This window comes from Lissotriton vulgaris, chromosome 5 (assembly GCF_964263255.1).
Source record: "Lissotriton vulgaris chromosome 5, aLisVul1.2, whole genome shotgun sequence".
Classification (NCBI taxonomy): domain Eukaryota; kingdom Metazoa; phylum Chordata; class Amphibia; order Caudata; family Salamandridae; genus Lissotriton; species Lissotriton vulgaris.
This window is the reverse complement of record NC_141693.1, coordinates 1,111,993,590-1,112,137,768: the sequence shown is the minus strand read 5'-3', so window position 1 is coordinate 1,112,137,768 and position 144,179 is coordinate 1,111,993,590.

The window sequence follows — 144,179 nt, the reverse complement described above, 5'->3', positions numbered from 1 at the left end:
CGGAACATTCTATTGGGAATAAATTTGGCGCCGATTGAGGGATCTCCCTGTAATTTTTCTTAAAATGGTCTCGCTGCGCTCGCTCCTTCCAGCACTGGTGCGTCACAAAAAGTGACACAACGTATCTGTAAGCGCATATGGCTGAGATACCCGCCACCCCTCTCAACACAATCCCCAAGAATGGGAAACCGGAAACGGTTCTGAACTTTTGGAAGACGGGAGGGAGTGACCCTCCCGGCCGTATTTATTAAAATATGAAACAAAATAAAACATTAAAATAAAAGTTTCATATTAATGTACAATTTCATTTCCACATTGCGATGTTTGGCTAACCTTAACATATTCTCTAATACAAAGGTTCTCCTAGCCGAACTAACATCCTACAAAACGTTTAACTTGAAATTGTACATCCTAACGTTTAAGGGCCAACGGCAAGGTCGTAACCGGTGTCAAGATCCCTAAACCAGACATATCCCCCCCACTTGTGAGGGGCGACCGCACAGAGGTGTACCTCAAGTGCATTTACCAATTTCACTTGACTTGACGGGGGCCCCAATAAACTCGACGCCATTTAAAGGTCGTCCGAGGACTCGTGTGAGGTATCTAGAAGGTAGCGTAGACCCCCTCCCAAACCCCACACAACTTACCACATCTGCCGTCGCAGATGTCCAGGCCCCGGGAAATTCCCCAGGAGGGGGCTGTAGCCCCTCCTACCCAGGAAGGGGCCTTGACCGCCTTTCCTTTCCTTTCAGCGGCCCATCCTTAGAAGGGACCGCCTCCCCGTTGAGGGGCCAATGGCCACCTCCCTCGAGCGCTCCCATCCGTAATGGGTGACGCCCACCCATAGGGATCTTCCAATTATTGCTCACCGATCATGACCTTACCGCCCGACCAAAATAAATACGACAATTCTAACTAAATTACTAAATGACTAAATTACTAAAAGACAGTAATAATTACAACTTATTAAAGGCATGATTACTGATCAACACTAGTGCATAATTACTTTATTTGCAAAACATATTACAATTTGACCATTCTTTATTGCATATTCAAAGTTATCACGATAGTCATCACAACCTGCAAAAATAGTTGTTAACACATCAAACTTTATTCAAAACCACTTGCTGTCCTCAGGGGCTGGTGGGTGGGTCAAAATTGGCTCTTCGTTCCGTCTCGAGCTCACGTGCAGCGAGGAGGTGCAGCTTCAGAGCACAGGAACAAGAGGATGCTTTCTTGACTTGTTGCTCCTTTTATCCGTCTTCAGGGCGGGCGTAAACCCGCCCCTGCCTGCCGCAAAGGGCGTGGCCAGCCGCGTCGGTGTCTAGGCCAGCCCACTCCAGGGCGGGAAAAAGCGGGCCCCGGCTACGCCGCTTCGGGCATACCAGCCGAGACTCGCCTCCCGCCCAAGATGGCTTCCCGGGGGATCGTGGTACTCCGCCATACGTTCGGGGGGACCCAATGGTCGCCCCTTTCCATATGGCTGAGATACCCGCCACCCCTCTCAACACAATCCCCAAGAATGGGAAACCGGAAACGGTTCTGAACTTTTGGAAGACGGGAGGGAGTGACCCTCCCGGCCGTATTTATTAAAATATGAAACAAAATAAAACATTAAAATAAAAGTTTCATATTAATGTACAATTTCATTTCCACATTGCGATGTTTGGCTAACCTTAACATATTCTCTAATACAAAGGTTCTCCTAGCCGAACTAACATCCTACAAAACGTTTAACTTGAAATTGTACATCCTAACGTTTAAGGGCCAACGGCAAGGTCGTAACCGGTGTCAAGATCCCTAAACCAGACATATCCCCCCCACTTGTGAGGGGCGACCGCACAGAGGTGTACCTCAAGTGCATTTACCAATTTCCCTTGACTTGACGGGGGCCCCAATAAACTCGACGCCATTTAAAGGTCGTCCGAGGACTCGTGTGAGGTATCTAGAAGGTAGCGTAGACCCCCTCCCAAACCCCACACAACTTACCACATCTGCCGTCGCAGATGTCCAGGCCCCGGGAAATTCCCCAGGAGGGGGCTGTAGCCCCTCCTACCCAGGAAGGGGCCTTGACCGCCTTTCCTTTCCTTTCGGTGGCCCATCCTTAGAAGGGACCACCTCCCCGTTGAGGGGCCAATGGCCACCTCCCTCGAGCGCTCCCATCCGTAATGGGTGACGCCCACCCATAGGGATCTTCCAATTATTGCTCACCGATCATGACCTTACCGCCACAGGCCGGATAGTTGACCGGCTATCCGGACCCCCCACAACACTCCTGCCTAAAGGTCATGTTATAAACTCTTTAACCAAGCTATGAGGTCTCCTATGAGTAACTCGCTCCCCACCCGGGACAAATGAACACCATCCCCCAAATACATACTGTCCCCTTTAATACAACCATGCGAAACAGAATGTAGTGTACTTGAACGAAACAATCTACTCACTTTGTTATTAATTTTTCTTACTGAATGATTCAGAGTAGAAACCGAAATAGCCCCCCGCCACACTTTTCGTGGAATCATATGGGACCATGCAATTGTGCACCCTGGAACTCTTCTTGCCAACCAACTTACTGTGGAAAGCATTGCCTCAAGAAGAAGTCGTCTACCAGTGGCCACCAAATCGTTGCCCCCAAGATGGACTATGATTATAGACGGCGGTGACCTCGTCCGCCCTAACAAACCCTCAAAATATGATTGAAAGTGGTCAATACAGAGCCCGCCCTTTCCGTAGAAGGACACCCTGTACCCGTATTCCCCAGCCACGTGAATCATGTCACCTGCTTTGAATACGTCCGCGGCACGCCTCACGTATGAGTGGCCCACAACCCACACCTCCTTTTTCACAGCCGGTGATGTCTGACCGCTGGTCCCCAGGTGTCGGGTCGACTGCACAGTCCGCCCCGCCTCGTAGGCTTGCGCAACTGAAAACCGAACAAAAACAAGAAGCGTGAGTACATCATTACAGCTTCACAACATGTGCAACCGCACATACCTTTTTAACAGTTCGAGGACCAACGCCCCACACGTTTCACTTCTTCTACACTCAGACCCCTGGCTGTAGCCTCTGTAGCAGCCCCTATCCGAAAGGAATGGGTCCCAAACTCGCCGGGGTTCAAGCCCGCGGCCGAAATCAACATCGCAAGCACCCGCTGGAACTGAAACCTCGTCAGTGGGGTGGCGTCAGCGTGTCTCAACAAGGTCCCCCCCCATGATGCCACCCTTTGCGCTAAATATTCCTCTACGCAAACCACAGGGCACATGGAAGACCCGGGAACCCTCTGTATGATTATGCAGTCCCCAATCGCACCCTGGTCGGTTTTGGACCTGACAAACGAGACAGTCATCGTCTCCCCCTTGACCTGAATGTGCTCTCGGCACAGTCCCCCCATTGTATCCTGCTTGTTCTTCGCCACTAGTTCGCTTACCCGCATAGCCCCATGGAATGCCAGCGCAAAAGCGGCTCGGAATAACACTGTTTCATACTGGGATGAACACGTAGCAGGGAGCACGGATAATAACAGGGCCAACCTATCCAGACCTATCGGGTGCCTCTCATCTACTCTGCGACCCTCAAGGCGTTGCCACCCACGTAGCGCTTTTTGCACAACGAAAGACGCTGTCGGGTCCTGGATCCCGTGAGCCCTTGCCATAAAGGAAATGGCGGCCCGATGCCTCTGGGCCGTAGCTACTGATTTGCCTGCCCGATGTAAAGACAGCAGAAATTTTACTACAAACTCTTCCTGGCCCCAAAGCTCCCCCCTAGCAGTCCCCAAAAATGCCCAATAGGAACGGAACGCCCCTTCGTATGCCTTCCTCGTCCTGGGTGCTAAACTCTCTCCCACGAGGTTTTGTAATTCGGGGCACCGAGAGACCAGAGAGCTTCGGGAAAGGGTGCCGCCACCGGGTCCGCTGTGGGCAGAAAACCCCAGAAGGCCTGCATACGGAAACGAGAAAGCGCATCAGCCGCTTGGTTCATTACCCCCGGCACATGTCTTGCCTTAAATAGCACATTCAATTGCATACACAATAACACAATTTCTTTGAGCAGTCTCAGAATCCATTTGCATCGTGCTGCCTGACTATTGATACACTCAACCACGGTCATGTTATCAGACCAGAACACCACTGTGTTCTCTGAACCCCTCGGGCCAAGTTTTTAGGGCCACCAGAATAGGGAAAAGTTCAAGAAAAGCAATGTTACTTGTCAGCCCGCACTCGTGCCACCATGTCGGCCATTTTTGAGCCGACCATCGAGTGCCGAATATGGCACCAAAACCAATGCTTCCTGCCGAATCTGTCCACAGCCCCAGCTCATCGGAGGACACCGCCGGTTTGTTCCAGACAATTCGACCATTGAAATCCGCCAGAAATGCCAACCAAATGCGCATGTCCTGGCGAACCTCTGCCGACAGCCTCGTGCGATGATGACCCTCCTTCAGGCCGACCATGGCTTGAGCGATCGAGCGGGAAAAGGGGCGGGCCATCGGCATTACTCTCAGGGCAAAATTCAGCTGGCCCACCAATTGTTGTAGTTGAAACAGTTTGACCTTAGACTCATTAATACAAGTCTCCAGGGATGACCTGAATCTTAACACTTTTTCTCTCGGTAATCGAAAACAACCTTCCTCTGAGTCTAGTTCGATCCCCAGAAACCCGAGGCAAGTCGAGGGACCCACAGTCTTACCTGGTGCCAATGGCACACCAAAATGCTTCATTAAGACACGAAATTCATTCAAAGCCTGTCCACATTCTGGATCCCCGGCTGCCCCCAGAAACAAAAAGTCATCGAGATAATGCATAACATTTTGAAAACCCGTCCTCTTTGTGAAGACCCATTGCAGAAAACAACTGAATTTTTCAAAATAGGCACAAGATATAGAGCATCCCATTGGCATACATCTATCCATGTAATAGTGACCCTGAAACATGAAACCAAGGAGACGCTGGTCGTCTGGGTGTACCGGGAGCAACCGGAACGCTGACTCAATATCTGACTTTGCCATCAGCACCCCGGGCCCTAGGTGATTCAACATGGCGACGGCCTCATCGAAAGATGCGTACCGCACCGAACACACTTCCGGGTCTATCGCATCATTCACGGAAAGACCACGTGGGGCTGATAAATTATGTATCAGTCGAAACTCACCCGGGTCCTTCTTGGGGACCACCCCTAACGGGGAACAAACAAAGTTAGCACATGGTGGCTTATCGAATGGACCGGCGACTCGACCTCGAGTAACCTCCTTCCTAATCTTCTCCTGTACCACGGTCGTATATTGCAAGACCGACAGTTGGTTTTTACATTTTGCTACACCCTGAAAATCCCCCACTGGGATGCGGAAACCATATGAGAACCCGTTCCGCAACACCCCAGCGGAAACATGATCCGGGTAGTCGCTGAGCCAAGGAATCATTGCCATGGTATCAATCGGAGTAGGTAAAGGCGCCCCTCGGACTATTTCAGACCTGTTTGGCGCCCCCCCTACCGCCGGTATCACCCGTTTTGGCTCTGCACATGGACTCAGGATGAGATGGCTGCCCACACCCACCACATTCATGTCTAAACTTGCATGACCCCTGGGGCCTCGTACATTTACCCCTATTAAAGTTCCAACAAATCCCCCTTTTACTTGCGTTGCCGTTCGGCTTCGAGTGGTAGTCATTCCCCGTACCTGATCGAAAGGGTGTCCCAGCATATTGGCGGGAGGATTCACCCGCGCTACTCCCTACCAATGGTAATTTCAACATACCAGTACTCTCCATTTTTGACCATGAAACAGAGTCGTAACAATCCCAAGTCAAGTTTTTGTCGTGTTCTTTCGCTTTTCTAAAAATATTATCGTAACAGAACCACTGATTGCCCCCATATGATCCATAATATTCCATGATCCGTGACTGATAAATAGGCAATTCGGTCAGCAACTCGGGCCTACGTTCGCCCATGATGGAGGTAAAGATTCCCCATGCCCTGCCCCAAGTGCCAATGTTTTCGTCAACCTTAAAGGCGGCCATCTTTGCGCGCCAAACGCTCGGATGCATGAGCTCCTTTTGGCTCTTAACATGCTCCATCTCATAATGGTCGGTAAGCAACGAAAAAATGTTTACATACTCGCCCGCCCACATCTTTTCCTTAATTGCCAGAGGGACATGCTGACCCTACTTTTCCCTTCGTGAAGGTGCAGACTCCTCCCTCGCAATCGGCAATGGCCGCTTACCTGAACCAGAAGCTGCATCCGCCGCTGAACCTGCTCCTGTTGCTTTATCCACCGCCGGAGACAGCGGGGTAACTGGCGATGGTGCCTTCGCCGCCTCCCTAGTTTCACGCAGTTGCTTCATCAACACCCGTGCGTCGTCAGCCGTGGCGCCCTCGCTATCTTTCCCCAACCACGCTGCCAATTGTGCTGCTAACTCAGGCGGTATGTCCTCTCCGGACACGGGAGTGACCACCACGGGAATCGGATTCCCCTCCCTCGGCGCCGGAGTTGGCTCCTCGAGTGGGGTATCGGGGACCGGGATGTCCCCCCCAGATGCCCCCCTTCTGGGCCTCTTGCCTTTTCCTACAGGAGCTGCTCCCGCCAAAGGTCGTTTCGCTCCCCCTTCCCCGTCTTTAGCCGCCATCTGCTTCTTCAGATCGGTAACTTCTTTCATGAGCATACGGAGCATCTGATCGGTAGTAACTCACTTTCCGACTTTCTTAGGCATTCTCAGACAGAGTATCTGTAAGACAAAAAAGAAAGATTACCACGCTCAAAATTGGCTCTTCGTTCCGTCTCGAGCTCACGTGCAGCGAGGAGGTGCAGCTTCAGAGCACAGGAACAAGAGGATGCTTTCTTGACTTGTTGCTCCTTTTATCCGTCTTCAGGGCGGGCGTAAACCCGCCCCTGCCTGCCGCAAAGGGCGTGGCCAGCCGCGTCGGTGTCTAGGCCAGCCCACTCCAGGGCGGGAAAAAGCGCGCCCCGGCTACGCCGCTTCGGGCATACCAGCCGAGACTCGCCTCCCGCCCAAGATGGCTTCCCGGGGGATCGTGGTACTCCGCCATACGTTCGGGGGGACCGAATGGTCGCCCCTTTCCAAAAGTGATGCATTGCTGGAGTGTGTCACAAAAGTGACACAACTCCAGCAATGCATCCTTTCACATGGGGCAAGTCCCATGTGAAAGGGCCTGCATTAGTCTTATGCCTGCTGTGAGACAGGCGCAAGACTTTGACACAACGGCGTCCTAAAAGTGACGCAGTGAAATCTCATAGATTTCACTCCGTCACCTCTATGACCCTTTCTTGCGTCAATACGCCCCTTTTGCATACATTACACCTGACGTAGGTATAATGTGGCGCAGGGGTTTACAAAGTGACGCATCTACCTAGATGCGTCACTTTGTAATTATGACTAAACAAGGTGCATTTTTTTACAGCACAGGTGCGTCACGAAAAGTGATGCATCGGTGGCGTAAAAGTGACGCATGGCCTCATAATCGAGGGCTTCAGTCTTCTACTCATGCGTCATATTTAATTTATGACGCATTATGTCGCAAGTACTTACAGATACGTCAGTATTTCTGACGTATCTGTAAGCGCAAAAGTGATGCATTGCTGGAGTGTGTCACAAAAGTGACACAACTCCAGCAATGCATCCTTTCACACGGGGCCAGGTCCATGGTAAAGGACCTGCGTCAGTGTTACGCCTGCTGTGAGGCAGGTGCAAAAATGAGGCCTTCAGTCTCCTACTCTTATTTTTTCTTTCACTTTCTCTGTTTCTTCACTGCCTTATTTACCTGATCTCACAATTACTTGTCTTTATCCAGTCTGTATCTCCACTCTTTCCAAAACATCACGGCTCTTTTCTTACCCTTCCACACCCCTGTTCCTTTACTACATTTTCTTCGCATATCCACATTCCCCATGTTCACTCTCCTTCTCCTCACTCTCCTTCCCCACACTCACCTTCTTTCAGCCCCCCTACTTCGCTTCCCTTCTCCTCTCATCCCTTTCTGTGCTTTCTTACTCATTTTACTCTCCTTTATCAATGCACTCCACTTCACTTACTCTTTCATTTTTTTAAGAACACAGCTCTTTGATGAGAATTGGAGTTAGTTCTGAAATGAACTTTTTTTTTTCTTCTTTTTTACTTTTTTAGAACAGGAACAAAAAGAGGAATGGGAAACTGCTCAACAGGAGCAAAAACAAAAAAAAAACTAATTTAGGGCTGGGAACGGCAGCGATGGTTCTCCAATGCTCAAACCATAAGGAGAACACTTTGTTCCCCATAGCATAGTAGCTGATCACAGTCTCTGCATTTAAGAACGCCTTTATTAAAAGCAGGCTGAATGTTTGGAATCAGCTCTTGCGATCGCCCCCTCACCGATGTTGTTGGTCCTCCAGTTGAAGTAGAGGCCCCATCCCTGGAAGCCTCTTGTGCCAGAGCCCTGACCCTCTCCTGGGCATAGTTGTGGGGGTGCCTCCTTTCGACATGGTGAATCATGGTTGAATTACCAAAACTGTACTTCTTTCGGGGGTCTCCACGGGAAAGTACAGTTTGGCATATTTTGCATTCAACTTTTAGTGCATTTACTTTTTTATGCCCATCAGGTATAGAATTGTTTTTTCCAGATAAAATGTTCTTTCACCTTCGGCTGAGGAGGCTCTTCATCGATGAAATCATGTAACTCCTCACTGCTGGTGGATGGTCTGGCAGCCATTCTCTCCACAAATTCTTAGCACAGAAAAAAAGAGGTCTTGCTCTCACCAAAGTGAAAGAAGAAGTGAAGGAAAAGGGTGGGGTTTTCATTAGTTGTAAAAAAAAACTGTTAGCAACCAATGAAGAGTTATTTTAAGGTCACATGACTTGACGCGCTTACGCTGCGCGCACCGAAGCGCTTCCGGGGGTGCTTACCCGGCACGAACGTAGGCACTTCCGGGGGCGCTTACGCGGCGCGCAAGAGTGATGTTTTGATAGCTTTACGGAAATGTAAATTCATTTTCATTTCGTAAATTATAAATATTGCTTTTATAAGTATGGTACTAAATGTCTTGCGTTATTATTTACTTTTCATACATATTTTTTTAAACGAACGCAGAAATAGCGCTCGCGTGTGCTCTCCGGAGAGCTTACCGGTGCGCGCACCTTGAGCGCCCCAGGAAAAAATTATAAAAAAAAAACATTGGAAAAATGTTATTATAAAAAAAATTATTAATAATTAATACTTACACAAAACAGCAAATAAAAAAATTTTAAATCGTAGGTTACAAACTCGATATAGAAAGGAATTAGCTTTTAAAAAACCTTTGAAATTCAGTGAAAAAACATAGGTTTCACAATCGTTTTAGTTAGGAATTAGCTTTTAAAAAACCTTTGAAATTCACTAAAAAAACATAGGTTTCACAATCATTATAGTTAGGAATCAGCATTTAAAAAACCTTTGAAATTCACGGAAAAAACCATAGGTTTCACACCAGTTATAGTTAGCTGAACATTTTACTCACACAAAATCATTGAAATTCTCATGTTATAGTTAGTTGGACTCACTATAACTCGCGCACCCACAATCCACTGCTGATGATGTCACATATTACATCATTCATGACACGGTCAGTGACATCACTGATGACATCACTGATGACATCATCCAGTGAATGTGTGTTCCTGTACAGTTAAAATGTGTCTAACATATTGAAGAATGAGTGTATGTATGAGTGTCTGGATGATGAATTTAGTAGGTGCGTGACTGACTGTATGAGTGAGTGATAAAATGTGTCTTACTGAATGCATTGGTTAGTGACTAAACTGTCTGAATGTGTGCATCAGTATGTCTGTTGTTGTGTAAGCTGGTGCATGTGTTGATCAGTAGCTATATGAGTGGCTATATGGGTTATTGATTGTTTGTCTAAGTATTTTAATGTGAGGGTGAGTATGTGTGTGGGTGGCTGTGAGGTGTGTGACTCTGTGCATAGATGTGTGACCAGTTCATTCAATGGGTATATGGGTTCAAGAGTGAATGTAGAAACAGCTGTATGGGCGGTTGACTGTGTGCATGGGTGTGTTGCTGAGTGAATGGATATATCAGTGCTACATGTCCATGTAAGTACATATAATAAACACAGTGCATGTGAGAGTTGGCATATATAAATGACTAAACATCAGAGCCTGTGATTGCGTAAGTGACTGTATGGATCAATGTGTACTTGTATTAGTGATTGTAAAAGAGAGTAAGTATGTGTTAGTATATGTTTGAATAAGTAAGGTTTAGTGTATTTAAGTTTGTAGTTGATGAAATGGGAGTGTGAATGATTCTTTGCATAACTGACTAGGTGTTTGAGTAACTTTGTGGATGAGTGTCAGCATGTAAGTGTCTGTATAGGTGTATGAGTGGATATGATAGTGTTGTATTGATGAGTGTCTGTATGTATGAGTGATTGTATGGGTGAATGAGTGGATGTGTGTGTAGACCTAGGAATCAGTGAGTGCGTATGTAGTTACTGCTATTAGTGTGTCATTAATTTCAGGAATAGTAGTTTGTATTTAACACTGGGTGTATCAAAGGTTAGATTAGAGTGTGAGGAGAAGCATCGTATTATCACATGAATGATGTCATCAGTGATGTCTTCAGTGATGTCATCAGTGATGTCATCAGTGATGTCATTAGTGATGTCATTGACCATGTCATGAATGATGTAATATGTGACATCATCAGCAGTGGATTGCGGGTGCGCGAGTTATAGTGAGTCCAACTAACTATAAAGTGGGAATTTCAATGGTTTTGTGTGAGTAAAATGTTCAGCTAACTATAACTGGTGTGAAACCTATGGTTTTTTCAGTGAATTTCAAAGGTTTTTTTAAATGCTGATTCCTAACTATAACGATTGTGAAACCAATGTTATTTTTAGTGAATTTCAAAGGTTTTTTAAAAGCTAATTCCTAACTATAACGATTGTGAAACCTATGTTTTTTTTTTAGTGAATACACATATATACTGCCTACTGGCAGTCACCAGTAGGTAGGTATAGCTAGGATGCAGTTTCCATAGAAAGATCTTTTTTTGATTTGTCTATAATGTTAGTGTCGTTTGACGAGTCCTCACGAAATTTTCAAAACAAATTTGCCACTCACTTCAGCTGCTGTCTTTAACATTTAGTGGTGATCGAGTGGGGTTGAGAAAAAGGGGGGGGTCCCAAAACACTTTTTGTCCATGTTAATTTTCTTAGAAAGCACCCTTTTTGTTAAATGTGTAAATCCATTCAGTAGTTGCTGAGAAATGTAAAGATTACTTAGATCTGCAACTGTGGCAGCGGTGGATCTGCGAGCCCTCCCGATCTTGTGCCTGAGATCTGGTTGGCTGCCAACACTTTGAACCAGGAAGTGTTTTCAGCCATCTTGTGACGCGGTTGACCTGAGTCACAAGAGAGAATGTTTCAAAAAAAGAAAAGGGGGCAGGGTAGAAACACCCTGACTCCCTTGGCCGCATGGGAGGGTCACACAGGGATCCCCCGGTGCCAAAAAAACCCAAAAAAACATTTCGGCAGGAGTCGTGTTTAGATCTGCGACTCATCCCGAAATAAAAAAAAGAAGCGCTGTCTCCTGTGCTTTGTTAAATTAAGGCCCCCTGGGTGGGCCTGGTCCTTGGGCAGTTTCTATGGTAATGCAGGGGTAATGCCTATGGGATACCCCCTGTGTTCCGGGGACAGGCCATATCTCTGGAGAAAACATAATGAAAGAGGTGCGGGCCCACTGCTGGTGGGGAGATGAGGTCCTTTTTTTGCTCCTGAGGGCCTCAGGACTAAAGTGGATTCTTCCCCCAACGTTTTGTAGAGTGGTGGAGAAAGGGGGCATGGCCTCTGACACCCTCTCAGCTATCCAGCTGTGTGGGTCTTTCTAGAGTTAACAGGAGGGCTAGTTGGCCCCAAAGGACTCCCAAGAGCCAAAGGGACTTAAACCACCAAACACTAGTGCTCCAGGAGGAAGGGGCGTGGCCAGCTAATACCTCTCCACTGTGTGGGACTTGCTGGAGGTAACAGGAAGGGTAGTTGGCCCCCAAGGCCCCTCAATAGCTAAACAGACATCATCCCCCTACCAGTAGTGCACCAGGAGGTGTGTTTGCAGAGTGGTGGAGAGAGGGTGTGTTGCCTCCGACAACCTCTCAGCAATCCAGCTATGTGGGTCTTACCGTAGGTAACAGGAGGTTTAGTTGACCCCAAGATCCCTCAAGAGAGAAGGGGACTTAATCCCCCAACTAGTAGTTTGCAAGGAGGCACGTTTGCAGAGTGATGGAGAAAGGGGTCATGACCTCCTTCCATATCTCATCAATCCTGCTGTTTGGTACTTACTAGAGGTAACAGGAGCGGTAGTTGGCCCCCAATTATGTCCTTGGGGGCCAACTACCCCTCCTATAACCTCCAATAAGTCCCACACAGCGGGATTGCTAAGAGATCTTTTGAGGTCATGCCTCCTTTCTACACCATTCTGCAAACACAGCTCATGGTGCATACTGGTTGGGGCATGAAGCCCACTTTCCTCTTAAGGAACTTTAGGGTCAGGAAGCCCTCCTGGTACCTCTTGTAAGTCGTACAATGCGGGCTTCATAAGAGTTGGTCGGAGGGCCAACCCCATTTCTCCACCAATTTTTTTTACTTCTGGTGACGCTGTGTAAATCTCAATAAATACTACACAGTTTCTACTGTACTGGAGTGCAGAAAATTCCTACTCTTAGATTTCAATTATTTGGGAGGTTAGGTTTCCCTTTCGCGCCAACATCAGCTGTCAGAGTGCACCATCCCAGACTCTACTCAGACTGAGTGGATATATGGATATATTCACCGGTTATAATTAACTGAAGTAACCATATCATGCACACTCACCATGAACATTGCTGTCATTAATGATATAATTTCAGATGTCATCAGTGATGTTGTCAGTGATATTACATAAAATATCATAAGTGATGTAATATGTAAGGTCATAACCAGTGAGCAAGTTATAGTTACTTCAGTAATTATAACTTGTAAATTCCAGTGTTTTTTGAGTTTTTAAAATGTTACAGCTTAACTGGCATTTTCACTTAATTATAACATTACTGTAACCATTGTTTTTTCATTGAATTACAGAGGATTTTTTAATGAAAGTAAAAATATAAAGAGGCATCATTTTAAATTAAGGCAGACCTACTGGCTTTTTCAAAGGGTTAAAACATCAAAATATAAAATGCTAGCCTACCAACTTCAGCAGGGCATCAGCACATCACCTTTTATGAAGCAGACCTACTATTTTTGTCATAAAGCCACCACAATCATTTATGAATCACCATATTCCAAGTATGCCTAATAAATACAAATATGGCAATTTATAATAACGAAATATTCAGAATAAAGCTTTTTTATCCCAAACATCCATAAATGTGTATTTGAGTCTTTCCTTAATACTTTTCAAGTCATAAAATGCAGCCATAAAACCAACCACGAGGGATGCTCACACTCCAGCTGAAGAGCATGCATATCCAGCTCGGGGAGCTTAAAAAATTATGGTAAGCTCTTCTAGAGTCATGCATTCAGTGACCATAAGATCCAGGAGACTTCCTGTTTTTTTTAACTTCTCTGGCAGACTGTTGTACTCCTTGCAGCCTCCATAACGCTTTCACAATTTGTTGGTGGTGACAACAGCAACATTAAAAGACAAAGCCCGCGTAGAGCATTATGGGGCACACATGGGAGGGAGCTGTGAATTTAGCCAGCAACTTCATCGTTTTAACACTGAAGTTGCTTTTTTTATATTTATATTTCTTATTTCCTGTGCGCCCTGGTCCACCTCGGACAGCTCCGGTCTACCTTTATATATATATATATTTTTTTTAATTTTTGAAAACCTTTATTGTGCATTAGTAAAAGGACAAATACGGGCCCACAACCATCAGGCCGGCCACGGATACTGTTAAAGCACCAGCGCATGCAATACGGCGACACAGTAACACATTATTACCATAAGCAAGCATTTAAAAGTTACACTGTAGATCATCGTGATACCATGTCTCAGGAGCAATGAAGGTTAATTTTAAATGTTTTTGTTGCAGCTATTAAAGTTCGACTTTTCCGTTTTTCAATTTTAAAATATAAACTATAGACTAAGAAAGCAGAGTCCGTGCAGGCGTGACATGACATTAGCGACAAATTCACCACATAGTCCAACAAGCCAAAAGTCAAGACCCCCCAGGCGGCATGGTGGCTCAAAGTGTGTGCAGCAGGGGTATCAGACCCAACATCCTAGCCAATGTCCACCGCCACCCGCCCGCTAGCATTCCCAAACACGGACCCAAGATAGAATAAAGAAGAAGAAACGAAACGAAAAAAAAACAAGGCACCATAGAAACTGAAACAAGGAAACTAAAAACCCATCCCCAACTCCCCACCCTACACGCATGCAGAGGCTACAGCCTACCCCCCCCCCCCCCCCCCCCAGCAGTGTGTCTGTCGCCCAATAAACCCGAAATATAGAACAAGGAAAGAAAGAAGAGAAAAAGAAGAAAGAATTACAGTAATACCTGAAATATAGAGAGTAAGAAAAGAGTATCCTAGTCTAAAACTTCCATAGAACACATAAGACCGGAGGAGGGCCAGAACCACTTAATCTCGGACTCCCCAGCCCGCACAGAACCTCCACCCCATCAACAAGGATCAACAAAAGAAACAACCAGCTTGTGAATCCTCGGCCATCCATCCCCGGATCCCCGACCCGTAGAAAAACAATTATTCAACTCCACAGTTTATTCCCTGCAGCCCCGACAGTACACTCTACCGCAAGTAAGGATAGAAAGAGCGTCCTCAGCCCTGGCCCCTGCGATCTGGGGCACCGACGTGGTCCAGTTGCACAGTGGCCATATTGAACTAGAGAGGTAAACGGAGCGATCCTGGCAGGGTACAACGTCGCCCAGCAGAGCCTGTCCACACCAGAGTCATGCGAGCAACAATGATAGAAAGGGGGACTTCATGTTGTTTCAGTCCACTCAAGTCAGTCTGCCAAAACAAAGCCATCTGCTTCAGGAGAAAGTTGCAATCGACACCAGCAGAACACAAAGGAAGAGCCAAACATGGCGTCCAAGGACGGCTCACCAGCCATATCTCAAAACCCCCGTCCTCAGGCCACTGCTCCGCCATGTCAATCCACGCCGGAACGCCACCAGGCTCTCTCACTCCCAATTTCTCTGGACACAACTGGGTAGGCTCCCCACTGTGATCGGGGACAGGATGTGGTGTAGTGTCCTGCAGTTGGGCGCTACCATGTCCCATCGGAGGCACATAGGGAGAAGTAGCATCCAGGCGATCTTTTAAGTCCCGGGCATTATCTTGCATTTCAGATCTTAAGGCGCTCAATGCACGCATGATGTCTCCAACTTTCAATGGTGCCGCAGAAGTGTACGGGGCAGCAGGTCTCTGCACGCAGGGCTCGCAATAGGGTTGCAATCCTCGAGGCTGGTCGCCATTATCTCTCCCACCTAGATGGGCGCCCAGTCCGGGTACCGCAGGATATGTATTAGCGGGGAGCACAGAAGCAACACAAGCCATTCTGACACCATGCACGGCGCCGATGCAGCAGAAACAACCGGACCTCTCACTGGCAGCAGCCCGGAGGAATCGCAGGAGCAGGGAGCACAGCCAGCAATATGGCTTCCACCTCTTCGCCGGCGGAGACAAGCGAGCCAGCAGCGCCGAGCATGGACCAAGGCGCAGATACAATGTTGCACTACCAGACTCAGTAGTCCCGAAGCGCGAGGATGATCAAGGCTGAGCTGAGCACCGCAGCGAGAAACACAGCGCAGCGACCATTCCCCGCCGGTCAGATCTTCTCCGCTTCAGGATCCGAGAAGAGTACAAACATGGCTAGCCAAGTCGAGGACAAAGAACCGTCCCGCTGCAGCCAGCGCCGAGGAGGAGACAAGGGCGTCCCGGCACTTCTACTTCACGGAGCGTTCAGGGAAGCACCCCGCTGGATGCCGAATCGTCTCCCGGTCCCGAGGATGTAGTGTAAAATCAGGATTGGCAGCAGGAGAAGTCGCGGACCGGGAGAAAAGCGGAAGGATCGGCGGAGCCGAGGGATCAGGCGGCCATTTTGGATGTAGGCTAGGCTCCTCCCCCCCTTTATATTTTTTAAATGACAGTACAAACAACCCGCTCCAACACTGCCCTACCATTTTGTTGGGGTAGGTGCACTCACAGCCTATCTTTTGATTTTTTTAAATAGCAGGGTAAGAAGCCTACTCCCTCACTGTCTGCCATTTTGGTCTTGTTTGGTGGGTGCCATGGTCACACCTGGGGCAGCCACAACCTTCCATCAACACTGGGGACTACGGGCTGAGGCCCACCTGCTTAGCTGGCTCTGCAGACAGCACCGATCCTGGGTGCCAGTGGGAGCTGGCAAAAGTGCATGTGTTTCTACCCAGTGGAAAATTAATTTCTGCTCACACTGCAGGAGTGCATTCACTGTTACCTGCCTGCTCTCTCATAGGCAGGGTGTTGTTTTGTGATCCCACCCAGCAGGAGTCATTGTGCCTCCAGCTGAGGTGCGAGATATATTGGTTGTTTCCCCGGGGGCTGGGGTCCCTTGGGCCAATAACTTGCTTGAAGGATGTCCACACACAAGCGCTCACCCCCAATTTATTAAAAAACCTATTTTCAGGCATTGCGGAGAGTGTCTTAAAGGGGAGGAATGTACCCCATCCTCCCCCTATATTAGTAAAAAAGGAATGTGGTGGCCACCTTGGTCCCTGGGCCCTGGACCACCCAGGGGGAAATTCAAATTGAATAAGTCAGGACCAACCCTTTTCTTTTTTTTTTTAATGTATTTCAGTATTACGGAAATATTGCAATACCATGATACCACTAAAAAATTTATTTTCGTTTTTCAGCCAGGGGGAGTAACTCCTAGGACACCCTAAACCGGCCTAAGGGGTCATGCTATAGGCCTGCTATGTGTTATTTTTTTATTTTGTTTTCAGGACATGGGGACTGAATCCAGAAGTTCTTAAATGGCATCAAACATCTTTGTTGGAATGAGACATCCAGTTAGATCTTATGTTTTGATCGGCCAGACTTGCGTTACTTCCGCATCTTTAGATATCTATACATTGTGAACTTTAATCTCTCATACAAAACAGAATGGATTTACACCAGGTCACAAAAAGCACGCTTCATTGTTAATTATTTAGCTTTCTGCCGGATGTGGTGTAATTCCATCGAGCCATTTTGGATTTAGCTGTACCTAAGGTTCCTATTGCATTGGATAGGAAAAACGGGGTTTAGCCCACCCCCTTTTTTCTCAGCCCCTTCTTGACAGACCACCTTGACACATTTAAAGAAAAGGAGATGGATGAACCTTTTTAATGAGAATGTGCATCAAACAGCGCTAAAGTTATTAGCAAACCAGAAAATGCATTTCCAATGAAAACCTGGTCCTAACTATAAGTAAAGAGTGGCATAAAAGAATCTTCCCACAGCATAGTATTAATCCACTGAGCCACTCACACTCTTTCATCCATGCAACTCAGCCCTTCCATTAAATCCACCCAAACACCTTGACCCATGCCTCTATTTATGTAGTGTGACAGTGCTATGTCGCTCTGTGTACCTGTAGGTTTACCATCTGTGTATATGTGTGGGTTCGTTAATCTCCGTGTTCATAGGTCTTCCCTGTATGTGTGTTGATCTGTGCCTGTAAATCTGTTTGCCTTTGAGTCAAGGGTGATTTAATATCTGTTAACTTGTTTAGATGTGTGTTGTTTATGTACTGAGTTAGTGCATCTGTGACCTATGTCGGGTGTCTCTTTGTTCATGCACAGTCCAATTCCCACAGTAAATGGTTTTGACACGCTTGCTTATGTGTGCATGTGAGGCGGCTTTAAAATAGTTATGCAGTGTAGGTTTCATTTGCATTTAGAGCAGATCGACTTTCTGAAAATAAAAAGGATCATAAGTTCAGGCACTTGCAAACCATAAAAAATGTCCAGATTATAGTGCAATCATTCCGTTCCCCATCAGACTTATCCACTAGCTTTTTTTTAACTAAAAAAACAACCATAAAATATATTTGAAAGTTGGCTTTGGAAACCGCAAAACAGCTAAAGATTGAAAAAAATGCCCTGAAGACTTTAGATTTTCAATAAACACCTAACACTTCTGGTAGGCAATTACATTCTGTACCATTCCTTCTGCTCGGAGCTGACAGAGTAAATATTTTCAGAAATCTGCAGCAGAAGCAAAAGTCTTACACGCCAATCTCATGACATGGAGCATGAGCCCGAAATTACAGCTCAGAGCAAGAAAGCCAACCTTTCATTAGCAGCCAATAGAGCCGCAGATAGACTGCAAGACAACTGTTCTCAAATTCGTGGTCTCCTACTAAAAAGTAAACTTTCTCATTTGTGGATATCAGATCATTTGGGAATGCAACCCATGAGAGAATGCACTTTGCTTGTGTAACAATAACGCATGACTTAAAATAGCAGAGTTCACTGCAGTAATTTTAGAAACAAAATGCCTGATTTCTAGTTTGGTGCCACGGTGCTGGGTCAACGCTGCCTCTGCTGTGCCAAACCCATGCATAGACCGCCGGCCATATCCCAAGTTGTAAAATCACTTCTCGTAATATGGTTAGCGCTCATTTATCCTTTTCCATGGTGGTGCCTTGAAAACAGGCACCCCAATGGGAACAGACCATGAGTTCCAGAACGGCATGGATGGTCACGGCCATGCTGTGCTGGAACTGGAGGACATAGGGGTCTTGTAGGGTCCCCTTTGTTCCTGCACTGACAGCCTTTTCATGTAAATTGAAACTTGTATAGCCCACTACTCACCCGCAAGGTTCTCAAGGCGCTTTTACAAATACCGCTGTGGAACCCATCCTGGCTTTCCCTGTGAGGCGTCCACTCCTGGGCACTCCCAAGGTGGAGGCCAGGCATCCCTAGCGTTGTGGGGGCAGTTGTGGAGATTTAGCAAGCTATTGCCCAGAGTTGCAGAGTGGGACCCCATGCTTGGAATAGGCACTGAGGCGAGAATTATCAGGTCCGTAGAATTTTGAGCCCAAGACCCGCCGATGCGGGGAATTGAACCCTGGTCCCGGGCTAGACCTCTGCATCAGGGTCTGCCGCTCTAATCATTGAGCCACACATGGCTGTGCTCTGCCAAGAAAAGGCTGGTGGTCCGAGGACTCAAAATTTGCTGAGCGGTACTGAGCGAGTCCCAGCTCAGTATAATGCATTGTGGAGCTCCTGCACCACTGCCAGGGAACAACTGTTCCCTGGCGCAGCTGAAATGCACAACTGTACAATTGTCAAAGTCGTAATTTGGAAAATGGTGGACCGCCACTCCTGCGCCAGGGCGAGTTTGGTTGGCGCAAGACCGCCAGACTCTTGATCAGGCCCTGAGTTTATATTTCGTCATCACAACTAAAATATGCCAATTGATACAGTTGTCCAAGTAGCACCATATGTTGCCAATTCTCCCATTATGTCCGGGGTCGGACTGGGGAAGATTATAGGCCCAGACACCAAAATAAAAGTGGCCCTATTAGCAAATCAGATAGCGAAAAAAGTGGAGAGATGGTCAGCTAGTCTTCAATTTTGATATGAGTTATTTAACCCCGTCATTCCATGGATTTTTAGTCAGGTGTCAGTGGATATGAACAACAAGCAGTTGGTGATTAACCTTAACCATCAGAAGGGTCGATCATACTTGCAGAAAACCAGTGGTCGTATAGCTATCAATTGGACAGCCGCCTACAATCTGATCCTATTAAATTGTAATTTCTTCTAAAAGTATACAAATAAGTGATGGGTAAATAGCTTGCATTAATCTTGGCCACTGGTAATTACTTGGCCAGGATCCCAGTTCATTTTTATTTTGCACATCATGCCACCTCAGTTTGCACCTAGCCACATCCATATCAAGCTTGACTCTGCTCCTGTGGGAATGGTCCAGTTAGAGCTGCCAGGCAAGGCCCTCTGTGAACAGGAACACAAACAACCTATGGAACTTATTCCCCCTAGTTATGGCTCATGAGCCAGTTATAGCTTGTTTCCAGCATCACCGTGGGCAACAGACCCACAACAGGTATACCTGTCCCAATTAGGGCAAGACGCTAAAGTATACAAAATAGTGATGGATAGAATGCATGAATTCATCTTAGCCACTAATAATTACTCATTGTTATTTTGCTCATCATGCCACCTAAGTTTGGTCTCAGCCGTAGGCAAATCAGTCTGGACCCTGCTCCAATGGGATCAGTCCAGTACAAACACAGTGCACATGGAACCCACATCTGGGCAGATCACAAGGATCAGATGTTTTCATAGCTGACATTTTTCGATCAGGTCGAACTTTGACCTGACATTTTTCCATCAGGTCAAACCTTTATTGCATCTCTAATCGACCAAAGAATCTGTAACAGACTTTTAAGGTCACCTCTGTCTGCTGTTGGTCCAAAGCACCATAGCTAGACCTCTGTTGAAGTTGGTTTAATTTGAATTTGCTGTATGGGGCAGAGTTACTATTTTTGGGTGGCAAACATGGATGGGATGTAGAGGAGGGAAAAGCTTTGAAAAACTTATTCTCACTCCCTAAAAGCTCGATGGTGCAAGCTGTAAGGTTAGAAACATGTGTAACCTCATGGAAGATAACAGTTTGTATGGCCTTAGTGAGATTTTGGCAACGCCTGGGTATTGGGGACGAACTAAAGGTCTCGCAATGGTGTAAAAGAGAGGTGCTGGTGAGTGAACGAATATGGGCTAAAGGGGTTTGAAATTCCCAGAGTATGGTTGGCAAACTGCTAAGTCTTGATGTAAATCCTGTGTCTCTGCAAATGGAGATCACGGGAAAGGCCTTGAGGGAACTAGGATATGAGGTATCTCGAGCCGAGGACCTAGCTTATCTGGCGACGAAAAAGTTGGTTCAGTTTAAGGCCCAGGCCTGGCAAAAAGATATACACTTCCCTTATATGGATAGATTACCGAATAGATGGCTGATGAGAGAAGTTCTAAGACTAAGATCTGGATTGAACCCCTATTATGGCAAAAGTAGAGCAAAATCAGAGATGATAGATAGCGCTGGAAACTGTAAGTGTATAGTGGAAACCTCGAGCGATATGATGCATATTTTATTAGACTGTTCAAAGCTCTTAGAACTTCGAAAGGAGATTTTATGTCCAATTTTTTAAAAATATGGTGTCCATAATAGACTTGCTGCAAGTATGCTCCTAATAGAAATGTTTTCTTTGGATATCGCTTGTGCTCTGGGGAGCTTTATGCAAAAAGTTAAACAAACTATGAACTGTGATTAGTCTAAGCCCTGTGCGATGAATTTTAATGAGTTATAGGTGTATATGGTTTTAAAGTTTTTAGCTGACAATGAATTGTTTTTAGAATGTTTTATCTGTTTAAGGACAATGGTCCAAATAAACTTGATTTTTGAACTGAACTGAATATGAATTTGCCATGAATCCCTTTTTTGCCCTCAGAGCTTTTTATGATTTTAGCTTGTAATTCATGACAAGGAAATCTTATCTTCAACTTGAATAGACCACAGACGACTCCTTTCCACAAACCCGTTGATATGTTGTGGTTTTTGTCCAATTAAGTAGCAGTTTGCCAGCCTGCTCCTAATCAGAAGTGGTGCTCACTTAACTTCAATGGCCGATTCCTAAAAATCCAACAAATGCATAAAGCCTCTCCTTTAAACCAACAAGGCGCTGGCACATCTTCAGGGAACTCCAATTGCAAAGTGCAATTTATTATATTGCATACATTTGGGACCTGATGCATTTCAGCTACCTATGTTACTGTGATTCTGGAAAGATATCATACACAAACAGCAAAACAATTAATTTGCCTATTAATCACTGTTGGACTTGGCCCTCTCTGCAGGGTCACCCCCAAACCTTTTATTGCACCCCTCCTATTTTTCCTGAATTGCCTGAAATTGCATTTATTTGTGCAGCTACTCTGTATTCCGTACCTGTTCCCGTGCCCCCTCTTTCTCTTCCTTGTTGCATTGTATTCCTCCTATTGCTGCTGCTGTTATATTTCCCATCGTTTCCAAGTCAATGTTCACTCTATGAATATCTCGAGAATCTTTGCCCTGGGGAGCAACTACCGGGGTGCTTCAAATGAGAGTTTACCAATTAGGCTGCTTAGAACTACCTCACTCTCTTAACAGCTCTCCCCAAATTCCCATGTGCGGCAGTAAACAGCTTCACCAAGATAGCTTCACTGAGGCCGAAGAGTCTGCTGTTGGGCCTCATCTGTCTCTCTCTAGCGACAGCTCTAGCCACAGCTCTTTCTAGCCCCTCAAAGCTGCTCTGGGGCAGAGGGCAAGGGGTTGAAACAAGGAGCGCAGCAGATAAAATGGAGTGCAGCGCTGTAAGCCATCTGCTGCACAGCGCAACACACACAACTGCTGGTTGCCATGGTTAGAACACCGCAGCTCCCCACAGCTTAGCTCGGCTTGGTTTGGTTCTACTGATTGGTACCTCTGCTTTACCTCCACGGCTTGTGTGGCTTGTGCTGGTTTCCCCCCCCTACAATATATGTAATTACTGGCGACCGGAATCAGAATTCATGCTGCTTTCACACCCCGCAGCAGCTTTTCCACAGCTTTCAAACTCTCTCACTGACCGCTCACTGGCCTGGTGTCCCAATTCTAAGTTCTCACCATTTCTCACCAGTTCTCACCAGAAGCCCTCCAAACACCACTTGCCGCCATCCACCGCAATGCCCCTGCTAACCCTCTACTCACATTAGCAGGGCAGATACTTCGGCAGGTATAAAATAGCCGGGATGGAGGTAGCAGTCAATAGGAGCAAGGCCAAGGGCTTGAATGAGATTGCAGTAGCGGATTGAAGTAGCGGGTGAGCGCCGGGGACCAGAGCAGCCGCGTGGCGGACGTCTTCCGCGTCTCTTTCCCTTTCCCTCTCCTCGGCTCCTCAGCTGCCACAAGGGTGATGTGAACCGGGTAGCGGGAGCGGGTTTGGGCCGGGGGCCAGAAGCAGCCCGGGAGACCCGAGTCGTTTTCCGCGTCTCTTTTCCTCCGTTTCTCCTCAGCTTCCACAGGAACGATACAAATACACAGACTCAATCGAGGTGGAAGCCTCACAGTTAGAGCGGTCAACCTTGAAGCTAGGGAATCGGGTTTGAGTCTCCATAACAACGCTCAAAAACCTGTGATTCTGGGCATATTACTCAGTCTCCCCGTGCCTAACAAAAATGAATGTGTCCATCAGTAATGAAACTGGTGCGCATGTAAAGTGCAACTGCTACCCGATGTCTTGGGTCTAGTTCGCGCTATATAAAACTAAAAATAAAAAAAAATCTAAAATGTAAATATTAAATAATTACACTTTTCCACAAAAATCAGATATTTTTGCTCTTCTGGGTGGTTGTTATAACCTGATCAATACATTGTGGAAATTAATTCTTTCTAAGTAAATGAATGCATAATTTTCTTTTTTCCTTTTCTTTCTTCTTTTTTCATACCACTCAAGTGGGCTACTTCATTGATGCTGCTTAGTTCAGAATTCAAAATGTCAATGTATTTCATACTGTCCTGTCTTTATTCGATGCCTTTCTAAAATAAGTCTTCCTTCATCACCAAACCAAAATCTAGCTAAAAAAAAACATTTACTTAAAACCACTTTCATGTGATATCTTGTTCTATACAAGTTCAGAAAACACGCAGATTTCATTTCCATATCTATTGACAAATGTACAATCAGTTCTTTGTCAATGATTACACCTTTTAGATCCATGATGTCTAGTTCTATTATGTATCATAATTCCAATCTCCTGAGGATCCCACCATGTCTCCAACTCTAAAGCTAATACTGTATCTTAAACATCTCTCACCTCCTCCATGATGTTCCAAGAAATGTCTCGCTACCGGAGAACTATTACCTCTGCTTTTATTTGCTTGTATGTGTTAGAGTATTCTTTTATATTTGGGAATCCCTATATATCACTTTGCACTAAGAAATGAAAGAATGTGCACTAAAAACGTAGTGTTGCATTTGTAGACCTGCTTTTATGTGTTCTTCCTCTTTAAAAAAGGGTTACTCAATGCTTAAATAGATTCACCCTTTTAACATGCTGTACAAATTCTGGTTTCAATGGTAACCATTTCAGGGTCTCACTTTTTACTAAATAGACCCTTGTGGACTTTACAATCGGCAGCAGGAAGGCAAAGAGACATTAATTAGGTGCTTACTGCAAAAAATGGTGAACGACGTTGCAGTTATTGTGAGTGAAGCAGTGCCATAAGAACTGAGAAAAATCCAAGGGTGGATGTCACTGAAACCTTATTCACAACCTGATGTGCTCCATAGCAACGTAAATGATGTAATAAGAAGGTTAGTGACTCACATAACACTTCTGCAAGAAATATCTGAGTAATGTAGGGCAAAGAAAGCTATATTATCTGAACTACTAGAAGAAGAATAACAGCCAGCCGAAAACAGAAAGGGATTTTGACACTAGCCTGTCTTCATGTTCCCCACGTGATTGGTACCCAATATCTAATATTGATGTCATATATAAAATCCTAATACCATTTACATTTAAACCCCACAGTGGAATTGTTGAGTTCTCATGGATCCATTCAGTTCTTCAAAGATCAATAACATTGCTTCCATGGGTTGTAACAATATGCATCTGTTATTATCAACGATCCCAAGATCCCCTATGGAATGCATTTAACTAGTATCATGATTCTTGTGTAAAGAGAAGTTAATGGAGAGGACATACATTCGACAAACTTTGAAAAAAGAAACGCTATCCAGAGCAGAGTGAGTAACATTTGCAGTGTAGGATAAGATTTATGTAATGTTCATGTTTGCAAATATGCTGGAAGCATGGAAGATTCCAAATCATACTGCTCTTGCTACACGAATATTAATCCTCTAGACATTGGTATAAAACTCAAAGCAGCATGTTAAAAAGACCACAACATCATTCAGAAGAAATGGATGAATTGGCAAACATTCTTTACAACGCAACTTTTACCACGCAGGACTTTTACATCGCAACTTTTACAACGCAAACCATTACAACTCAATGTGCTGGGGGGCGCTCTAGGATAGGGAATAGATTTAATTTACTATTCAACACCTTCACTACTATCCACAGGGACTGGAGTTGGAATAGTAAATTAAACTATTCACTATCCAGCACCCCTCAACACTATGCGTTGTAAAGGCATGCGTTGTAAAAGTTGCGATGTAAAAGCATGCGTGGTAAAAGCATGCATTGTAATGTCAGACATCCAGATGAATTTGATAGGAATGATAGAGCTGATACTGTAATACGTAGAATGATCCATAGAGAATATGTTCAGCCACTGTGAATTAACTGAAGCATGATTTAACTACTTGATGTATTTTTTAGATTCTGTTTTCTTTCCTCAAGGTGACTCAGTGAATATTACATTATGGGCACTGTTTCATGTGATCACCTTAGGCATTCTGAATTTAGTAGTCTTGCTCTGTTTCCATTGAAAAAATTACTTAGACACCTCAAAAACACAAGGATTTTAGGTGAACTAGTCAGGATGGGAGAACACTGTAATGACCTGGAGTGAGGGTTTACCCCATTTGTCAGTAACATTAATTAGAGGTTGCCATTGGTTTAAGCTCAGACACCTGCATTGACTACCATCCTCCTTGTGGTGGAGATGAAGAGTACACTTCTTGTGTGTTTAGGGTTGATTGTTAAGTGGCAACCCCTCCTGTGATATCATCAATGAGTCAATGTGCTAAAGTGTAACTTTAGTGAGCTCTGTGATTTAATCAAATGACGCTAGTTAATGATCTGGGAAGAGGATGTGGTTTTAGAGCGAGAGCTGCCAACACTGGAACTGAGAAAAAGGTTCAAGTCTTGATGTTGGCTCAACATTCCGTGATTATGGGTAAATCTCTTAACCTCTTAAGTGCGTCTGTCGGGCAATGGCAAATGGGTGCACTATCTCCCCACTGTATCTCTTGACCACTGGTACTCTGCCCCAGATAGAGTCCTTTTTAAGTCAATCCTGGCAGAGCGCATGCGCTGTATGCAAGACATGCTGTATTCACTAAAAGAATTTCAGTCCCGCCTGCTGCTTCCCATAGCTTGACTCTGCCTTTGCTCTTCTTTGTTGGCTTCTAATTTGTTCCCGATCCAATAGCTCTCTTCCATTATCTCACTGTACAACACCGCTCAACTATTAATTAATTCCCCTTTATATAATCGCCCCTGCTGCAATGCAGGTACTATTGCTTTAAACCCCCCTCCCATTCCCCCTTATTTCTCCACCCATCGCTTCTTGCTGCAATGAGGGAGATCCTTGCGTATCATAAAGGCCAGCCACTGTTTTTTGTTTTAAGAAGCGGGCTCTATGTTTATAAAAGTAATGCATACAGATGCTTCCTCAGACCTCAAAACCTCTGTTTGGCTTCGTTGGTGCCCCACCACCTGTTTAAACAGTTTTCGAAATTGAACTGTGCTTCTCCCCCGCATCAGTTTTCAAATTAATCTGTGCTTCTGTGAGAGGCAGCAGTGCCCCATTTCTGTGAGCGATAAAGGTATCACCAGTTCTACCCACTCAAAGAACCCCCCACCCCCATTCCTCCTCGGGGGAGCAACAGAGAGAATACAGATATAGATGCATTTTCTTGGCTGCTCTATCTACCGGTGTTTCTGTGGCCATCAGAGCTGTACAGCAGTAGCACCAGGAAACAACAGCACCAATGACATAGAAAATATGCTTCGAGCAATAATGTCCTGCAGGCCCTTTCAGAAACACACGTCTGCGCTTTTTTAGAAGGTTAGGGACACCTTTAGGAGGTTATATATTGCAAGAGTTTAATACAAGTTTGTGCTGCATTACATTGACTCAAATGAATCAAAACATAAAGTGACAATTGGCAGAACACTGACCATGACTTCTTGGATGGCAGAAATGACAGCCACACAGAGATTCTCTTTTGATTGGTAGAAGTTCAAAAGTGTCCGGTGATTGGGGAAATAAATTGATAGCGGAAGTTGTCGTTGGAGAGTGGTCACTTCCCTATTTATATTTTGACCCATCCCTGCCATTAGGTTGCAATCTAGGGCCCCTATTGAGGGGATCTATCGAGCTCATACCAAGAAGCAAAAGTTATTTCTCCAAACACCCGTCATGGTCTGTGACAAATATGAGCGTGACAACAGATTAGGATGAAAGTCTTCTTGACGCCCTGTCAAAGATATTTCTTTAGCTTTTGGGGCGAGGAGTATTGTTACGGAACTGGGATCACTGCCACAAGATGATTATTATTTCTTATGGCGTGGTTTGAAAAAAAAATACCCACGCAATAATAATTCCTATAGCACAGTTTAAAAAAAGTTACCACATAATAATGTGTCCGATGGTGTAGTTTGCTCCATAGCAATACGACGAAAGTTAGAACAGAGCCCCCGATAATTACTTTATTTTCATCAGGTTTTTGTTAAAAGAACTCCAAGCATAGCTAGTTTATAAGCACAAAGTCAACGCTCTACTGTTGAGGCAGACCCTCCTTAACAATCTCCTCTCATACCACCTGCCTTCTGCCTCAACTCCTTGTGCACCCACCATCCCTGGGACACGCCCATTCTGCGCCCGATTCATGCCAAAGGTCTACACCATCCTGGCAAGAATCCCAACAAGAAATTGTGGGGCATATTAACAAGCTGAAGTATAGCCGCTTTCTCGGCACAATTCGCCAAGAAAGCGGCAATACTTCCAGCGCTATTAACAAGGGCATTGCAACGCCTGCCACAAGCCCACTTTGCATGTCAGCGAGAAACATCGCTAATGACATGCAAAGTGGGCGTTCCCACGTCCAACCACATGTAAAATGTGGTTGGAGGTGGGAACACCCTATCACCAAGGCAGGCGTTGGGAGGAAAAGACCTGCGATAAACTTGTTTATCGCAGGTCTCCCAATGCATGCTCTGACCAGGCATTAGGCATTGTTACCATGGGGGTGTGGATCATAAAGCTGAATCCACCCCCCCATATTAACAAGGCACACATTAGCGCGTGAAACCAACGCTTGTTTTCACACGCTAATGTTCACTATCGCCGGCTATCGCAGGATTTACTATCGCCTATGTGTTGCGCGTTAATAATAACGCGCTAACGCAGCGAAAAAATCTGGCGATAGGGAAATGTGCGATGTGCGTTTTTTAACGCACATCTTGTTAATATGCCCCTGTATTACTTGTTCCCAATGATGTTTCACCCTGGAATATTCCAGTTATTCTAATAGTAGGTAAACTCCCTAGACACGGCTGCCCAGAGGAGCAAAGTGTTTTCCCCATATGAGTGCTGCCTGTTCCATTCCGGAGTTCAACTTATTGCTAATTTCGCATCTCCATTCGGGCTTGATCCTACCCATCCCCCGCCAATAATCATGTTCCAAGCTAATTAGACAAATGCAGATGCAAACTGATGATAGTATTTCCCAATCCCTTTCACATTCCTTTTCCCCTACCCCATTCTTCTAGTTCGCCAGTGCCACGAGTGGCAATAGTGCTGTGCAAAAATAATCACTCCACTGCAAAGAGAAAAACAAATGTAAAAAATATTGTAATTTACAATGCCAATAGCTCTAACTTTCACAAATGCAAGATCGATTGCATTGAAAATACTTGTTTTCATTAGGCTTCTCAGGAAAAGCTTTCCGAGCATCATGACTGTTTTTTTTTTATTTACTGCAATGATGATCTGCGTGTAAAGCCTGCTGACCTCATTGCAGTAAAAGTGAAAGTAAAACGAGCCATTGGGCTTGTTTTATGCTCAATGAATAAGTGCTCTGGAGCATATCTCCACCACTGATTCCACGAGGAGAGGTATTGTTGGAAAGGGGAGAATCTCACCTTTCCAATAGTACCTGAGCACAGTGGATCCCTGCCCGGGGATGGCCACAGGAGAGTGATCCTCAAGAAGGAATCCACCCAATAACCACCAGTTATAAGAGTAGCTGCCCCTTGGGCAAGGGCTTGAGCTCCCCTGTGGCAATTTGCTTATTCCAGTCTGCCCCCTGGGCCCCCCTGGGGGGGGGGGGCTGAAAGCTCAATAGACATCAGGGAATTTTAAAAATAAAAATATAGGGGTGGGGGTTGGCCACCATCAGCATGTTTATTGTTTTATCCCAGCTAAATGGGGAAACAGTCTTCCTGCCCCAGGCAGTTTTTCTGTTTTTCGAATATAGTGGTGCAGGCTTCCCAACATGGACATGGCTATGCCCTAACCCAACTAAATTAAGCAATGTCCTTTTGCCATCCCGGGTAGATGGGGGCCAACTAAATGGAGTAAAACTTATTTAGGCCCCGTGGGGTGCAAATGGTGTAATTACCCCCAATCAGCCCCCTTAGGGTGGCGTGAGAAATCCTTCCAGACACCAAGTACTTATTTTTTCAGATAGAAGTGTGGGGGCATCCCAACATAGGTATGACCATGCCCTCACCACAAGTAACAGTCTGTATTCCCCGTAGTAGTGGCAAAATGAAGGTAATTAGCTCTTATGAGGGGGTAAAAAGCCCACTAGAAGCCAGAGAAAGTTTATTTAAAAACAAATGTAGGGGCGGGTGCTACCCACCATGGGCATGGCTATGACCCCACCCCAACTAAATGGAGCACTGTCCTTTTGCCACCCTGGAGCGCAGATGCCGTAATTTCCCCCTGAACAGCCCTCAGGTGCAGATAGCCCACTAGACGCTAGAAAAATATAGGTGTTGGGGTTGGCCAACAGAAGCATGGCCATGCCCCCACCCCCAACTGGGGGAGAGTCTTTCTTCCCATGGGGGGGCGCAAAAGCTTACTAGGTGCCAAGTAAAGTTTGAAAAGTTCAAACTGATTTGATTTGATTGATTTGATTTTTCTATTTGTATAGCCCGCGATTTGATGTGGAGAAGCGTGGCTCAGTGGTTAGAGGCGGCAGACCCAGAAGCTGAGATCGGCCATGGACCAGGGTTCGATTCCCCGCCTCGGCGGGTCTCGGGCTCAAAAATTCCACGGAGTGACAATTCTCGCTCTGGTGCCTACTCGACTCACGGGGTCACACTCTGCGACTCTGGGCAATAGCTTGCTTAATCTCCACTACGGCCCCTCGCGGCGGGATGCCTGGCTTTCACCTTGTGGATACCCGGCTGGGGATATCACAGGGGAATACCAGGATGGGTTCCCTAAGCAAGCGCCTTGAGGCCCCTGGGTTAAAGTGCGCTATATAAATCGAAACACATTTACACACACACATTTACACATTGCCAGAGGGCGTCTTGGCGCTGAGAAATCCCAATAGCTCATTAAAGGTGTATGGTTAGAGATGTTTAGCGAAAAGCCATGTTTTGACTTCCTTTCTGAAGGATTTCAGGGATGGACTGGTTTTTATGTCTAGCGGTAGTTGATTCCATGTTCTTGCCGTCTGTACCAGAAAACTTCTACCGCCCCAATTCGTTCTTCTGAATCTGGGTACCTTTATGAGTTTCATTTGACTGGATCTAAGAAGTCTGTTTGGCTCATATAGTTGCAGGTGTGTTTTTAGGAATTTTGATCCAGTTCCGTTTATTGCTTTGTAAGCCAAGCATAATGATTTAAATTGTATCCTGCTTGTGATTGGGAGCCAATGCAAACTTTTTAGTTTATGGCTTACTTTTTCATATTTTGGTATTTCCAGTATCAGTCTAGCTGCTGCGTTCTGCAGGCGTTGTAACTTAAGAAGGATTTTCTTCCTTGCCCCGGCATATAGGGCATTTCCGTAGTCCAGTCTGGACAGGGCCAATGCTGTCACCACTGTCTTTCGTGAGTCATATGGTATGTATGGTAAAATCTTTTTAATCATTTTTAAGATGTACCATAGTGATGAAGCTAGTTTGCTTGCTTGAGCGTCAAAAGAAAGGTTAGTGTCTAACATGATCCCTAGGTTTTTCACCTTTTCTGACGACTCTGGACATCTTCCCATATCTGTAGGCCACCATAGAGGGGACCATATGTTTGTGTCTACTCCTAGTATCATGACTTTACTTTTGTCGCCGTTCAGTTTTAAGCAGTTCATTTTCATCCATTGGCTGATTTTTGTCATACAGCATTGGATTTTTTCTGCTGTGTCTTGTACCTCCTTACTTATTGACACTACAATTTGGGTGTCGTCGGCATAAGATATAGTGGTGAAGCCGTTGTTCCTTATTATTTGTGCAAGAGGAGCTACATATAAATTAAAAAGAGTGGGGCTCATTGATGAGCCCTGCGGGACTCTGCATGGTAGGCTGAACAGATTGGATTTCGCTTCTCCTGATTCAACTGAGAATGTTCTGTTCTCTAGGTAGGAGGCTGTAAGGGCGCAGGCTGAATCATGTATGTTTGCTGTTTTTAACCGCGTAATAAGGATTTCATGGCTGACCACATCGAAGGCCGCTGATAGGTCGAGTAGTATCAGCGCGGCCTTCGATCCGTTGTCCATTATTTTCCTGAGTTCTTCCACTGCCGTGATCAGGGCTGTCTCCGTCCCATGTTCTACCCGGAAACCGAACTGTGAATGGTCCAGCCAGTCTCCGTCCAACAGGTGTTGAGATAGCTGTTTGTTTAACAGCTTCTCCAGAATTTTTGCGGCAAAAGGGATCCTGGCTATGGGTCTGTAGTTGTTGGGATTTTCGCAGTCTAGATTGGGTTTCTTTAACAGTGGTCTGATGGAAATCATTTTCCAGTCATCTGGGAAGATGTTGGTATTAATGATTTTGGTGAATAATTTTTCTAGAACTAGGCTTAGTTCTATGGAACAGGCCTGCATGATTCTGGGTGGACAGGGGTCCGTTGGGCTACCTGAGTTGGTGGTGTGGATTTCTTTCTGGATCTGCTCAGCTGTAGGGGGTATAAATCTAAAAGTTAATGTTTGGTCTTGTTGTGTTACAGGGTTTATTGAGTATGATATGTCCTTTTCCATTGTTTCGGTATTCTGATTTTTAAAGGAGTCATATACTGATGAGACTTTATTAACAAAGAAGTCCCCTAGTATGTTGCAGAAGTTTGATGACAATGCTTCTGGGTTATTGTTTTTGAACTTTGAAAGTTTTTTGACGGTGTCAATAAGAATTTTGCTGGAGTTTTTTGACTCGTTAATCTTTTTAGTGAAGTATTTGCTTTTTTCTTCCATTATTAGTTTTTTGTAATTTTTTAAGGTATCTTTATATTCTTGTTTGAGGTGGGCGTCGTAGTTAGTTCTCCATTTTTTCTCTGCTCTTCTACACGTTTGTTTTTGTGTTTTTAGAGCTTCAGAGAACCATGGTTGTGATGGAGTTTTTCTTTTCAAGGTTGCCTTTTTTTGAAGGACGGTCGAATTGGCTGCCTTGTCTATCCACTCATTGAATTGTTTACAGGCTATATTGCTATTGTCGTTAAAGGTTGGATGGGATGATTGTGGTTTTTCTATGAATGCCTGGTTGTCAATTTTAGACCAGTCACGATAGGTTACTTTCTTAATAATTTCCACTGGTCTTCCAGTGTCCTTTTTAACTTCCAGCGTAAATCTTACTAGTTTGTGGTCTGTCCATGGGATTGGGAGGGTGTCTATTTTATTTAGGGTCTGGCAAGATGTGAAGATACCGTCTAATGTATGTCCAGCATTATGAGTTTCTAAATTGACTTTCTGTTTCAAGTCGAAGCTTGCCATTGCATCAATAAATGCCGCTATCTTGGGGTCTGATTTTTTCTCTAGGTGTAGATTGAAATCACCTAGGATGGTGTAATCGGGACATGTCACACTGGATTCAAGAAAAGGATCTAGCAAATGTAATGGTACACTGATTTTCTAAATCAGCCAATGTGACAAAAAGGTACAGATGAAAACATAGTCACAAATGGCTGATTTTTCCTACTCATTTTCAATATTTCTTTATTTCAACATTTAGTTTCTTTGGAAAGACCTATAGAGTTCTACACATATGGCCCCTTTCTGAATTCTGTCTGCTTTTCAGAAATATATAGCTCTTCTGGCTCACCCATGGGTTTTCCATTGGTTTACTACCAAAAACTGAAAGTAGGTTGGAAGTAGGTTGAAAGCTAAAAGAAATAAGAACATTGGCTACCTCTTTCAAAAATGTCTAAACTGTGTTAAAAAAAAAAATTTTAGATTCCGCTCTGCAACTTCATGAAATTGATAGGATGGTGACTTCAGCAAAAAAAAAATTTGTTGCAACCATTTTTAGGAAAACACCAGACATTTTTATCCAGAGCACTTTTTTCCTACTTTCCCCCCTAAACTCACAATTTAGCTATATTGTGCCTATTTTTTAAGTCCCCACTAGGGAAATCCTCAAACTTTGGGTACCTTTAGAATCCTCATGATGTTGGAAAAACAGGATGCTAGTTTGGTGTAGATACCTTATGTAGACAAAAAGCCTAGGTACAAACTACCCCGAGTAGCCAAAAAGGGCTCAGCAATGGGGGTGAAAAAGGCCCAGCAATTAAGGATTTAATCTCCCCATGCCTCAAAAATGAATGTTTCCTTGTGTAATGTAACTGGTGCTCATGTAACATTCTCCAAACCCTTTGGATCAAGTTTGTGCTATGGAAAACTGCAGAAAGAAAAAATATAGAATTTGAACATTGAAAAAATAATTCAGATGTTTTCTGTATCATTACATAGGACTATTAGTACATGACTGCTTTGCTCCAGAGTGCTAAAATACATAAAGGAGAGGCAAGACATACAAAATTGGACCTAGTATATATAACAAAATATGGATAAAGAAGAAAAAGAAAGCATGCACTGCGAGCCAATACTTTTGAAGAAGACATATATTTCATAATAGTTCAGATTAGTGACAACGAATATTCCCATTCATTCTCCAAGAGAGATTTAATCATTGGGGGAGATGTTCTCATTTATGTCACCACACCGCGCAGCAGCCAATGTTGCTGTGTCAATAATAACATAACATGTGTTTTCAAAGCGCATGTTCACCGGGAGACATCTGCGTGCTGAATAACAGATTTTCTTGTTACCCAACTCAATGGTACTTATTTTATCGACCTCAGATGTATGAAAGGCTGAGTAAACCCACTGGGATTTGACTAATTCTGCACTGTGTTGCTCTAGAAGGAGAGATCAGGGCCGTGCCATATGCACTAGGATATGATCTTGCTGTTGTTTTCCCCAGATCGGGCACTCTCTCAAGCTACGTAGCACCATGCATACACCTTGGCACTACCAGGTAAAGGAGCGGGTCTGTTATGTCTAGCATACTTTCAGTACAAAAAAATATTCTTAGATATACTTTTATACCATTCACACAAGTGTACTGTTCAGTGCAGTACTCATGCAATGTTTTCAAAGTTAGGAGAAATTGCCCCTTTTTTTTTTAGTGCCTGTCTCGAGGAGGCTAAATTTTTGGGAACAAAGTCCTCTCTGCCATTGTTAGAAGATAAGAGTCTGCACCCAAATATTTTGGGACACACATGTACCACCCCTGCAATGTCACCTTGACATGAAGGAACACAAACTAGCACAAAGGGCTATTTGAATAACTTTTAGGACTACTTCCAACCACAAAAACGTTTTATGCTTAAAAGTAAATATTTCAGTACACTGAGCTGGCTTGTCTCAATCTTTTCGACTTTGCACCATTGAAAAGTATTGATAAACCTGCCCTATTAACCCCTTCACTGTGGCGGCTATTCCGCCGCAGTGCTAAGGAGGCGGGGCGGCTGAGCGGCGGACGCATGCTGGTGACGGGACCGCTCCGTCATCAGCCGCGGTTGGGCTGTGCTCATGGCGGAGCGGTTCCGTCATGGCCCGCCCGCTCAATAGAACGCGCCGTGCAGGCGGGAAATCAGCACCGCACAGGCGCGGTGGCCAGGCCATGATGGAATGGCTCCGTCATCAGCACAGCGCCACCGCAGCTGATGACGGAGCGGTTCCGTCATCAGCATAGATTACAGTAAATTTGAAAGTAATCAAGTAGGTTTTACAGTTCCATTGGATACGTTAAGCCAACACAGTATCATCCACAAACAGTAGCATTAAGATTTTCTGGTCCCAAAAAACTAGTGTGTCTTTGACACAATTGTTAAGCCACTCCACAGTACTATTGGTGAACAGGATAACAAGGGTTCAACCTAGGAAACAACATAGACAGACACCTTGATTAATTGGAAATTGCTTTGTGATATCACTACTAGGGTCCCAGCAGACTTTAGCCAAATTTCAGATATGAAAGGAAATCAGAATGTTTAGAAAGCCCATGGGGAGTGGACACCAAGATTGGAAAGGTCTCAATCGATTCCTCCGAATACTCTTAAATATAGACCTTAAATCTACAAATAACACCTTAAGAGATTCCTTTTGTGAACACGGAAGCTCCCCAGTGAACACACTCTCACTCTGTTTGTATTCTTGTTGTTTTGACTAATTCTTTAGGTTCCCAGGTAAACAAAGAGACCTGCATAGTTTAGCTAGTGACTTGGATATTTGTCTAGCGAAGCATCAGGAAAAACTGACTTTTTAGTTAGAAAAATAACACACACAGCGAAAATGTGTCGCATCCACGCAGGAAAGGAGGCAATGGTTCAGCCATGCTGCAATTAGCAAGTGTGAAATTTCTTTCACTTTCAATTACTGTCTTTTTGTCTGTGCTGGTCTGTGGAGGTGTTTGCTGGAGAGTTTGGTGGTGTGTCCTGTTCCTGTTAGTGTCTGTGCGTTCTGTGTCATGTCCCTAAATTGACACTTTTATACTGTATTTGTATTTTGTGTGTTTTTTGTAGTGTATTGTTGGGTGTTTGTCTATATAGGGGTTATTAGTTATAGTTGTCGGGGGAAGGGATGGTGTTTATTTGTTGTAGTTGGGGCTAGGGTGCGAGTAGTGGGTGCAGGGAGATGTGGGTCAGGGGCAGGACCAGGACCTAGACCTGAGGAGCAGTTTTGGGGGCCTGCTGTGACTGATCATGAAGTACCTGCCACACATGAATAGAAGTGGAGGCAAGGTGATCTAGGGTTACCCAGCCCAGGAGAGGCGGCACCGGTGGGAGAAGATGTGCTTCCAAATAGGGTGAGTGAACTAGAACATCAAACAGTACAAGCAGTGGTAGGCCGACATTCTCAGCTGGGAGCATGATCTCCTGGATCACCTAGGGATAGACGTTGGAGGGAACATTGATATGTTTCCATATACCATGAGCTTGTAGCTGTTTGGCTGTAGCAAAATACTCTTAAGAGTTTTGTATGTAAAAGAGCCAGATATGTATGTATGTGGCTCTGGCATATTACGTGCTAACTCAATCACAGACACTGTACACGACATAGAGGCCTATTCACCGGGCATTATAATTGCCAAAGCAGACCATGCAGTGCAGGTGAGGCCCATAGGTCATTTGGGGCTCATCCTGCACTGTGCAGGGAATATTTGCACCCCGCCTGCTAGGTCATTACTCCCTCTGAACTGTGTGGGCCCCCCCCACATATTTTTTGCAGGGAAGCACACTCACATTTCACCAGGCCACATGTTGGACAGGGTGTCTGTGTCCCCCCAAAACAGTTGCACATATGTCTCTGTTATATCCTCACACGTTTAGGAGTCTGTATGGGCCATGATTGAACATTGTTCAATGATAGTGCACTGGTCACATGTAAGGAGCTAAGTGAAGGAGACAAACAAGCAGACCTATAGTCTGATGTGTGTAGCCTGGGAAATTATAGTATGAACTTGATAAGGTTCCAGCACTGTCATTCTAGGCATAGTGTGGCCAATCAATTAGGACTGTTCACAAAGGCATCAAAGCCAGGCACCCTAGCAGCTAGGCTGGTTTTGTCCCTTCTCTGCTCTCTGTGCACCTCATATGTGATGTGCCTGCTATCATCTGGATCACTGCAACATGGCATACATATGTCCATCTTTGCCTCATGCTACAAGTCCAAAATACAGACAATACTGGGCATGTGTGAAGACAATGTTCTGTGTTTCATTTTTACACAGTGTAAATGTTAGTCATTCACAGAGCTATGTACCATGGTTTTGTTTTGTAGGTGGGCCAAACCCATACACCCATGCTGAGGTGGTGAAATTCAGAGATGCCAATGCTACCTGTGACGGTCACCTCATTATATCTGTGTTCTGTAACAATTGTGTGTGTTTTCTGAAAAGGGAGATAATCTCAACCTTCTATGTAGATTTAAAAAAAATCTATGTGCTAATGACAGGCCAAAATTGCCATCTGGAATGATTAACAATGTATGCAGGCCCGCATGATGGATGCCCCTTAATATGTTGTGCTAATGTTGTGTCAGCCATGATGTAGAGACTTATGGCACATGTACCATCACCTGCCCCAAACTCTAATGATATAAATCAATTATAATGTCTATCACCCCTACTATGGTCCAAAATTGCCAACACGTTACCTCAAGTATGTGACACAAATGTTGCATGGTGTAGGCTGAGGACTCGCTGACACAGTATGTGTGCCCAAATCATATTTTTGCTAGGCCACAAGTGTGTTTGGGGTATAACACATTTCCCAGTCCAAACTTCCAATACTCAACAGCACATCATAAGTTGATATGTGCCCAATGGTCATTTAACCAATATATGTGTTCTGACATTGTGCCTTATCATTGTGCCAAGAACATTCCTGCCAATTATGTACCTCTGCCCTACCAAGATTGGTACAGGCTAAGTGATTACAGGCATGTGAGGCATTTATGCCACTCAAGCAGCATATTGTTTGGCCTTGCATACATGTACCTGTAGTACAGCATCTAGCCAAAGTGCGGACTGCTTTATACTGGCTGAGAATGTGTGGCATATTTAACATGTATTATTCCTGATTACATGACCAGTGGTCAAGTCACATATCCCCATTTGTTGCTGTGAGATCGTAATTGTCCATGTCAATGAATTGCTTAGGTTCTCCCCTTAGTTAACATTGATCATGATATGTTGCAACAGCACACAATTGCACATCAAAAAACAGCTGTTTTCATTCAGACCTTTGTGCTCCGGCAATAGGATTTTTATTCGAATGACATCTATATTATAAAACATTTTCTAATTGTGTTACCTTCGGGTATTTTGCACAAGAAGCATTGTAAGAATATGATAGCAATTTCTCTGATGACTGACTGAATGACTAATTAATCAAGGAGCTATCATCTTTGCTTCTAAAGCACCTGGAAGGTTTTGGGCCCTTACCAAAGAAGAACACTCCAGGATTGGTATTACTGACAACCTTTTTTGTGAGAAAATTGTCATGGGGATATGAATTTCTAAGGAATCTCCCCTTTAAACATGTGACTACCTCATTGATTCTCATTGTAGTACTAGTTAGTGTATGAATAGCATGTTTTTTAACCAATGGGACACTCATGGGACCCTCATGTATCTCGTGCTTTTTGATGGGATCCCTGATCCACCCACAACCTACATTCAATTGAAAATTAAAACTCCTGGTAGTAACATATGACTCATTAGACACTCTCAATACTCTCTTTTCCCCTGCATCTAGCGCCTGTATTTTAACTCTTTGTGTTATTCTTGTTATTATACATTTTCCCCAACATGTCTTCCAGGTTCTTTACTCTGTCAGTCAAGTTGCTAATAAGCGAGAACAAACTGCACATTGAATTGCAATTCTGTTCTTGCTGTGGAGTGAGACAGTTGCCCACCGTGAAGCCTTCCCAGGATTAGACTAAACATTAATTTATCTGGAATTATTTAGGATGAAGCGTTTTAACTTACTCTTAAGTATGCTGCCCTAAATACCCTGAGTCTCAATGTTAACCTGGGACACTGAATTATTACTACTTATTGTCCCATTTTTAAGAGTATTAGAGTATGGGTTTTTAACCTGAACTAGGCTCTTATGTCAGATTCTGCTGAGTGAAGGAAGTGGCACGATTAGGCTCAACCGGGTCACTAATGACCACCTGTCAGCCTTCCATACAAAATGAAGAGTCGGTCAAACAGTAGAGAATACAAACCAATAACTGTTTATTCAAAGTACACTCAGAGTGGAACCCGGTCTGCCCAGTAGCTAGGAGTGCTGCAGAGGGACTGAAATTGACAAGCATAAAGATACTTTATGTACATTACGTAACTGGGCTAGAACATGTCCATAATGGAATTTTCCAGGCAGGTGCTGCAAAGCAATGAAATACAGGAAATAAGTTTTGAATCTGAGGCCAGGCACACACTATCTACTACTCAAGTTCGCTCTGCCCGTGCCTGCCACTAGACTAGTGGTAGAAGGCCTTATCTAGTGGGAAAGTAATGTGCTAAATGAAGACAGTGTATTCACTAGTGAAGCGAAACTCAGCCTTGGCGAAACCCAACTCAGCCAAAGCCTTTTCTCAGAAATAGCAAAGAATCACTTTCGATCACGATTCAAAATGATGCCCAAATAGAAAATGGTGCAGAGATGCTAACTTACATATGATAATACATAAATGAAAACATTTCTATTCTAACAGACCCTCCTTGTAGCATGAGCTAAAACATTTTCTAATTTTAGCAAAGAGCACACAAATCAATAGAACTAAAAATCATAGGTAACTTTCTTAGGAAGACTCCATGCTGTGAGCATCAGAATGGGAGACTTTAAAGAGGGAAGAAGTATCAAAAATGCCCTCATCTCATCTGCATTATGCCATCTTTCTCTTTAAGGACCATAATCGCAGCATTGGTACCATGAATTGATATTTTTCTCTTAGGAGTGAGAAAGGTGGTACAATAAGAGCAACAGAAGGGGAAGCACTGAATAAGGGCACAGCAAAGCACTAATATCACAATCAGGCATATCACCTTTTCAAGAATCCTACCCCAGAGGGGCCTGGCTAGCTGTCAAGCAAGATGGCCGTAGCCTAGGAGAGCTCCTTGACCGAGGGAGCCTTCCCCATAAATCTGTGCATTAATACAGCAGTTACACAGCTGAAACAAAGCATTGCTGTAATTGAAGCGTCGGTGAAGCAGATCGCGATGCTCCAGACCTCTGTACGAACACGGGCTGCCAAGTTACGGAAAGCGACATATACAGGCCTGCACGTCAAACTGAGGCCGGGGTCTCACGTGCAACTTCTACTCACAGCTGTGAGAAGATTGACGGTGCCGGGCTCGACGGCGCATGAAAGAAGACATGGCCTGAGCACCAGACATGCCGTGCTTGGCAAACCTAAAAGGACGGCGAGGTGCTGTATGATCCCGCAGCAATGAGCCAAATGAATCGAGCAGTGGCCGCATAGTGCTTCGAGAAGGGCCCAACCTGTGGGGAGGATGTGCCTGGTGCTCCCGCGTGGATATAATACGGTGAGGCACTGCTGCCTCAAAAAGTAAATGCACCCTCCGGAACCCAAGAACTTTAAGGCTGCACGATTCACTATCTTGTGACCGGCACAAATGTACTAGATGCCCCAGCAGAGTGGCAAAAGAGGGTTCTTGGAGGATGTGATCTAGTGGAGCTGGCAGGGGACAACTGGATCACGCAATTTAAAAATACAGTACAGACAGACCTTGCGCAACCTTCTACAGTGACTGTCTAATGCGGGGTTGGCCTGGCCACGCCTCCCCTGCATCGCCACCCACAGCCTTGAACAGTTCAATGTACACCACGAAAACTCCTCTTGCAGTTCTGACATAGTGTGAGCCCACGACAATGCAACGCCACTGGAGTGCTCCAGGCGAATATCGGGCCTCCTAAACACAGACCTATCGCGTAACATTTATTACTACTGACCCTTAAGCCCGCAAATTGCATAGTGCACCAATCGCTTGTGGTAAAGTTAGCGCTTCATACCAGCGCCACACACAGGAGCAAATCACACGTTGCAATCACCTTAGCCCTACGCCACAGGTGGAGAGGGTGAGAAACCCGAAAGGCCGCGCGTGACCGCATATAAGGCGGCAGGCAGCGGCGAATACCACCCTCCCCCTGTGAGCCTGGAGAAACTCCTAAACACGTGGCACAAGATGGGAGGCCGAGGAACGAGGGCGCACTGGCCAGTAAACAAGACAAATACGCTTACAGCAAGGACAAGAATAAAAAACCTTACAATTATATGGCCCAGGCAGAGGCCCTGGCGTCTAACGACCCCGAAGCAGTCACAGTGGTAGACATTATGGCCACCCTACAGCAAGTCCAGTCACTTATTGGCACAATCTCCACAGATATATCCCCAATACGGGCGGACTTCTCCAAATTATCACAAATACTAACCGAGGTTGAGTCCACAACAACAACACTTTCCACAGATACAGCCATACTACAATGCCAAGTATGCCATCTAGAAGCCGTCAATAAACTTATTCTGGACAAACTAAACGACCAAGAAGGCAGCTCTGGTCGCAACAATATCCGCATTATTGGAGTGCCCGAAAATAAAGGGAGACCAGCTTTGGACCTATTTGTATAAGACCTTATCAAGAACCAGCTACAACCACAAGGCCTATCTTGCTTCTTCTCAGTAGAGGGAGCTCACTGTGTACCTGGGGGGAGGCCACGACCGGGTGCTCCCCAGACCAATTCTGGAACCCATCCTCAACTTTCGAGACCGAAATGCTATTCTACAGGCAGCAAGAATAGACCCACCAGTCCATCTGGAGAACTGTACAATCACACTCTACCCATACTATACAGCAGCAGAGACCAAACAAGATGCAGCTACCTGGATGTCAAGAAAGAGTTGCGGACCAGTGACCTTAAATATTCAATGCTCTTCCCGGCGAAACTCCGAGTAGAAGAGAAAGGGAAAACCTGGTTCTTAATCTTTACCACACCTGAGGAAACCCGAGACGGGCTGGAGGGATGGCGCCCAGCGACGAGGTCCGGTAAACCGAGAACCCAACAGCAACAACGACTCAACAGATCGCAAAGGTCAAGGTCTCCTGAATCCAGCAAAACAGGGGACTGACTGAAAGCGATCTTACACCAAAGAAACACAGTATCTCTGACTCGACCGGCAGACAGGATATGGAAGGGTTTAATGTACAGAGGCCTCACGCACCACAACTAAAATGATAGATAGGGCACATGTACAGTTCGGAATTATAAACCTTCAGAGATGATGTGAGCCATTACTGATGACATACCTATGGGAAGGGAGGGCTTTCGACTCTCACCCCCATGCAAGTACTAGTTACAGGGAAAAAGCACTCTGCTCAGTTGCGGAGGTGGGTAGTTTGGGGACCACCAGGCAGGGAGGCAGGGAGGAGAGAGAGGATAATGGGACAGTTCATGGTTTTGTGGTGGTTTTTTGTTACGTTTATTAAAAGGCATACATGAGATAGAAAGAAGTGGAAGCATTGAAGAGCTTTACACCCTTACATTCTGAAAATCACAAATGGCACACGTGAACCCCCGCTAGACACAGCAAATTATTCTTTCCAGAGCCCTGAGGGATGGTCCTCTCCTTTCACGGTGCTGTCCTGGAATGTGAATGGACTGGGTGACAAGATCAAAAGAGGACTTGTCCTCCAGTACATCAAATGCAAAGGTCCGGCGATAGCACTAATACAAGAATCACATCTGACGGTCACAGCCAATGGCAGTACACTCAGAATTCACCTCCTATTCTAGGGGGGGGGAATCCTGATTAATAAACGTTTCCGCTTATACTCACTGGGTCCAAAACGGATGAGCAAGGTCGATTTACAGTGCTGACATGTCAATGGGAGGGACGGGCATACAATTTAGTTTCAGTGTACATCACACCAACGCTACATCAAACCACCTTCCCAGCAGTTGGGCAATTTTTACTATCCCTATCACAAGGAGAAATTAGCATGGGGCTGCGATTTCAACGACACAGTAAACACATCAATTGATAGATGACCCCCTAGAGACCCCAGCAGTGCTAACCTTAATTTGTCCGACTTTGTTGACGCAGTTGGTCTCATTGACATCTGGAGAAGTAAACACCTGCAAGAACGGCAATATACATACCACTCAGGAGTACACAATAGTTTGTCTAGAATAGACTATATCTTTACGATAGCGACAGGATTAGAAAGGGTTCTAGAGATCCAACACCTATGCCGGGGGATATCAGACCACTCGCCATTGCACATTACATTCATGTCCCATACGACAACTCGATGACGGCTGTTCCAACTGTACCCAGGATATCTTAAAAAACGAAAAATAGACAAGGGGTTGCGAACAGCTGCAATACACTACATCGCTGAAAATGAACACTCAGTATCCTGTCCTCTAACACTATGGGAGGCATACAAAATAGTGCTGCGGAGTCATGCAATCTCACTAATCGTTGGGCATAAGAAGTCGCAGAGACAGTATATTGACACGTTAGAACAGGGAGCAGCGGAAGCGGAGGCCTATTGTGCACTAGATATTAAAGAAGACACATCACATAGGCTACATCTAGCGCAGCAGGAGTACAAGGCATTTGCTCATCAGGAACTGAAGGGCAAGCTCACAGCCACACAACATACAATGTACGAACTGGGCAACAAAGCTGGCAAGCTTCTCGTCTGGTTGGACAAAAAGGACTGATCAAACAGATGAATAGCCCAACTCCGGTTAGAAAATGGGAATGTGACTTCAGTGCCCCAGTAGATAGTGGAAGCACTAGCCTCACATTATAAAACAATATACACACCCACAGCTATCAACGCAATCAACGGCAATCAGGCCTGCCTGAAAGACATTTGCATGCCCACACTGTCGCAGGATGCTGCCCTGGTGCTTGAGACCGAGCTATCTCCAGATGAGCTCGACTTAGCAATAGGTGCACTACACACGGGAAAGCCCTAGGACCAAATAGCATTCCGGTTTAATCCTATAAAAGGTCAGCAACCCAACGTACGCCACACCTATTCAACATGTATAAGGCAAGTTTAGAACAGAGGACATTGCCCAGAGACCAGCGCCTGGCGACCATAGTGGCTATCCACAAAACTGGCATGTCGCCGCAAAAACGCGTGTCTTACAGACCTATATTCCTAATGAACACTAAAGCAAAAATATTGGGCAAGGTACTGGCAATGAGATTACAGCCATACCTCAGAACACTAATACATCCGGATCAGTCGGGCTTCATGCGTAACATGGCCCTAAATCTCCACAGACTCCATAGTATCCTGGCACGAGCGTTGACGATTGATGAAGACGCAGTTATTCTTTCCCTGGATGCTCACATGGCATACAACATGGCATAATGGCCCTTCCTCTTCACAGTTCTTCAAAATATGGGCTTCGGGCCCAAATTCTGCAAATGGGTACGCTTACTATACAATAAACCTTTGGCGCAGGTAGTGGCAAACGGACGAATCTCAGCGGATTTTCCCCTTGGAAAAGGAACGAAGCAGGGCTGCCCACTTTCCTCACTTTAATTTGCCGTAGGACTGAAACAGTTGGAGGCTTGGATACGTCAGGAACCAGTTGTCCGTGGGTTGAGGTGGACAATGGAGTGGGAATATCGCATATATGCCGATGATGTGCTGCTTTATTTGACGTCCCCATCGCCGTCTATCAGCTGCCTACTAGACATATGTGCAGCATATGGAAGGGCCTCAGGTTATACTTTCAATTGGTCGAAATCACTTTTGTATGTGCTACACGGCCCCCCACCAAGACTGCCTCGTAATTGTGAAATTCAAATCGCGGAACAGGGATTCCGGTATCTTGGCATATACGTTACCCTTCAGACCACACTCTTCACAGAAGAAAATCTAATGAAGCCCCTTACGCAATTCCGCCAAAATGTCAAACATTGGCGTTCACTACCACTTACTTTACTGGGCAGAGCAGCCCTCTTCAAAATGATGGCAATTCCTTGATTCTTATATATCTTACAGAATACCCCCTTTTCCGATCCCCTCCTCCTACTTCACAATGATAAGTGCTGAGGTAACCAAATTGTTATGGGACAGGAGATCAGACAGTGTCACCATGAAGAAACTAGTGAGAGGCTGGTATGACAGGGGTATAGCCCTCCCACATATACAAATATACAAATGTACTACCGGGCATCCCAGCTCCTTCTGATAAACCTGTGGCTTCATGCGCCACAGGAGGACCAAGAATTCCTCATGGATAGTCATCTCCTAGAAAAAGAAGGGATCATAGGGGCACTATATAATAGATCTACAAAGACGACCCGCACAGGCCCCACGGCCCACACAATACAAGTCTGGCATGAGGCACAGAGAGTATTGGGATGGGAAGGAACCATTACACAGGCGACGCCTCTATGGGACACCCGAGAGCTAGGGAAATTGCGCAACACTAAGGGATTCCAGCAATGGGACCTAATATGCATCTCCATGGTGGGAGACCTGTGGAAAAAAAGCAAAGTTATCCCAGTTGTCCAATTGCAAGCCACCTACAAACTGGCAAAGACAGAAACCTACAGATATGCACAGGTTAGACACGAACTCATGGCAGTGATTCCAACAGCCACGCTACTCCCAAAGGCCTCACCACTAGTGACAGACTCCTTACAGACCACCTAAGCATGAACGCCATCTCCCTGACATACAGAAAAATTATTATTAATCAGCCTGACCATCTGACAGTCCCTAAGGAATGGTGGGAAACAGATATGGGAGACCTGGATGAGGAGATTATGCAGGCAGCCCTGGCATCCCCGAGGAAAGGTGCGATACCTTCGACATTAAAAATAATACAGCTAAAAATACTACATCGCATCTACTACACTGCATCCTGCTACACAAACAAGGTAGGGCGGACAGTCCACTCTCCCTCAGACAATGTGGTGCCTTCTGCACCTTTTGGCACATGATCTGGAATTGCCCGGTAATCACTTGTTTTTGGGAGGCAGTACTACACACGATATCACAGGTCATCAGAGTAAAGGTCACACCTGAACCAAAAAGATGATTGCTCAATATTTTAGAACCCACTGACCTGAACCACGCATATCAAGATTCTGTAACGCTAGGACTAGCGTTAGGAAAGCATAGTGTAGCACGACACTGGGGCTCAGGACTGTCCCCGACACACCCACAATGGTGCCGTGATATGGACGACACAATGATAACTGAGAAGTTATTCTTCGTCCATCGAGGTTGCTCTAAAAAATGGGCTTGGGTATTATGGAACCTGGAATAGGTTCTGTGGTGATATCTGCAAACCCCCACAAGAATGGCAGATGTCAGAAGACAGCGAATGACCTTGAGGGGAAGAGGGCAGAGAGAATACGCTGCAATGTACAGCACAACAAGAAACACCTAGGGGCTGGGAACCTAGTAACTATTGTAAAAAAATGCACCATTGCATAATATGTCTTTCTCATCTATTGGATGCCTGAAAGAATACTCCACTGAAGTAACATTTGTGAACATGTATAATAAAATGCCAATAAAATGTTTTTTTTTAAAAAGAATCCAACCCCAGCCACCAAAAAGAAACCAACTCCAATTCCGACTTTCCATCTCCTTGACTTTTTTTATAATATCTCGAATATGCTTGGTAATATTTTTTTCTACATTTGTTATCCAGACCACGCACTGGTCGCCAGCTACTGCACACACCACCATTTTTAGCCAAAATAAAGTCCACTGCATATTGAGTCTGTTCAGAATAAATCTCCATACTTTCTAACTGAGTGGTGATATCGCGCAGAGCTGGCACAGTCGTGTTGGATAGAATTTGTAACTTACAGCCAAAGTATCATAGATACTTTTCACCTCTCGCCATGGCAGTTCCACCAAATGTAAAAATAAAAGACATAATATATCCAGAGGTAAAACTATTACTGTAAATATTTATCTCGATATCTGTGACTCTGTCACAAAACTCCTTCATCAATGTTCTTTTTACTCATTTTAGCTTAGGTCTTGCACTTTTACAGGGCATGCCCTAGGGCAACACCATCCCAGGGGCTACATCATGTGTCTAATTATGAACATTAGATTAAGTCCTATTAGACAAAAAGGGAAACCCTGGTTGTGCATAAATGGGCCTATCATAATCCACTGCAGAATATCGAGTATTCATTCCAGCATTTCTTGGATCATCTGCTCCTACCAAGGGGATTGTCTCTTTATACATCACTAATCCAGAACAATTTAGGTGCAATGACGTGTCAGTACTATTGATAATAGGACAACAAGCAGGATAATGACCAGCTTGCCGGGGGATCATCAATTCTTTGTAATGCCAACTTACCAACATTATGTTCTGTCCTTCCATATAGAAATTATCAGAATAGGTGTTGTTGTCACAACCAGGAAAACCCTCTCCCAGTGTTTTTCGATGATACAGGCATGGTCCTGAATAACCAGATCCAAACACTCCTTTTATCTCTACAAAGTCATGGGGTTCAGTATATGTTTAATTTAATTTAATAAAGACAATGGATATGCAGTCCATTAACCCTGGGTGTGCATAATGGGCCTATCATAATCCACTGCAGAATATCGAGTATTCATTCCAGCATTTCTTGGATCATATGCTCCTACCAAGGGGATTGTCTCTTTATACATCACTAACCCAGAACAATTTAGGTGCAATGACGTGTCAGTACTATTGATAATAGGACAACAAGCAGGATAATAACCAGCTTGCCGGGGGATCGTCAATTCTTTGTAATGCCAACTTACCAACATTATGTTCTGTCCTTCCATATAGAAATTATCAGAATAGGTGTTGTTGTCACAACCAGGAAAACCCTCTCCCAGGGTTTTTCGATGGTACAGGCATGGTCCTGAATAACCAGATCCAAACACTCCTTTTATCTCTACAAAGTCAGGGGGTTCAGTATATGTATAATTTAATAAAGACAATGGATATGCAGTTCATAAACTAGTGACAGAATCAGTGGTGTAGCATGCTGTTCCATTACCGAAGAATCTATTAGGTGTCTCCAAGAATATATTACTTGTACTTACTCTCTTATTTCTTTTTGGAGAAAGACCTTTTCCTTCAACTACGTGAAGGTACGCTATAAACATTTTCCAAGACCCACAATACCCCACATAGGACTGTCATCAACAAAACTGCAGAAATCACATACATCAATTTTCTTTTACGGGTCCAGACCAAATTATGTTGAGCAACAAGAACCACCGGCTGCTCTTCCTTGACAACCAACCTATCAAAGGGATCCATAGCAAATGATAGAATGAGAGCAACAAAATGCAAAGAAAATATATAAGTTCCCAGTGTCCATAAGAGCCTCACTGTTGAAGGGCTCCTATTGTCCATCAATTCGGTGGCACTCTTGAGCACCGGAAGTGGAGGTTGCTCTGTTCTAAACTCGTATCCCACGTTGGTCACGGTAGTATACCTTCACGGTATACTTCGATCTATCTTTTCCAATGTTCAAATAGTACACAAGACTCCCATCAATGTGAACTAACTCCTTTGGTACTATATCAATGTACAACCTAACTTACACAGTCCATCCCTAACTAATCTTTCTTCTGTTTTGGTGCACCGTCTCTCAGCCGAGGGTGCAAATTGTACCTGGTGGCCCGGGCACAGAATGGTCAATGAATAAGGGCTCCTGGATAGCTCGTATTTCCGGAGGAACCGCTGCATTGAGCACTTCATAATTTTTTTAATCCATTTGTGTCCACGTCAGTTGGACATCGCTAAATGGGACACACTGAGGCACTGTCTCGGAGTCCCCGATGCCGTCTTTTACCCACTGGTCATAAGGCAAAGGCAGAGGGACCCTGAGACAATGGGTCTCATGGATGTAGTTCTTACAGCCAACGACTTTCAGTGCGTTGCGAGTTACTAAAAGGACTTGCTCCATCTCCTTCCACCGCGGCTCCAAACTCTTCTTTTTCTGAAAGTTCTTCACCAAAACATAGTCTCTGGGCTGAATGTCGTGGCCGGGCCCCTCTGGCATAGGAGGCACGGAATCCCGGACCTGTTGCTGAATAGAATGTAGGCTTTCTGTTCACTTGCCATGATAATCCAAAAACACAGGGTACATAATATCAGAGAACCAATGAGGATGCGGGACACCCCAGGCATTTACAGGGTGTCTAAACCTGACCTCATATGGTGACAATATTGTTCTAGAATGAGTTATCATTCTTGTTGACAAAAGTGCTAATGGTAAAGCATCTGGCCATTGTAACCCTGAATTTTTGCCAGTTTGAGCTTGAGAGTACCATTGTGTGTCTCAACCAAACCCGCTGACTGTGGAGGATTGGCAGCAGGACATTTTTGCTTTGTGTGCAGACCTTCACAAACCAAATGAAGCACCTTTGCATTAAAATGGCTTCCGTTATCACTCCAGATCACTCGGGGCAAGCTGAAATGAGGAAAGAACTCCTTCAGGAGTACCTTTGCAGTCGTAATGGCTTTATTGTCTTTAGTGGGGTAAGCCTCAACCCATTTACTGAATGCACACACAACCACCAAAACATACTTCAAATTATTGCATCCCTCCAATTCTCTGTAGTCCATTTGAAGGCCCTCAAAAGGAAAAGCGGGTGGTGTAAAGTTACCAGGGGTCTTAGGGGTACCCTTCCCAGGATTATGCATCATGAACACTATAAAGTACTTATCTAAGCGTGCAGCTGTCTTCGAGATGTGATCATTCTGCCATATGGAATCAAAAATTTTACAAATGCCTTTAGCACTAATATGAGCTGGACCAAGGGCCATAGTTCCACAGGAAGAACATATGCATCCGGCAACATCCATCTCTGTTTCCCTGATTAATCAATCCAACATCCTTCATCATTCAATTGTGCTGCACTTTCCTGCCACACCGCAAACAACTTCAGGAACTCCCCTAGCTAGACCTGCTACAAACATTTGTTTCATTTTTGACCGTGCCGTTTCCTTAGCTGTCTAATCGGCAAAACCATTTCCCCTACCTACATCATTGATGACCTAGCCGAGAGCACTACACTTCACTATTGCCAACTTTTTGGGGAGCGTCAAGGCAGACAAAAGCCTCAATATGTGGTGCCCATATAGGATTTTGTTGCCATGCGAAGTAAGGAACCCTCTGTCCGACCTGAGTCGCTCAAAATTATGTGCGACCCCAAATGCATACTGGCTGTCAGTATAAATGTTGACAACCAGTCCCTTGCTTATTTTGCAAGCTCGAATAAAGGCAGCAAGCTTAGCAGCTTGAGCCAATTGATAAGGGACCGCAATGTCTCTACTACTGTACATAGTGTTGTAATAGCATAAGCTGCGGTCGTAATGCCGTCTGGTATTTTCAAACAAGAGCCATCGACATATTGTACCCCATGTCGGTCAGATAAAGGAACATCAGTCAGGTCTACCCCTCCTTTCATCTCTTCTTCTGTCTGGAAGATACAGTCATGTTTGTCGACTTCATCACTCTTAGAAGGGAGGGGTAGTAACGTGGCTGGATTCAGAGTAGCACATCTTTTAATGGTAATGTGTTTAACAAACAATGTCAATTCATGCCCATTAAGATGTGCACTGGTAAGGTGCTGTGTCTTTGTCTTATTTAAAACCGTGTCCACAGCATGGGGTACCATGACTTTGAGATCACTATCCAGTACAAGTCCATCCGATTGTCTCATCGAAGTGGCCATGGCTGCAACCGCACTTAGACAACTCGGTAGGGCTGTCACAACTGGATCAAGGACAGCAGAGAAATAAGCACACAGACGTTGCTTAACCCCAAATGTTTTTGTTAGAACAGAAAGCGCACACCCAGCCATCTCATGGACGTACAACACAAACGGGTTGCCACAATTAGGCGTGCCAGATACTGGTGCTGACATTCAGGCAACCAAGGCAAAGGCTCATGCACTTCCTTCGTTCTTAGTGCAAGCAAAGGCTTAGTTCGCAAAGAATAGTTAGGTATACATTTGCGACAGAAAGAAGTGATACCTATAAAAGCACGCATTTCCTTTTGAGTTTGTGGAATGGGAATTTTAACAATGGTACTGATGCGCTCCGGGGTCAACCTCCTACCCTCCTTCGACAGTATGTGACCTAAATAGGTGGCCTCCCGTCGACAATACTGAAATTTAGAAAGGGAAACCTTATGTCCATGATTAGCTAAATGTAGCAATAACTTAACAGTACTGTCTTTACAATCTTGTTTGGTATCAGAAGCAATGAGGAGGTCATCAACATACTGCACCAATAATACATTACCTGCGGGAAGTGACAAGGAATCCAACTGACCTTTCAATGCCTGGTTATAAATGCTCGGACTCTCTGTATAGCCCTGAGGATCTCAACAGAATCTAAAGCTCCTACCAACGAGGGTGAAGCCAAACAGATATCTACTATCTAGATGAATGGAAATACTGAAGAACGGATTTTGCAAATCATTAACAGAAAATAATTTAGCAGTGGAAGGAATCATTGTAAAAAGTGTCGCAATATCTGGAACCACTGGAAACTGGGGAACAGATCTATTCACAGTCACATGACCCAGGACACTGGCTGAGGCCACAAATCTTTAGGACATGAAAATGCTATCTTTCTAAAAGTGGCATTAACAGAATTGTAACCTAAAATAAAGATTTACCACTAATGATGATTTAAAAAAAAACCTTCATTTGAATTCAAACATTATATATGTGTCTGCTCACAATCTAAGGTCATCACTCAATAATTGTAATAAGGTAACCCAGTGTGTTAGTCAATAGGCAAGATAGGTCTTGAAATAGTGAAAAACAATGTTAGGAGGTTTTTACTGCCAAGACATGTAAAACTGCATTACACGTCCTACTTTTAAATACATTTCACTCTGCCCTTTGAGCCTTTAGGGTCTACCTTAGAGGTGGTATATGTAATCAAAATATTTTGCCATGTCGAAATGACATTTTGAAACTGCACCACAAGCTGCTATTGCAGGCTCAAAACGAGTTCAAAAAGCTACTTCAGTTGGTGACATATTGGGTGCTGCAGATCCACTAATAGTATTTCATCTGCAGGCCTTGGATACTTTTAGAGCCATTTTCTAGGGAATTACAATTAAATTAAATGTGCCAATTTCACCATGTTTGAAGGGAAGAGAACAAACACGTTTGCACTGGTTAGCCATAAGAAACAAATTCAGCAAACAGGAGGAGGGAAGGCAAAAAGTTTGGGGGAATACCACACCAAGGATTTCAGGCCTAACAGGGACCAAGAAGGGTGGCCCTGCATGGCCTCTCTCAGATCACATATGATTTTGTCCTTGACTCGACCATGGTCAACTCTGCGGGAGAGCAACAGTTTTATCCTAACTGTAAGGGTGACAGGGTTGCCTCATTCTTCCTAATCCCACTGACTCTTCAAGATATAGGGCCAGATGTAGGTAATCCTAATTTACCAATTCTAAAATACCTAATTTTACCGATTCAGTATTTTAGAATCTGTATATGCTATGTAGGAAAAAATGTGGTAAGTATTACCAAATCGATACGATTCGGTATTTACTGAATCAGTATTTACCGATTCGGTACTTCCCATTCATTTCTATGGACCTGGGGCCTGTAGGAATGAATGGGAATTACCGAATCAGTAAATACCGATTCGGTAATGGGGGAACACATACAAAGGTGGCAGGGTGTCCCATTGACACCCTGTTGCTCCCCTGAATCGTGCATGTGTGCACATGTGGCACACATACATGCCCTAAGGCCATGTATGTCTGCCACATGGCACTTTTGGAAATGCACAAAAATGCTTTTCCAAAGGTTTTTGATATTTACCACCAACTTTTAGTCTGTGGTAAATACCGAATTCTTAACTATGCAATTCACTCATTTGAGGGCTCCCTACATTACAGATTCGGTAACTTACCCAATCGGTATTTTAAGGAATCAATAATTTACTGATTCCTTACATCACCGATTCGGTAAATTACAGAATCTTTAAATTGGCCACCTACATCTCAAAAGCCTAATACCGGTCAGTAACGGCTGAAATTCGGAAATTTCGGCCATTTCCGACCGGTATTAGGCTACCTACATCTGGCCCTAGTCCTCTAGTATGTTACTTTCCTCTGGTTTCCTTTGGCTTTTCTTGTGTCCCATGTATTTCTATGAGTAAACATCACATGTATATGATTTAGAATATGAGTGTGAGACTATTATGTTCTCCTGTGCTATGATGATAATAATAATAATAATAATCGCTTTATTGCATGATTAATTAAAACCTTCACAAACAGATAAAACATGTATTCACAGAAAGCAGCTTCATCATTAAATAATGCTAAAAGAGATTGCAGATGTGTAGTGATCCTATAAAATAGCGGAGGAATAAAAACATATAGGTGAGGCAGTTCATCAAAACACTTGTTCTCGTAGTTAGTTGCACCCCGTGAGGAAATGTTCATGGAAAATGTTAAGGTTGATGAACTGGGAGCAGGCCCAAACTGACTGCTGACAGCTTGGGGCCCATTGCAGTAGGCGTGGATCTGGTCAAAGTTCTAATGGTCGACGTTGTTGTGCTTGTCTCATAAATCAGATGACATGGCCTGAAGACCAGTAACTTGTGTTCCTTGCAGGCTTAACTTTGTGTTTGCTTCCCTCATAAACCGGACAAGGCTGCAAGCAAGGCGGATGTTACTGGCTTCAAAACAGGCCTTTACCGCCCTCCCTGCATGATCGAACCTGACTTGCAATCAGGAGTTGCTTTAGAAACTGTCTCCTTTCCACTCCCAGGCCGTTGCAGATGCATAGTAGGTGTATTACATCGTCAGTTTGGTCTTCACACAATCTGCAGCAGTTTGAGGAGTCTGTTCGTTTCCACGGAGGGAGGTGGCACTTTGCTGGTAAAATTCACAGCCTCAGATGTAGGAACCGCTCTTTTGTAATTCTTGAAAAACCTGTTGCTAAGTATGATTGGTGCTTGGTTGACAGGTAGCTCTGGATTACAAACCAGCCGTGGGCCCTCCTACTGAGGGCAGCTTTATCTTCTGCGAGAGCTACTATCTTTACTGATTTGTTTACCAGATCCTTGAAACTTTTGTGGGATGAGCAGGAGTCCCATAGGTCCTGTAGAGCTAGCAGCCTGATTGCTGATTGAAGGTAACTCATAGCTGGAATATCGTTTTTCCTTGTGATTTCCATACACAGGTGTGAGTTCAATGTTCCCTGCTCGGCTCCCTTTATTTTGAAACGACACTTGGCGTAGGCCCCTGTTGTAAAGCAGATGCGGATAGATGACAGGATACTTCTGGTTGGTTATAAATAGATTTAATGCAGGACACAGCTGAGTACAATCCTCGCCAGCTGACCAGACCCCCAACTGACACTCATGGAATTCTCCAGGTAGAAGTCAGAACATACATAGGCATTGTGGTAGAGAGGGAACAAGAAAACACAAAGAAAGGACTAAGACTAAAGACAAGCACATTAATGAAGAATCAATGTACAACACATCTCCCTCCTTTATAGAAAAGAAAAGAAATAAAGGAAAACAAAGATTACAATACAAGAGACTGCAACAACAGCCACAAAGACAAAAGACAATTCAGAGACACAGGATGAAAAGAGAAGAGTGAGATGAAACAAGACACTCTATCAATCAAACAACACCTACCCCATGTTGTACAATAACGAGACATGGGTACCACACTAGAAATCCGAAATATCATTACACTCCATCCCCCTCCCTTAGAGAAACCAAAACAAGGTTTGAAAGAGAGAAAATCAATCCAACAAGGAAAGATGCTCACGCCCACAACCTCCCCAAACACGAGTACACCATAGGGTAAAGACCCTATTAACCAAAGGTAGGCATAAACATAGACCTTTGGGAGAGACAACATACCTCAGGATAGATAACCTGGGAACTAACATGGGCAATGACTAATAAGAGCAGCACTAACACGACTACCCATTCCAAAAAAAGTAAACCAGTCAACCTGAGAACTAATATAGGTATTGATCACTCACCAACACCACACCCTCCATAGTAGGCTACACCGCATGACAGCACAGGATGGTTAACCTGGAGATTGACTAACTTCCAACGCTATCTCTCCAAAGAAGGGTACAAAACAGAGTTCAAACCCTGAAACCAAACCTACAGCATGCCCTACAAAGGGTATACCATGGGTACCAACAGGCCCCACACCCTCCCCAAAGAAGGGTACACCAATGGGTAAAAACACCGCCATAGGAAAGTACAACAACAACAAAATTCAATACACTTTCCTCGCTAACCGCACTCTGGAACTTATAGACCAACATGACCTACATAGGGTATACCATGGGTACAAACTGGCCCCACACCCTTCCCAAAGAAGGGTACACCATTGGGTAAAATGCACCGCCATGGGAAAGTAGAGCCACAACAGCTCTCAAAACACTTTGCACACTGACCCCCAAAACGCATGTTTTAAATAGGGTATACCAAGGGTACCAACAGGCCCCACTCCCTCCCCAAAGGAGGGTACACCATTGGGTAAAATGCACCGCCATAGGAAAGTAGAGCCACACCAGCTCTCAAAACATATTCCACACTGACCCCCAAAACACTCAAAAGGGTTCTACATAGTGGGTACCAACAGGCCCCACACCCTCCCCAAAGGAGGGTACACCATTGGGTAAAAGACACCGCCATGGGAAAGTAGAAGTAGAGCCACACCAGCTCTCAAAACACATTCCACACTGACCCCCAAAACACTCAAAAGGGTTCTACATAGGGTATACCGTGGGTACCAACAGGCCCCACATCCTCCCCAAAGGAGGGTACACCATTGGGTAAAGACACCGCCATGGGAAAGTAGAAGTAGAGCCACACCAGCTCTCAAGACACATTCCACACTGACCCCCAAAACACTCAAAAGGCTGAACACAGCAGGAAAAACATATAAGCCCTCCTAAATAGAGTACATCAAAGGAAATGACCCTGCAGACTAGAATGGGGCACCAGAAATCAGTGCAACCTCATAATAAACAAAACAACAGGAAAACAGACCCAAGGAAACGTCATCACATAACTGGTGTTGAACTAGTTCAAGCATTCTCGTATCACAATCATGCAACATTTACTAACAAACTCAGTGACCTAACCACCACCAATACAACAAAACAGGGTGACAACAATTTATACACTAAAACGCCCTACATAGAGTATCCCATGGGAACCAACCGGCCCCACCCCCTTCCCAAAGAAGGGTACACCATTGGGTAAAAGACACCGCCATGGGGAAAGAACAGCCACACACTTTCCACATTGACCCCCAATATTCAAGCTACAACAAAAGTTGCACAAGGTTCACACCTTGGAATTTACACTCCAACACGCTCTACATAGAATATACCATGGGAACCAACCGGCCCCACCCCCTCCCCAAAGAAGGGTACACCACTCCCTCCCCAAAGAAGGGTACACCAATGGGTAAAAGACACCGCCATGGGAAAGAACAGCCACACACTTTCCACATTGACCCCCAAAGTACAAGTTAATGAGCTACCTAACAACAAGACACAACAGCTCATAGTCCTGGTTCCTCTCAGAACCTCTCTGTAATAACTCGCTGTCACAAATCCTTAGACTGAGTACAATCCTCGCCAGCTGACCAGACCCCCAACTGACACTCATGGAATTCTCCAGGTAGAAGTCAGAACATACATAGGCATTGTGGTAGAGAGGGAACAAGAAAACACAAAGAAAGGACTAAGACAAAAGACAAGCACATTAATGAAGAATCAATGTACAACAGCCCCCATCCGTGAGATTTGCTGCTTTTGGAGTCCTAACTCTAGTGTTATTTGGGCTGGTGAGGTGAATTGCGGAAGATGGAAGATTATTCTTATGGCCTTAGTGACCACTGTGTCCAAAGTAACCTTGTCTCTTCCTCTCATTGATTCGCTTCCATACATAATCAATTCAATTCAATTCATTTATATAGCGCGCTACATACCCAGAGGGTCTCAAGGCGCTTGGAGAAGGGTGGTGAATTACTTGTCGAATATCCAGGTTTTAAGTTGCTTTCTGAATGCTAGGTGGTTCTGAGTGAGGCGAAGGTGAATGGGAAGTGAGTTCCATGTTTTAGCCGCCAGGTAGGAGAAGGATCTTCCTCCCATGGTGGTTTTGTTGATGCGAGGTACAGCAGCAAGGGCTTGGTTGGAGGAGCGTAGCTGGCGGGAGGGGGTGTAGAAGGAAAGTCGTGTGTTGAGGCAGTCGGGTCCAAGTTCGTAAAGTGCTTTGTGTGCGTGTGTTAGGAGGCGGAATGTTCTCCTCTTATTGACAGGGAGCCAGTGGAGGTTTTTCAGGTGACCAGAAATGTGGTCATTACGCGGGATGTCTAGTATGAGTCTGGCTGAAGCGTTCTGGATGCGTTGGAGTTTTTTCTGAAGTTTTGCGGTGGTACCGGCGTATAGGGTGTTTCCGTAGTCCAGTCGGCTTGTAACCAGTGCGTGGGTGACCGTTTTTCTAGTTTCGGTGGGGATCCAGCGAAATGTTTTTTTGAGCATGCGAAGAATGTTGAAGCATGATGAAGAAACGGCGTTGACTTGTCTGGTCATCGAGAGTGAGGAGTCCAGAATGACGCCCAGGTTCCGTGCGTAGTCAGTCGGGATGGGTGCTTTACCAAGGGACTCTGGCCACCAAGAGTCGTCCCAGGCAGAGGGGGAGGTACCTAAGATAAGGACTTCTGTTTTGTCAGAATTCAGTTTCAGACGGCTGAGCTTCATCCACTCGGCTACTTCTTTCATTCCTTCATGCAGGTTGGTTTTGGCGGTGTTTGGGTCTTTGGTGAGTGAGAGGATCAGTTGAGTGTCATCAGCGTAGGAGATGATGTTGAGGTTGTGTTGGCGTGCGATGGCCGCGAGGGGGCTCATGTATATGTTGAAGAGGGTGGGACTGAGTGAGGATCCTTGTGGCACTCCGCAAATGACTTCAGAGGCCTCTGACTTGAATGGTGGGAGGCGGACTCTCTGGGTTCTTCCGGCAAGGAACGAGGTGATCCAATCCAGTGCTTTTCCTTGGATTCCGATGTTTCTGAGGCGTTGTAACAGGGTGCTATGACAGACTGTGTGGAAGGCTGCGGAGAGGTCGAGGAGGATGAGGGCGACTGTGTCTCCATTGTCCAGTAGAGTTGGAATGTCGTCTGTTGCTGCGATGAATGCAGTCTCAGTGCTGTGTTTGGCTCGGAAGCCGGACTGTGAGGAGTTGAGGGATTTGTTGGTTTCGAGGAAGGCGGCGAGCTGGTTGTTGACAGCTTTCTCGATGACTTTGGCCAGGAATGGAAGGAGCGAGATGGGGCGGTAGTTTTTGAGTTCGGTGGGGTCCGCTGTGGGCTTTTTCAGAAGGGCGCTGAGTTCGGCGTGTTTCCAGCTTTCCGGGAAGGTGGCGGAGTTGAGGGAGCAGTTGATGACGTCTCGGAGATGTGGTGCTATGATGGAATCTGCTTTGTTGAAGATGTGGTGAGGGCATGGGTCTGTGGGGGATCCTGAGTGGATGGAGTTCATCAGGCGGATGGTGTCCTCAGTGGAGATTGGGTTCCAGTCATTGAGGATGTTCAAGGGGGGTGAAGGTACAGCAGAGGGTTGGGTGGGTTGGTCTCCGGGTTGGTTGACGAAGCTGTTGTGGATGTCTGCGATTTTGACGTGGAAGAACGAAGCTAGGGAGTCGCAGAGGGCTTGAGAGGGAGTGAGGTCGTTGGAGTTGGCAGTGGGGTTGGTAAACTCTTTGACGATGTTGAATAATTCCTTGCTGTTGTGGGCGTTGTTGTCTAGTCGGTCTTTGAATGTGGCTTTCTTGGCAGTCCGGATCAGTTGGTGGTGTATGCGGGTGGCGTTTTTGAAGGCGTCCCTGGTGCTGGTGTTTGGGTCTTTTTTCCATGCCTTCTCAAGGAAGCAACAGAGTTTCTTGGATTTCTTAAGATCATCGTTGAACCAGGGGGCGTTTTTGTTGCCTAGTTTGATTTGACGTTTTTTCAGGGGGGCTAGGTTGTCGGCGCTGTTGGTTAGCCATTGAGTGAGTTTAATGGCTGCTTGGTTGGCGTTCGAAGAGAGGGCAGGGGGGTTTTGAAGAAGCGATGAGGAGATCTGGTCGATGGTGATTTTGTTCCAGTTTCTTCGCAGCGTAGGTTGAGGGTGGTTGTGGGTTGTGGTCTTTTTGTAGATAAAGTAAACGCAGCTGTGGTCCGTTCAATGGAGAGCTGTGGTGTAACTGAAGGAGATATGTTTGCTGGAGGTGAAGATAGGGTCGAGTGTGTGACCTGCGTAGTGAGTGGGGGTATTAACAAGTTGTTTGAGTCAGAGGTTGGCGAGATTGTCCAGAAGGGTGGTGGTGTTGCTGTCGTTGCTTTTTTCCAGGTGAAAATTGAGGTCTCTCAATAGAATGTAGTCCTCGGAGGGGAGGGCGTGTGGGGTGATAAAGTCAGTGATGTCTTCAGAGAATTGTGCACGGGGTCCTGGAGGCCTGTAGAGGAGGGTGCCTCTGAGTGTGGTCTTGGGGTTGATGTGGATCTGGAAGTGAAGGTGTTCGGCGCTAGCGAGGTTGACGTCTGAGCTGTTTGAGATGCGGATGGAATTCTTATGGACGATAGCGATGCCTCCTCCTGTTTGCTTGGTGCGGTCTTTTCGGATGATCTTGTAGCCTTTCGGGATGGCAATGGTGATGTCTGGGGCAGAGGAGGTGTTCATCCATGTTTCTGTTAGGAAGGCGACGTCCGGGGAGATGGTGTCTAGTAGATTCCAGAGGTCGATGGCGTGTCTGTGGACCGAGCGGGTATTGAGCAGGATGCATTTTAGGTGGTTGGTGTCAGGTCTTTGTTTGGTGTTAGTGGATGATGAGTTGGTCTTGGTGCCGTCATACTTGCAGGAGTTGCATGTGAAGGGTCCATGGGTGTGTCCAGGAGCGGCTTGGGCGCAGTTGGGGAGGCGGCCGGGGTTTAGGGCTAAGAGGGTGGAGGGGCAGTATGTAATGCGGGTGGGGTGGGTGGAACGGGGGCCAGGGGGTCTGGTGCTGGGCGCGGGCTTGGCGCGGACGGGCGCAGACGGGCTTACCTTTGGCGCACCTTCGGCGTGACCGCTGCGCGTAAAACCATCTATCTAAATGGAGAATGGGGGGCGGAGCGTGGGAGGGTCAGCTGGGAGGCGGTAGCAGGGGAGGGTAGGCGGGCCAAGGGGGTCCACAACAAACAAACAAGATGACAAAATGGAGGATGGCACGTGAAACGGGGGCAGGTTACTATAAGGCTTAATTGCTCAAATTAATGCACACAGTAAAGCAGCACAAAATACAGTGAGTCAATGGCGGCAGTAGTTACAATCCAAACAGACAACGTTGCGCTTCAATGTTAATTATCATGCGAGGTTCGGCGCTGTATTAAAGTCAATGCGCTATGAATTAAATGTCTATTACAATCGCGACCAGAGGGCTTTGCCTACGATACCACGGTGAAATCGGCAGAGGCGCTTCAGGAACGAGGATAGCAGGCAGATTCTGTGGCCAGGGAGCGTGGGGGGAGCGACCTCTTAGGATCAGATCCAGACGGTCACAGCTGCGAGAAGGAGGAGGTGAGCGCTGTATTCGTGGGTGGGAGGGTCAGCTGGGAGGCGGTAGCAGGGGAGGGTAGGCGGGCCAAGGGGGTCCACAACAAACAAACAAGATGACAAAATGGAGGATGGCACGTGAAACGGGGGCAGGTTACTATAAGGCTTAATTGCTCAAATTAATGCACATAGTAAAGCAGCACAAAATACAGTGAGTCAATGGCGGCATTAGTTACAATCCAAACAGACAATGTTGCGCTTCAATGTTAATTATCATGCGAGGTTCGGCGCTGTATTAAAGTCAATGCGCTATGAATTAAATGTCTATTACAATCGCGACCAGAGCACTGTGCCTACAATTCCACGGTGAAATCGGCAGAGGCGCTTCAGGAACGAGGATAGCAGGCAGATTCTGTGGCCAGGGAGCGTGGGGGGAGCGACCTCTTAGGATCAGATCCAGACGGTCGCGCTCAAAGCACTTCTAATAGTGGGAGAAGACTAGGGCCTGTTATTTTTTGCTTGATGTTTTTTAATGCAACTGCCAGGCGGTCCCTGTGCCTTTGATGGTTGCTTTCCATTTGGTGAATGAGCCATTTCTCTCAAACATGATTCCCAAATACTTATACTCCTCTGTTGGCACCAGCATCCGGTCCACCATTCACCTTCTTATGTGCCGTTTGTTCATTCTTTGGTTTAATACCATTACTTTTGATTTTTCCAGGTTTATGGTCAGCCCATTCTTATCGGCGAAGATAGTTGTGGTGTTTATCAGATACTGGAGGCCGATTGGAGTACAGCTGATTAGTAGCAGATCATCTGTGTATAAGAGGTTCGATAGGGTTAGGCCCCCCAGGTTTGGGGCATGATGGTTGCACTTGTCCAGCTCAGTGGAGAGGTCTGAGACAAAAAGGTTGAACAGGGTTGGGGCCAGGACACAGCCCTGCTTCAGCACTTTAGTAGTTGGTATTCTCCTAGACAGGGTGTCGCCCGCTCCAACTTTAATCTGGACCCATGTTTCGGAGTGAAGCAGAATTAGCTGGTTTAGAATGTTTGTGGGAATTCCCCACCTTGCAAGTTTGACCCAGAGTATCCCCCTATCAACGCTGTCAAAAGCTGCTTTGTAATCAATATTTTTTTTATTTTTTTTTATTTTCCAATCTTTATTTCGGCCATTTGGCCATAAAAGATAAACAATACACATATACAATCACAAATAAATCAGTACATAAAAAGATAAAACATGGAATGCATATACTAAAAGTGCTATAAAAACTATGCATCTAAGATTTTAGGAGGGACCCAACTCCTTTAAAATACGGTTACGCGTATGCCAACATTGGTAAGAAATTTTGTTAATGTGAAGACAGTTGGGCCAGAGACATCAGATTTTAAAATCCTATACATTGGTGCATATTCCCTGCAGCCCATATTCCTTATCAACGGGAGGAGCCAGTATTTTCTCGCTGCCTTATAGGCTGGGCAGAAGAAAGCCACATGTAAGTCGGTTTCCTCCATGGCATCACAGGCCGGACACTGCTTTGTGGTGGGAGACGATGACCAGGTGCTTGTAAAGGACCGAAAGGGCAATGTGCCGTATCTCCATTGGAGAAACAGCTTTCTAGCAAGTACGGGGGAAATAGGATCCAGTACCCTCTCAAACCTATAGAGGTCTTTGCTTTGAAAAAACACAGAGGATAGAGACCCTTCTGCCTGGGCAGCTCGGGCCCTAGCTAATTTTTGTTCATGATATACATTAGCCAGGGACCTTTTGGAGATGTTTAGTGCGGCATCCGCCGGCTCAGTCCATAAGTCAGGGAGCCCTAGTTCCATACAAGTGACTTGGATGTTTTTGACCCAGGGGATACGGAGCGCTTTTGGGTGGTTCAATAATTCGACCAGTTCCGCCCTGTATTCTACAAGATCATTACTGCTCCACAGCCTGCGCCAGAAGGCTATGGGTCTCAGGCTTATTTCATCAGCTAGTGGTCGTAGACCCAAATCAAGCCTCAAGGGGAGGAGCGGGGTGCTGGGCGGAAGCGCGGCTATCTGTCTTATAAACTTGTTTTCCGTTAGTGACAGACTCCGGCAAGGTGTATGTCCCCACAGTTCCGCCCCATACATGATCGCTCCCCTAGCCTGGGCCTTGTATATCTGGATTAGTGCCCTCAACGGGCGGTATGAGGAGCCGGTCATCATCCGGGCGATACCCCCAGTAGTTTGTACAAGTTTGAGGTTCGCCCTACTCTGGTGGGATCCCCAAGACATGGTTTCGTTAAGAGTCACACCAAGGTATTCAAAGGTGGCTACTCTCTCGAGCCGTACAGCTCCCAATTGCGGATTCGGCCGCAATTTTTGGCTCGGATTCAAAACCATGAATTTGGTTTTTGCCGCGTTAATTTCTAGCCCCCTGTCAGTACAGAAGGCTACAAATGAATCAAGGATCCTCTGTATCCCCATAGGGGTTTTGGATAGCAGCAGGGTGTCGTCCGCAAACATGATTGCGGGCACCCTGCTGCCATTCAATTTGGGGGCGTCAGTATAGTCAGTGGCATTCAGGTGGGCGATTACCCCGTTGACGAAGAGGCAGAACAGGGTCGGTGCCAACACACAACCCTGTCTTACCCCCCGGTCAACGGGGAATCTATCGGTCAGTTCCCCCGACCTCCCACACCTCACTCGGGCGTAATTATTGTGATGCAGCCTCTGTAAGATTAATAGGATGTCCGGGGGAACGCCCATCTCTGCCAGGACGCTCCAAAGTTTCCCCCTGGGCACCAGATCGAAGGCGGCCCGTAACTCCACAAAGATTGTGTACAGACTACCGCCCACGAATATTGCTGCCCTCCAATAGATAAGGTTCAATCTGAAAACCTGGTCCACTGTGGATACACCCTTCCTAAATCCCGCCTGGTAGGGACTAAGGGCGCCCACCTCTTCCATCCAATCCTGGAGCCGATTCAGCAAAACCCTGCCAAACAGTTTCTGTGCTACGTCTATTAAACTGATGGGTCTGTAGTTGGCTGGGAGGAGAGGCGAGCCCTTTTTGAAAATAGGGACCACCTCTGCCCCCAGCCAAGTACTAGGGATTTCCATGCCGCTAAGAACTCCGTTGAAAAGGGCGGTAAGGTAGGGTGCCCAAACAATGGGCTCCTGTTTAAACATATCCCCAGGTAAGCCATCCAGTCCCGGCGCCTTTCCAGAAGCAAGACCTGAAATGGCAGCAGTGACCTCACCCAGCGTTATTGGCTCCCCTTCATAACCCGGCCAACCCACCTCGGTGACAGCAGGAGATTCTCCCGGCTCAGAACTGTATAGAGACTGGAAGTGTGCCTGCCACACCCCTGGAGCAATGTTGGGCTCCAATGCCGATTGAAGATTCCCCGACCCCCCGCTCACTATCCTCCAAAACAGACGATGGTTTTGGATCGCTAGGGCCTTGGTAAGTTCTTCCCACTGATTTTCCTCCCATTCGGCCTTGGCGTGGGCAACGAGTTTCTTGTAAGCCCGCCTGCTTTGTTTTAGGCTATCCCCCCCTAGACCCTCCTTAATTAGTCTGAGGAGTTCTGCTTTTGCCCTTCTGCATGCTGGATTATACCATGATGTTTTGCCTTGCTGCCCCTCTTTTGGCTTTCGAGAGCTACCAGAGAGATGAGGGGCCGCAGCTTTTATAAGGTCCTCATGAGCCTTGTACAATTTGGCCTGGGAATCTTTGTTGTTTGCCTCGGTATCCAAGCTCCCCACAGTTTCCAAGATGGGAGTTATCCCATCATAGAGCATGGGGAGTTTGTTCTTGCTTGTAACCAAGTGCTCCCACCTGATTCTTCTCCTGCTATTTTCCAGGAGAAGCGCAGGTTTGTTCCCTTCCGCATTGGTCGCGGGAGCTTGGGGACCAGGGTGGACAAGGTCAAGCTCGAGTGCATTGTGGTCACTATCGGTCCTTTCCGTTACCCTAAAGTCCTGGATTGTCGGCCACTTCACTATTTGGGCCAGGACATAATCCAGGCGAGACTCTCTTCCCAGTCTGTTATAGGTGGTTTTGCTGGGTATGTCAGATTTCATTCACCCGTTGCAGGCTCTGATTCCGAACTTTAGGGTGAGGGCTGTGATTTGTAGTGCTAGTGGGGTCCAAGCCTTCGGGGGGGGAGCTTCCACTGGGGGCACTGCCCATCTGGCCTCTTCTTCCGATGAGAACCCCTCCAAAAGACCAGGGAGTGGCTCAAAATGAGAATTAAAATCCCCTCCCACCACTTAGAATGAATCACTCGGTAGTTCAGATATATAGTTCGAGAGTTCATCTATGGTCGGTGATTCCTTTGCAATTCCCACTGGCCTAGAATAGATGTTAATTAACATAAGTTTAACTTGGTTAGGCCAGGATAATGAAACCACAAGGATGTCTTCGGAGTTAGCCGACAACCGTGTTGCCACGCAGCCCAGATGAGATGCAACCCAGGTTGTAAGCCCCCCTGACGGACGGCCTTTGCCTTCCCACCTAGCAGGAATGAAAAATGACATGTAGCCTTGGTGACCATAATCCTCTCTGGCCCAGGTTTCCTGAAACATACATACGTCTCCAGTCTCGATATAATTTGCCCAGTCAGGGTCACCCAATTTGTTGGCCAGTCCAGCAACATTCCAGCAAATTAGCCTCAAGTGTTCAGGGGTGTCAGTTGCCGTGCCAGAAGGGTTGGAGGAGATGGTTTCAGACACTGTTCCAATCAGAAGTTCTGGCGCATTACCAGTAGTAGGGGCAGATGGCTCAGGAAGTCTACAAGAGCCGTTATCCACAAGCACTGGCTCATTCAGTATTCCAGGAGCATTGTCAACACTGCGGGCAGATGGATCAGGAAGTCTGCTGGTGCCATTATCCAGAGTCACTGGATCATTCAGTAGTCCAGAAGTTTTACCAACAGTCGGGGAAGATGGCTCAAGAAGTCTGCAGGAGCCGTTATCCCGAGTCACTGGGTTGTGAGCGGAGAGTCAGTCAACCCCATCCAAACCGTTCAAACAATTAAAACGGTTGAAATGGAAATAGGGTGTGTCAGGCAATTGAAGATTTGGGCGTTGTGCATAATCCTTGTGTCTGCGTCTACGTTCCACCCTTATCCATTCATCATGCGGTGGGGCATAGTGCATGCGAATAGGAGGGAAGAAGAAGGATACTGGAAGGGTCTGAATAGTGGAATCCAGTGAACGATTTACTCCTTCACAGATATGCAGAACGGTACCCGGATCTTTAAAAGTTACCAAAATGCAGTCCCCTATTATTGTTTTTCTGGTCTTCCCTAACCAAGGGACCCTTCTAACCATAATAATCTCATTATTAAAATGTGATGGTAGGGGTCGGTTCCAATTTAGCCATTTAATGACCTTTTTCTTTAGGGATTGGTAATCTTCATTTTCTCCTGTTCTTAGATGGGGGGCACCTGCTAACACCACAGTTAGACTGTTAGCTTCTGGCGGCAAATCTGGTCTCCGTGGTCTTGGGGCTGGCCGACTCGGAGAGAAAAGAAGGGTGCTGCCAGCTACGTGTGGGCCATCATTAGTCCCTATCTGGGAGCTTTGGGGGGCAGAGTCTATTGATTGTGAAGGCCTATTGGTTGGGTTATTACGCGGTGCCTGGATTGGAATAGCCATTAGTGGCTGCAGGGGGGGAACAGTAGGCGCACCCTGAGGGGGGACTTTATTGGCACCCTGTGAGGCTCCTGTTTTCGGAGGGTTTCCTACGTGGAGATGAGGTCCCACATTTTTGGATTGCTTACTAACTAGAGTGTTCAGGGTAGTAAGAGATGTCTCTAGTATGGTGAGCCTAATCTCAACTTTTTTCAGGCTATCGCTAATGGGCTGCAGAAGGGAACGAAATAGGAATTCTATACTCCCTATAGATGTGAGAGGGGGGTTTGTATTAGATGTGTTGGCCACTGGATCGCTGTTAGTAACAGCTATGTTGAAACTTAGATCCTTAGAGGGGACAGCGATAGGCGCGGTCTCATTATCCTTCCCAGATTGGAGTGCGTTTTTATGTTTTTTGCCAAAATCTAAATGGGATAGTTTGGTTTTCCCTCGCCCCCCGTTGACTTCCTACTGCGTTTGCTAGGTGGAGGCCTGTGCAACTCCACCACAACACTTTGTTTTGGCTTGCTCTTCTTATTTATGTTCAAAAGGGGAGTTTGGGTAACCAAGTTAACTGTGGTATCGGATGTCATGGGTGGAGTTGTGTCTGTGATCTTTTCAGGCACCATACCAGGGGTGCTAGGAATTTCCCGAAGTAAAAGGGGGAAGTCCTCAAGAGTCGGTGGATTTAAGCTATTGGGGGGTACCTTCCTCCTGAGAAATGGGATACGGGATAATTTCTGTCAAGGGTCTACTCTTCATAGATTCAATGGAGCGCTGTCGCTCCGCCCTACGTCTCTCCATGGAGTTTTCTTTGCCCCCATCTCCTTTGGCAGATTTTAAATAGTTGTCCAGCGTCCCTGTGTTGCTGCCCCCCTCCCTTGATGGAGTTTCACGTGGTGCCGGTGAGGGCATCGCCTTAGTCAGAATCAGAGATCAGCCGAGGTTGGAAGAAAAAGGTAAGGGATATGGCCCAGCCCGGCCTCCTTTGGCCCCTGACGGCCACAGACGGTCCCGCCCTTGTCCCGGGCTTCTCCCCGGGCTGCGTCCCGCGCGCGTCCCGCGATGCGCGCTGGTAGACTTCCGATAAGGTGAAAGGGGGCATGGCACTGGGAGGGGGCGCGGCTCCCTCGGGAAGAGGACACAGCTGATGGTGTTAGAAGCTGGTCCTCGCAGTCCCGGGGCCAAACGGAGCTGGAAAACTGCTGGGCTACTCCTGTAGCAGCGGCAATGACAGGCAAGCAAGTGACCCTCTGGACAATAAAGCAGACGAATAGCGTTTTATTGATGTTTTTGGAGGCGTCTATCAAGAGAGAAAGGGCGAGAATGTTTGTCGTAGTCCCCAGTCCTTCCTGAAAGCCAGTTCGATTAATGGGAATTAGGGCTTTTTCCTGAACCCAGACTGTCAGTTCGTTTAGTAAAAGGCCTGCATAGAATTTGGCTTCCATGTCAATTAAAGCGATGAGCCTGTAGTCTTTTGGGTCAGTCGAAGCGCCCTTTTTGTGGATCGTGAAATGATTGATCCTTTCTAGGAGTTGGGGATTCTCTACGTTTCCAGGATGTAGTTGTAAAGGGGTGATAATGCTTCAACCCAGTAGTTCGAGTCCTGTTTAAATATGATGGGCGGAAGGCCGTTAGGCCCAGGAGCTCCGTCTTTCTGACCTTTCATGATACTGCCCCCGAGCAGCTTGGTTGTAAAGATGATGGGAAGGTCCGGTCCTGCAAATCTGGAGTGCTGCTGCGCGCTTTGTAGCACCAGTGAGACTTCTGCAATTTCGCTGGGTTCTGTATTGATGTGGCTCAATAGGTGCTTTGCCCAGGTATCCTCAGTTATATTTGAGTTAATTCCTGGAGCAGATGGATTCTCTAGGGTTCTGACGGTCTGCCAAATTCTGGCGCCATTGTTGTTTTTTGCGTCGTATGTAATTTTAGCCCATATTGATTTGTCACTTTCTTTTTTGGTGAACCAAATTATTATTTTTCCTGCGTGCCTTGAGCCACCTTAATTCGGACTGGATGTTATCAACTGGGCCGAGTATGCGGAGACTGCGCAGTACCCTGTTGATGTTGGTTTTTAACTCCCTTAGTTCGGCGTCCTGGTGTCGTGAGAGGTGGATTCTTTCACTTTTGCCTGGTTGTATAAGGAGGCCCTGTCGTTCTTTGGTCTTGCTATTCCTTCTGTTGACTTGTTTTTTTACTTCATTGGGTCGAAGCTTTCCATGAAGTTCTCCCATGCCGTTAAATGGCTAGTGGTGAGCTGCTTGCTTTCCTCCCCATCTTTTTTTTGCAAGGGCCTGGAGTTGATCTGGATTGCGAGTGTTGCATTTGATTCGCCGGTGGTTTGCTGTTATCGTTAAGTTTGGTTCCTCCATTGCAAAGGTGGTTGCTGTCCCGTGAGCATCGAGTATAAACTCTTGGGGTTGATGGTCGCTGTAATCCTGCTTTCCGATCCTAAACCCTTTTATTAAGCTGAAGATCAGTAGAGAAGTGAAAGTGTAGTCAATTGCAGTGTTAGATAGTGCAGTGTGGAAAGTGGCGGCCTGTGGGCGGCCTCCTGCAAAACACCTGTTTAATGCCACCAAAGACAGATTCACCAGCTCGATCAGAAGGTCCCTCGAGATTTTGGATGGCTTGCCACATCTGCAGTTGTCCTGGCATGGGATTCCCCATGCCACGTGATGTTCTGATGCAGGACTATCCAGGTCGATCCCCCCTGTGAGGGAGAAGTTAAAGTCCCCTCAGACGATATAGTTTGAAGATTGTTCCTCAGTGATGAGATTTGTCAATTCGGCTACCGAAATGTTTACGACGATTTTTTTTATTGTGGGGTGAATATAGGAGTTGACAATTGTTAAGGGTTCTTTATTTCTCCGGCCTAAAATTTCAAACTGTGTTATTTGTATTCCGTTTGTTACAGTGTTTATGCTTGTTAGCTCCTTCCCCGATGTTACGGATTTGATTGAGTTGTACAAAAGGGGGTGGTGATGGACGGAGCATCTGAACCAATCAAACATTCACACCCAGTCAACACATCTGGGTTTAATCCATCACCGTTCTTTAGCCCACTCCGCCACCCCAGTGCAGCATGGCCATATGCAAATCAGTCTGACCCTGTGCCTCATGGGGACAGTCCAGCCCGAACTGCCAAGCCATGCCTTCCCTGGACCGGAAACAAGCTTCCGAGGACCGGTTTCTGGCATTTCAGCCGTCTTCAGCCTGTCTTGCTTGAATCCAGTGGCAAAGTGAGCAAGGGACTCACGTCTGAGCATACCCTGCCAACTTGTGGCAAACAAAGTGGTACAAAAGGGGGTGGTGATGGACGGAGCATCTGAACCAATCAAACACTCACACCCAGTCAACACATCTGGGTTTAATCCATCACCGTTCCTTAGCCCACTCCGCCACCCCAGTTCAGACATGGCCATATGCAAATCAGTCTGACCCTGTGCCTCATAGGAACAGTCCAGCCCGATCTGCCAAGCCATGCCTTCCCTGGACCAGAAACAATCTTCCGAGGACCGGTTTCTGGCATTTAAGCCATCTTCAGCCCGGCTTTCTTGCATCCAGTGGCAAACTGAGCAAGGGACTCACATCTTAGAATACCCTGCCAACTTGTGGCAAACAAAGTGGTACAAAAGAGGGTGGTGATGGATGGAGCATCTGAACCAATCAAACACTCACACCCAGTCAACAGATGGCCTTTCAGATGTCCAAATTTTGAGTTTTAAGTCCCTGGGAGATGGTATGACTTAAAGCCTTGTAAGTGGAAAGGCTCTTCCAGCCAGGTTTCTTCTAGTAGAATTATATCGAATTGCTGGAGAGACATTATTAATCCTTTGTTAGAAGTATTTGCACCAAAGCCGTTTATGTTCCAGGAGCAGAATTTTAGTTTTAAAGAGCTTTTTGTTTTTTGGGCTCTCCCTCAGTGTGCCTCGGGTCTACAGTTTATTGTTTTTGAGATCCATGATCAGTCGATTGACGGTTCCCATCCTCTTTCGTCCCGACCCTTCAGGATGGTTGCTCGACTGTGTTGTGTGGCCTCGACGGAGGTGCTTCTTGCTCCTTTGAGCACGGAGTTGTAGGGACCGGGATTGGCATTATTTTTTGTCTTGTCACGTTGGATTCTTGGGACTGACCAAGAAGGGGTTCCGGATATTCCACTTCATGTAGAGCATATAATCGAATCTCCCAGGCTTGCATTTGGGGTGTCTCTTTAAGAATTTTCTGGTATTTCCTGGTTAACCCAGGTAGTTTTTGTTACTTCCTGGTCCAAGAGGTTTTTGAATGTTTCAAATTGAACAGATGCTAAGTCTTGTGATCCAATCCCTGCCAAATTTCTAATGACGGTTAGTATTCGAAGATACCCTCTATTGAGGGTATCTCCCCGACCTTTAGATTTGTAATATAGGGATGAACAGTATTGACTGGGTAGGATCCCTTTGGAGGTTATTTGTGGAGGTGACGAACTGGAGGACCGTTTCCCACTCCACTGGGGAACAGGATGACTGTGTTGCTGGGCCCTCTCTATTTCCTGATTCTGAACATATCCCTTTCTTCCACCACCCTGCATTACAGGAGGTTGAGCCAACTGGGCCTCCCCTTGTTACTATTTCCATTTTTAATTTAGAATTTGCTGGACCTGTTAGCTTGGGGGAGGTCATTGAGGGTGCCTTCATGGGAGGGGTGGTTCCCCTTATGATTGGAGATGCTGAGTTATTTACTGACCATTCTGCAATGTTGATGCGTGCAGATTGTTTCAGTTCCATTGAGTGTGTGATTCCTGTGTTTTCTAGAGCTGTTAAGCCCGGTGCAAAGACGGTGGTAGTATTGGGCTGGGGAGTTGGAGGCTCGCTTGTGCTCTTTGTTCAGACTTGTGTTCACTCAGAGCTTCATTTGGAGCTTGGAAGAAAGTATTGATGGCAGGAGTATTGTTCCTCCCTTCCCTACTTTGTTTTCGCCGTTGTTTAGAGGTTTGGATTTTGATTGGCAAAGCTTCCACTGCAATTGGTTGGGTTGAAAGTTTTTTGTAGATGCTGGATCCCTGCACCCCCGTGGTTGTTCTAGAGCGTCCGTGTTGCTGGTGAAAGCGGGATTTGGGTGGGAGCTCCCGCTGCCCCTGTCTTGGGTTCCTAAATCATCTTGAGGAGCCTTATTGAAGGCCACTGCATTGCTGGAAGGTGGTTCGATTCTGGCCTCAGCTGGGGTAGAAGGCAGGAGGGTTCTGTTCTTGTCTGTTGGAGGCTGCTTGTTGTGGTCCTCGGTGGACAGATCCCTGTTGTTTTTAAGGTTTCCAGTTTGTTTAATGTTGTTGAAATTTAGTTTACCTAAATTAGTTGACTCTGTTGTGTTGAAATCTTTTAATCCGTAAGGAGGTCACCCATCACCGTAGGTAGTGTTGCAAATTTGTCGATCATTAGGTGGCACGAACAGCTTGGTGGAATTATCGTTGTTTCGGCTTGAACTTTTGTGATAAGGTTGTTCAGATGAGACAACTTCCTGTCAATGCTAGTAACATGTAGGGCTAGAAAGTTAAGAAGGGTTAGCTGTATATCCATCTTGTCAGAGTGGTACTCCATAGTCTTTGTTGTGAGTTGCAATGTATTGAGCAGAGGTGCCCAGATTGTGTTCTCAGCTGTTGGCGTTTCCTCTTTCATCTTCCTTATTACTTGCCTTGGTTCTTGACCCCCTACTTCACCTTTGGACGCAGAGGAATATGTGGTGACGAGATTTTCCCATTCGCCATTTGAAAGTGCGGGTGCGTTGCCTAGGGCGTAAGCTAAGACCTCTACTTCGTCTCCACTGGCCTCCCCATGGCTGTTGATGACAGCTGGAGTGGCCGGGTCCATACTGATCACTGGAGTTGACGATTCCGGCTTGAGAATAGTATTCTTGCTGGTGGTGCTGTTGCAGCTGGTGGGTCCTGGGGATTTTTCTGGGGCCCCGTTGTCCTTGGAAATCCTGATGGAACTTTCGTTTCCGTTTCCTTGAGTGTCTTGGCAGTCTCCCGGACGTGATTGCAGATGGCTGATTTCAGCTGGGTTGGTTGGGTAAGGGTCTGAGGGGATAGTTCAAGTTGAGTTGGACTCGGGATTAACTTGGTCAGCTTGTAATCCAGTGTGTGCTGTGGGAGATCTGGTTAAGTTAGATCCTGAGCGCGGATAAGACCGTATTTTGATATCCGGCTCTAATGGGATTGTATTGAGTGTTTTGTGGGCGGGCCTGGGGGAGAGGGATGGGGTGATAATTTCTTTGATCCGATTCCCGGAGTTGCTGTTGAAGCTTTTGCCATTTTTCCAAGCATCACATTCTGTCGCTTGACCCCTCTCTTGTTCTCCATTGGCTTTTTGTTTCCAAAATGAATGTTTGATCCAAGAATTACAACATCCCTAGTTTCCAGAGAGTTTGTGATTGCTGAAGTTGAGACATTCGTTTGTGGGGCTATCTCTATATCTATTACCGGATGCAAGGGGGAAGGGAGGCCCAGCTGGTTGCTAATGCTGAGATTTAACACTGCTCCGGCATCTTTTACAAAGGAGAATTTAGAATATAGTTTGGTTTGGAAGTCATTCTTTTCTTGACGATCTCGATTTGATGATGGTGTGCTTGGTACTTCCCCGATGTCGACCAGTATGTCAGAGCCAGAAACCTTGTGGGTTTTAGACGTTTCTGTGCCCAGTGTTATTGATGTGGTAGCTTGAGTTTTGGTTGGTTCTTTTAAAATCGCGCTTTTCCTTTTCCTGTTGTTAATCACTTTTGTGATGGATCGCCTTTCTTTGCCTGATCTCATACTTGACGTTTGTCTTATTGTTTTTAGTAGTAAAAGATGGGTCTGTGCTGTGACCTGGTGTATTTTTGATTTTTTTCGGTCGGTTTTTAGATTTTGTTTTCATTTTGTGGGCTGGCTAATGTTACCGATTAGTTTGTTTGAACTGTTGTGAACTACTATAATTGTTGTTTAATTGTTGTTGTTTTGTTTGAGTGATTGGATTAGGTTCCAAAGGTTTTTTTGCTTTTTTGGTATGCTTTTGTTGTTTGTTGCTAAAATAAACTGTTAAAACTGTTGAAGCTATCTTGTGACGAAGACCTTCACAGATCACAACAAGGTAATACAGTAGTTGCTGCTGTACGAATGCCGAATGTTTTTTTTTTGTACCGCTGTTTGTGAGACGATAGTCCGCTGGTTGGCACTGATTGATGTGCGGATGGCGGGCGATAGGCGGGCTTCCTAGCTTCTTTTAGATTCTTTTAGCCTTTGCCTTTGCCTCTTTTTGCCTTTTTGCCTCTGTCTAGGCAGTTGGAGGGAGTGAACTATGCGCTTTTCCTAGTTGGTTTTAGCTTTTGGACACTGGTTTCCTAGTTGGTTTTCGTTTTTTGTTCTCTCCAACGGTGTAGCCTGTGAGGCCTGAGAGGCCCGTTGCCAGACTCCAGCTCTAAGGGCTTGGGAGGGGATGGAGAAAGAGGGTAAGAGATAGAGGCGGTCCCAGTGCTCTTTGCCTCTTCCTCCTCCCCTTCTCCCCCCCTCGACCCTGAAAAACGCTGCCCTTCCCTGCGGGGCCCGAAATAAGGATAATGAACTGAGGGCTGGGCAGCGTTGTTGGTAGGGGCTGCGGTCCCGCCAAGCATATTGTGACCTCAAAACCACAGCGCCACTGCCAGGGATCTCCGATCCCTTGCGGTTGAAGTATTCCCAGGGTGGCCCGACCACTCTGGTCATAATAGGATAGTCGGAAGACCGACACCACTGTGCACCCGTGAGTCTGTTGATCCATGGGCCGCCAGACTCGCAATGAGTTCCTAAATCTTCTGACCTCCTTCATCTTCACTTCCTCTACCATGATTGAAGGTGCAATTCGACTATATTGAATGGCTCATTGTTAATTCAAATTTCTCTGACTTTTGCTTACAGGCCAAGACCTCCATTTTAACAGTTTGTTTCACTTTAAAGTGCTCTGACACCGCATAGAAAGATGTTGCTGTAGTAAAATATAAAGTATAATAAATAATAAAACACATTGATTCTTGCCAAAAACCTTTTTAGAAAGCACCATCTTTGTGAGGTTGTCAGCATTTTGTTAAGACTAAATGCTGAGAGTTGAAGTGAAAGAAGGCAGTTTATTTAGCTCTGATCCTCAGGCACCAACAGATCAGTCTCCAACGTTCTAAGCTGAGCGCCTCACTAACATTCTAAGGTAGGGGCAAACCAAGGGCAAGGGAAGAGGAGGGGGGGGAAGTAGAGGGATCATACCAAGTGCATATAAATCTATGTAAGTGTAAAAACAGGTAATACAGGTAAATATTACAACAAAATTCACAACAAAATACCTACTTGCAGAAGATATTGGCAATTAGAGAAAGAGAAAACAACAATATAAACTAATGAACATGACAACTATTGTACATTTCAAAGCCACATTTTGAAAGACATTTCACGATAACTAAAAACAAATGTTACTCCCGCATTTCTTTCTGCATTAACCTTTCTATTTCGCTTTAAATGCATCATTTAATGCTCACTATGAGGAAAATAACTACATTCAATGCTGAAAGAATTTAGCAAGCATTGTTAATTTTACCATTTACAACCTATCTTGCTTTCACTATTATTTATTTTGCCATTTCATTTGTTAAAAGGCCCTCCATTGTGGATCTGACATATTGTAGTAAAGAAGTCCTCTGAAGAGCCGTTAAACAGAGATTTGATCAACTGAAAATAGACCTTTGACAGTATTTGACATCAGCAGTGAACATTACATAAATTGGTCTTTGGTATGAATACACTAGTTCAATTGCTGCTGATTACAATCACTCAAAATTATTGAAATGTGAGAGGTCCTTGGAGAGCTCCTGAAAAGGGAAAGGCATTAGCAGGTTCATAACACAGATGATTTGACATAAATCCCTTCTCAAGTATTACAATAGGAGTACAATATGTGTTGATTGAACATGAACACGAATAAAAACGGGAGATTGTTTCAAGGAGTTCACAATTACAACTGTATATGAGCATAGTAAATGTTACCCGACTTTGTGCAATGTTATGCTTGGTTTCCTTTAATTCTACAATTATCTTCACTTGTAAAATTATAGATGGGTAACAGTGACTAACATTGATGTTTTTTGCCAAAGACCTCTGAGTGATATCAAAAAGGCAATAATTGTCTTGTATAATGTCACTTAGAACTCCAAAGTGAAAAACCGTTCTGAATATTCATAGTTGCCCTTCTACAATGTTATGTTATGTTAATTTATGTTATATCGGGTAACTTCATGTCATGTCACGCCACAACATGCTATGTTACATTATATGTCACTACACCCAAACACAACCCAATCAACAGTTATTCAGGGGAACAGGTAATATGGTAATCCACACAAAAAATGGCTAAACTGCTTCAGCTACCTGCCCTTTGTTTCTCCTAGTCTATCGCCACTCACCGCCTTTCCTTCTGTTAATCATCCTGCCTCTCACCCACACCACCCTCAGTTTCACTACCACCCCAAATATTTAAATAAAAATGTACCAGCGGTCCTGTCACCAACCCTCATCACCAGCTGCACCCTTGCCTCCTGCACAGAAGTTAAAAAAACCTAGGGGCAGATTTACAGGCCCCTTGCATCATTTTTGCGCCACCATTGCGTCACTTTTGTAACGCAAGGGCGGTGTAAAAAATGCGGCAAATTTACTACGTGATGCATCTAGAGACATGCGTCACGTAGTAAAGCCCTGCGTGACATTATAACTGCGTCAGATATAATGTATGCAGGGTAGGCGTTTCCACGCAGGAAAGCCTCATAAAAGTGACGCAGTGAAATCTACATGATTTCACTGCGTGACTTTTAGGACGCCACTGCGTCAAAAACTTACGCCTGCTTGAAGCAGGCATAAGGAGTGAGACAGTGTATTGGAAATAGGCCACAACATGCATTGCTGAAGTTGCGTCGTGCTTGCGACACAACTCCAGCAATGCGTGACTTTTCCACCAACAGATGCGTCAATCCTTGCGCCATAGTGCGCCGTATTGTAAATACGGCGCATCTATGGTGGCGCAAGGGTTTTTCACTCAGGCGCAGGGAAACTGATGCATCTATACAGATGCATCAGTTTCATGTAAATCTGCCCCCTGGTGTCTTTTTTGTGTAAAACATTTTATTGCTTTTCAAACAAATTCACATAATAATACAAATCAAGATAAAAGTGTACAGGCATGGCAGATGAAGTAATCATTGAAATAAAAGGAGACATAAGTGTTCCCATTATATATGTGCAGAATGAGACTGGTGTGGGGACTCCCAACAGAAGTGCTTTGCACATATAGACGTACAAGACTGAAAGTACAAGGGCAGACACTCCATCACCTGCCCACATCATCTTACTCCCAACAGACGGGCCCGCTAGTGTCTAACAACACAGACCCACCCCTGCTCATGTGACCGTAGCATCGCCATCTGGCCCTAGGGACTTTGCTGGGTCTGTGGCAGACTTCCGGAATTGTCCCTACTCACCAACATCCTACCCAGAGGGTCCAACTTAGGGCAGGTATACATACTGCATCCCAAGCCGGTAGGATTGGGGTCCTGCACTCCCCCTTGTCCTCTTACCTCCCGATCGCCTCTCGATCTGCACATTTATTCACCCATTTCATCACTTATTTCCAGCATCTAATCAAATCTGGGCCTCCAGCCGACTTCCAGCTCATCGTTAACAGTCTGTGGGCAAGTATAACTGCCAGATTTGTGAAACTTTCAGTTACCTAGTGAGCTGCACTGAGTCTGTGGAAGTCCGGCAAGCACAATTGTGGGGTGCTCTCAAAAAACCTATCTGCGGCTATACAGATGACCTGTAACACCATGTTCCAGTAGGAAGTCAGCACACGGAAGCTAAGACCATATGGTAGAATTCTACATCCTCCGCAACACAGTAGAGGCATGCCAAGGAGGCCACAGAATGCATAACATGGATACACCACGGTGTAAGGTACGTCTGGTGCAGAAAATAGAATTTAATCAACTTAAAACGCGCATTGTGCAATACTTTTGGGGTAAAAGGCAGGGTCCTCTTTCAGGCTGTGTCATCAAAAATAGGCCAGACATCCGCCACCCTGGCTGTGGTAACGGAGCCATATCTAACTGGGCTCCCTTCAAGAGTGCCCGGTAAAGGCGTGTAATGCCCCTCGTCTTCCGCAGTATAAGAAAGCAGTAACGGAGGCAATCATATTTCTGAGGCTCCACGATTCCCAAACCCCACTAGCTATGCACCTTGCCTGTCAAGGCCCTGTATAAAAGAAAATGCCAAGCCAGAAGGTCATAATGTCTTTCGCAAATCTAAGAAGGGGGTGAGTACATCCCCTGTGAACAGATCTCCCACTATAGTATGACCCACCTCAACCAAAGTGTGCAGGTATCCCAGTTCTCCAAGGAGGCACAGGACTGTTCCGTTGCCAGGGGGAACTCAGAAGTATATGGGACCGGCGCTGTCATTGCTCCCTTATCCATGGAATGGCACAACTTCTGCAGGGCCACCCAAAACCTAGAGGAACCCCAGGACAGTGTCTAAAGGATGCCATCCAATTCCTTGAAATTACCCAAGGGAGTTCCGCTGGCAAAGTGGCAAATGTATAAACAAATCGCAGCAGTATCACCCTTTTTAAGGCAGCTACCCGACTGCTTGTCGAAAGAGGGAGCACACTCCAAAAAGCGATCAACTATCGCAATACAGAGATAGACCTGCCATAATTACTATCGAATCATTGGTCTACTGATCTTTATATCACCAACCTCACATACTGGATGGCAGAATGCTCCCACCGTAGCGCCAGTGTGGTGCAAGGAGTCTGGTATTAGTGTGTAGTGGGTAAGCATTAGATTTATGCCAGTTACCTGCAAGGCTTGATAGCTCCCCGAACAGGAGAAGGCCGCACGCGCCCCTTCCAAGTGGGGTGCCTCACTTCGCTTATACAAAAGCATATCATTCGCAAATAGTGAAATATACAGACTATCCACTGCTATCTGCAGTCCCCCATAGTGCCTCACCTGCCGCACAGTCAGTGTAAAGGGCTCCATAGCCAAAGGTAACAATAGTGGAGAGAGCGGACAGCCCTGCCAGATGCCCTGCCCTTCACCATTGGCTTGATATATAACAGGTCAATTTATCAGATGCACGCATTAGTACTCAGTTGCCTGGATTTCAGCAATGCTTTGCTGATCTCCTCTAAGGACTCAGCCTTACAGAGTCTACAGGTGGTGCAGAAGAGAGCAGCCCGTTTGGTAACCAGTGCTCCATACCGCACCCCCTCTCTTCCTCTCCTACGTAAACTCCGCTGGCTACCAATCCGTAAAAGAATTCACTTCAAAGTCTGCTGCATAGTATTCCGTCCTATCTGTCCAACAAACTGATTAAATACACACCTTCGCGCACCCTTCGCTCAGAAGGGAAAGGCCTTCTTGTCATCCCTCCCATCAGACAAACCAGACTGGGAGGCAAATCATTCTCTTATCTTGCTCCCAAACTCTAGAATCAATTACCCCTGGATATCCGCCTTTCCACTAACTACCTAGGCTTCAGGAAACAATTAAAAACTCTGCTGTTCCAATAACACTGTCTGTACTACCTCTTCATGTCCGCAGCGCGGAGATCCCGCATTTGGGGTGATTCAGGCGCTTTACAAATGATACAAATAAATAAAATAAATATCAAATTGCAGTCTGAATATCATATTATCCCAAGCAGTGTGGTATAGAGGAATTCCCAACAGAGAGAGTTGAACGCTTTCCTGATGTCTAGGCACCACTTGCAAGTCCAGTGGGAAACTCTCATGCATGTCCAAAACATGGATCAGTTGCATATGTTGTGTTGGGCGTGGTGCTTTAAGTGGGGACCCACCTCATCTGGTCTGGGTGTATTCGTTTACCAGGATGAGGTAAGATCCAGTTCCCCAGAATCATGCTCAGTATCTTGTAATTCACGTTGAGCATAGAGGGGGGTGGAGGTAGTAATCCAACAATCCTGTATCCTTGTCCCTATTAATCAAGGACAAATTCACGGCATCTCTCAATGAGAGCGGGAGCACACCCTCTGCCAATGCCCTATTGAAACGTCCATTAAATTAAGCAAGGACTGCTGCATAGGAGGCATAGAACTCCATGGGTAGCCTGCCCTGTGCCAACTCCTTTTTCTGCCCGTCATCTCCTGAACAGAGAAATTGGTGCTGATCCTCACTGCCGTTTCAGGGTCCACAGCAGGAGGGAAATAATCTGCAATGTATTGCAGTATGTCAGCCTCTGCTGATGCCAAACCGTTGAAAAATAACTTATGGCAATACTGAGCAAAAACCGAATTAATGTCCTCCTGAGAGAACACATCCTGGCCAGTGTGGTCCTGGATCTGGAGTATTGTGTGTTTCCTCGTCCCCCCAAGGTGTAGCCAAGATACATGCTCCCCGACTTATCTCTCCGCATGAGCCCCTACAATATAGGCCTTGTAGTCCTACTGCCTCAAAAATTCTACCAGAGAAAACAATTTCTCCCTTTCCTTTAACAGTTGTCCCACCCAAAACTGGGGATAATTCATTCAGTGCCTCCTCCTGCCCTTGATGTCAGCCTGCAGTTGGGTGCATACGCCCAGCTAGTTAGAAATTGAATGCATCCCCATCACTAACTTGATGACTTCCCACTCAACCCAAAGCAACAACGCAGTACCTGTATTTTTCCACCAATAATAATGAATGAACTCTCCAAGTGAGCCCCGAAAGGCTGTGTGTACTCCAGGAGAACGGGATTCAATCACCAGGTTGGGACACAAGACCTACAGAGAGACCAATAATACGTTCAAAGAGAGGGGCATGGTCCGAGTACATCCTTGCCAATTATTCCACACCCACTACTCATTCTTCTAGTCCGTGTAAGCCAGAGTGAAAGGAGCAGGCTCAAGCCCCTGGGTTGCGTGACCACCAGCTCCTTATGGGACCATATTGCCCGATCCACGTGCATAAAAGCCCTGCCAATTTATGTGCTGGGGGACAAAGGCAAGGGTGATAAGACCTATCTCAGTGGGGATGCACCACACAGTTAAAAAACCCTCCGATTATCCTCAGATGGAATGCAGTTGTTCAGTAGGGTTGTCAGGCTAACCAGGAAGGAGTGCTTGTCAGAGTTCGGAGCATACAGGTTAAGCAGTATCAAATACTGGCTACTTAGCGACGCAACTCCAGTAATGCGTCCTTTCACATGGGGAAAGCACCATGTGAAAGGTCTTGCGTCAGTCTTACACCTGCTGTGAGGCAGGCGCAAGATTTTGACGCAACAGCATCCTAAAAGTGACGCAGTGAAATCTCATAGATTTCACTGCGTCGCTATTACCAAGCTTTTTGCGGGGGAACCTGATGCAGGTATAATGTGGCGCAGGGTTTTAAAAAGTGACCCATCTACCTAGATGCGCCACTTTTTAAATATAGCGCAACGAGGCGCATTTTTTTACACCGCTGGTGCGATGCGTCACTTTTCTGTGCGCACTCCTTACGACATTCCAGATGTGTCATATTTAATGTATGACGAATCATGTCGCAAGGAGTTACAGATACGTCAGTATTTCTGACGTATCTGTAAACACAAAAGTGACACATTGCTGGAGTGCGTCACAAAGGTGACGCAACTCCAGTAATGCGTCCTTTCACATGGGGAAAGCACCATGTGAAAGGTCTTGCGTCAGTCTTACACCTGCTGTGAGGCAGGCGCAAGATTTTGACGCAACAGCATCCTAAAAGTGACGCAGTGAAATCTCATAGATTTTACTGTGTCGCTATTACGAAGCTTTTTGCGGGGGAACGCCCCCTCTGCATACATTATACCTGACGCAGGTATAATGTGGCGCAGGGTTTTAAAATGTAACCCATCTACCTAGATGGGTCACTTTTTAAATATAGCGCAACGAGGCGCATTGTTTTACACCGCTGGTGCGATGCGTCACTTTTCTGTGCGCACTCCTTACGACATTCCAGATGTGTCATATTTAATGTATGACGAATCATGTCGCAAGGAGTTACAGATACGTCAGTATTTCTGACGTATCTGTAAACACAAAAGTAACGCATTGCTGCAGTGCGTCACAAAAGTGACGCAACTCCAGTAATGTGTCCTTTCACATGGGGAAAGCGCCTTGTGAATGGTCTTGCGTCAGTCTTACACCTGCTGTGAGGCAGGCGCAAGATTTTGACGCAACAGCATCCTAAAAGTGACGCAGTGAAATCTCATAGATTTCACGGAGTCGCTCTTACCAAGCTTTATGCGGGGGAGCGCCCCCTCTGCATACATTATACCTGACGCAAGTATAATGTGGCGCAGGGTTTTAAAAAGTGACCCATCTACCCAGATGCGTCACTATTTAAATATAGCGCAACGATGCGCATTTTGTTACACCGCTGGTGCGTCACAAAAAGTGACGCACAGGCGGCGCAAAACTGTCGCAAGGCCTTCATAAATAAGGTCCTGGATTCTCCCTGTGCTTCGCTCCCCGGTGCGCTTCCCGGTGCGCGTACCGGGCGCTCCCCCCGCGCAAATCGAAAAAAAATATTTTTTTTAAATGCCCCGCGGGACCCTATTTTAGCCCCCACATTAAAGCTAGGGTGTCAGGAGGGGGTCTACCCTGCCCCCTTATAGTAATTTCTCCCTTTTTTAATGTCACCTCTTGTGTCTCGATCCTACCGAGACACAACTCCGCTCCGGACTGTTTAGAATGTTTACAGACACCCGTGAGCCAATCAGCTTTCCGCGCGCAAGTCGCGTGTCGCGCCTGGTGCCCCGCGCGCCTATAGATATATATATTTTTTTGAACCTAAATTACTCAAAATCCACTGGAGCACATATCTTGAGACATAGCAAAAGCACATCGGGCTACTAGTCCCTACAATTTTGCCAAATTTGGTGGAAATCCATTCAGCCGTTCGGGCTAAAAGTGAAATCGACCGCCCTATGGAAATTAACATGGGGGAAACGCGTTTTGGGACCCCCCTTTTATCTCGGCCCCCGCTTGACAAATCCCCCCAAACTTTCAGGGAAGGAACGGAACGCCGCGAGGCCATTTTGAGGAAATTTTCAGTCAGATTCGTCAACCGGCGCCAAAGTTATTCCAAATAGAATTTTGAGATTTAACATTGAAAAAAATCCTAACTATAACTACCGACTGGCGACCGCCAGTAGGTAATGTATATATGTATATATATATATATATATATATGTATATATATATATATATATGTATATGTATATATGTATGTATTTATATGTACATATGTATGTATTACCTACTGGCGGTCGCCAGTAGGTATATATAGTTAGGACCTAGTTACCATAGGAAATTCCGAACATTCTATTGGGAATAACTTTGGCGCCGATTAAGGGGTCTGCCTGTAATTTTCCTTATATTTGCCTCGCTGCGCTCCGCTCCTTCCCTGAATGTTTCGGGGGGAGTCGTCAAGCGGGGGCCGCGAAAAAAGGCGGGTCCCAAAACGTGTTTTCCCCATGTTAATTTCCATAGGGACATTCTGACAAGGCTACAGCTCGAACGGCTGAACGGAATTATACCAGATTTGGTAAAATGGTAAGGACTGGTATGCAGCAGTGCCTTTTGTATGTTTGGTGTATATCCCTCCAGTAGTTCTTGAGAAAATTGAACTTGAAATTTTTCAAATGGCATTTTCTATGGGACCTTTAGACACGGCTACTGCCCGAACAGCTTAACGGAATTACACCAAACTTGGCAAAATAGTAGAGACAGGTATGCAGTAGTGCCTTTTATATATTTGGTGAAAATCCCTCCAGTAGTTGTTGAGAAAATGAATTTGAGCAAATGATATATCTATATGCGCTCAACATTCTATTGGGAATAACTTTGCCGCCGATTGAGGAATCTGTGTGTAATTTTCCAGAATTTTGGCCAGCTCCGCTCCGCTCCTTCCCTGAAGGTTTCGGGGGGATTCATCAAGCGGGGGCTGAAAGAGGAGTCCCAAAATGTGTTTTCCACATGTTAATTTCCATAGGAACCTTTAGACAGCCCGAACGTCTGAATGGAATTACACCAAACTTGGCAAAATGGTAGGGCCTGGTATGCAGATGTGCCTTTGCTATGTTTGGTCAAAATCCCTCCAGTAGTTCTTAAGAAAATTGAATTTGAAATTTTTCAAATGGCATTTTCTATGGGACCTTTAGGAACGGCTACAGCCCGAACGGCTGAACGGAATTACATCAAACTTGACAAAATGGTAGGGACAGGTATGCAGTAGTGCCTTATCTATATTTGGTGAAAATCCCTCCAGTAGTTGTTGAGAAAATTAAATTTGCGCTCACTGTATGCGCACCGTATGCGTACCCTTAATTGCGCAAGCGAGTTTCTGATTGGCTGGCAGTCGACTGTCAACATTCCGAACTGTCCAAACCAGGAAGTGTTGGCCACCATCTTGTTTTTCAGGAGAAATGAGGCACAAGAGAGCCCAAAAAAAGAGTGGAAAACACGAAAAGGGGGCAGGGTAGAGACCCCCTAACCTTCTAGCCCTTCTCAGGGTGTCCCAAATGGACCCCCAAAGGCAAAATAAAATAACACGGGGTACGCGCACCGTACGCATAGGGTACGCGTACCGTACGCGTACCCCGTGATTTAAAAAAAAGAATAATAATTTTTTGCACTCGGTGGTCCTTCTAGGACCCCCTGAGAAGGGCTAGGGGGTCAAGGGGTCTCAACCCTGCCCCATTTTTGCATTTTCCACTCTTGTTTTGTGCTCTCTTGTGCCTCACTTCTCCTGAAAAACAAGATGGGTGCTCAGGTGGTCCCAGAAGGATAATAACATATATAAACGTTATCCGCTAATAGAATTAACATTTACAAAACCTTCGAAATTTATTGAAAAAAAATAAAGGTTTCACGCCTGATATAGGTAGGAATTAGCATTAAAAAAACTTTGCAAATTCACTTATTAAACCATAGGTTTCAGGCCTTATATAGTTAGGAATTAGCATTTAAAAAAACATTGAAATTGCTCCTATATAGTTAGTTGTACTAACTATATTTCGCGCACCCGCAATCCACTGCTGATGATGTCACATATTACATCATTCATGACATGGTCAGTGACATCACTGATGACATCTCAAATGACATCACTGATGACATCACAGATGACATCTCATTTGACATCACTGATCACATCATTGATGATATCATTCATGTGATAATACGATGCACCTCCTCACACTCTAATATAACCTTTGATACACTCAGTGTTAAATACAGACTACCATTCTTAAAACCATTGACACACCAATACCAGTTACTACATACACACTCACTGATTCTTAGGTCTACACACACATTCACTCATTCACCCATAGAATCCCTCATACATACAGTCACTCATCAATACAACACTATCATATGCACTCATACACCTATACAGACACTCACACACTGCCACTCACCCATGGAGTTACTCACACGCCTAGTCAGTCATGCAAAGAATCAATCACACTTCCATTTCCTCAACTATACAGTTATACACACAACACCTTACTTATTCAAACATATACTAACACATACTTACTCTCTTATACAATCACTGATACAAGTACACAATGATCCATATAGCCACTCGCACATTCACTGGCTCTTATATATAGTCATTTATATATGCCAACTCTCACATGCACTGTGTTTTACATATGTACTTACTTGCACATGTAGCACTGAGATATCCATTCACTCACCAACACACCCATGCACACAGTCAACCGCCCACATAGCTGTTTCCACATGCACTCTTGAACTCATACACCTAGTGAATCAACTGCTCAGACATCTATGCACAGAGTCACACACCTCCCAGCCACCCACACACACACTCAGTCTCCCATTTAAATACTTGGGCAACCAATCAATAACCCATATAGCCACTCATATAGCTACTGATCAACACATGCAGCAGCTTACACAACAACAGACATACTTATGCACACATTCAGACAGTTTAGTCACTAACCAATGCATTTAGTAAGACACATTTAATCACTCACTCATACAGTCAGTTCCGCAACTACTAAATCCTTCATCCAGACACTTATACATCCACTCATTCTTCAATATGTAAAGCATATTTAAACTTTACAGAAACACACAGTCACTGGATGATGTCATCAGTGATGTCATCAGTGATGTCAAATGAGATGTCATCAGTGATGTCATTTGAGATGTCATCAGTGATGTCACCAGTGATGTCACTGACCATGTTATGAATGATGTAATATGTGACATGATCAGCAGTGGATTGCAGGTGCGCGAAATATAGTTAGTACAACTAACTATATAGGAGCAATTTCAATGGTTTTTTAAATGCTAATTCCTAACTATATAAGGACTGAAATCTATGGTTTTTGTAAGTGAATTTGCAAGGTTTTTAAAATGCTAATTCCGAACTATATAAGGCCTGAAACCTATGGTTTTTTAAGTTAATGTGCAAGGTTTTTTAAATGCTAATTCCTAACTATATAAGTCCTGAAACCTATGGTTTTTTACGTGAATATATATATAGATATAGATATATAGATATAGATATAGATATAGATCTATATACATATATATATAGATAGATATATAGATATATAGGCCACATCCTAGGAACTACATAGTTTGCGTCTAACCAGAATGTATCCTGTTGACTATGGACCTGCTATTTGGCCTACTCGTTCAAGAGAATCTCAATATCAAAGTAATATCTATCATTCAACTAAATTATGTCTCTTCACTCATGTCACATTGTCCTCACACAGCTCAGATCTCACCGACACTTTTATGCACATATCATTCACTTGTCACTCCCTCCCTTTAGATTTTATAAAGAACATATTAATCATGATGCTTACTACCTTTCCTTCTACAGTCCAGATGTTTGGTGCATTACTCATTACAAATCAAGCAGGAACATTTCCTCCTGTAGCAGGGCCACAACCAGGACCTACATCTTTAGGTATCCCTAACACCCAGCCTGGTTTGCCACACTGCATCAATGTCACAACCACACCTTGAGAAGTGTCGATCTTGAGAAGTGTCATAGCACCAAATCTTGTGTGCCCATGGCCAGACAATGTCCTCACAATACATTGTAGGTGATTAGGGTTGGCTGATTCTCACTCCCATCATGGCTTTTCCTCCTTTGTAGGTGCTTTATTTTAGTCACTCAACCATGTACCACCATCTCCTCTCCTGCTGTGCTGGCTGCGCTAAGTGAGCTTAAGCACTCAAGCACTACTTTATTGATAAGTATCATTATGAATATCTTGTCACCCACTCAGTGCACCCATTGCTGATGCTAGTGAATCATAATTGATATATCCTTTGATACTGTATATAACAATTTCTCACGAGACCTCAAATTCTCACTCTCACTGACACTATTCTTCCAGTATCTGTCATCCAGGACATGACTATGTGGATGGTGTAGTCGCTGCCTAACACTAACATGTTACTAGACCTTCACAGTATTCAATAACCAGTATGTCTCCCTCCGCTACAGTGGTATTTGCATCATGCACCAGAAATCACAACACATCAGGGCGTATCCTGGAAGCAGCAATTGTGTCCTCTACCAGCCAATTGGTAAGTAAGCTGGTGCCTTAATAAATATGCTACCATCTGTTAAAGTTTGTATTTATTTGTGCCCTTTTTCATTTTAATAAATGCCTGAACATTCATAATTTTCCATGATAAAGGAATATATCATACCCATCTGTTACAATTAGGTGCACATGTATCACCTAGTTACTGCATCATCACTACGGTACTTAGTCATACTTTCAGATTCATTTAGTTTGTCATTACTCTTTTCTGTAGCTGTTACCACAAGAAATATTAATCCACGACCATCTGTGTGGACAATGGATAAGAAGCTATTGTCAAGAGGTCTTTCCACACAGCAAGCATCTGCGGTCTTGCTAGGTATGACACTAGCTAATTGCATACCCATTGACCAAACCAAGTAACCGATCAGTTCATCATATGTCTGTGTCACTCTTCATGTGTCTCTCCTTTGAAGTGCCTCATAAATTTCAATGCAACAACTGTAATAGCCTTCCCTTTCCCAGTCTTGGGAGGCAACAGCCTAACTATGATCCCATATTTGCGATGGGAGAGCATGCAATTTGGTAGAAAACCCAATCCTCCTGCAAGCTATTTTCACTGCTGCCTCCACTACAGCACAGTTAGAGAAGCTTGTTTGCTAGATAACACCTTCAATATGACCTCACTGCTTGCCAATAGCCTCTCTCCTGAGGTAATCCTCTAGATTTCAAGTCCATAGATAACAGTTAAAAAGCCATTCATGTTTGTTCTAGCTTATCATGGCTCCCCTCTAACCACTCCTCGGGATGCAGGCATTTATCTTACCTCACTTGTTCCATCCATCCATCCATCCATCCATCCATCCATCCATCCATCCATCCATCATGATGCAATTTCTATTAGAAATGGTAAATGCTAAGTGTCCCCTGTACACGGTGAGATTTGTAAAAGGTTGAGAATAAATAGACCTATGTTTTGGAAGAACATAGACGAAAGCCTCAAGGACATTGTGAAGTTTCACCCAGAAAATCTCATAGTGTTGAGGATGCAAGGCAGAATGACATGATCATGCAGCTCATATAAGCCATCTCACACAGGGGTTAGTTTCGAATTACAAGGCCAAATCCCATGCTTTAGGCAACTGAAGGGGTCCAACCATTTTCAGGACCAACGTCCCTACTAATTCATCTGTTCACCCATCTTGCAACCTACTGCTCCCAACCAACCCATCTCCTTCCAGCTCATCACGGGATCCTTAACCCATCATGGGTCCAGTATTGCATAGATACGAATGCTGATGACCCCCAGTAGGCAAGAACATCACCCACCACACTCGAAAAGACTTTTCCCACCAGCCACTGCCCCAAGGGTACATAACACAATCCTATGTGTGTGTTCACCTATTCTCCCACAGATGATGGATTGAAAAATCTATGCTGTTAACAATTTTGAGTAAACAGCATTTACACCTACGTTTAACCTCTGAGTAATCTCATATGTGCCTGGGAGTGCAGTTAGGTGTGTCTGAGTAATGTCATAATATGTGTTATAGAGTATCCTTCACTCTTAGATTGCCACCCACAGACATGTCCACACATTATTAACAGAAAAGCAAGCTAAATTGAAACTATATTGATTAACATAATAATTTTAAAAGAAAAAGCAGAAATGAAAGCACTCGTTTCTGGTACGGTTTAAAGATATCATCTGTTCTTTTTGAGAAGATTAAAAAAACAATTAGTACCTATTCCCTGGGAGGGACAATTTGGAGGGGTAAGCAACAGAAAAGATATACCCACAATGTCAGAGTAAATGTCTAAGTATACTGTCTGAGAGGAAAAATGTGGAAAACAATGAGAACATCCAAAACATTTGTCCAAGCAGATGTTCAAAAGTCACAAAGCAATGGTCAAAATCCAAAGTTAAACTCAAACACAAAGTGAAAATCAGTACTCCAACACCAAAACCTTTGAAATGCAGTGCTGGTTTGAGGTCAAAATGTCCTAGCTATCCTCCAGGTCAAATCATTGGATTACATAGAGCTTGTCCTTGGGTGCAAACAATGAGGGGTGTGGGCCAGGATCTGATACTTTCTGAGAAATACCAGGCAGTGGGCTAGTGTGGAGGAAGACTCACTGGGGCTGACACAGAATGAGGAGGGATGTACTTAAGAATGGAGAGTAATGGCTGTGGTCTAGTAGGATATGAGGCGATTCATTAATAGACAGCCTGCAACTCTGATAAGGCCTTGACTGCTACCACCACCTCTGCAAGGTCCTTACTGATAGAATGCTGTCCATCCTGTTGCTGCTTCATGGCCTCTTTAAAAGCAGCCAAGGTGACATGCTCAGCAGGCATGACCGGGGGCCATTTATTAGGGTTCAGAAGTGTTTGGGCGATCCTCATCTGTAGACACTGATCTCCTGTGCGGGCGCTCTTTGGAAGGCAAGGGGCGATGCAATGCAGATGCAGGCCCCTTTGTTGTTGCTAATGGCAAAAGAGTAATCAACTATCCTACTCTTTTGTTATTTGTGGAAGGGGAAGCTTCAGGTCCAGATGTTGGAGGGGCCTGTTCTTGGGTTCTAACTAATGTTTCTTCTTCCTGGAAAGAAGGAACCCATAAGTACACTCCTTCTGGCATGTAACATTCTTATGAATCACACCCTCTGAGGTGGCCTCAGCCTGTGCCTAGATTCTTTTAGCCTGTGACTAAATTTCCCTCTGGGAAGGAACACTTTCCCTGCTGGTCTCCTCTCCCTCCTTTGTCATGGTGATTTATGTATGTTCCCACCAAATAACCTGCCATTGTCCATCTTTAAAACTGGTCTTGCAGTTCCCCCTTCCTTCTTGCCTGCCGACTGAAAAGGTGGTAGGAGAACAAAATACTCATGACATAACATGACCTGACATAACAATAACTGATGTAATTAGTTCATTAGTTATTTTGGCAAAGTTTGACATTGGGACATACTCCACTGCCCTGTATCATGCAAGGCATACCACTTTTAACAGTGGGTGACTCTCGGCAAAAAAGGTTCAATTGTAGTATGTGGATGTTCATCCTTCAACATAGGCCTTTGTCAGAGATCTGCATAAAGAAAGTGACTCATAGAAGTGACTCACTCAAGTGATAAAAGTCACACATTTCCTCACTGGCAAACAAGAATGTAGGCATGATTATGAGGTCAACAGGTGATGGTGCATCATGTATGGCTGTTAGCTGGATGTGATAATGGATGCCTCTCAAAGTAAAGTAATTGTACATGACAACTATAAATATTTTGAATGTTACAAAGTCAGAATGGTTGAGATGTCTGTTTCACACTGCCCTTGGTCTATATCTGACATGAGAGAAGTAGATGTAGACTATATCCTATGTGAGTTTAGAAATACAGTCATAAAATAAACCATGGTTACATGGACAGTCCATTGAAAGCTACACATAATCTCTCATGACAAAGTTCCTGTGCAACAAGATGTGATATGAAAGCATGTAAAACATGTATATCTTTAAATATAATAAGTAGACAAAATGGCTACATCGATCACATTCTGTCAACTATACTTTAAGTGTGACATCATGGCATAATGATACGGGTGTAACAAGGCCACTAAACAGGAGACTTGGCATAACAACACTTGCAATGTACAGAGAGAGAAGTACACCCTCTATGTGCAACATGCTCATGTGCCTCCAACTCAGGCTAAAGATCTGGCTAAGCTGTCTTCAATTTCATTCTCTGCAAAAATGAGTACAGGGATAATGTGGTGATAGAGCGTATGGGGCTGGATTGATACCCCCAGCACGCCATGTCCAAAGGTGTTCCCAGCCCCCAAGATCCACACAGCACTTCTAGCACTCCCAGGTTCGATGGGCGCAAACTCAACAACACTGCAGTGCCTGGTGGTGTCAACCAAGATGTCCATGCACATTGCTTTAATCAGTTGATTTTCTGGGCCTCATAAACCCAAGGAAAAGTTTGCAGAACTCTCTCCCCAACGTTTTTCACTTTATCTGAAGAAAAATTGGAGTAATCTCATCTCTCGCCTCGGTCATTTTCAAAGTATCATAGGTGAAAAGAGCAGCAGGCTAGAGAAGAGGTCTGATATTGTCCTCATAAATGGTCTTTCTTCCTTTTCTTGTATCTGTATTCCTGTTTGTTGCAGTTACGGGAAGATTCCGCATTCACCCATAGTTTTAATTCTATGTAGAAGAGAAGAGACTGAAAAATCAGTCATGAGTACACAGTTCTATGTTGTGCAGTCATAGAAACCATGGAAAGAGTGAGACAGTAAAGAGGAAAACATCCCTTGGATTGAGAATTCCACCATAGTGGTACTACATACTTTCCATTGAAATAGCACACTGAGAAAATATAAGCGTAAAGTGTGTAAATTATGTGTGTGGAATTATGAGTGTGTTGGCAAGTGCTTTTCTCTGCAAATTACATGTGGGGTGCTGTTATGCGAGTGGAAATTACAAGTGTGAATGATGTATGGAGATTTATGACTGGATGAGTAAATTAATAAATGTGTATCATATTTAGAATTGGAAAGTTTGGTTGTGGAATCATGATGATGCAACAATAGTGTCTCAGGATGTTATGTGTGGGTCGTGATATAGTTTACCTTCCATCATTACCTTGACCCAGTCTAGCTATTGAAAAAGCAGGCCAGGTGAATTGTGTAAGGACTAGTCAATCACACACCTGCAAATACTGACTGGTGGTGGTGCAAAATTTAGGGGTAAGGTCTACATGTAAGTTCCATCACATAGCGATGTTGTGCGATGTACTACAATGACCTTGTACAATGTTTCTTGGCCATACCTTAGCACCCTCTGTATTATCAAGACGTGAAGTATGACTTAAATATGCCAAAAGTACAGTGAATGGTGACTGGGATACAAAAATGTTCCTTTTGTACCTTTGTTGAGGCAGGGTGATGGGACGTCAGAAGAGGATATGGGAATAAAGCGAGAGGTTATTTCTGACATCACCAGCAAAATTTGATATTTGTTTTAAATGAGCTTCCATGAGAATGCTGCAGACATTCCAAACATGCTGACAATCAATGTTACCATTATAGATGGATTTGGATGGATAACGTTATTAGTTAATATCTTTGGGAAGCAATTCCTCAGGGAAGCCTGCAGGCCCAATGCCAGTTAGGTAATCTTATCTAGTAGCCTCATGTCACTGAACACGCCAGTATCCAATTGACGTGAAATATCAGGCCATAAGGAAATTAATGGTCATTTATGCACTCATGAAAAGCAGAATACACAGCAATGACGTAGGTTCTGTCATTGCAAATATCTTGCACATCCATAGAGTGCAGAAGGTGTCTCTTTTAGAAATGCAGTTTAATGTGGTGGGGTGGCTAAAGTACCAAATGGGTTCAAATTCAAATTCAATTCAAATATACTTTATTCGGCTTTTGAAAAACAAAACCATAAAAGTTCATGATAAATACAATTTACAATCTATATAAAAACATTTTAAATGACTAGAGTACAGTAAGGAAGGGTCCCTGACATAAAAAGTTATTTTCCGCTACAAGGTTATGGCAGTATCAAAGGAGTTCGTGGTTTAAACACAGGAGTTCATGATTAGCCTTTGTTACATGTCCAGATATTTAGGGGGGAAAGCCCGGGATTATGGGGTAAAAGTCATGTAGGTCCCATATTGATATTGGGCCGTCTCTTACTCGAGGCGGGCAGGTTTTCAAATAAGGAACTATGTTTCGGTCCCTAAATCTCGCGAGTACCAGGTCCCCCGCAACGTCTTTGGGAAGAGAGCCCAGCCAACCAACCCTTCTAACACTCCTTATTACTCCGTATAGATTAGGAGGCAATGGTCTATTTTTTGACAGCCAGAATTTGGTTTTATTGCATAAATCATATTGTCTCTCAATTTTTCCCGGTGGGAGAAAAGGTACACCCGCAAGGATGCACACGTATGGGGCCGCTTCCGGAGGTAAATGGATAGAATTAATTTTATTTTGACCTACTCTCGGTGCGGTCAGCTGTGGGAGGGAAACTTTAGTGGGGAATTTAGGTGTTTGTTGCCCTGAAGCAGTAGGGCCAGTGGGTTTTATTTGATGCCTTTTATCCAGCACAGATGGTTTTGAGCCTAGATGTGTAGGAGAAGTCTTAGGGCGATTGGATGTAGCACTGTGTTTGCCAACCAGCGGATTTAAGAAAATGGCTTTCTCTATCTCGGAAAGCCGTTCCCCTAACAAGTTCATTTTTTCTAGTAAGGGTGCTATCATGGAACTAAGCAGTTGTTCGATAATGGGTATTATTTGCAGTTGGGAAGGGGGTGCTATGGCTTCTGGAAACGCCACAGACGGAGGAATCATTGGGGAGTTTGCAGTGGATGGACACAGTTTTTGAATTTTAGGATTATTTCCACCTTTAATGACATCGATATTTTTCCTTTTTGTGGATGGGATCTGAGGGGACTCATTGCTTTGTGTATTCGGACTGCAGGATTTATTAACAAATATGGGTGAATCTAGAATTGTAGCCTTGTGTGAAAGTAAACTCACATTTTTGGGCAAAAGGGGAGTTTCTAATGAGGCATATGTGGTTTTGCAAAGGAGGTTCAGCTCATCTAACAGGGAGCACGTTTGCCCACTGCTGTCTTCGTAGGTAAAATGGTCCACCTTGGTGGTCATGATGGTATAGGAATGTAGGACCTTGATATGTGAAAGAGTCCACTAATAGGAACACAGAATACTTACAGGGGGTCTTTACCTATTGTATAGTATGCCTAGAATGTGGCAACCAAGGGGGGTGGCCCATCCCGTCCTTTTCCGGCCTTTGAGGGCCGTGGAGGGCCCGGCCTTTGCCTGGGTTTCGCCCCGGGCTATGTCCCGCGCGCGTCCCGAGTCGCGGGATTAGGAGCGAGATTTAAAACACTCCAGGCAGGGGGGCAGGAACGCCGAGGGAAGAGGCAGCAGCTGGTGAGCACAGAGACTGCTGGTCCTCGCAGTCCCTCGGCGTGTGCAGCAGTCTTTCCCCTGAAGTAGCCCCACTCGGATTTACAAGCGCTAGCAGAGCGCACAGGTCCCGCGTCGTCCCTTCAGGCCAGCAACCCTCTGTGAGCGGCACCCTTGATAGGTAAATGAATATCCAGGCAGGGGGGCGGGAACGCCGAGGAAAGAGGCAGCAGCTGGTGAGCACAGAGACTGCTGGTCCTCGCAGTCCCTCGGCGTGTGCAGCAGTCTTTCCCCTGAAGTAGCCCCACTCGGATTTACAAGCGCTAGCAGAGCGCATAGGTCCCGCGTCGTCCCTTCAGGCCAGCAACCCTCTGTGAGCGGCACCCTTGATAGGTAAATGAATATCCAGGCAGGGGGGCGGGAAAGCCGAGGGAAGAGGCAGCAGCTGGTGAGCACAGAGACTGCTGGTCCTCGCAGTCCCTCGGCGTGTGCAGCAGTCTTTCCCCTGAAGTAGCCCCACTCGGATTTACAAGCGCTAGCAGAGCGCACAGGTCCCGCATCGTCCCTTCAGGCCAGCAACCCTCTGTGAGCGGCACCCTTGATAGGTAAATGAATATCCAGGCAGGGGGGCGGGAACGCCGAGGGAAGAGGCAGCAGCTGGTGAGCACAGAGACTGCTGGTCCTCGCAGTCCCTCGGCGTGTGCAGCAGTCTTTCCCCTGAAGTAGCCCCACTCGGATTTACAAGCGCTAGCAGAGCGCACAGGTCCCGCGTCGTCCCTTCAGGCCAGCAACCCTCTGTGAGCGGCACCCTTGATAGGTAAATGAATATCCAGGCAGGGGGGCGGGAACTGCGAGGGAAGAGGCAGCAGCTGGTGAGCACAGAGACTGCTGGTCCTCGCAGTCCCTCGGTGTGTGCAGCAGTCTTTCCCCTGAAGTAGCCCCACTCGGATTTACAAGCGCTAGCAGAGCGCACAGGTCCCGCGTCGTCCCTTCAGGCCAGCAACCCTCCATGGGTTCAAACAAAGGCATCTCAGAGTAAAAGGGAAGTTGGCAAAGGAAGAGAAAGCCCATGACACCTGTTGCCTTTCCACCGGTGAATGTGGCATGGCAAAATATGGGTGATGCATCTTAATACCTGACACAAGCAGCATTATTTGCTTACAGTAAGCTGATTTCAGTAAACATCTGGAATGATCCAACGGCTAGGTAGTGCAGTGCTGCCATTATCTTGAGGTAGGGATGCCTGCGAGTAGATTGTAGGTGAGGCGAGGTCCTGTTCCTAGTCTGCAACCATGTCAAGGATAACCTCAGGAGAGAAGTGACTTCTTACCACTACTGTGAAATTTGGCATGACCAACAGTGGTCATCTGCCTGTATATCCTCTCTGCTTCTCCAGTAATTTGTTCATCAAAATAAGGGGCAAGATGGCAGAGCCATTCACTGATGTGGTGAATAAATTGGTTTGGAGGTGTCCTGCTTTCTTATATAGGCAGCTTTTGTGTGATTGGTTGATGAAAATGTACCTGCTGATGAATGCGATGGAGTCATAACTACTGATACCTCTTGATACCTCTACTCCTGAACATTGCCAGTTGTGTACAATTGGAATAAACTCTCGTAGCTGTATGATGTAGTCTGAAGTGAATATTGTCTATCTATGATTTATAGTGTATGCCTGTGTGTGTGTCTGTAGTTCTTTTTTATATTATTGATTCAGTAGGCATGTACATATAATAACTGTACTGTGTTTGAGCATCTGTATGTATTTATTTAGGTATCTGTTTTTGAATTTATATTTTGCCTGCTGTTTGTTATGTTATATTATGTCTCAGTCGATTCCCTTGCTGTGAGTGGTTATGTGTGGTGTGCAACTTACCTCAAGGCTTGGCTGGAGTAGATTTGAACCTGCTTGACCTGTAGTACTACTAGTGACGATGTGGGTGTAAATTTGGTGAATAGGAAATTGCTCACTCTTGTTGGTGTGTTTTTGTGTTTGCATGTTATTGTAAGTAGACTGCTCCAGGAGTCGAGGTAAGTTGAGGTTAAATAGTTTATTTGACAAAAAAGAGAGAAGTACAGGTCTTCCTGCCTCAGCAACCGCCCCGTCGGAATAGTCAGAATATGGAATCAGACCGATGTAATACATGACTCCAGATTCCACATTCTCCGACACGAGGCAGAAGAAAAGGCAACTACAACACATGTCCCATCCTGTGACCTATCTACATTTTCATTTCCTCCTCCCACTTTGTAGTGGATATTCCCTGTGTTAGGTATGGCTCTAATAGAGAGTTTCTATAGTTTATTTCAGTTTCTGAAAGTCAGAAGTCTTTGCTTTAGCATCACAGTGGTTGATAACAAAACAGGTTATCCACTGTTGTGATGTCACATAGGACTTCCAGGCCAGGTGACAGGACACTCTGAAAGCCTGTCCACACAGCTCTGCTAGTCTGCTTTGACTGGAAGAAGAAAGCACTGCTGCAGGAGGGTAAGGGAGGTAGGGTACATAGTGGGGTTTGGTTAAGGACAGCAGGTAAGATATCTATTTTTCACATTTGCGCCATGGAGGAGTGGGCATGTTATGTATAGCTCTTCCATTATTCCCTACTCCTGCGCACTAGTTGAAGGCAGTGGCAGTTGCTTTTGGGGGCCATACACATCATAAAATTATAGATGGGTAAAACGGTGAAATAGGGGATGTTTTACACTTAGGGGTTCTGAGTGACATTATAGAGAACTATAGCTTCGCTCTCATTGTCTATTTAAAATTCTTGCCCCTCAGTGAAAAACATCTCCATAATTCACTGTTGCCCATCTATAATTCTATAATTTCCAGATACTCCTACTTGCCACTTCTACATTTACACTCAAAATGTAGGCCTACGTGCGTGTAGATCTCCACCTATAAAAGATAGGAGAGGTGTACTTGAACATCTCTTAGTGAATAGCATTTGTGAGTGTGTAAAAGCACTAGTAAAGGAGTGGGCCTTTTGCTCAAAACTGCTTTGATGAATAGGCCTCGGTCTTCTCTATGCATGACATTGTTGTAGAAGTAGAGGCAAAGATTTACATCTCCGCTTGAAAATACTTTTCAGCTTTTTTTCAGAAACGTTCCTCGAAATATGCCTCAAAAGCTGAGCCAGGTGTACTTCTGGAACTCATGTGGCTTTTAGCAAAAGGCTCCTCGACAGCAGAGACATTTTTACAGGGGAATCGGAGTCTTTTATGCAAATAGAATGTGTGAAAAAAATGTCATCATGGAGAAAGTTACCCCCCAATTATCCTACAAATTCTGGAGAGGATCCATTCACCTTACTATGATGGGACAGGAGTTGTTCTAGTCTTTGGTCGGATTTCACCTTTTACAGGGTATAAGGGGTCAGACAAGGGTTTGGGAATGCCAAATATACACCCTCTTCCCTTGGGAGAGATTTACTAGTGCAGATTTCTTCGAACTCATGGCTGAGAAATCTGCACTAGTAAATTAATTTACATTCCCCGGGAATACCTTTGTTGATTTGTGACTGTCATAAAAAAAAGAATTGAAAGGTAAATGTATGTTTATTGTCGAAATGTCCTTTGTGAACAGGGCTCACTGGGTTTAACAAGTGTGAGCCTTGTTAAACACAATCTTGTTCGCCATCTCAGTGGTTTCAAGTTATATCCATGTTTTAAGGTCAATACCATGGTTAGTTTTAACCTTACCACTACTCCTGTTTCTGTGATGTCTAACCCTCGTGGGTGAACTACGCTCCGCTCGGGGAGTTTGCGAAGTTGCGACAACTTCGCGCTTCGCAGTGAACACGAAGTTGCCCAATTCTTTGCAATCTACAGCATGCGCGGTAACGAATTACCGTGGTTCTGCGTTCGCCTTCTCGATTTTCTCTTCCGGCCACGTGCGCCACAAGGTTTGGCATCAGGCCGCACAAACCTGTGAGACCGTGCGAACTCGATCACGTCATTTGGACGCCCAATCACGTCATAAGGACACGCGATCTTCCTTCCGGCATAGTGTTGGCAAGATCGCATTTCCGAACAAGCAGAAACTACAATCTAGCACAGAATATCTCTCAAGCATGATAAAATCTTCTCGAAAATGATCATTTTGCTCAGACAAACCCCTCAGATTGTGATTTGGATGTAGTCTTTTGTGCAAGGAGTCCTCTTTTTTCTACTCTTTGTTTCAAGAGGAAGGAAGTGCCCCTGAGTCTCCAACTTCCTGTTCCTGTCCAGCAGGCTCCTCCCAGTGCTTTGTCCATGTGCTGTTCACTTTCATTTGGATTTGGAGTTGGAAGGATCACTTTTTGTGTATGTCTGCTGCATCATATAATTGGATTGGATTTATTGAGGACTTTTGGATTTGAAATTGTATTTGACAAGTAAGTAGGAGAATTGGTGTACATGTTTGTTTGATTTTTTTTTACCTACAGTTTTTTGGGCTTTTCAATCCTTGTTAAAAATTATTGTTGAGGGAGGCCTGTGCTTTCATGAGGGGCCAAGATGTATTTCTTTGAAATTTCCTTCAGTAGGCCCAGAGGTACCCATGGGTCCAATCATGTTTCTGTGGTGCCTGTTGAATTTCATGTTTTTAAACATCATGGATGGCATTGGATTCAATTTCAAAATGTGTTTTTTGGAGTGGAATTTCAGTTTTTAGGTGTGTGTTAATTAAATATTGACTTTTCAGCCACCAGGTAACCCTAGGGGTTCATATAGTTAGTGTAAGCCTGCTTGCGTTCATTGTATGTACTGTCTGTGGGTGGCCTGGTCATGTGGTGGTGGTGGCCATTTTGAGGGACCAGCCACTGTGATTTTGCCATAGGCCTCCAAGCTTGTGGCCTACTCTGCCAGTAGGCCCAGAGGTACTACTTGAGTCATCATGGGTGCATCAAAGTTAAACAACTGTGTTTATGGTGTTTGATTAATTTGTAACATCATGTATGGCATGGATGGCTTTGGATTGATTTTCAAAATGTGGTTTTTGGGGTGGAATTTCAGGTTTTGGGTGTGTGTTAAATAATATGGCTTTTTCTGCCAGTAGGTAACCCTAGGAATTCAGCTCGAGAAGTTTTGGTAACTTTGCACAGTGCGACAACGCGACCTTACAGTTTTTGTCTTTTTTGCGCGCTCAATGTGCGTGCTCGGGCACGCGATAACGACTTTTTGTACAGTTCGCACTGCCGAACACGCCAAATTTGCAATCTCGCGAGCAATATGTCTCGAGTTGCATAAAACCTTCTCGAAAAGGATGATTTTGTTTATTTTGCAAAAAAAAACTCCTCAGGTTGTCATTTGGTTGTAGTTTTTGGAGCATGGAGTAATTTTTCTGTTTTCATTTTTTTTTTAAAAAGAGGAAGGAAGTTTCCCAGAGACCTCAACTTCCTGTTTCTGTCCTTTGTATGTGCTTTGTTGTTGGAGGGTGGGCTAACCATGTGGGCGGGGGCCATTTTGTGAAGCCAAGCATTGTGCTTTTCCCATAGGCATGCATTGTCTGTCTTCTCTTTCTTTTCATGTTGTTGTGGGTGGCCAGGCCATGTGGTGACAGCCATTTTGTGTGACCTTCCACTGTTCTTTTGCCATAGGCCTCCAAACTTGTAGCCTATTCTGCCAGTAGGCCTAGAGTCCCAGAGGTAGTCATCAGGGGTGTTCGATGTAGCTGTTTCTATGTTGTCTGTTGAAGTTAAACATCATTTAGGGCATGGATGGCATTGGATTGAATTCCCAAATGTGGTGTTTGGGGTGTAGTTAACTTTTTGGATGTGTGTTAATAAATGCCTTTGTTGTATGTGTTGTTGTTGTGTAACTTTCCAACATTTTAGCTATGCGAATTTTCTTTTTTGCATTAAGCTGTGATGTGTAACAGGCATCCTCCTTTTTCTGGCCATATAGGGATATAGGCCTGCTTGATTTTGTTGTTTTCTGGGCTTTACCCATGTGCCTGTGATGAGTGACCATGTGGCTGGGGGCCGTGGTGGTGGTAGTAGTAGTGTACTGTTTTGTTTTTGCCACATAGGCCTGTGTGTCTTTCCATTGTTCCTGTTGGCTTACTGTTTCCATCCTCATTGCTATCTGCTGCAGGTCACTGATGCTGCATCCATCTGACATGATGCACAAATTAAGGATAAACAAGTTCCACTTCCACTATATTTGTATTTTAGCTCTTTGCTATTCTTACTCTTACTGAGTGTACTAACACTACTAACTAAAATTAAAGCACAACTAATTCCACACTTGACTGATCTTCTTCTGCCTTCTTTGCTTGTAGGTGCATAAAAGACTGAGGAAGAGGTGTCTGTCATCATTCATCACCCGTTGTACTGTCAGAAGGACGTCCTTTCGTGGTACTTGACGTGTGGTGTGACCTGACCGGACATCTCTGCAACTTGTGCAACTAAGTGCTGCTGACATCTGAAGAAGATGGGCCCAAAGAAAGCAAGTACCAGGTCCTCCAAGACCAAGACAGTTGCTGATAAGAAGAAGGAATAACAGAAGAAGGAAGTGACACTTAAGTCTGGTGTTGACCCCAAAACCTTTTTTGGGAAACCAAAAAGTACGCCTGCAGCAGCAGTGTCCGGGGGGCAAGCTGGGGCCAGCACCTCCGCATCAGTGGGCCCAACCCACCAACCCATGCCCAAGCAGATGAGTGTGGAAGAGGTAGCCAACCTAATGGAGGAAAGCAGTGATGCAGAGCCTGACCTAAACTTATCGCTATCTCAAAGTATTACACAATCAACGCATGAGGGAACACAGCAGATAAGTGGTGAACAACAACAACCGCAACCACCGCCCGCAATAGTAGTTGTTGTTCCTCCTGAAGTAGGGGCAGTTCAGGAAATTGAGCCTCATGCAGAGCAAGAAGAAGAGGAAGCCACTCATACAGTAGATCTATTGTCTTCCAAATCCCCACCAAGGAAAGGAGGGATGGTCCATCGAGTTCTTCACCAAGCATCCCTTCTGATGATCTAGATCTCACTTGGGAGCCACAACTACCTTGGCATGAGAGGGAGACACACCCCAAGTTCAGGCTAGGGAAAAGTAAGGTTCCAGAAAGCCTTACACTTATGGAGGTCGATGCAGAACAACAGGATAATGATGATGATGAGTCTGACCCAGTTATCACAAGCATCACTCCCGGCCCGAGGACATGGAGACCAATATTTTTACCCTATTTAGAATATTTACATTAGCAAAGGGCTGGCAGCATCCTACATACAACACAAGCACTACCTCAGCAGAAGTAGGTAGTGGTACTACTGCGCAGCCACATAATCAAATTCAACACACACCCTCCAGTTCATCCGGCATTAGAAGTGGCACCTCTAGCAGGAGACAAAAGTTAAGCTCCCCAGTGTAAGAATTCTTTACGGTTAGCGTAAAGGAGGAGAACATTGCTATATGCTCCATTTTTCATTCCTCTGTTAGTCGTGGTAAGCTTGGTACAAACTATGGTAACGGAGGCCAAATGACCCATTTGAAAAAACACCACGCAATCAAGTGGGAGGACCACCTTCGTAGCATGAAAACTGGAACCATTGATATTGGTGGGGATAAAGTAGTACAAGGTCCACTCACGGTCGAACAGGAAGAAGAAGAAGAGGGAGACATTCTATCTGGTAGTGGTACACAAAGTAGCCCTGTCCACAGCACTGCAGTAGTACAGCCCACATCCTCCGCATCAGGAACATCTCAGTGGCACAAGAGTAAGAGTCTGCCGGAGAAACCAAGGAGTACTGCGATGCAATGTGCTGTGTCAAACCGAACAGATAGAAATACCACGCAGCTTACCATTCTTAGCATGTTTGCACAATGCTAAGCTGGCTAAAATGTTAGCACTGGACCTTCTCCCTTTTTCTTTTGTTGAAGGGGTGGGTTTTGTGGAATTTGTGACAACCATCTGCCCAAATAGAAGGTTCCCAGCCGCTACTATTTTACCAGAATTGCTGTTCCAGCACCACATCACGAAGTGCTGGAATTGCTTGGAAAAGCCTTACATCAGAGTGCTGTTCATAGTATCCACCTGACAACAGACATGTGGACCAGTTGCCAAGCCACTGATTACATGTGCATCACTGCACACTGGATCTCTTTTTCAGGTGTTAGAGAAAAGCTATCTGCCGGCGATGACACTGTTAAGATTTTTAATTAAACTCGCAGTTATGCAACTGTAGCCTTGTTTGCTATGGAGAAATCTCATACTGCTGCAAACATTTTGGCTGAGTTTAACAGCAAGGTCTTTGAATGGCTGCGACCAAGAGGGTTTAACATTGGTTTTGTTGCCACGGACAATGGCAGTAATGTAGTTAAGGCCATGAAAGATGGTGGCAATTTCAGGGTCCCGTATTTGGCACCCTGCATTAACATTGTTGTTCAAGACTTTCTGAAAAATGAAAGCAAAGTCAGCAACTTACTGACCACCTGCAGAAGAATATGCACACATTTCAACTATTCTTTTAAAGCCCGGAAGCAGCTAAGGGTCATTCAACGTGAGCATGAAATGCCAGTCAAAGCACTTTTCCAGGAGGTTCCAACACGTTGAAACTCAACTTATTACATGCTTGATCGTCTGTTTGAGCAGTACATACCACTTAATGCTTATGTCATGACAAGAAGATTAGGGCATCCTACTGTGAAAGCCATGACCATTGAGATGTGGCAATGGGACCTCAATAAATGCCTGACAGAAATGCTACCTCCTTTTAAGGTCTTCACACATGCAGTCAGCATGGAGGACTGTACTATGGGCCAAGCTATCTCATTGTTGTACATGCTAGAGCAACAGCTGAAGGAGGTGTCTGAAACATACGTAGGTGTGGAAGACAAAGTAGACGTATGTTATTTGGCGAACGTCTTAGCCGTCCGCTTATGTGACAACACTAGGATTCAAAATAAGATTGTGTCACATTGACATTACATTAATGCCACAATTTTTGCTCCACTGTACAAATTATTTCTGAACAGTAATACAGTAATTCCTTTTTCAGAAGGAGATTTTACCAAGTACAAAACTTTAATAGCTGAGGAAGCCACTGATTTAGAAAACAAACGTCTCTCAACTAGAGGCCTGCCAGTGCCAGCCCAGGACAGTTCAAGTACTACAGGGCATCTAGAGTCAAGTTCTTCTTCAGAGCATGAGAGCAGTGTGTTTGCTTCCCAGCAGTCACCAACACTACCAATAACATCAACAACAGCACTAACAGGAACTGATTCATCAGACACAGCAAAAAAAATAGCTGCTTGGTTTCTACAGAAAGGGATGGTTACGTCCGTTGCTGGTGCAAAGTCAAAAGAGGCCAAGCAAATTGGAGCACCACTGAACATTGAGCAGATGGTCCAGGCCTATCTGGATGACACATCAGAGGTCTTCATGGAGCAAAGCCCATTTGTGTATTGGTTTGGGAAAAGAAGCCAATGGCCAGTGCTCAGCAGGCTGGCGATAAAGTATCTGACTTGGCCTGTCACAAGTGTCTCTTCTGAGCGTGTTTTTAGTGCTGCTGGTGCCATTGTAACTGTGAAAAGGACCAGTCTCTCGCCCAAAAGCTTGAAGAGGTTAACCGTGATCAAAATGAATCAGCACTTCATACCACCGGACTACAAAATACGTGAATCACAGCAGGAAGAGGAGAGCGACTCCGAAGACATAAGTAGAGGGTTATATGACCTACTTCTGTCTAAACACCCAGGGTTTGAGGACGAGCTCCTCTTCCCTGACCACTAGGCTTTCAAATTGTTACTTTCTCCTTTCCTTTATTTGTGTGTATATCTGTCTTTCTGGTTCAAATAAAACCACAACAAATCCATCACCAACGTCTCTTATTTTTATTTACCTATTGGAGTTGCACGTCTGTGCATTTAACTGTCCACTCCACTCCCCAGAGTCCTGCTCCATCTTCCTGACTTGCCCTAAATACATTTCCATCTTGCCCTACATTGGATGGAGATGGAGAATAGTACAATAATGCAGCCTCTAACAGTCCCTCAATAACAAGTTAAACGTACATGACTATAGCCATTTTCTGTTTTGTTTCCAATCCGAAACTCATCACTGTTTTAAGGCTACCACCTCTGTCTGCAGGCATACACAACTCTTCACTGTCAGAACTTGAGCAGGCATCCAAAAACTAAAGTAAACTCGTCATCACTTTCAGAAGGCTCAGCATCTCTGATCTGACAGCCAAAGAGAAGAGCAAGACAGGTATATGATTAATGAATGATGCCATGCTTTGCATTGGATGCTTGCTGACTCTGAGCAAATGTGCATGAATTCGAACTGTACTAGTAGTTAAAATATTAACAACGTAAAAGTGACTCAAGTGATAGTCAATGTTTACATGTTGTTTAATAACAATTGTACTCCAACTACTGCAGGTGCAATCTTGACTTACTTAATCGGAGTCTCTCACTACAGACTGTGTTGGTGTTGGTCTGTTGGACAACACGTACACATACCACACCATGATGATGATTGCCATACTATCTTTGCACACAGTCAGTCAGTTGGATCTGAGATGATTGATGGAATGCATTTCAGGAAGTGGCATAAAAGGTAAACATAACCAATCAACATACCACAGCAGACCAAGGCTACATGTCTGTGCAGTGGTGGAGTCAAATTATAGTGGTATGATGACTGACAGTGGTGCATTGATTTATTCACTTGATTTGGGAAATGCTAGGTTGCTGTATATGCCTTTTGTCTGGATCTGTCAAAAATTAAGGTAAATGGAGTTTGGGTTACGGCCCGGTGCCGTGGGCCTGTTCTGTGCTGGCTCCTGTCCTGTTGCTCTAGTAGCTTAATGCCGTGCAAATAGTAGAGTAGACACAATGTATCCAAGCCGTCCCAGTCTGAAAGTCTTCTTGCTCAAGAGTCTTGTCTTTTTGCACTGCACCGTAGTTGATGTTTTGTTTTATTCATTTATTTTTCAATACCCCTTTTGTTTTTCCATCAACACTTACAGGCCGGCCTTTTACCCAGTGCTATTATACTTGGAGCAACAACTCACACTAACCTTACCAATCCTCATCAGCCAGCCAGTGGCACCCAAGAATGATGTGCAGAATGTCCATGGAAGGGAGGACCAAGATGAATGACAAGATACAACTACACATTTGGACCTGGATAATACATTAACTTTGGTATCAAATTTGTTTTTTAATAAGTTGATTTCTTTTTTCTCTTCTTTCATTTTACAACTGTGTGACTTTGTTTGCTAATTGCTCCCTACAACTTTTTTTAAATTTTCTTTGCTAGCTTTCAGCCCAGTAGAGCAGGTAATTAGGGTTTCTCTGAGGGCATACAGCCAAGGCAAAATTCATATATTACTACTTCCCTGTACTGCCTAATTGTTTAGTAGTAGTTAATTACTACTCAATAACCATCAAGTTATCTTCATCATGCATGTATTTCCTTTTTCTCCCTTTATAGATTTATTGGACAGTGGATCATCGTCGTCTTCAAGTATTGTTTCGCTTTTGTTGTCTCCATGCGTACTGTTTTTCTTTGTCAAACCTTTCCCCAAACCCCCCTTCCCATCCATTCATCAAACCCTAATCCTCTTCCCCCGGGCTGCGTGATTTTATATTGAGGTGTGATGTGACTACATTAAATCTACACCAGCAATTGATCACACGCTTGCTGGTGCAGATGTGGTGAAAGCAACACTAATTAAATGTCAATGAGGCAGGGCGAGTATCTTCTTTTGCTTGCCCACCCATGCTCAGTTTATGTACAAGCCAATTATTTTCCAAAGGGACCCACCAAATACATCATAATTAATTGCCGGCATTGATTGGATTTACAGCATTAAAGTTTATGAATTAGGATTGTGTTAAGTCACTCCTTCAACACAACTACAGTTTAACTTCTTAGCTTCTTGTACTAGGCTGTCCCCACCACTATTGTTTTCTTTTAGTTTAGCAGTTGCAATATTGTTTGTTTGGCAGTCTTCTCATGTACTGTACTTTTCTACTACTCCCACAGTCTCTCTCATGCAAATGACTGTCTCTTTTTTTTGTTTGCAGATGCTAGTGCCATTGTCCACTACTTCCACCATAACCATGGCATCTTCTCTATTCTCTTGGGAAACCATGCAGTTATTGCTGTGCCGAACTTAATCCTCATCAATCACAGGTAAGATAAGTTTGCTGGGAGGTATAATGGACTAGAAGAAGCGACTGGTAGTACTTAAAGGACAAATATAACTCAGTGAGGGGTACCGCATCTATCTGTTTGCATGTTGCAAAATTGGCAGATTATTTAAATCAAACACTGGATGCTGCCCTGTATCTGCAAGTAAACCTTGTGAGGTACATTAAATCGTGAAACAGTCCCCCCCACAAAACATTAACATCGTATGTGTAAGCATAAATAAATAACATTAATTTCCATAACATAAATAGACTATCCAACACCTCACCCACCCCTCTCCCTAACCCCAACCAATGTCCATGTCCAATCAATGTCCAAAAAATAAGAAACCCCAACACCCAATTCCCACCCACCAACAAAAGTACTAAAAAAGGGGCAAATCAACAGGGTCCATCTATAATCGGCGGGCTTTAAGGTGTTTGTCCACGAGAATTTCTATGCGCTTCTCTAATTGGTCCTCCAGCTGTGACATCCGGAGGAGAAGTTGCTGGCGAAATGCACAGCACTTACATTTGCATCCACGTGGGGGGGCAGCAGATGTTGAAAAATGGTGGTGGTGGGCGGCTGCCTGACCGCGGCACCGTACTCCTGTAGGCGGGGCCTGGGTGGGGCCCAGGGCATTGGAAGCCGCCTCCTCCGTCTCCTCCTCTGCCTGAGCCACCAGCTGGCGGTATTCCTCATCGATGGCCTGCAGTTTCCGTTGCCGGGCCCTGGCTGCCAACTCCTTCCGTGTTGGTTTTTGGGAAGGAGGACCTATAAAGAAAGAAACAGAATTGTAACCAAATCTCTTAGCAAAACAGTAACACAAAATGAATTCAACACATAGTGGCACAGTAACACTAGCAAGTGCAGTACATAACATTTGTGGTAGGTATCTATCCTCCTGCTTCCCCGGCCTCTAATATTTGTTGGAGTTTTTATCCGGCATTATACTTGCCCTAGTTCTATGGATGGACTCCAGTACACAGAAGAACACCAATCTTTTTCTTATCTCTAGTTTTGATAAATTACATAACCTTGTTGTAGGCTGTAGCCGGCATGCCAGCTCAGTCAGCTAAGCTTGCGTCCAAGACCAACATACGAGCCAAAACGCAGACACCTCTTACTTTTATTTACTAAGCTGTAGGTGGGGAAGCTCGTATATGTTTCGATTACAGGTGGCACTGGCCATACTCTCTCTGTTACATGAAGGGCAATTGCTCAATTTCACTTTCACTGTGCCCTGGGGACTACAAAAAGGCAGATTAATAATAATACAATATACTTCTGATCCAATGATCATTACTTATATAGAACGACATATCAGTCCAGAAGCGGTCAGAGGTGGGAGTGCTGGCAGGTGGTGACGTGGGCAGGGGCAGGGTGGGGGGGAGAAAACTATGGATTGTGGAAAATTACTGGTAAGTAAACATATAAATAAATAAAACAAATTTTGTTGTGCGCGCTGCATTCAGAATCCATAGTTTACCATCCCCCCACCCTGACTCTCCCACTCCCCACCTCACCACCGGCAGCACTCCCACCACCGACCGCTTATGCATAAGGTGCTTTGTTCATTGATTGTTTAACCAACAGATAGGACACCCTCTGCAGGCTGGCTGAGCTGACACAATCGGAAAAAAAATAACATAGGTAGGAAGCGGTCCTTGGAGTCGGAGAAAGGCGCTTGATAATATATTTGATGTGCTTGCAAACTACTGAGTCATTAACTGTATTCTGAAATGAAATCCTACTTTTATATAATATATGATGACCCTCTGCTTTGCTACTCTGGTGCAGTTTCTTTTACATTATCTTCAAACTAAGACTCGTCTGCATCCAGTGACAGTCTCCACCTATGATGAATACATCCAGGGGGCATCCACCCATTAAAAGTAAATGTCTATCATTCTTTTGTTATATGTATCACTTAACAAACCTAGGCTGGTTTCACTTTCACCAACAACCACCCATGTGTTCACTCCTTCCTTCCTTCCCTTGGCTTTGGGTTTGACACAAACACTGCTGATGATTCTTGCTATCCACTATCCACCCATATTGTGTCGCCCACCCAGGCAGGCATCTTCATTCACCTTCCACCCATCCTTCAACAACCCATGCATCTGATTTCTATCAGCCACCTGCATGCTGCTTCCTATGTATCCTTCTTTGCTAGTCGTCTTACCTCTCTTTCGTCCTTCCTCCTTCCACCCTAGTTCTTTCCCTTTTTGTTCAACACATCCATCAAGGTCATCTGATCTGACTTTTAGTCTTCTCCATAACTTTCACAGCTGAGTTGGAGTCTGATAGAAGAGGCCTTTGTTTACTCAACTCACGCTGGTAATACTATTGCTAATGCATTGGTACTGCTAAGTAAAGGGTGTCTTCTTCAACTGTTGTATATTGTTCAATACAACATCAAGTTACTACTTACCTAAGAAGTCTCACAGTACAGTGAGTGAAGTGTTCCCCTTCCAGCTAGTAATGCCAATAAGTAATGAATATATCTAACCACTGCCCACCGCTGCTGTTTCCTCCCCCACTGGTGCTCCTGCAGGTGCCGCATCTCATCCTGCCCCCTCCTGAATTATGCCACAAGGCAGCCGGCTCTTGAGCGCAGGTACCTTGCCCTTCAAGCCGGTACTACTGCCCTTGGCCATGGTTCTGGGGTGGAGGCAGCAAAGAAAAGAAGGAGAAAATAAAGTTAGGGGAAAGAAGTAGGAGTTTGAATAAAGAAGTAAAATAAAACAATAGAAAAGTAACAAAAACACAGTGAAAGTAGAAATAAATCACAACATATAAACTTAGGGACAGAGAGACAAAGATGATAAATGAAACAAGTGAGAAAAACTGTGAAAATAAGTAAAGATTGCAAAGATTAAAGGTGGATAGAAAACTAGGCCCAGAACCCTAGCATAGAGTGAAAAACAAGATGGCTGAGCCCGTCGCGACCACATTGGTAAGTTCACATGATATTTCTCGCTAACAGGCACTTGTCATCACAAACAAGTAGATAGCGTTCCCGAACATGACATGCACAATGCAAACACAGTATACGAAACCCGGAACAGGAAATAAAGCAACGTGAGTGGGTGGGACAATTGAAAAAACATAGGCGACCGCATGGGTAAGTTTGCGAGCTACGATCCCCGAGCACGCAAACAGTGCCTTGAACACGCACAAGAAAAACGCATCGTCAACGGGTCCAACAAGCAACTACGCATGCTTGCGTAGCTATGCGGAGCTCGCGTAGTACGAGAACCTCTTTGCGTAGCTTCACGTAGCACGACTACGCGTACTATGCCCAGGTCTAGTGATGTCGCAAGAATGGTATTATAATGTATGTTGAAAATGCACTTTACAACAGATGGGCTCTTGCGTGTCTCCTGCAGATAGAAGTATTTCACGAACACTCAATCTCCTGATTTCAGACTTTTTTTTTACTTGATTGAGGGCACTCAAATGTCGCTGGGAAGATTCTTCCCATGGCCTAATTTGCTATTTTACTCCAAGCAGATGACCAAGTTACTCTCTCTATTAGAATACTCCACAGGGGTAGTTATGACTAGATGTCCAGGCGTACTGCATGAAGAGGTGTCAGGTTCCAACCAATACAACCAGGAACTCAATACCAATATAATTAAAGACCCTTGAGAGTTGACTTAAAATAAATGTTTACTGGCAAGGTAGGTAAACTAGGGATGTTAAAATGATTTTCCACAACAAAGGCAGAGAGGAGGTCACAAGCAGTTTTTGTGGCACTGGTACATCAAGAGTGCAGTGAGATAAAAAATTTAATATCCTAGAAACCCTCTCAGCAATCTCTGCAAACCTTACAGTCTCAGTTATTTTGTTATTGAACTGTGTGCCAAAAGACAACAGTGCAAGGCAAAATACTACACATTATTAGGTTTGCTAATGTATATCTTCCCTTGGCCCTAGTTTCTCTGAGGTCCTAGATATAAAAAAAGGAAATACTCTGTATACATAGGCCCAGGTGGTGGAGAATGTACAAAATGTTGTTTATTCTACAATTAGTTTTATGACAAAACAGATCTAACGGTGTTCCCTACCTCTTGAAGCACCTAATCTTCAATCACCCTTTTAGATTTCTAGTTTGTCCCTAAAATAAAGAGAGGGAATTGTGTGCACACTGAGTGCCTATTCCCTAAGGAATTCAAACTTGGTTTCAATGACAGCTAAGGTGCACCACAAGCAATAATGTACAAATGAATATTACAATAAGTTGCAAACGATGATTTTCATTTTAAGGATTTTCAATCTTTATTCAGCAAAAATGGAGTACCACACAGCCGACGCGTTTCGTCCCACGCAGGGGACTTCTTCAGGGCTGTTAAGACAAACCAAACATAAAAAGAAACGTAAAACCTAAATTCATATTTTCTTATTATAACTAATAGCCACTTCTAGAAACTCAATTTACATATTTTTGAAGCAATTTGCTTCAATGTTCCATAAAAACCCTTTCTGGTTTTCTACAATTTGTTTACATACCTAACAAAAGATATCTGGCACCCAGACCACAAAATATGCTATTTGTGTATTTGATTGTTCTTTTAAAAGGTCCAATAGAGGATGTGCTGGTTGATGGACTGTCATACGTGAGGAGGGGCTAGCATTAGTTCTATAACCGGTCCAAGAATCAATGGGAAAGAATTACTTTAGCACCCATAGTAGGTTGTTTAGGGGTACCAAAAGGTAATGCCTCTATCCCTTAAACTGCTGGCTGTAGCTGAAAGCTTCTGATGCGGGAGGCAACTATAGGGCCAGTGACACACATTTGAGAACATGGTATCCGCTAGCAACCAGGGAACTGAGTTTAGGTGTAAGGGACATATCAAAAAGAGTACTTTACGATTCCTTATGAACTGTAAGTTACAGTGAGATAGTTTAAATGGTTCTGAAATCAATTTGAACAGCATCATCCAATAAAACACTATTGTAGCTTCAGGCGGGGTTTTTGGGGTCTCAGCCCCCCCCCATATTTTCTGGTAAATAGTCGGGTACCGATACTTTCAATTGGGTATGATGAGGTGTCTATTGGATTTTACCAAAAGTTTTCATACACACAGAAAAAAAGCACAACCACTGTCTCCCTCTCTCTGTTTTGAAAGTGTCCGAAAATGTTGGTTAGTTTACAAAATATTGTCTTTCCCTCACTTAATACACCTACCAATCTGCATTCCTTTCAATTTTCATTGCATCTTAGGCCCCTCTCATGTGCCCTACTTGGCATATAATGTATTTTAACGTTATATGCCAGTGTGATTGTTGGGAAACCAGAAGCTCGCCACCCTCCCAATCTTACTGACCAAACTATGCCCTTGCACATGGGATTGCTGATAAAGGCCCTTATACCTCTCTCCTTCTGCATGTGGTATAATACATGGACCTACAAAATCAGAAGAGACCCTACAGGTTCCTTACCAATGTACTTCGATGGTCTCAACATTTTTGTGACTCTTAGATAATGCAGATATCATGTGACGTCTATATAACCAAATCTCTTGGGGTCGGCTCGTTGCTCAACATGGTCCACCCCTTGATAGCCTAAATTCCGCATGCTATGACAGCAAAGAATCCTAAGGTGATCAAGTGAGGGAGGGAAGGGAACAACTGGGAAGGAGAACTGTAGAGAAAATACAATACACCTTAATTTGTTTTCTATTCATGCAGAAACCACAAAACACAATTTCCTACACTCATTATTACCTGTATAACTTTGTGTGGATTTTTGATAACCACAGCAGACCACTTGAAATCAATTTTTATGTTTCCTTTTGTGAGAATAGATACTGCAAAAACAAAGAGAATTTCCTTTATAATGATCATATTCAAATAAGTGTTAACTCTATACCCACTAGATTTAAATATCTACCAAAAATACAAATGGGCCTTGCCTCACAGGGGAAGAACCAACACCACATACTCAAAATACCCCTGTTAGGAATGGCTAAGTATTACATGACCATTAAATGAATTAGGACACCACACCATACGTTTTCCTTCTTTTACTAGTGTTTGCAGATTTTTAACATCAACAATTATCATTATTTCACACTTGTCCCTTTCAGACGCGGGAGGATTCACCAGCAGATTACCGGATTGAGTGACCAGCAGTCACAGTACAAATGCTGACTGGCAGCCACCACCCTACAATAGGGTCTTCGCAATAATTAGCATCTGCATATTTGGAGGATTCCACTTCCATCTTTACCAAGAGAATCTGCTTCCTGAAAAACTCCATCACCTGCAATAGAGGTGAGATTTATGAAAAATCAACAAAATATAACTTTAGTCACTGGCATTGATGAGACCTTCCAAAATCCTTCGCGACAGAATCACAACAAACAATAAGGATCACAATCATAGGAATCTAGCCCTGAAGAAGTTGCTGTGTACTGATTGGTTGCAATAAAACACTTGTTGGCTAGGCTAAGGCTTTGTACGAAGGAATGCACAACAAGGACAATAAATCCTGGAACCACACGAAACAGAGGATGAAGAGTGTTTCTTTTTTTTCCCCTTTCTTCTCTCATAACTGTACTAACTGAATTTGTTTACTACAAGCGTGTGCAAGGGACCTTTGAGCTCTTAGTTTGTGGTTCACCACAGTTTGGGGAGAGGTGTGGTTCTCCCTACCCTTTTTGCACCGCACTCACATTTAATTCTTACCCAATAATATGCGCACACTGCCTAGGAGCCCCACTATCCCACTAGAATGTCCACCAAGCGTGTAGTATCATTATTTCATAATCTGAACACAGATTAACTCTCAGTAGAATCCTCAAGAATTAAGTGTCAAACCATATAATTTAAAGTCACAAAAGATAAGTACTTGATTCCTATCCAGGTAATTGTCACACTGTTGATTTATATATATGCATGACACATAGTTATTCCATGAAAAGATACATTTCTTCCATGAAATTGAATTAATGCAGCTTTTACTGAACTCAGTCCTCCAAGTACACACTGAGTTTCTCAAAATAAAAACAGCATTACAAACACCGTCTTTACGGAACCTATACACTTGGCAGCTTTAACATGAGCATCTCTTGCTAAGAATATAACCAACAATGGGCGCCGCCTCATCCCCCGGATCAGCTTAGAAGCTGTTGTGGTGCAAAGCACCCTTACCACCAGCAGAGCTTTTTAGGCCATAAACATAGGGCAGTCCAACCTCCAAGATTAATAACCAGATCCCACAGAAAAAGAGTAACCAGTAGATTGGCATTCAAACTAAAACTGGGGAGCTGCAGTCATCCACTGAACAGTGTTTTACATTTTACTCCAGCAATAGCCAAAACCCATTTCATGTGGACGTATCTACTGGCACTTTCCACATATCGCTACTCAGGCCACTTTCTTTCAACGCATATACCAATTTCATAACCCCAAACCACCAATCAATGCAAAGATGTATATTCTCATCAAAATAGCCTTTAGTATCAAGCAATATTTATCTTTGTTGCATCAACTTTCCATGCAACAAAACCACACAGACATTGCAGGAGGCCTACTATAAAATACTGGCAACCAATCCACCACACTGAGCTCATCATACTAAAGAACCCATCCCATAGAAAATAGTCTCAACCTTCTCTCCATAATTAGATGTCTTCTTCCATCCCAAAGGAACGTCCACTGGGCAATCATATAGTTGACCTGACCTACCCTACACCTACTCATCAAAGCCAACAAACAATGATCAAGCTAATTAAAAGATACCTGAAGAGTTTCACACAGGATCCCCTCTACAATGGGGCATTAGCTTTAGCACACTCATCAGATTCCAGCACTGATGTTGAACCAGAAGTTCTACTCTACCTAGCAGCTGGCAACAGACAATCAATAAAGTTTCACTTCGCTAAAGCCACATGATCTGCAGCATGATTAAACCAGATTGTGAGTTTCTGCAAATACACCATCAGATAACAGTAAAATAAGTTCATATACTTGCGTGTAGTTTATTGCACCACCCTGAAACGGTTCCACAATGCCAACGTGGCGCTCATTACAGAAGCTAAAGGAGCCTTTCACAAGATTATCATCAGCAAGGCCTCCAACAAAATCAGAACAGCGTTCACAGCAATAAAGAACTACATTTCACCTAGATCAATCACCACCGGCCCATCTAACAGGTGTACAGCATCACATTTGTACTACAAAGACAAGATAAACAAGATCCGACAAGATACTACCAACACACCCATGAATTACATCTCCATAACTTTTCCCACTTGCAATGGTATTAAATTGTAGACATCTGCAACTCTCTCCACAGAACATCAAAGAAGACTACTACAGTCTTTGAGGGCCCATTTCTAAGAACCCCTTAAATTCTCACTGTACATAATCAAGCAAATATATGGAGAAGTTCTGGCAAGACTACTTAAGATTAACAATGCCTTTCTCTTGTATGGTGTCTCAATGCTTTCCCTAAACATTGTGCAGATGCAGTAATCCTGAACAAAACAAACCTAAATTGGATACTGATGATCTTACCAATGACTCCCCATTCAAACACCTACAATTCATAGATAAGGTCGTCTAAAAGGTCATTGTAAATCAGCTTCATGAGAAGATGAATTCCTGTGTTCTCTTGCAGTACTATTAGTCAGGCTTCCGGTTCAGGTGCATCTGGATTTAGGATCTATCTCTGTGGTTGATTACATGAACTGAATTGTGCATGGTTTTAATTTAGGTTTTCAAAAATATGTTATTTAAAAATTTGTTTTTTAGTGTTTTCTAAAATGCTACTTGAAATTCTTCTACTTAAAATTTGCTGATGTACAAGGGGTCTCTTGAATCCTGTTAACATTGGTTTGGTTATGAATCCTAATCAGAAATGTGGACAGAATAACTAAGGAAATACTTTCCAGCCCTTTTTGCCTATGATTTTTAAATGTAATGAACACAGATCAAAGCAACTGAGACACAGCAAGTTCGTTGGCAAGAACAACTTGGCACTGATACTCGGACACAAATATCATGAATAATAGTGTTAGCTTCAACAGCTAAGGTTGATGCACCACAAATTAGAGCAGGAGTTGCATCACCACAATTGCTGTTCACCAATAGTCTGCCAGGCAGTGTGGACCTGAGGGGGTCAGGTAAGTCCCGGACAAGTGAGTAATACATTATGGAGAACTGCATTGAACATTGGAATCAACAGAAATTGCTCTCTGAGCATGTGAGGCGGTGTTGAGCAATTGTGGCTTAAACATAGGGAATAATAAAGGCGGAACAATGAGAAAGAATTTAACTTCTCCTTGTTGTTCCTTTTTCTATGTGTTCTGCATTCTGCAGCAGACATAAAAAGAAGAAAACGCCTCTCAGGATTGTTTTTGCAGGAAGGTGTCCCTTCCTGCATAAAAACAATCACCCCTAGAATGCAGACACATATGGCAGCCCATTGTGCGCCAGCGCAGGTGAAAAGGACAGGGATACACTGGGGCTTATTTACAAGGCCGTTGTGCCACTTTTGCGTCATTTTTAACATTGGAAAAAGTGACGCAAAATGTGTATCTTGTCTATACAGTACATTTTCTGCCCTTTTCTTTTGACACACGGCAGCGAAGCAGTAAGACTTGCTGCACTGCTATATGTCAAAATATTGTGAACGAGGCCCTCGTCTGTATATGTATTGCACTAGTGACTGAGAACATTTTCTACTGCTAACAGGCAATTTTCACTGACCGGAAAGTGCAATATTATATTTTTCTGAGCCAACAGTTCAATGAAGACGTTTGCTCTGATTAAAGATGAAGGGGCATATTATCAAGTACTACGATAAAATTATCGCTGCTTTAGCAGCAGGAAACTGCAGCTAAAACGGCGATAATGGGCTTGATAATATGCCCTAGTGAATTCCTATGAAAGGAAGGGGTCCTCAGACTTAGAACAAAGAAATTTACAAATTCATTTCATTATATTAAATTAGTTCAGAAAACAAAGTTATTGGATGCAAAGAGAGTTTAATTCAACATTGCATATACATCCTATTCAAATAGGTTTATGGTTCGTATTATAATCAACAAATTTCATTAACATGTGTGTACCCACATTCACAACGGGGAGGGGTGAAGTGAGGGAAGTGTCGGGGATAGGATAGACGTGGTCTGAGTCATTCAGTGACAAATCTTATTCATAACACGGTTTTTAATTGTTTATTTTGCTCCACCCTCCTTTGAATTCATAACTGGATGGGTTGGTTTCTAATTAGTTTTTTAATTGTTCCCTAGGAATTGGCCCACCCACAACTTCACTGTCCTGATGAAGACCCGCTCGTAAGGAAAAGATTCCTACAGTCTATTTGGGTCGAAACGTAGATGACTACACATCCAACGACCAACTCCGGTCCCAATCTAGACACTTATCGCTTTAACGGAGTTAGGCCAATTTTGCGAGTTATAATTTGGACTCTTTATGAGCCTCATGGTGTGGCCTTTACTATAAAGAACCACTTGTAGTTGTTTTTTGGATTATGATTAAGATTTGTCACTGAATGACTCAGACCACTTCTATCCTATCCCCGACACTTCCCTCACTTCACCCATCCCCGTTGTGAATGTGGGTACACACATGTTAATGAAATTTGTTGATTATAATACGAACCATAAACATATTTGAATAGGATGTATATGCAATGTTGAATTAAACTCTCTTTGCATCCAATAACTTTGTTTTCTGAACTAATTTAATATAATGAAATGGATTTGTAAATTTCTTTGTTCTAAGTCTGAGGACCCCTTCCTTTCCTTCTAACTGCTACCCAGGTCCCCACTGACTTTATTGGGTCTAACCCTGTTTTTCCATAACCTAGTGAATTCCTATAGCAGCCCAAGTTAACACCAGAACCTGGGTTGCTATGGGAATTCACAAGGACATATTATCAAGCCCATTATCGCCGTTTTAGCGGCAGTTTCCTGCCGGTAAAGTGGCGATAATTTTTTCGCCGTTCTTGATAATATGCCCCGATATTTGTGCTGGTTATTCAGTGCAAAGTTTGGTGCTAAATTTCTCAGCTGCCTGCGCAAAATTACAAAATCTCTGGGGCCTTATTTATGAAGGCCTTGAGCCGCCGGTGCGTCACTTTTAACATGGGAAAAAGTGACGCACCTGTGGCGCAAGGCTTTCATAAATAAGGCCCCTGGTGTGCGGTATGCAGTCTGGCCCAACGATAGTATAATAGACAGACGCAGATTAATGCCTGGCAGCAAGAAAGAACTCAAAATCAATATTGCCTCAGTCCACAACCCCAATTAATTTATTGCATAACTCAACAGAAGATGTCAATCAGAGATGAAAGAATGTGTAGCAGCCCCGGCAGGGCCATCCGGTGAACATTAAAAGAAAGAAATACTTGCAATTTACTCTTTAACTGCAACTGTATATATCAGAGTAAAGGGGAACAAAAAATGATGATCTTGATAGAGGCATGGCCAGCCATCTGGGGTACTAGCATGTCTGTCTGTTTTTGAAAGACGGGTTTCATTAATGCCACAGCATTAAGAGTCCCTTAGCAGGTTTCCCTCGTTTTGTTTGGAAGATAAACTGAGAAAATACTTTTACCTCCGAGAATTTACCGCTGCAAAGTACAAGACCCCTGCATTTCATTTTTGTTTCTCAAAACGCTGGTCGACAAAAGAAATCCCTCAGAATTATAGATTTGCAACTCGGGAAGGTTTACAGAGTTGAGCTGCATTTGTTATGCCGTCAGGTGTACTGATTAAGGCCTTTTGACATTGCAGACACCACACAGACATTAATCCTAATGGAAATTATATTGCTGTGCTCTGCCTTCTGGCAATATGAATTCCAGCATAATTAACATATTGTTCTTGGCTCCTGCACTCCAGTGTGCCAGGCAAATGTATTCTTCCGAAGGATGCTGTGTTTCTTGTTGATGCGATAAGCAATGAAGACAGTCAGTAGGAACCGTCTTTTTAAATCTAGTCTCCGCAGGCTCTCGTTTGAAACATATATTGATTCTCCCCATTTGTGCGAACGCTTCACTGCACTCTGGTGTGACACCCTGTGAAATTACTTACTAAGCATAGATTTCTCCACATGATAACTCGTTTTTAATGAGATGCAAATACCAAAAATGAGAATTGTAAAATTAACTTGTCTTATGTGTTAATATATATTCTGCATTTTTTTTTCCTGGCTGTCTCCAACCATGTTCTGTCACTTTTTTTCGCATAAACTTTTAGTATATGGTGCAAAGCAAAAGATATCAAACTTTAGCTATCTCTATAAACTGTTGAGGACGGCAGTAAGTACCCTATATTGATACATTGGCATGGTCTGAAATAAAGGTTTCTAAACAGTATGAAATAAGCGGCATTGGAAATAGAGGCAAAAGGCCAATAAAGGCTGCTATGGATCTTACGATCCAGCTGTTACATGTCCTTGTTATTGGTCCTCCCTCATTACTTTAATAGTGCACTGGAATGCCGAGTTCTCCATTAAAGACAATGGACTAACTCCGGGCCAATAATGGCTAGAGCAAACCTTCTGCTCCAGCATTCCAATATTTGTCTTTCTGCTACTCACTTTTTGGTTTAGAGCAATCTTCCCTGTCTGGGGTATAATAGGCTTATATCCCTCCAACCACAGCCTGTACCAGTGCTGAAGTCTCTCTTCCTTGTTATAGGCTACTACCAGCCGTGGCCCAGTACAGGTAAGAGCAGTGGATCAGTTTACGGCAGATGACCATGAGGGAAAATTAAATAAATAATAAACTTTCCCTAGTCGTCGTCTATCGAATTCCCCCCAAACAGGACCCATCGCCCCATCGCCCTTACCTGCATGATCCGCGGATGGCTACAACTCGGGCTCAGAGCCTTTAGCATGTCATGAGTGATGTAATATGTGAAGTCATCAGCAGTGCATTGTGGGTGCGTGAGTTATAGTTAGCTGACGTAACTATAACGGGGGAATTTCAATGGTTTTATATGAGTGAAATGTCCAGCTAACTATAACATGTGTCAAACCTATGGTTTTTTTCAGTGAATTTCATAGGTTTTGTAAATGCTATTTCCTAACTATAACGTGTGTAAAACCTATGGTTTTTTCAGTGAATTTCATAGGTTTTTTAAATGCTACTTCCTAACTATAACGTGTGTAAAACCTATGGTTTTTTCAGTGAATTTCAAAGGTTTTTTAAATGCTAATTCTTAACTATATCATGACTGCAACCTATAGTTTTATCAATGAATTTCAGCAAATGTTTTTATCCGAAAAAAAAGTTTTCTTGACTGGCAGAGTTGTTTAGGGACTCCTTGTAAAGCTCTAGAGGATTAGGGAGTCTCTACATTGCCTTCTTTTTAACATTTTGAAACTTGTCATTAAATGGAGGAGAACGCCTTTTTAATTTTTCGTGCGTGCGAGGGTGCGCGCACCCCGCTATATTTTTTTGGAATAACATTGGGTTTTTTGACCCATCGAGATTCTTCATAGACCCCCAGAGAAGCTGTAATAGGTCAAGGAGTCTCTACCTTGCCTTCTTTGTAACGTTTTGAAACTTTTCACTAAATGGAGCAGAACGCCTTTTTAAACTTTTGTGCGCGACCGGGTACGCGCACCCCGGTATTTTTTTTAAGAATAAAAAAGGTTCTATACTTTATCAATATTCTTCTTGGAGCCCCCCGAGAAGATGTACAAGATCAGGGAGTGTCTACCTTTCCTCCTTTTCACGTTTTGAAACTTCAGTTAAATTGACCGATACTTCCAAATGACGTACGTGACCGTGTACTGTCACCGCGTACACGTCCTAATGCGAGCATGTCAAGTCATGTGACTCGAAAACGACACTTCCTATTGGTTCATAGTAGTTTCTGTTCTGGAATTTTGCAGAACCCCACCCACTTCCCTCACTATCTTTTTTACTCTCAAGTGAGAAGAAACTTTTACATCTTTCCGAAGACTTTGGTGAAATGGCTGCCGCACAGAATTCATCTTCTGAATCTGAGGAAAATGATCGGCTACCTCTAACAAAAAGGAAGGAATCTTTCATCTGGCAATTTTTTACTTATCCTAAGGAACAAAAAAAAGTAAATGCCCCGAAAGTTACTTGCACAATATGTGAGGCAGTTCTTTCAAGAGGAAATCCTTCGAAAAAGTATTCCTTTTCGATACATACGATGATGAGGCATGTCAGACAAGTGCATACTGAGAAATTTGCACAGGCATCTACAAGAGCTCTTTCAACACAACTACCATCAGCTGTGGCCAGCACATCATCTGGAGGATGACCTGCATCTCCATCCACTGCACAGTTGGACTTGAGACCATGTTTGTCATCAGTGCATATGAAATGCAACTTGTGTTCAGAAATTATTGTGTACGGAGAGCAGAGCCTCACTCTTATTGAAAAAAGAATGAATGAACATCAATGCATCGACAGAAGATGATTTTTTTCAATTTATTTTGTTCCTGTTTCACAGTTTTACAGTTCAAAATGTCGTTCCCAGTTTAAAAAATCAAAAACAATATAAAACTTGTCAAAAAAAAAAAACTACAAAACAAAAAAAAAGTTATTTTCAGAACTAACTCATTGTACCAAAAAGAGCTCTATTCACAAGCTGAAGTATCGCCGCTTTCTCAGCACAATTATTCAAAAAAGCGGCGATACTTGGGGCATATTATGAAGAAGACGTGATACGTTATCGTCGCTTTTATCGCCAGGACACTGCCGATAAAGCGACGATAATGACCTTCATAATATGTTCTATGAATTCCAATCGAAACCTATGTTAGATGTCTTTATATCTAACATTAGGTTCGATTGCAATTCATAGAGCATATTATCAAGGCCGTTATCACCGCTATATCAGCAGTTTCCTGCCGATAAAAGCGGCGATATTTTGCCTATCCTTGTAAATATTACCCAGCACCTTATTGAAAACGGCATTATAACGCCTGCCGTAAGACCATTTTGCATGTCTGCCGCACAGAAAGTTAATGAGATGCAAAGTGGGCGTACGTCAAACCACATGCAAAATGTGGTTGGAGGGGAAAAGACCCTATCACGAAGACAGGCGATGCAAGAAAAAGAGCTGGAATAAACTTGTTTATCGTACGACTGCCAAGGCGTGCTCTGATCAAGCATTTGGCATCGTTAACATGGGGGTGTGGAAAATAAAACTGAATCCACCCCCTCCCCTAATTACAAGGCACACATTAGTGTGTGAAAACAACGCTTGTTTTCACGCTGTAATGTTAACTGCCGCCGGCTGTTACAGGATTTACTATCACATATGTGTTCGCATTGATAATAGCGCACTAACACCGCGGAAAATTCCGGCGAAAGCCGACGAAAGTCAAATGCGCGATCTTCGGGGTATATTACTAACAACTAGCGATAATTATCGCTATGTTTCTTTAGCGGCGATATTTTTATGGCTGAGCTGCGGCGATTTTTATCCCATAGGAGCCTTGCTATTATCAAGGTTTATCTCCTAAGCCTGTGGTTCCCAAACTGTGCACCGCGACTCCCAGTGCGCCGTAATGAGGTGCCAGGGGCGCCACGCACACTAGGGTCACCAACCGTCCGTAAATTATCTGTAATTGTGGCCATCACAGGGAGCAGCACTGCTCCCCTGTGAGAGGCCTCGCACTCCTCCAGGAGCACAGGAGCAGCCCCTCCTGCCCATTGAAATTCTGTATGGGGCTGATTGCCACTTACTAAATGAGAATGGGGCAGTCAGGGGTGTTCAAGCATGTGGCGCTCCTCCTCCCTCAGCGTACAGAAGGGTTTCTGTTAGATAAAAAAATAAAACGCCCACGCTGCAATGTTAGAGAACACTTCATTTAAAGAAGCCTGTGAAATAATTTTAAAAGAACATGTTAACGCTCTTTCACTGTCTCATCATTTTTGAACAGAAGTATTTTCAATATTATATTCAACAATGCCATGGTTGCTGCTTTTTTATTTTAAGGAACTAGCAACCATTGACAAAGCCAACAGTCCTGGCTTGTTGTTCGTGTAAAGATACTTGCTGTATTATATATCTGCATGCAATGACAGAAACAACATAACGATTGTGTGTTTCCAAAAGACTTGGTTACAAATCCTAGTGGGGCACTCCTTTAGTGATCAACAGAAAGCTTCAAGTTCATTCACAAATTGAATTTTATTCATTCAATGATTTCATATAATCACAGTTCAATTCCATTTTTTTAACCATGTGTTATTTCTTTCTATTATTTCAAGTAAACGTAAGTTTTCACTTCAACATGATTAATTCTCCAATGCATTTCGAGCATTAAATCTGCTCTTCATCAGGGAGTGAATTCTAAAACACAATAAGATACAACCAATAAACTATAATTCAAGAGAACAAAAAAACAAGTTCAATACGATTTCATAATGCATGCTAATTCAAGTCCAAACGACCCAGTGTGAAAAAACCTCAACCCTCGTGACTATTTGTGAGTGGCCATGCCTCTAATTATTACTCCTATTGGAATTACTCGCGTATCCATGTCAGATCAGATGAAATAAATTTAGGAAGGATCTGTGGGGAAAAAGATGTCGATTATACACCTACACGTTTGTATTGAAGAGGTGTAAACAACGTGGCTGGTAGCGATATCACTAATCAATGGAATGATAAAGGAAAAGAGCGTCGCGCTCCGTAATAAAACGAGAACGCTTCGAAAGTTAAGTTGGAATCTTACCCTCGTTTTCAATTTCGCAGGTTATACAATGTTCCTCCTTGAAATCGGGACGGGCTAAAAAACACAGACACCGCGCTTCCGTGTCTTATGTGTAGTGTGTGTTGGTTAGTAGAAATGGTGGGATGGACTACTATAAACAACCCAAAAATCCGGAAGAAAGTTCGGCGGCCATATTAAACGAATCATGGAGTGAACTAAAAGGCTAGAAATGGCTATGGCTGTTAAAATATCAACAAATAAGGAACGTTGTTGAGTGTATAAGATTTATCTAACATGCAATAATGTGAACATATTTAAACAATATATGAATCTAAATAAAGGCATCACTTTACAGAAGTCACAGAGCAATTTAGTAACCTCACATCCTGGCACTGTACATCATGTGTGACTCATGACTTCTACGTTTTCAGTCTGCCTATGTGCAGGGGCATAGTGAACTCTCCCCCACCGCACCCCACCACTTGCTGTAGTTTGTTCTTGATAGGCCTCTTATCTCTGCAACTCTGCAGACAAAGGCTTAGCTCATAATGTGGAAAGGTGGGTGAGTAAATAAGTATGAAATGTCTGAATGGCTGGATGGATTACTGAAAGGATAAATGGATGAATGAAAGGGGAATGGGTAGATAATAAAAGAAAGGATGGATGGATAAGCGAATGAGTGGAAGTATGGATGAGAGAAAAGGTAAATAGATGGATGTATGGGTGGAAGGGTGGATGGATGGGTAAAAGGGTGGATGGCTGTGTTAAAGGATGGATGAGTGAAAGGGCACCTGATGGGTGAGTGAATTGGTGGATGGGTGTGTGAAAGGATAAATGGATGGATGAATGAAAGGGTAGATGATGGGCAAGTGAATGGGCGGATGGATTATTGATAAGTGAAATGGTGAATGGATGGATGAGTGAAAGGGTGAATGTAAGGATTGATAAGTTAGTGAAAGGGGGTAGATGGACAAAAGGATGGATAGATGAGTGAAGTGAAAGGGTGGATGGATCAGAGAGCGGATGGCTGGATGAGTCAACGGATGGTTGGATGAGTGAAAGAATGCGTCCCAATTGCTTTAAGGAAGATAACAGGAGGTACATACCACCCACCCACTGGGGAGCCACGGCCAACTGCCGATTAGGTCAAGGGAGCCACAGGTCAAAAAAGTATGGGTACCACTGTCCTAAGCTTAAAAAATTGGTCGAAATGCATGAATATTGCTGTAAAGTCAGCGATATTCATGCATTACCGAGCTACTGCTCTTAGTCATGTTATCCACCTACCATTGGATAGCATAGCTAAGAACTACTCAGGGGCAGGTTTTAGCTTTTGGAGATATTCGCGCTTAGCGCGAATATCTCCAAAAGTTGGTAATAAGAGATAGAAATGTTAGCGACTGTTTCCAGTTGCTAACATCTTGGCACGTCCACTTTGCATGTCATTAGTGATAAATATCACTGACAAGCAAAGCGGAGCCCAAGATGGTCACTATCTCCTACTAGATGTCGCTAACTGGTGTTAGCGGCATCTTCGTACTAGAGAGATAATTTTATCTCCGCTTTCTTGGCTTTTAAAGCCAAAAAAGCGGAGATAAACCCCCTTGGTAATATGCCCCTAAGTTCTTTAACTCACATCATTTACCTCCAATATTTTCACACATCAGCGTTGGTGAACTGACTCAGTGAATGTTGCTGATTTCATAAAATCACTTTTAAGGGGCTCCTTGGGACAGTGCAGCCAATCCTGCGTGGAAGTGCTCACATAAAACATGACACTGGTATGACCAGGATAGACAAAGAAATAACACAGTGTTGGAAAAGTATTTTTATTTTTTATACTTACCTACGAAATAGTAACAAAGTAAAACTAAAATTCTTTGAAAAACATAGTATCTGTGGAAGAAAAGTAAAAATATGGTTATAATGTACATTTCATAAAACAAATCAAAGTAGAAGTGAATGATATAGAAAGTTAAAGAAAAAAAGACTGAGAGAGAGACAGAGACAGAATGTGTAGTATATAAATGAATGAGTAAGATAATTAATTGAAAGAGATAATGGCACTGAAGGAATGACTGTCTAAAGGAAAGTAAAGTGAGAGAGAAAATGAGAGTATGATCAGTGATAGTACACGAAACAAACAGTCTCTAAAAGAAACGGAATAAGAGTACGGGAATGTCTTAAGGAGATAGATAAAATAAAGGAAGAACACTAGGAGAAACAGAGTGAAAAAGGGTGAGTAACAGAAGATGAACGGGGTAGAAACAGACAAGGACTGTAAGAGACAGATAAACAGAAATGAAGTAGGGTAAGGGAACTAAAGTATAGATTTAAGTATGGGAAATGAGCATAAGTGATGGAAGCAGAGTAAGGGAACAAATATTAAGGTACGGTAAGACAAAGGAATTAAGATTCAGGAAACAAAGGTGATACAGGGTCAATAAAAGTTAGTCACCATGGGACAACGGAACTAACAAACTGAAGAGATAGATAGACTGAATGAAATAGTGACAGAAAAGATGTAAGAGAAACAGGAAAGAAAATGAAACAATGCAAAATGTGGATGAGTTAAAGGGAGTAAGCGTGACTGAACAGCACTGACAAAGGAAGGGGATGAAAGTAATAAGGATAAGAGAGAGGCAGAGGAAACTCTCGGATGTTATTAGTTGTACTTACCTTATAAATGTAATATCTGTGGAAGACAATAAACAAATCTGTTATAATAAATATTTCCAAATCCAATGTAACAAAATAACTTAGACAACATATTACATGGTTTATTTTTGCTGTCCTCAGAATATATTGATTTTCACTACAAACAGTGATTTCAATAGTAATCATCATGTAACAGCGGGGGAAAAAAAACACAATCTAAATGATTGTGTTTAAAAAACCCATACAAGATCTCTATACATAATATAAATACCTGAAAAAAACATGTCTTAAATGTTTTTCTCTAATTCGCAATTTCTTGAGTAAGCACAGTACATATTCCACAGTTACAAACTAAGTAAACCATACCACTTACTTCTAAATACCTCTCAACAAAGTTCTGTGCAAGTATGTTCTAAAAACATTTATCTCAAGTACACATTTTGTTGTCTCATACTTTTCCGCGTGGCCAAATAGTATGAGTTAACTCGTTATTTTTTAAATACCTCTCAAATAACTTCCGTGCAAGTATGTTCTAAAAACATTTCTCTCAAGTACACATTTTGTTGTCTCATACTTTTCCGTGTGGCCAAATAGTATGATTTAACTCGTTATTTTCCCAAATTACTTAATCGTAGTCTTATCCATTCTTTTCTCAACCTTTTGAATAAAAATTCCAACATGTTCTGTACCATCAAACATTAAGTAAACCTGTACCTGATACTATCACTATGCCAAGATTCATTTCTAGATTTGCAAACCCTCAGTCACATGATATTTCTAAACAACAGAGTTCCATATCTTTACAGTATTAATCTTCCTACACCAAGTAATTTTACTGAAATTTGGGTTGCAAAAATAGCAGATAAGAATTTGTTAAGTCAAAAGGCAAACGTTTCCTAAAAGTCAATTGACTATCATTGCAGAGCGTCCAGCCTGTTGGAGACTTCAAATAAGCTGTGTAATGTCCTGATGATGTTGAAGGCCCTTCTTGAAAAATAATTGCTACAGTTACAAATGTTTTTCTAGAAATAGATATTTGAGAAGCCACAACATTTTTAATTAAAGTTGACAATTTACTCCCATCAGCTCTGCATCGTTGCAACATTAAAATTACATACTGTCCATATCTGTGGATAAATAATGTTGATAACATTTCTGAGTTACATTGAGAGCAGACCATGTTCTGATACGCATCTTTAACTAGTTTATTAAAGGACACTGCTTTACTATCTGGTAATGTTAAATATATAAATCTTTCTGTGTGTATGTCAGTACTACTTGAAAATGAACAATTGTCACAGTTATGTTGCCATTTATAAGAAAGGCCAAAAAGACTATCAATATCTACACCTTCATCTTCCAAAACTGTAAGCATATACATAATAAATTACTGACAATCTTGCTGAATATTCTGAGAAAATTGATTTAGTCCTGCACATGTGTCTAAAACATTCCTTAGTTCTGAAACACTTGCGACTTCACTATTACCACTGCTTCATTTTTCAAAGACAGAATTTAATGAACAACAAAATGTTTGCTCCCGATTTTGTACAATCTGTTGCTGTAAATTTTTTAGTAAAAAAAACAACAATAACCACTACATTTGCATAGCAGTTGACACCAGACCTGTTTTCAAATTTAAATCCAACAATCTCTTCAATACTAACCTTTTTCTTTCTGCTACCGATGACAGCTTCATCTTTTTTTCTTCGTTTTTCTACTACTTCACTACATTTTTCCTCATTTCTCCTTTTTTGACCAACCATACACTTTTGAATTAAAGGATATTGAGGTAAACTTGGAGCATATTCTCTTCTTAACCTATATGGCCGGGATGCCTGCCACCCCCTCCCAACACCAATTCCCCAATGGGAGGAGACAGACACTGGTTTGAGCTTTTGGAAGGCGGGGGGGAGTTACCCCCCCCCGGCCGTATTTATTAAAATATGAAACAAAATTTAAAACATTAAATTAAACGTTTCATGAATTATGTACAATTTTACTTTTGTTACATTTTGATGAAGACATGTTCCTTGGGCTAACCTTAACAGTTCTCTAATACAAAGGTTTCCTAGACGAGTCTAGCATCCTGAAAATGTAAACATTCTAAATTAAAATTGTACATCCTAGCATTAAGGGCCAACGGCAAGGTCCTAACCGGTGTCAGATCCCTACTACCAAACTCCCGCCCTCACGGTGTGAGTGGCGCATGCGCAGAGGACTTCACCCTCGTTGCCAACTGTAACTTCCCTTGTCGTGGGGGCCCCCTCTCACTCAACGCCATCTTAAAGGTCGTCCGAGTCCCCGTGTGAGATATCTGTAAGAAGGACAGTGTGGACCCCCCCCCCCCCTTCCCCACACTCTCTTCCGCCGTCGCGGATATCCGGCCCCCGGGAAATTAGTAGGAGGGGCATCTAGCTGTCTCCCCCCTGGGAGGGGCCTAGGCCATCTCCCTCTAGGCGACCCATCCGTAGTGGGTGCCGCCTACCCGTGGGAGGGGCCAATGGCCGCCTCCCCCGGGCGCTCCTATCCATTCTGGGTGGCGCCCTCCCTAGGGACCTTGAAATTACTGCTCACCGATCATGACCTTACCGCCCGACCAAAAATAAATACAACAGTTGTTTTACCTACTAAGGGAAGAAAATTCACCTAACGTGAAACAGCTTGATGATTCATCAACTTTCATTTATACAAAGGAAAAAAGGTCCTAAAGCACAAGACAATTACATTACTTGATACATTCCTTTACTTTTCTACAAAGGAAGAAAGGCCTATACACATTTATTCAATGCTGAAACAACCTTACTGCACCTCTTTAATACAATCTGATATCATCAACAAATCACTTTATTCAAAAACATTGCAATAGGGGCTGGTGGGTGGGTAAAAATTGCCGCTTGTTCCGTCGAGGGCTCACGAGCAACGAGTGGTGCAGCCTTCAGAGCGCAGGAACAAGAGGACGCTTCTCTGGATTCCCGCTCTTTTATCCGTCTGCGGGAGGACCCTCCTCGGGTACGCCCACGGGCGCGGTCTTCCGGGTGGGTGTCTAGGACAACCCCTTCTGGGCGGGAAGGGCGTGCTCCGGCTACGCCGCCTTGGGCATACCAGCCGAACCACGCCCCCCGCCCAAAATGGTTTCCCGGGGGGATCGGGGCACCCATCCATACGTTCGGGGGGACCGAGTGGTCTTCCCTTTCCATTATACTCCTTTACACAATTTAAATCTGCACTAATCTTTGTCTCATCAAAATCAATTAGATAAAGTCCAGATAAAGTTCTAACTTGAGATAAAGCAACATACGCCATCCCCTCTTTGAATACAGTGCTTCCAATATTTACCAAAGCACAATCTACACTGAAACCTTGAGATTTGTGGATAGTCACTGCATATGCCAAACATATTGGAAATTGCTTCCGACGGAGATATAAGTCTTTCACAAGAAAAAACGAGTTGAACAGTGACTGAATTGTTGAACTTCCTCAATTCCATCAAATTTGATTCTTAAAAATTCGATCTCATCTCTATTTGGGTAATTCACAAAACCAACAACATTACCCATTGCTTCATTCACCAAACCTCTTTCTACATGTAAATGTCTCCGTAAAATAAACCGACAATTTGAACATACATACAGATTCTTTTCTAAGCCAGCAGTTTTAGATATAGATTTCTGAAGAGAATCCAATTTTAACTTCAACTTTTGAGACAAAACAATAGTACTTCCTTCATGCTCTATTCTATCTTTAGCTTCCAGTTTCTTAATTTCTTGATTTTCTAACTTCAACATTGTTTCATTGAAAACCGAACATTCTTTTAGAGTTGCCATCAAGCATATGACTGACTTATCTTTTACATCTTTAGCATATATTTTCTCAGGTACATTATCTTCATTGGGAAAAAACTTGGAAAGTAATCGTGTTTGTAGAGTTTCTTTTGCATCTTCAGTTAGTTTTCCAATCCTTATATCTTGAAGAATATTTCCATATTTAGTATCCTTTGCCTGTCGCATATTTTGAATCAGTTCAGTATATTTGAAATGTGACCATATATTAACATTTCCAATACTGCCCAGGCACTTTCTGGTGTCTTCATGTGTAACAGTTTCAAATACAAGTTGTCCTTTCACAGGAGTTAGCTGCAGTAGATCTCCAAAAACTATGACATGTTTGCCTCCAAATAACACATCATACTCTGTTTTAAGTATCTGTTGCATTCTTAAATGCACAAAAGCAAGCATTAAATTGGATACCATGCTTACCTCATCAATAATGAGAAGTTTCATTTTTTTATGGACTCTAGAAACTTCACAACAAGCTTCTCTAGATAGCTTGTGATATTGTAATTTATTTTCATGTTCAACTGGCAGCTTCAGTAAACGATGTAAAGTAATACCTTTAATATTATGTGCTGCCAATCCAGTTGGAAACAAAACAGGTGATGGACCGAATGTGGATCAATGTCGCACATTCACCCCAGTCCAAAGATCTGGGCCCAAATCCATCGTTTTTTGCACTCCACACCACCCTGGGTTAGACAATGGTAATATGCAAATCAGCTCTGACCCTGTGCACATGGGAACAGTCCAGTCTGAACTACAAAAGCCATGTCCTTCCCAGAACGGAATCAAGCATCCGAGGACCGGACCGGTTTCGAGGTAACACCTCTCATCAGCCCGGCTAGCTTGACTCCAGTGGTGTGGAGTGCCTGGGACCCACGTCTGAGCATCCCCAGCGCACTTATGGCGAATTTGCAAACAAAACAGGAGATGGACCGAATGTGGATCAATGTCTCACATTCACCCCAGTCCAAAGATCTGGGCCCAAATCCATCGTTTTTTTGCACTCCACACCACCCTGGGTTAGACAATGGCGATATGCAAATCAGCTCTGACCCTGTGCCCATAGGAACAGTCCAGTCCGAACTACAAAAGCCATGTCCTTCCCAGAACGGAATCAAGCATCCGAGGACCGGACCGGTTTCGAGGTAACACCTCTCATCAGCCCGGCTAGCTTGACTCCAGTGGTGTGGAGTGCCTGGGACCCACGTCTTAGCATCCCCAGCGCACTAAATCCAGTTGGAGCAGTAAAAACACAAGGCAGTGTTGACTGAGTTCTTTGCTGTAGATATGTAGTAATTCCTTTAATTAGAAAACTTTTACCAGTTCCAGCTTCTCCACTTACATATAGTCGAATAGGTTCAAATGACATACATGAGCATTCTTTTTTCTCATGACGTAAACCATGCTCAATCTGCTCTGTCACTTCATCATATATCTGTCTTTGCTCTAGATTAAGTTGCTTCTCCAATTCCTTTAAGTTTATTACATCCTTTTGAGCTTGCTCCATTGCTCTTTCCAATTCATCCATGGCAGTGGCTGCTTCATTTTGGATAATTGGTTGTCCCAGTGGATCTTGACTCAACAAAGCAGAACTTTGACTATCTTGAGAACTGTCTCTAGCAATCTCCGCTGCAATTGTTGCTTCTTGCTCTATTTCGCCGTTCAACATTTGGAGATAATTACTAAAAACAGGACATTCTATACTACTTTTAGATGCGTTAAATGAATCTTCATAACTATCAAAGTCACCAAGTAGTTCCTCTTCTGTACGCCATGGTTTAAAGAGTTGCAAAAGAGCTAAATAGTAAAATTCTCTTTTGTCAGGAGTTTCGCAACTCAGTTTTCGGTGATTAATCAAGTGTCCTTTTCTTTGTTTGACCAGACATCCTTCATGTCCAATTACAGCGTATACACCTTTATCAATATTCTCTGTAATATTCCTTTTAAAACTGTAGTTTTGAAGTATTTCATACAGACAAATGTTTTCAAGCAGAGTACTTCTATTTGGATAGTATGTATCCAAAATATTTGTTTTCAGAATGTCTGTACTGTTTGGTTCTTTCTGTGCTAAATATTCAATTTCTTGCACAGGTTTCAAAACACGGTTTCGTGTTCCTGCAAGACCTAAACTCACCCACAGGATAGTTCTAGATTTCGCATAAAGACTTGCTGATGATAATCGATCCCAACATTCATATGCTCCAATTTCTCGATGAGATAACATCTTTAAACTGTACGTATACAATTTCTTGCTTAGGCTCTTTTCATGAGAAATGTCTTCCGACATCTCCTTCAGTTCCGTCTTTTCAGATTTGGTGATGTAAGACGTTACATATCGAGCCACAGCAATAGAGTTGTCTGCAACATTTTGTATATCCATGTTAGCATTCCATATGGACAAAATGACTGGGTTATAGTCATTTATATATTTAGACTCTTCACCTCTTCTTAAATTGTAGGTATTTTAGGGTGATCTTCTTGTGATTTTATGTCGCAAAGATGACATAAAGTTGTTGACTCTTCCTTTTGAAAGTACCTGTCGTGCAAATCCCAAAAGACATTTGGTATAGAATTTATTCTTTGATTTGAATTTTCGCCGACAATATTTTCCACAACGATGCCTTTGAAAGCGTAACACTTTTCCTCCTAAGTCCTTATCAGTTGTACTATTAGGTATCTCACAAGTGGCATATTGTTCAATAAAACACAGTACAGTGTCATCCGAGTTTGTTCCAAATTTGGGAGCATCCTTGATCCATAATAGCATATGAATATGAGGAGCACCTCTCGCTTGATACTCTTTTCTCCAAAAGAAATCCAGAACTTCACCAAGAGGTGGATTTTTCTTGCTTGTAATAAAAGACATCATAGCTTCAAATCTATGATTAAAATATCTGCAAACATTAACCGGATCCAACGAACACAGTTCTCCAGGTGTCTTGTAGTTTATATTTTCTATATTTGCATTCGCCTCCCGAAGAAATTCAAGTAAATCTTCCCAAGCATACTCTGCACAGCTTAGAGTTAAAAACCATGTAGGTGCTCCTAAGTTTCTTAGCATGCATTTAAAATCTCCATGACGACGGTACCAATACTCATTAGTACCACGCTGACATGCCATTAAATTAATTAGGTGAGAATCCAAAACACTGTCTTTCTGTTGCACTTTATCCATAAATTCCTTTGCTGAAACATTTTGCAGATGCACTCCACTTTTTAAGATATGGTTTACTGCATAAGAAAGACCAGATAAGTCACTCTCAAACAGAAGATGAAACAAATATGGAATACATTGACGAAATCTCGGATCTTCTGCATATAATCTTGTTGTCCGGTATTCAGATGAAGGAATCTGCATAGGTCGATCATCATATTGTGCACCTTGACCTGTAGGGAATAACTGTGGGAAACAACGACCTTCCAAACTTTCTTCCCAGAAACTAATAGGACTTCCTTTTGCTTTTTTCATTTGAAATAATTGAATAGCATTCCCCATTGCTTCTTTGGAATGCAGTGGATGAACACTGTAATGTTCATAAATTTCTTCACTTCTAGACAAGTCGACTTTTTCAATTTGTCCAATAGACAAATCATTATCCTCTTCTTCACTTACTTCCTCTTCTTCTATGTATACATTTTTATAGTATTTATTGTTTTTGACTAAATACAACGTTGCCTTTTTGAGTTTTCTAACATCCACTAAATCTTGCCAGATTTTCTTACTCTTTGTAGGTACACCATTAACTAGAATAACTAGAGGTTCCTCTTCTACATTTTCAACACCAATTGTCTCCATATTTTTTTTTTAAATTAAGTGGCAAATATACAACTCTACCCTTTAATCCTCTTTGTAAATCTGAAGAATTTAATTTCCCAGTCTTAGGCTCCATACAAACAATAGCCTGAAAAGGATGTACACATTGAATCAGAATAGTCTCATAAGTATTTAAATCCATCAGTTCCGATGGAATATTTATCAACTCAAGATTATTATGTACAGCTCTAGCAGGCATTCTATTTTCATTTAATTTATTATAACAATATTTACAAATACGTTGCTCAAAACCCAAATCAAAATAGTTTTCTACCAACAAATAAGTCGCAAAATCTTTCCACTGTTATTTTCATCTACACTTTTCAAATATAAATCCACTAACCTAGTTTGACTTTTGTAATGAATGCGTCGACAACACACACAAGGAAAATTTGGTTTTTCACCTGCAATTACCTTAAACTTTGTTATTTCCTGTTCAAAATTTTCAGTATTAAAATTTCCGACATTTTCTAACACATTTCCTTTTATAAATAAATCAGTTTCTGCATTGTCTTCATCTGGACCAAAATAACTTACCTCAATTTCTGCACAAATCTTCTTAACATCTAATTCACATCCATGCAAAAGAGCACTATTTAACTGTTTAGGTTTAAGTGCTGGACTTTTTGCATAATACAACTTTCTCACTAATTTTCTCATTTTGGTATGATGCACTGCTAACATCCTGTAGTGATGAAAAACACTCTGGCATATTTTTTTAGAAAGACAAGCCAGAGAATAGACTGGCTGACCTGTTTTTTCTCTCACTCTGCAACGGTCTAATTCTTATTTTAGACTTTCCTTAGTGTACTTATGTAGGAAATTGCGAAAGAAATCAATTGAATCCTGTCGTACACTGCAAATACTACTACAATTCCAACTGTAAACAGGAACATTAGGATGTCCCTCTAAAACTTCTCCAGCTATCACCTCTTCTGCATTTCTAACCACAATTTTCTCTTTCTAAATAGGACAACCACCCTTCACCTCATATGCTCGACCACTGGTGTCAACTGCATGCAACAAATCGTTACTTTGAAAGTAACTCTCTTCATTAAAAAATGGCTCAGAAGTTGAAGTATGCAGCCCTTTCCCAGAAAACACATTACAAAAATTACTTCTATTTATGTGTCTCTTCCATTTACTCTTAGCTTTTAAAACTCTGATTGCCTTATTCAGTGTATTTATTCTATTAATTACTAAAATAAATATTTTTTTTTTCTCAAACACGCGCTCAACAACATCCTCTATATATTTTTTCTTCTTATAAAAAGCAGATTTCCTTTTAGAAACTTTTTCCTTTTTTAATAAATTCGAAACTACTCTGTTATAAAACATACGCTTCCTGATTTCCGCAAACTGATTAATACGTCTTTTACTGTACATATTTTCCTCACCACTGATTTCAGAAACATTTTTCTTTTTTCTCGCATTTCTCCTTGTAGATACTGACAACTGTTTTTCCTTTGGAACATTATCCAATTTACTTTTCCTTTGAGACAACTTTTTTATGAAATCCTTGCTTCTCTTACCAGGAGCACTCTTGTTTTTATCCGTCCTTTGTTGATTAGGTAATTCGTCTAATTCTTTCCTCTTCAAATGGTATGTCCATTTATACAGCTTTCTTCTTTCATTTCTGGTCGGCATACTGATTTATGTTTCTGATAAAAATTACAATCTGTTAAGAAAAAAGTTTAAAAATATTATAGACCTCTACTAGCATATAAAATACAAATTATAACCACTGGTTTATTTTATAAGTAGAATAAAGACAAAGAAACAGTCTCTGAACAGAGTAGGAAATCCTGTAGTGAATATTGGTTCTAAATTTATGACAGTCCATAGCTGTGTCAGCATTATAGACATATTTTCTGATTCAAATTTTTCAGGAATACAAACAGCAAACTCTTACTTTGAACATTTTAGCTTCTATTTTTAAATGTGTGTATCAAAGGTTATATTACGCTGAGAGGAGGTCTACCACTCTTTTACAAGGATGATGTCATCAGTGATTTCATCAGTGATGTTATTTCAGATATCATCAGTGATGTCATGAGTGATGTCACTGACCATGTCATGCGGGCGCGCAAGTTATAGTTAGCTGAAGTAACTATAACGGGGGAATTTCATTGGTTTTATATGAGTAAAATGTCCAGTTAACTATAACATGTGTCAAACTTATGGTTTTTTGAGTGAATTTCATAGGTTTTGCAAATGCTACTTCCTAACTATATAACGTGTGTAAAGCCTTTGTTTTTTTCAGTGAATTTCATAGGTTTTTTGAATGCTACTTCCTAACTATAACGTGTTTAAAACCTATGGTTTTTTCGGTGAATATATATATATATATATATATATATATATATATATATATATATATATATATATATATATATATATATATATATAAAATTTCTATGGCAAAATGAAACCCCTCATTTTGTTCCTTTTCAAATTAAATGTATTAAGTGTTACCACTTTATTCCAATCAAGAGGACTTCAGGTGTGCCATACTTTTGTCATAAGTAAGACTGTTAGCGTTCTAGTTGTTCTTTAGAACACTCTGGGACATTCTGTCATTGGGCTATAGTTGGGCTACATCTGGCTGATATTTGGGCTACATTTGGGCTCTTTTGTCTCTGGTGGCCATCTTGGGAGACTGCATATCAGAATGTTTTTAATGAAATATAAGAGGATTTGAGAAGTCACTCAAAATGTGCCCTAATTGTTCTTTCTTCAGCACCAATCATAATTTCTATGGCAAAATGTTCCTTTGCAAATTAAATGTTTTAAGTGTTAACACTTTATTCCAATCAAGATGACTTCAGGTGTGCCATACTTTTGTCATAAGTAAGACTGTTAGCGCTCTAGTTGTTCTTTAGAACACTCTGGGTCATTCTGTCATTGGGCTATAGTTGGGCTACATCTGGCTGATATTTGGGCTACATTTGTTTTTTTTGTCTCTGGTGGCCATCTTTGGGCTACATTGGGCTACATTTGGGCTCTAACATATATATAGCCCAATGAAGCCCAATATATATTTTTTTCAAAGTTAATTTTCTAAACAACTACTGAACAGATTTACACCATGCAAAGAAAAGCATAATCTGCGAGCCGGACTCTACCTTTCTACCAAATTTCTTATAAATCCATTCAGCCGTTCGAGCTGTAGCCGTGTCTAAATGTCCTATGGAAAATAACATGGGGAAAACACATTTTGGGACCCCCCTTTTATCTCAGCCCCCACTTGACGAATCCCCCCAAACTTTCAGGGAAAGAGCGGAGCGGATCAGGCCATCTTCTTTGAGAAATTCGCAAAGATTCGTCCACCGGCGCCAAAATTATTCTCAATAGAATGTTGCGGATTTCCTATGGAAACTAGATCCTAACTACTGTCTTTGGGCTATAGTTGGGATACATCTGGCTGATATTTGGGCTACATTTGGGCTCTTTTGTCTCTGGTGGCCATCTCGGGAGACCGCATATCAGAATTTCTTTAATGAAATATAAGAGGATTTGAGAAGTCACTCAAAATGTGCCCTAATTTTTCTTTCTTCAGCACTAATCATAATTTCTATGGCAAAATGAACCCCCTCATTTTGTTCCTTTGCAAATTAAATGTTTTAAGTGTTAACACTTTATTCCAATCAAGATGACATCAGGTGTGCCATACTTTTGTCATAAGTAAGACTGTTAGCGCTCTAGTTGTTCTTTAGAACACTCTGGGACATTCTGTCATTGGGCTATAGTTGGGCTACATCTGGCTGATATTTGGGCTACATTTGTTTTTATTGGCTCTGGTGGCTATCTTTGGGCTACATTGGGCTACATTTGGGCTCTAACATATATATAGCCCAATGTAGCCCAATATATATTTTTTCAAAGGTAATTTTCTCAGCAACTACTGAACAGATTTACACCATTCAAAGAAAAGCGTAATCTGCGAGCCGGACTCTACCTTTCTACCAAATTTCTTATAAATCCATTCAGCCGTTCAAGCTGTAGCCGTGTCTAAACGTCCTGAGGAAAATAGAATGGGGAAAACACGTTTTTTTGACCCCCCTTTTATCTCAGCCCCCACTTGACGAATCCCCCCCAAACTTTCAGGGAAGGAGCGGAGTGGAGCAGGCCATCTTCTTTGAGAAATTCGCAAAGATTCGTCCACCGGCGCCAATGTTATTCTCAATAGAATGTTGCGGATTTCCTATGGAAACTAGGTCCTAACTACTGTCTTTGGGCTATAGTTGGACTACATCTGGCTGATATTTGGGCTACATTTGGGCTCTTTTGTCTCTGGTGGCCATCTCGGGAGACTGCATATCAGAATTTCTCTAATGAAATATAAGAGGATTTGAGAAGTCACTCAAAATGTGCCCTAATTTTTTTTTCTTCAGCACTAATCATAATTTCTATGGCAAAATGAACCCCCTCATTTTGTTCCTTTGCAAATTAAATGTTTTAAGTGTTAACACTTTATTCCAATCACGATGACTTCAGGTGTGCCATACTTTTGTCATAAGTAAGACTGTTAGCGCTCTAGTTGTTCTTTAGAACACTCTGGGACATTCTGTCATTGGGCTATAGTTGGGCTACATCTGGCTGATATTTGGGCTACATTTGTTTTTATTGGCGCTGGTGGCCATCTTTGGGCTACATTGGGCTACATTGGGCTACATTTGGGCTCTAACATATATATAGCCCAATGTAGCCCAATATATATTTTTTCAAAGTTATTTTTTCAGCAACTACAGAACAGATTTACACCATTCAAAGAAAAGCGTAATCTGCGAGCCCGACTCTACCTTTCTACCAAATTTCTTATAAATCCATTCAGCCGTTCGAGCTGTAGCCGTGTCTAAACGTCCTGAGGAAAATGACATGGGGAAAACACGTTTTGGGACCCCCCTTTTATCTCAGCCCCCACTTAACGAATCCCCCCCAAACTTTCAGGGAAGGAGCGGAACAGAGCAGGCCATCTTCTTTGAGAAATTCGCAAAGATTCGTCCACCGGCGCCAATGTTATTCTCAATAGAATGTTGCGGATTTCCTATGGAAACTAGGTCCTAACTACTGTCATTGGGCTATAGTTGGGCTACATCTGGCTGATATTTGGGCTACATTTGGGCTCTTTTGTCTCTGGTGGCCATCTTGGGAGACTGCATATCAGAAGTTTTTTTAATGAAATATAAGAGGATTTGAGAAGTCACTCAAAATGTGCCCTAATTTTTCTTTCTTCAGCACTAATCATAATTTCTATGGCAAAATGAACCCCCTCATTTTGTTCCTTTGAAAATTAAATGTTTTAAGTGTTAACACTTTATTCCAATCAAGATGACTTCAGGTGTGCCATACTTGTGTCATAAGTAAGACTGTTAGCGTTCTAGTTGTTCTTTAGAACACTCTGGGACATTCTGTCATTGGGCTATAGATGGGCTACATCTGGCTGATATTTGGGCTACATTTGTTTTTTTTTGTCTCTGGTGTTCATCTTTGGGCTACATTGGGCTATATTTGGGCTCTAACATATATATAGCCCAATGTAGCCCAATATATATTTTTTTAAAGTTAATTTTTTCAGCAACTACAGAACAGATTTACACCATTCAAAGAAAAGCGTAATATGCGAGCCGGACTCTACTTTCTACCAAATTTCGTATAAATCCATTCAGCCGTTCGAGCTGTAGCCATGTCTAAACGTCCTATGGAAAATAACATGGGGAAAACACGTTTTGGGACCCCCTTTTATCTCAGCCCTCACTTGACAAATCCCCCCAAACTTTCAGGGAAGGAGCAGAGCGGAGCAGGCCATCTTCTTTGAGAAATTCGCAAAGATTCGTCCACCGGCGCCAAAGTTATTCTCAATAGAATGTTGCGGATTTCCTATGGAAACTAGGTCCTAACTATAACTACCTACTGGCGACCGCCAGTAGGTAATATATATATATATATACACACACATACTCATACACAAACTCGCATATATATCCTACTGGCAGTTGCCAGTATGCCAGTATGTAGTTTTAGTTAGGACCTAGTTTCCATAGGAAAAGCGCTTTTGACTTGCCTATATCTTTGATGCCAGTTGATGAATCTTCACAACATTTTTCAAAAACTGTGTCATTGTAAGTCTTGTTGTGCATGGCTAGTATTGGGTAATCCGTAAAGCAGGGGTCGAGAAAAGGAGGGATAAAAAAGTGCATTTTCCCATGGTAATTTCCTTAGGAGGTATAGTCGTACCTACAGCCCAAATCGCTGGACGGAATTACACCAAATTTGGCAGAACGGTAGACGTTGTAACGCAGATTGTGCGTGGTTTATTTGGTGATTATCCATTCTGTAGTTCTTGAGACATTCAAGTTGAAAAAGATAGTGATATCTGTGTTCTAGGATATTTTGCTGCAACATCGCGGATAATCGCGAATGTGCGTGCCAAAAGGAATGCTGTGATTGGCTGGTTGTAATATGAACAGAAAGTTAAAGCTGCCATTTTATCGATCAGGAAATGCTTGCTGGGGCAGAAGATTTCTGTGACAGCTGATATAAGGGGTCAGGGTAGCGGCACTCTGACCCCATGTTTGAGAAATGGTGGTGTTAGTGACAAAAGTCATGTGTCCAAAATGTATTTTAATCGCACATGAAATTCACAATAATGCCGTGACCATTCGTGCATCCCCTCAAACACTCATGTACAAACTCACTGCCCCATTTAGAGCCTCATGCATCCACTCAGGTACCCACACAGAGACTCATGCACCCACTCACAGACCTAACTCAGAGACTTATGCACTCACTCACAGTTCCACTCAGAGACTCATGTGTCCACTAAGATACACAATGAGACACTCATACACCCACTCACATACCCACTCAGACACTTATGTACCCAGTCACAGACCTACTCAGATACTCATAATCCTAATCATAGAAATCCTACTCAGAAAGTTATGCGCCCAGCCACATACCCACTCAGTATGTCATGCACCCACATCAGACACTCATGCAGCCACTCTTATACTCACTCAGACACTCATGCACCAAGTCACAGACCCACTCAGAGACTCATTCACCCAGTCGCAGACCCACTCAGACACTCACACCCAGTCACAAACCCACAGATAGACTCATGTACCCACATACATACCCACTCAGACACTTATGCACCAAGTCACAGATCCACTCAAAAACTCATAAACCCAATCACAGACTCACTCTTGGACATAGAAATTCACTTTAAAAACCAAACGCTACAGAGATGTCATAGTTAGGAAATGTAATTCAATTACATAAACAAAGGTCACAGGACATTATAGTTGGGACATAGAATTTGAAAAACATAGAGATTTACTGAAATAAACAAAAGGTTGCTGGGATATTATAGCTAGGCTGACAATTTACTCAAACAAAACAAGAGAAATTCAGCAGTTCCAGTTACCTGAGCTTGATATGTCATCAGTGATGTCACTGACCATATCATGAGTGATGTAATATGTGAGGTGATAAGCAGCGCATTGCGGAAGCGCAAGTTATAGTTAGCTCAGGTAGCTATAACTGCTTGATTTCTCTGGCTTTGTACGAGTGAAATTTCAACCTAACTATGAAATCTCTGTAACCTTTGGTTTTTTCAGTGAATATATATATATCGTGTGATCAAGACACCTTGTTGTGTCGAAACGCGTAGCGAATTCCGGTGAATAAATACTTTTTGACTGAATCCCCTTGAGTGCGCGACCTTGCTCATTGGCAGAATTGTGGATTGTACATTGAATCTTTCGGCTTTGGGTTTGCCGAATTTCGCGCCACCTGACGACGGGAGGAGGTACCCAGCAAGACCCAGTGCGCTTGGAATATATATATATATATATATATATATATATATATATATATATATATATATATATATATATATATATATCACTGCTCCAAGTTGCCCCTCTAAAAAAGGTGCACCCTCCAGTAGCTCGCACAACGGCGTTCACCAGGCAAGGCCGGAATTCGTCCTCCGATAGGATTCACAGTTCTTTAGCCGATCATTAAAAAGCCTGACGCGTTTCTGAGTTAAATACTCTTCATCAGAGGCTCGGAGAAAGTTCGTGCTATGACACGCCCATATTCAAAATTAATTCCCCACAGGTGGGTTTCAAACGCAATGTTCACTGGGCATTGCAGTCTGTGTCACATTCATAAATCCATAGATGGATGCACGATGAATTAAAACTGTCCATGAAAGCCCTGGATGGGCCTCGGCGACTCGTACCAAGCCATAATCCTGTCAGCTACCGGTTCCCACATGAGACTCCGAATATTCTGAGCCTCAAGACCCCCAGTAATCACGGGATGGTGCGCCTTTCGCAGCTGGGCTGCAGCATTTAATATCACTGCTCCAAGTTGCCCCTCGACAAAGGTGCACCCTCCAGTAGCTCGCACAACGGCGTTCACCAGGCAAGGCAGGAATTCGTCCTCCGATAGGATTCACAGTTCTTTAGCCGATCATTAAAAATCCTGACGCGTTTCTGAGTTAAATACTCTTCATCAGAGGCTCGGAGAAAGTTTGTGCTATGACACGCCCATATTCAAAATTAATTCCCCACAGGTGGGTTTCAAACGCAATGTTCACTGGGCATTGTAGTCTGTGTCACATTCATAAATCCATAGATGGATGCACGATGAATTGAGGCTACAACACTGAGGATTGATACTCTCCTTACCTTGGAGCCCATTTGAGGACAAGTAAAGACTGAGATCGCTGCACTGGAGAAATGCATCTCCCAGAAGGCCACACGCCTAGGACTCTGTAATACAGCCTATCAGAAGGCGAGAGACTGATCACGTTAGCCACTGTAAAGGTGTTTCTAATAAATAGAAGCGTGATACTAAGCAGCGTATTTTTGTGCCACAAGCCCATGAAGAAGGAACCATTTTCCGAAACGCGTCGGCATGGCAGTCCAGGTGTAATGGAGGGCAGGATGTCAGTTGTTGCCTGCGTGCATCCCCGACCCTTGGGCACTTGGAGCGATGATTTATAACGGCAGCCTACGCCATGGGGATTGCACCGTCGCCTTAACAGCGGACACGGAGCTGGGAACATGCCCAGCACAACTGTGAGGCTACAACACTGAGTATTGATACTCTCCTTACCTTGGAGCCCATTTGAAGGCAAGTAAAGACTGAGATCGCTGCACTGGAGAAATACATCTCCCAGAAGGCCACACGCCTAGGACTCTGTAATACAGCCTATCAGAAGGCGAGAGATTGATCACGTTAGCCAATGTAAAGGTGTTTCTAATAAATAGAAGCGTGATCCTAAGCAGCGTATTTTTGTGCCACAAGTTCATGAAGAAGGAACCATTTTCCGAAACGCATCGGCATGGCAGTCCAGGTGTAATGGAGGGCAGGATGTCAATTGTTGCCTGCGTGCATCCCCGACCCTTGGGCACTTGGAGCGATGATTTATAACGGCAGCCTATGCCGTGGGGGTTGCACCGTCGCCTTAACATTGGACACGGAGCTGGGAACATGCCCAGCACAACTGTGAGGCTACAACACCGAGGATTGATACTCTCCTTACCTTGGAGCCCATTTGAGGGCAAGTAAAGACTGAGATCGCTGCACTGGAGAAATACATCTCCCAGAAGGCCACACGCCTAGGACTCTGTAATACAGCCTATCAGAAGGCGAGAGACTGATCACGTTAGCCAATGTAAAGGTGTTTCTAATAAATAGAAGCGTGATACTAAGCAGCGTATTTTTGTGCCACAAGCCCATGAAGAAGGAACCATTTTCCGAAACGCGTCGGCATGGCAGTCCAGGTGTAATGGAGGGCAGGATGTCAATTGTTGCCTGCGTGCATCCCCGACCCTTTGGCACTTGGAGCGATGATTTATAACGGCAGCCTACGCCGTGGGGATTGCAGCGTCGCCTTAACAGCGGACACGGAGCTGGGAACATGCCCAGCACAACTGTGAGGCTACAACACCGAGGATTGATACTCTCCTTACCTTGGAGCCCATTTGAGGGCAAGTAAAGACTGAGATTGCTGCACTGGAGAAATACATCTCCCAGAAGGCCACACGCACACGCCTAGGACTCTGTAATACAGCCCATCAGAAGGCGAGAGACTGATCACGTTAGCCAATGTAAAGATGTTTCTAATAAATAGAAGTGTGATACTAAGCAGCGTATTTTTGTGCCACAAGCCCATGAAGAAGGAACCATTTTCCGAAACACGTCGGCATGGCAGTCCAGGTGTAATGGAGGGCAGGATGTCAATTGTTGCCTGCGTGCATCCCCGACCCTTGGGCACTTGGAGCGATGATTTATAACGGCAGCCTATGCCGCGGGGATTGCACCGTCGCCTTATCAGCGGAAACGGAGCTGGGAACATGCCCAGCACCACTGTGAGGCTACAACACCGAGGATTGATACTCTCCTTACCTTGGAGCCCATTTGAGGGCAAGTAAAGACTGAGATCGCTGCACTGGAGAAATACATCTCCCAGAAGGCCACACGCCTAGGACTCTGTAATACAGCCTATCAGAAGGCGAGAGACTGATCACGTTAGCCAATGTAAAGGTGTTTCTAATAAATAGAAGCGTGATACTAAGCAGCGTATTTTTGTGCCACAAGCCCATGAAGAAGGAACCATTTTCCGAAACGCGTCGGCATGGCAGTCCAGGTGTAATGGAGGGCAGGATGTCAATTGTTGCCTGCGTGCATCCCCGACCCTTGGGCACTTGGAGCGATGATTTATAACGGCAGCCTATTCCGTGGGGATTGCACCGTCGCCTTAACAGCGGACACGGAGCTGGGAACATGCCCAGCACAACTGTGAGGCTACAACACCGAGGATTGATACTCTCCTTACCTTGGAGCCCATTTGAGGGCAAGTAAAGACTGAGATCGCTGCACTGGAGAAATACATCTCCCAGAAGGCCACACGCCTAGGTCTCTGTAATACAGCCTATCAGAAGGCGAGAGACTGATCACGTTAGCCAATGTAAAGGTGTTTCTAATAAATAGAAGCGTGATACTAAGCAGCGTATTTTTGTGCCACAAGCCCATGAAGAAGGAACCATTTTCCAAAACGCGTCGGCATGGCAGTCCAGGTGTAATGGAGGGCAGGATGTCAATTGTTGCCTGCGTGCATCCCCAACCCTTGGGCACTTGGAGCAATGATTTATAACGGCAGCCTACGCCGTGGGGATTGCACCGTCGCCTTAACAGCGGACACGGAGCTGGGAAAATGCCCAGCACAACTGTGAGGCTACAACACCGAGGATTGATACTCTCCTTACCTTGTAGCCCATTTGAAGGCAAGTAAAGACTGAGATCGCTGCACTGGAGAAATACATCTCCCAGAAGGCCACACGCCTAGGACTCTGTAATACAGCCTATCAGAAGGTGAGAGACTGATCACGTTAGCCAATGTAAAGGTGTTTCTAATAAATAGAAGCGTGATACTAAGCAGCGTATTTTTGTACCACAAGCCCATGAAGAAGGATCCATTTTCCGAAACGCGTC